This window comes from Loxodonta africana, chromosome 2, assembly GCF_030014295.1.
Source record: "Loxodonta africana isolate mLoxAfr1 chromosome 2, mLoxAfr1.hap2, whole genome shotgun sequence".
In the NCBI taxonomy this organism is placed as follows: Eukaryota; Metazoa; Chordata; class Mammalia; order Proboscidea; family Elephantidae; genus Loxodonta; species Loxodonta africana.
The window spans coordinates 104,139,285-104,283,463 of NC_087343.1; the positions used below are offsets into that span (position 1 = coordinate 104,139,285).

Sequence of the window (144,179 nt, forward strand, 5' to 3'; positions counted from 1 at the left end):
CTTACAGGTGAGGTGAGTCAACAAGCTGTGGAGTTTTAAATATCTCTGATACTAAGCGATTTGGCTGCAAAAATAACCCCAAAGGAAGATGACCTAAAATGTAAAGAGCCTCTTATCTAAGCAATAGAATCTGTTGGGTCATTTTAACAAAACCCAGATCTGCATATACTATATCATATAGGAACACAGATGCCCCAGCCCTGGTGGTTCACTTTCTGTTTTTCGCTCTGAAGTGCCCTGCAGGGAGCCAGCCTAAAGGGCTCTTACTATCTTTAATGCAGTGGGGAGAGAGCAGTTTTGAGGTATCATACCACGCAGACACTTTCTCTGTACTAATCACAAACACATCATTCAACACTGAGACTTTCTCGGCATTGGAAGTGAACTTGAACTCTAAATACCACTGTACCCATTCACTTATTCATTCAACACTTATTTATTGCATGCTTATCTAGGCACTGGGGTACAGCCCTAAAAAAGGTAATGACTCTGCTCTCATAGAACTTGCATTCCTGAGGGGGAGATAAATAATAATTTAACAAATAAAAAACATTGTTTGACAGCCATGGGTGCTATGAAGAAAATAAAGCAGGGCAAATCTATATAGAGTGGACTGTGTTTGTGGTTATTTTAGATTGCATGGTCAGGGAAGGGCTCTGTGTAGAGGTGACATTTGAGCTTGAGCTGAGACGTAAATAGCAAGACGGAACTAGCAGGCAGAAGGCACAGTTCACGCACGAGGCACATGCAAGAGGAGTGGTTAACGATGCTGGAAGGAACTTGGCGATTTTCAGAAAAGGCATGAGGCATAAAGGCCTGTAATAAGAGCACGGGGAGCAAGAGTAGGAGATGCAGTTCCAGAGTTATGCAAAGAGTTCAGATTTTATTCCATGCGTAAGCGGAGGTTTTGAAGAGGGGGCAGTACATTTAAAAATACAATATTGCAAAAACGCTGCGCACTACAAAAACAACCCGCTATGTACCACAATTTTATTTCTTTGAAATCTAATTTCTAACTCCTGTGCGGGTCAAACGACGCCCAGGTCGTGCCTGTTTGCCCAGGCCGTGCGCACCCTGCTGTCTTGTTCGCATCCAACGCCCTCCTGTTGACAGCCTCGGAGGAGCGTGTGACAGTAGGCAGGCGCAGACCGGCGCAGCGGAGACAAGTCGCTGCAAGGGCCGGGGATATGGGAGGAGGGAGGGGAAGAAGGCGGCGGCCTCCGCCTCGAGGGTAGCAGCGAAGCACAGACGGAGCAAGGGACGAGGAAGCCGCCCAGCTGAGCCTGCCCCGGGGCAACGCGGCCCCTAACGGTTCTGTCTCAGAGGCTTGCCGGGGCTTCCTTGATTTGAAACTGGAAACAATGGTGGCTCAGGGCTGGAAGCCATGGCGCGAGTGCCGGGGGCCTCGGGCGACTACAGGAGTGTCGGCTCCCCGGGCCTAGCGCCCCGCGGCTGGCCCCAGCGTCCGCACTCCCCGGGAGCCGCAGGTGTTGATTTAAGGTCCCCTCGGGCGGTCGGCCGACCCATATCCTGCGGCACGCGCGGCCCCAGGCCGGTCGATCCGCGCCGTGTTTTGTGATCCGACAGCATCGGGAGGCCACGCCCCGAGCCTCCAGCGGAGTACGGCAACCCGGGCGCACCCGGGCCGATGGGGCTTCCCCCCACTTCAGTCCCCTGAGGACCGGCCCTTTGGGGTCGTTCTGCCGCAGGCGGGCAGCCCTTCCGAGACTCGTGGCGCCTGCTCCTTCGGGCCTTGGAGAACTGAGTTCTCCGGGGCCAATCTCCCCAAGGAAACAGAAGCTTATCCGTCTAGAGAGCGATTCCCGCCCGCTGACTCCCGCTGTCTCTTCTTATCTCGGTTTCAAGGCACCCCCTCAGCGTGACCGCTCCTCATGACGCCTTCCGAATTAGCCACTCCCTCACTCTCCAGCCCACCACCCTGATTTAATGTTCTGCGGGGGGGTTTACTCCAGTCTAACTAGTCACCTGGGCTTGTTTATTGTCTCTCTCTGGAACGTACGCTCCACGGGGCAGGGACCATGTTTTTCCGGCGCAATGCTGGATTCCCGGCACATTGGACCGGGCCAGACGCAGTAGGACCTGACATTTGTTGAGCGACTCAACACACTTCTTGTTAGTGGAGAGAACAGAATCGCTGGTCCTTCTGGCAGGGGCGGGACTAGTCTCGGCCCTGCCCCCGGCCCCGCCCCCGCCCCCAGCTCTAACCTTCTCCTCCCCCGCCTTTCCCCGAAGTCGGCCCCAGCGTGAGCCGCGCTTTTGCCTCAAGCCTCACTGTCTTTTTCTGCAGCCGCCGCGAAAACCCGGAGTGGAGGTTTCGTGGAGCGGCGCTGCCCCTCGCGGCACCTCCCCGGCAGCCCTCGGCGGCCGCGCTGGGCATGCTCAGTCAGCAGGGCCGCCTCAGCTCGCAGAGTAGGAAGCTTGGGCGCTCCAGGTGCAAGGAGCCGCGGTGGGGGGAAAATGGAGCCGTTTACCAATGGTGAGTGAGCGGCCCGAGGCGCCAGGGCGGGGGCTCGCTCTGGCCCAGAGGGTCGTGGGTAATCGGGATACGCGGGGTCGGGCTGCAGTCGCCCCCACCACCAATTTCGCGCGAGGGTTGGGGGCGGCGGAGGGGGACTGTGGGAGGTGCCTGGAGACTCGGCGGTCGGGCAGTGGTCGCACATGGCCGGGGGCTATCTTTGAAGGTCAGCTCCTCCGCCGGCCGGGGGTGGGGGGGGCGCTCGGGTGCGGCCGGGTGGGCTGGCGGACGAACGGCAAAGTTTGGGGTGCTGTGCGCAGAGGAGGGGACAGCGGGAAAGTTGGCAGCCGGTTTTGCCCTCGGCGAGGGCGGTGTCGATCCTGGCTCTTGGGCAGCAAGGGTTAAGCCGCGGCCCCTGCCAAAGCCAACTTCCCTAGTGCGCCGGGAGCTGTCTCCCTGTCCTTCAGCGAGTGGCCGGCGTGACTTCTCCTAATAGGGCGGGGTGGGGATGAGAGACTTAGTAGATTAATTTAGTGAAAGGAAGGGAAACTTGCGGAAAGGCTTGCTCACCCGTGTCCCATGCCGAGGAGGTGCCAGTCCGCACTGCCATCCTCCTGTCGCCGAGGCTCTCCGCAGGGCGTTCAAGCTTCTTTTCACCGGCTCCCGATGATATCAGTTTCAGTCGAGGACTAATTAAATATCAAGTGTCCGTCACGGTGATACCACGGTATTGTTTGAGGCGAGAGTTTAAGTAGGTGCCTGCGGGATGCCCTGCAAACAGCTACAGCCCTTTACTGGTGGCGAGAATAAAAACGAGGGCTTTTGTTTGGACTGGAAGTGCTGGAGTCACAAGATAGGGGGGGTGAGATATGTAACCATTTCGCGGAGTTGAGTAAATGAATTTCCTTTTAGGATAGAAAGCAGAAAAACTGCCAGCAAGGGAGAATTCACTTGAAAATTTGGAAATTCACCTTGTTATTGACAGGTGTTTTCGTGCAGTTGGTCGGTTACTTCAGGTAGTTGGATTATAGCGTTAATAGAAGCCAAAGGAAACACTGGTGGCGTAGTGGTTAAGTGATACGGCTGCTAACCAAAAGGTTGGCAGTTCGACTCCACCCGGCGCTCTTTGGAAACTGTGGGGCAGTTCTACTCTGTCCTGTAGGGTCGCTGTGAGTCGAAATCGACCCGACGGCATTGGGGTAGAAGCCGAAGTTTTGCTTCCGTTTGGGTGGGCCAGTTCCTACCTGAGAGACAAATATTTTCAGCTATATCCCAAACTCCAGCTTACATTGAATTTTGTGCTTCCTTCTTGAGGTCAATTGAGTATGCAAACTACTCATTATATTCTCCCTGTCCCTAATTCAGAATGCTTTATTCTGCTGCCATTTTTCTGTCTGTACTGTTTAATTAGACTTAATGAGGATAACTTTAATTTTGAATTCTCTTGCTCATTCAGATTCTGTTTTTAATTACTCAAGTTCTAAGGATAGTCTGGTACAGTTACTCAGAGAATTAAGGACGATTTCAGCGGAAAGGAACCTTAGGGACTTTAGTGTAAAATATGCTTAATGCAAGTAGTTAAGTCTTTGAAATGAATAGTCCAGAGCTTTTTCTTCTATAGGCTTATTCTTTCTTTGAGGTAGAATGCTTGGAGCCTCTGTATTTGTAGGATTTTCAGTGTGAGATTTCATGTAAGTAAAAGGCTGAGTCAAGATTAGGGCTATTTGATTTGGTGAACCTGCCTCTGTAGCATTGAAATACATTCTCAAGTCTTAAATTTCTCATCCCATAGAATATGCTTCTTTAGATGTTAACATTTTCAAAATTTTTACATTTGGGACAGAAACGCAGGTGGCATAGTGGTTAAGTGCTGTGGCTGCTAACCAAAAGGTCAGCAGTTCGAATCTACCAGGCGCTCCTTGGAAACTCTTTGGGGCAGTTCTGCTCTGTCCTAGGGTGGTGGAAAAATTCCAGAGAGAACAAAAAAGAAGCAATGCTTCAACTTCCATGTAGGAAATTGGATTTCTGATCCTTTCTTACATGTCTTTCAGATTTTCAGTCCATGCTGGAGAGACTTTGGCAGTGTATCATCTTAGTTAATGTACTAATCACTACTTGGTGTCTTATCTAGAGTCCTTTAACAAGAAGAATAGAAACTACAACATCTAAAGTCAGTAAGAAATTAGATGTTAGTGATCTGAGGTACTTTTTAGGTTTAAGGTGGACTGAGTATTTCATAACCTTTGAAGTCATAGCTATAGAATTTTCTAAGGTCTTCAGACATGACATGGTGTAGTGGAAAGTGTGTTTATCTTGTACATAATCCTTTTGAATACAGAGGATATGTACATGTAATTCTTTTATAGGTCTGGGTGTTCTGGTGCAGAGTATTTCATTATTCATACAATTTATAATTACAGGATTTTTCAGGCTTGGTATTGGCTTAGGTTATACATTCATTATCTTATAATAAAACCTTCACCACATACTTAGACTTTCTCATGTATTTCTTTAAGAGATATGTTGGAGCTTAATGAAGAAAGTTTCCGTAATTCAGGAGCACGTATCTTTCAGTTAAAATCTAGTCAGTGGCTTTACCCTCTGGCCTGCACATTTGTAAAGGAGGCAGATTTAGTTTTTGTCTTGTCATTCCTGCCTTCAACATTCACCTGTTCCAGTAGGACTTTCTGCACTTTTCCTGTGTTCTGTCAAAACTTGCTCCTGGTGTGGCCCATTTTTCGCAGGCCCTTCTCTGTCTGCTGATAGTGAGTTTATTTGATGAACACCTGTCCAAGGTAACTACTGCTACAACCCATTTAAAATGCACATCTCCAGAAAGGGCTAAAAAGAAGGACATTATGCCAGGAATTTGGCTCTGGGGATATTTTTGGCCTTGTCCTTGGGAGGGATTGCTGACTGTTGTTCTGAAGATGTGACATCCTGTCTTGTTTTGGATCTTTGGTGCCTTTTTTTTTAATGGGGAGAGAAGTATGCTGACCAGTGCTCAGGAGAGGTTTGGCAGTGATGTGTATCCTCTTAAGCAGGTGGAGATGAAACTATTAAGTAGTCATTTTCATATTATAAAAGATTTGATGGCAACTCCCTGGGTCTTTCGATAAAGGTACTGGATTAGGGCAAGTAATTTGATGTCTAACTTTGTTCTTATTTGCATGCAGGGCTGGGATATTTCAGAATAATTTAGGTTCATGTTAAGGAATACAGATGCCAGGGCTCACCCTCAGAATCTAAGTTAGTAGAGCTGAGGTTGGGCCTGGGAATCTGCAGTACATGTTGAGGATGCTACAAGTATTCACCAGAAAGGAGCTTTTGGGAAGTTGATCAGGTAAGCAAATTCAGGATTTGGGAAAAAAGCGGTAGAAAAGGACTTCTTCTGCTAGTATGTATTTTTTCCCTATACTTTTTAGCTGTCTAATCCAGAGGTTAGAAAAACATTGGTATTTTGAAGTCCTAGAACTAAAAACATAATTTAAACAGTTTGTCATTTTTTCAAATGAGCACAGCCCCCAAGAATCATGTTAGTATCATAGCCTGATGCATACTCTAACAAGAGGGACGTCCCAGTCTTACAGAATTATTTTTGTTTTCAGATTGGTATGCAGTTAAAAGCATTTCCCAACTTCCAAAATGGAAGTCTGGACAACAATTTAGATATTCATGGTTTGTAAGGCAGTATAAAATTCTGATTTCATCGTTTTGTCTTACAAGTAAGTTGTCATATAGGTATGCATTTCTTAAGAATTTTTAGCATCATCATCTGTCAAAAATGTGACCTTAACACATTTTTGTTTATATATTTTTTCTTATGTTATATTTTACCACGTTGAGAGAAAACCTTTAAGAAATGGAAGATCGTTGTTTCTCTGTGTGATGAAATAGAAATTCTGTTTTTATCCTTCTGTAGAGTTTTTTATTTCACCTAGGGGGAGTTAGACTATATAGGAATTGAGTGTAAGCAGCGATAAAGCCTACTGTTAACATCATTAACAGTCTAAGGTTGAGGCTGTAGGTAGAAACCAATCCAGTTTTTAACTGGAAAGTTCTTTGCTGTTATCAACTTCCAAAAAAGACTGTCTTGAGACCATTGATTATCACTTATCTGTAGATGATCCTTGAGAACTCAGCCTGAAAGATATAGAACTGGAAAGTTTGATCATAAGGAAATTATATTATATACTAAGGTTAAGCAAGGGGTGATTTCTTGCTCAATAATTTAGTCAAACACCATTTTTTGAATGACCATTTAACAGGTAGATTTCTGCCTAGCCACAGTTACAAAAAAACCACAAACCTGTCATCAGTAGTGTTAACCTAATAAGAGAAATGGATCAGAAGAACCTACTTTGGTTTTCATGCTAATATAAAAATATAGAAATGTAGAAGAAGTAAAGAAGCAGTAAAATGGTGTCTAGGACATTATTCTAATCATGAAGAAAATGTATAGAATTATTTTTATAACCTGTTCGTATAGCATCTGCAACCACTGAACCCACATCTCTACTGATTTAGTATGATCTTATTAGGAAAAAACAACGTTTTAACCCACTCTGTAAAAGCATTTAAAAAAATTGAGATATGGAGGAGTTTGGCCAAGGTTGCTCCAGAAGTTGGGGCAGCCAGAGAAAGGCAGTCTTTTTTTTTTTTTAATTTAATCCCTAGATGTGCAGCTTTTCTGAGAGTTCACAAGAAACCAGGAATGGAAATGGAGGGAAGTTTTGGAGCCGTTGTAGTGGTACAGCGTCTTGAATTCATAATGGTGTTTGTAGAGAAGGCTGCTTACTGCTCTGGTGTTTCTGGGCAGTAAATGTGACTAAGAGTAGTCTGTGTCCCTGAAAGGGTGGTCAGGCTTCCTCATAAAACGTGATCCATTGTCATAATCCATTTGGGATTATTCTGGGAGAAGACGAATTCTGCTACAGTGGAATTTAAAAGGAGAATTGGTGGTGAAGATGAAAAAAAAGTGAAGATTTGGGGCTAAGGGAGGAAGCTCATAGGCACAGAATTTCAGATTATACCTTAAACCTTGCAAGTCTTTGGCTCAGAAATGAGGACCTCAGGCCTAGGTTGGGGCACAGGATACTGTTGTATTTGGTTGAAAGTTAGAGTCAGGGCTGGAGGGGGAGTTGGAAGGTTGGTCTGGTTGGACAAAAGGATTTGGAGGGTGAGGGAATGAATGAGTTAGAGTCATTGCTAGGGTTTTAATCGTACTATCTTCTTTCATCATCAGAAAATTCATAGTCATTTGTAATGTTAGGACTGTTCATTTTTCTGAATGTAGATTTCAGGAGAAAAAAACAAAAAGAAATATAGAGCCATCTGCTTTGTGCAGCCATCCTGGTAAAAGTCACTGTTCTGTATTGCTTTAATTTTCTATGGATGTTTTTGGCTGAACAATGAGCCAATTAAGATTTTGTTTTGTTTTTAATTCTAACCTTAGCATCTAAATAAGGAGAAAACTAGTTCATTTGCCAAATAAAGAAAACTCAGGCTTCCAAGGGAGCTTAAAAAACAATGGAGAATTAAGTTTGATTGTAGGAGACCCTTTGAAGTTCTTTTCCTTCTAGTGTGTACTGCTTGATGAAGGTCATCCTGGACATTCCTCCCACATATCTCATAAATGCAGTCACGGAAACAAAACTTGAGCCAACTGTCTAAACCTCTCGAGAACGGGGTGGTCCAAAGTCTTCTCTAGTTTTTGGTGCTGTTGGGAAGGCCAAACCATGATCTGGGTAAAGGAAGTTAAGGAAGGCTTCCTGATGTTTCTGTGATAAAAGCTTCTTAAGCTGGGGAACAGGAGTATGGGGCAGTACAGTGAGAGAAGTGGTATGTCTGTGGTTTGGGTTTGCCCCTTACCTTCCTGCGTCACATAGCAAATTATGATCTGGGTATGTGGTAGTTTCCCAGGTGTCATTCGGTGTCATAAAGGAATTTTCTGGTGGGGAAAGATGCTTCAGGCCGTAGTATTTCTTACAGCTGAAGTTTTTATTTTAAAGAGTTTAAAATAATTGCAACAGTATTATACCATTCCAGGGACCTCTTTTGAGGAAAAATGTATACAAATTAGTGGGCATGATTGAAGAGAGCTAAATATTTAAAAGATTTTTCTTTAAATTGTTGTTGGTAGAAAGATTTGGAGACAGAAGTAATGTAATACTTATCTGCTATCCTTTTGTCCCGTAATTGTGAAAAGGCCCTCAATGGTTAAAGTAAGGCAGGCTGCTGTGGCCCTTGGGACCTAGTGGAGGAGCTAAGTATGCCCAGATTTATCAAGATTGCGTCTAGGAGTTTGGGCTGGTCCACCCTTGTTACACTTACTGGCTGTAGTTTCTGTACTCTTTAAACTGGAATGCTAAATGTCTCAGCCGATGGGGCCATTGACATGACATTTCAGTGTCTAGATTGGGTGGCTAGGTTAAGAAGACAACTCAGACTGATTGTAGGTGTATTGGGTATTAGTCTGTGGAAATAAGAAATGTATTGCTCTTTAAAGAGCAGCATCACTACAGGCAAACAGGCTACTGAAGGGCTTGGTAACTTTACAGTTGGAGGAAACAAACAAAAAAAACCAAACGTGTTGCCATTGAGTCGATTCTAGCTCATAGTGACACTATGAGTAGAACTGCTCCATAGGGTTTCCAAGGAGCAGCTGGTGGATTTGAACTGTCGACCTTTTGCTTAGAAGCAGAGTTCTTAACCAGTCTGCCACCAGGGCTCCAGTTAGAGGAAGCACACAAAATAATTCAGTGTATACAGGAGGGTGTAGTCTAATTTGGGGATTATTAAATGATATAGTGTGTTGAGTTAGATAGAAATAAGCATGCATTCACTAAAGCATGGCCAGCTTTGTTCAAGTGCTGTGCTTTGCAGTTGGTACGTGGTTTTATTTTATTTAATTGTTGGGAAATACTGTTGAAATAATAAAGACTTGAAGAATTCATGCGTAGATGCTTTTCTTGGCAGACAATGGAATGACAGCAACTATTGGTAGAAGAAATGTGGTTATTATCCCAGCCTTTTGGGTAATCTTTGCTATTTTTTTTTTTTTAAATACATTATTGATAAATAAACTGACCTTCACCAAAATAAAACTTGTTGCCTTCGAGTGAATTCATACTCATGGTGACCCTATTGGACAGAGTAGAACTGCCCCACAGGGTTTCTAAGGAGCACTGGTGGATTCGAACTGCTGGCCTTTCGATTAGCAGCCATAGCTTTTAACCACTATGCAACCAGGGTTTCCAGCTGACCCTCAGTCAGTTGTAAATTGATGACAAAGTAATTTCTGTGGAGATTTAAGATAGTCTTATACCTTGTGTTTTATCAGTCAGATAAGTAAATAAGAAAGTATTTCAGAGAACTATCAGCAAAATCATTCTTTGTTTGTATCCATCTCAGATCAAGTCTGGTAAATTTATTCACCAACTGAAGTATTTTCTAACTCATAAGCTTCCTGTATGTGATGAAGAGCTCTTATACAGATTTACTTTGTAAATCCCATTTGGTAATATACATTTTCTGTTAAATCACTCCCAGATATTCATTATAACTTAATGCCATATTCCATTTTGGTTGATAAGGAATTATGATCAATTAAAATGTCATTTTGAAACCATAACCAGGTAGTTAATGGATTTAATAATACTTTTTAGCTTTAGATTTTCTAAAGGTATTTGCTTCTATACAGATTTGCTTGAAAATTAGTGAGCATACTTAGACATCATTGACAATTTTAGGCATCATTTACAATTACCTTTTATAACTAAGTCTTTCCAAAAGATGCTATGAGGTTGTTCAAGGACTGTGGGATCTGTTTTACGAGGAAAGAATAAAAAATACTATATACAAAATAAAGATTATAAGTTTGATTGGGGGACAATTTTGATACAAATACAAACGTTGTTGTTGCTGTTGTTAGCTGCTGCAGAGCTGGCCCCCCACTCATGGCAACCCTGTGTGCAACAGAACAAAACACTGCTGGATCCTTTGCCATCCCCATGATGGGTTGTGGATTGGACTGTTGGGATCCGTAGAGTTTTCACTGGCTGATTTTCAGAAGTAGATTGCCAGGCCTTTTTCCCTAGTCCATCTTAGTGTGGAAGCTCCACTGAAACCTGTTCAGCAACATAGCAAAATGCAGGCCTTCACTGACAGATGGGCAGTGTCTGCCTGTGAGGTGCGTTGACCGGGAATCTAACCAGTTCTCCTGCACGGAGGGTGAGAATTCTACCACTGACCCACCAGTGACCTCAAATATAAACATTAGGATAAAAACATTAGACTAGGAAGAGAAATGGAAAATTGGAGCTAAAATAATTTTATTTTCCTCCACAAGGATATTAGCTAGCTTTTAAATGAGTAAAATGGCATATCTTTATGTGGATTTTGATCATTGTCATAATGATAAATAGAAGGGTAAAAGAGCCAGATGCTCTCAGTATGCACTCCTGTGCTGTTTGTCTGAATTTTTTAGCCTGTGGAATATCATGTTGTACCTGATGACTTGATGCTTTTCCGGTGTTCTCTAGACAGAGTTTTAATTACAGCGTTTTCCTATTGACAGTTTTTTAAAAACTTTTTCATAGGTCCCGGTGGCACAAATGGTTTGTGTTCAGCTATTAAACAAAGGTTGGCGATTCGAAACAACCCAGTGGTGCAGGGGAAGAAAGGCCTGGCAGTGTACTTCTGTGAGGATTAAAAACCAAAACCAAAACCAAACCCATTGCTGTGGAGTCGATTCCGACTCACAGTGACCCTAGAGGACAGAGTAGGACCACCCCATAGGGTTTTCAAGGAGTGGCTGGTGGATTCAAACTGCCGACCTTTTGGTTAGCAGCCGAGGTTTTAACCACTACGCCACCAGGGTTCCCTGTAAAGATTACAACCAAGAAAACCTAGTGGAGCTCAGTTCTATATTGTGACGCATGGGGCCACCATAAGTTAGAGTCAGCTCACTTGCAGCGAGTTTGGTTTTATACCCATTAAGCAAATAATTTAAACTCAGTACCCATTAAGCAAATAACGCTCCCTAGCATCTGGTAACCACTAATAAACTTCTGTATCTATGCATTTGCCTATTCTAGATAATATATAAGAGAGATCTTACAATAGTTGTCCTTTCATGTCTGCCATACTTCACTCAACCTAATGTTCTCAAGGTTCATCCATGTCCTAGCTTCATTTCGCTTTATGGCGAGTAATATTGCATTGTATGTGTATACTACATTTTGTTTATCCCAAATGTGTCTGTTTTGTTGATGGACCACTTGGGTTATTTCCACCTTTTGGCTGTTGTGAATAATGACGCAGTGAACGTCGGTGTACAAGTGTCTAGGTCCTTCCTTTGGAGTCTTGTGTGTATATGCTGTGGAGTGGAATTGCTAGGTCATACGGCAATTCTTTAACTTTTGTGAGGAACAGCCAAAGCTGTTTTCCATAGAAGCTGCACTGTTTCACATTCCCACCAGCAATGCGAGAGGGTTCCCATTTTTCCACATCTTCACCAATACTTGTTATTTTCCATTTTTCTGATAATAGCCATCATAATGTATGTGAAGTGGTATCTCATTGTGCTTTTGATTTGCATTTCTTTAATGACATGGCGCATCTTGTGTCCATTAGTTATTTGTATAGCCTTTGATCATTTTATGATTGGGTTGTTTCTCTTTTTGTTGTTGAATTACAAGAGATTTTTAGATATTTGGATCATTAACCCTTATCAGAGATATGGCTCTTTGGTATTTTCTCCCATTCTGTAGGTTGTCTCTTCACTTTTGTACATAAAGTTCTTTGATGTACAAAAATTTTAATTTTGATGACGTCCAGTTTATCTTTTTGTTGTTGTTGTTGCTTGTGCTTTTGGTGTCATGTCTAAGAAATCATTATTAAAAACAAGGTCTTGAAGGTTTACCCTAGTCTTCTAAGAATTTTATGCCTTTAGTTCTTATTCTTAAGTCATTGATCCATTTCGAGTTAATTTTCAAATATCGTGTGAGGTACGGGTCCAACTTCGTTCTTTTGAGAGTGGAGATCGAGTTGTTGCAGCGCCATTTATTGAAGAAGACAGTATTTTTTAATGCCTGGTTGGTTGGTAGTATTCAGTGGATATTATTAGTACTTTATAAATTATTCTAAGTTTTGCATTTTTCCTTAGTTGTACATTCTAATTCTATTGCAGATAACAACCCAAGAAAGTAAATACAGAAAAAGTATATATAGAGGAAGAGAAAATATTTCACAAAGAAAAAATATTTTTAGATGATGAATGCTTTGGGCTTAATTCTGTTTTATTGGAACCAGAGAGTTCTGGGGTTCAAATCTATCTCCTTCTCTTTTGGTAGTTATTTTCCTATTGGATTACTTTCTTTTTACATCGTGTTAACATTTTTTCTTCATCTCTTTTATCAAGGCTAAAAATATAATAAACCAAAATTACTTCCCATGTCTCGTTACCGTCTATTGAAGAGTAGGGAAGGGGGTCAGAGAGAAAGTATTGATTGAAAATTTTAATACAGATTCTTTTTGCCTACTGTTTTAAAATGCCTCAGTTAACATTTTTTTTAATTTGTTTTGTTTTTTACTTATGCCCATTTATCTCTTTTTCAAAAAAAAAGATAATAGTTTTTTAAAGCTATCCCCCCAATAAATACATTAAATAATACTCTAAAATATGCCTTTACTGTATGCTAACTTGTTCCAAACTTTGTTCTTAAAGCTGAAGTACAGGTGTGAATGCAGCATGGTTCCTACCCTCCAGGAGTTTACATTGTGGTAGAATTAGTAATGTTTTTAAAAAGATTATTGACATAAACACACAAATTAGTATACCCTCTTTGCAATTTGTCAGACCTCAAGAAGCATAGTTACCATCCCACACCTATCCCCTGAAACACATTTGGCTTTGTACTTAACAATTTTAGTTTTGAAAATCTGTTTGTGAATAGATTTCATTTTGTAAGACTACACATAGTGTAACATAATAACGAAGAGCAGTTGAGACTGCTTACATTCACATCCCGGCTCCTCACTCACTAGCTCTATGATTCTTTAATGATATTACCAGGACATCTTAAATTCTTTAATAAACAAAAAACTAAAATGTGCATAAAAACTCAAAACTTCTTCTGGTATCAGCAGTGTTCTATAGATAAATGGTGATTTGGACATATTCCAGCCACCTTGACATTTTGAAAACTGGGGAAGAAATGGTATTTGTTGTATCTTAATTCTTTACTGAAGGCTTGAGGCTGGTATAGGAGAACTCTCTCCCTTTCAGATTTATTAAAAATTACCGTGAATTTGCAATACTTTCTGAGAAGTATTGTCCAAGAGTTGAATAACTGTTCATTCCTACATCCAATTTAATTCTGGCCAAATGTGTTTTTCTGGTTTCTTCAAGCAGATACCTGATACGCAACACCTTATTATTCATACAAATAGAACTTCTTTCAATTTTAGACCAGGTTTTAAATATATTTTGTCCATTACTAGAGTTGATATAGTTAAGAATTTAAGATCAAAAAGGGGTAGTCTTAATATGAAGGTAAAGAATAAGGGTAATTCATAAACTGGTAACAAGGGCCGTGTTTTAGAGGCGTCAGGAATGCAAATAAACGTGTATAATATAATGTTTTTAAAATTGTAACTATTTTGTTATGTTTCCTCGCAGGAAGCTTAAGAAGAAGCTAGTTTCACTAGCAAATTTCTATTTCTGCTAGTGACTATGACGCTGTATTAATATTTTTACTAACTGAATGTAACTTGGCAGCAACTTTTGGCTCTGAGAATCCATTATAAATTATGGCAGTTTACCTCCCTATTGCCATCCTGCCAGAAGTCTGGAGTTTTAATTTTTTTTTTCCTCTCGAAGATATTATTTTGAACTTCTGAAACATAAAAGCTAGTAATTTTGGCCAAACAGCAAGGTGAAGAGGTGAAGGATGTGAGAAATGATCCTTTAAGTATTTGGTGGCTAGTGTTCCTAGAAACCTCAGGGTAAAGAAAATTGTAATTTTCCCACAGGAGTAAATTATTTGGAGCCTACTTTCTGCCCAGAGATGTACAAAGAAGCATAAATGACGTTATGAAAGCAGAGGCACCACTTCTTAGGACTCCATTTTCCTAATGGTCAAAACCACATTTCGGGTTCTATATAAAGGGCGTACATAGTTGTTCAGCCAGGAGCCATGAGTTACGTACAGCACATAAAAATATAATTCTGTATTCTGCTAGAGCTGGTACCTAATACAGTGTGTCACACGTATTAGGTGCTCAATAAATGTTAGCTGAGACTAGTATTACTTCAGTCAACTCCAAAACAAACACTTAAATAACAGTTTTGTTTTGTTTGTACTCTTAGATGTTTTTTTTTCCTTTTTCAAGGAAAGTTGAATTTAATGCTGCTTTTCCTTTTTTTCTGTAAACTTTCTAGTAGCAAATAGAGTAATTCCAAATCACTTTTTTGAAATACTTTTTTCAGTGTTCATTCAGCTTTCCTTTCTACTGAGATACATTTATTGAGCACTTGTTGTATTCTAGACTGTCATGGATTGAATTGTGTCCCCCGAAAAATATGTGTCAACTTGGTTAGGCCATGCTTCCCAGTGTTCTCTGGTTGTCCTCCATTTTGTAATTGTAATTTTATGTTAAGAGAATTAGGATGGGATTGTAATACCACCTTTACTCAGGTCACCTCCTTGATCCAGTGTAAGGAAGTTTCCCTGGGGTGTGGCATGTACCACCTTTTATCCCTCAAGAGATAAAAGGGAAGCAAGCAGTGAGCTGGGGACCTCCTACCACCAAGAAAGCGACACCAGGAGCAGAGCATATCCTTTGGACCCAGGGTCCCTGAGCCTGAGAAGCTCCTCAGCCATGGGAAGATTGAGGACAAGGACCTTCTTCCAGAGCCAATAGAGAGAGGAAACCTTCCCCTGGAGCTGACACCTTGAATTTGGAGTTTTAGCCTACTTTACTATGAGGAAATAAATTTCTCTTTGTTAAAGCCATCCATTTGTGGTATTTCTGTTATGGCAGCACTAGATAACTAAGACACAGACCATGTGAATTGTGTAAGGAAAACAGTGATAAATAAGACACAGTCTTGTTTGTTTGAGGGTAAGGAAGATAATGGTTGAGGGGGCTGTCTCCTACACTGAAGCATTTTCAAAATTCAAAATGACCCAGCATTTTCCTTTGTTTTTTTCATCTTCTGAGCTTATTTTATAGCTAGAGGACTGCTGTGTATTTGAGACCAAAGTGGTGCAGTTAAAAAAGTTTTTCTTCCTGCGGTGCTACAGGGCCTCTGACTGACCTGTCATTAGGGCACTTTGCCCTTTGTTCTTGTTGTTAGTTGCCGTCTAGTTGGTTCCTATTCATAGCGACCCTATGTACAGCAGAATGAGACACTGCCCAGTCCTGTGCCATTCTCACAATCACTGCCATGTTTGAGGCCATGTTGCAGCCACTGTGTCAGTCCATCTTGTTGAGGGTCTTCCTCTTTTTCACTGACCCTCTACTTTACCAAGCAAGACGTCCTTTTCCAGGGACTGACCTCTCCTGATAACATGTCGAAACATGTGAGATGAAGTCTCAGCCACCCATGCTTCCAACGAGCATTTTGTCAGTAGTTCTTCCAAGATAGATTTGTTTGTTTTTCTGGCAGTCCATGGTACATTCAGTATTCTTCACCAACTGTAATTCAAGTGCATCAGTTCTTCCTTGGTCTTCCTTATTCATTGTCCAGCTTTCACATGCATGAGGAGAATGAAGACACCATGGCTTGGGTCAGGCGTACCGAAGTGACATCTTTGCTTTCTAACACTTTAAAGAGGTTTTTTGCAACAGTATGTCATTTGATTTCTTGACCGTTGCTTCCATGGGCGTTGATTGTGGATCCAAGTAAAATGAAATCCTTTACAACTTCAGTCTTTTCTCCATTTATCATGATGTTGCTTATTGGTCCAGTTGTGAGGATTTTTGTTTTCTTTATGTTGAGACATAACCCATATTGAAGGCTGTAGTCTTTGATCTTTACCACTAAGTGCTTCAGGTCCTCATTAGAGAGCCACAAAAAACAATTCCCAGGCCAATTAGATTTGGCTTTTAAACAGGAACTTACTAACATTGCATATAGTTGGTAAGAAGGCATGAAATGTTCATAGATAAGCTTTCCTGTGACCTTATTGAAAGATTGAAGGAGGCGAAGCTATGTCATGATTAGCAGGTAGGCAGAGCCAATGACATACAGAGTAGCTAGTGGTATGAGTTAGTTGCAGTACAAGTTGAGGTATAAAAATGTGAATTTTGTACCTGATACTAATCAGAAGGAAAAAGGATGTGGATGTTTCTGCCTTGATGTTAATCAGAGGATAAAAATCAAATGGCATTTTGAGAAGAACAAATATCTAAATTCCTTCTGGCCACATAACAGATAAATAAGTTATGATCATTAAAAAGAAGTCATTAAAAGACAGGAAAAAAGGAAAGAAAAGACCAAACGGATGGTAGAAGAAACTCTGAAAAGTTCTCTTGTATATCAAGTAGCTAAAGCGAACTAAAGAATTGATGAAGTCAAAGAGCTGAACAGAAGATTTCAAAGGGCAGCTCGAGAAGACAAAGTTGTATAATGACATGTGCAAAGACCTGGAGTCAGAAAACCAAAAGGGAAGAACACACTTGACATTTCTCAAGCTGAAAGAGCTAGGAAAAAAAAAAAAATTGAAGCCTTGAGTTGCGATAGTGAAGGATTCTATGGGCAAAATACTGAACAACGCAGAAGGAATCAAAAGAAGATGGAAGGAATACAGAGTCAGTGTTCCAAAAAGAATTGGTCGACGTTCAAACATGTCAGGAGGTAGTATATGATCAAGAACTGATGGTACTGAGGGAAGAAGTCCAAGCAGTACTGAAGGCATTGGTGAAAAACAAGGCTGCAGGAATTGACGGAATACCATTTTGAGATGTTTCAACAGATGGATTCAACAGTGGAAGCGCTCACTCATCTTTGCCATGAAAAATGGAAGACAGCTACCTGGCCAACTGACTGGAAAAGATCCATATTTATGCCTATTCCAAGGAAAGGTGATCCAACCAAATGTGAAAATTATTGAAAAATATCTTTAATATCATACACAAGTAAAATTTTGCTGAAGATCATTAAAAAACAGTTAACAGCAGTACATCAACAGAGAACTGCCAGAAATTCAAGCCAAGTTCAGAAGAGGACGTGGAAAGAGGGATATCATTGCTGATGTCAGATGGATCTTGACTGAAAGCAGAAAGTACCAGAAAGATGTTTACCTGTGTTTTATTGACTATGCAAAGGCATTTGACCGTGTGGGTCATAACAAATTATGGATAACATTGCAAAGATTGGGAATTCCAGAGCACTTAACTGTGCTCATGCAAAACCTGTACATAGATCAAGAGGCAGTCATGTGGACAGAAAAAGGGCATACTGTGTACTTTAAAGTCAGGAAAGGTGTGTGTCAGGGTTGTATCCTTTTACCTTATTTATTCATTTCATATGCTGAACAAATAAGCCGACCAGCTGGACTATATGAAGAAGAACAAGGCATCAGAATTAGGGGATGACTCATTTACAACCTGTGTTATGCAAAAGTGTATTAAGAAAACGTTCTGCATCCCACTTTGGTGAGTGGCGTCTGGGGTCTTAGAAGCTAGCAAGTGGCTATCTAAGATGCATCAATTGGTCTCAACCCACCTGGAGCAAAGGAGCATGAAGAATACCAAAGATACAAGGAAAATATGAGCCCAAGAGACAGAAAGGGCCACATAAACCAGAGACTCCATCAGCCTGAGACCAAAAGAACTAGATGGTACCTGACTACCACCAATGACTGCCCTGTCTGAGAACACAACAGAGAATCCCTGATGGTACAGAAGAAAAGTGGGATGTAGTCCTCAAATTCTAGTGAAAAGACCAGACTTAATGGTCTGAGACTGGAGGGACCCCACAGGTCATGGCCCCTGGACTCCCTGTTAGCCCCAAACTAAAACCATTCCTGAAGCCAACTCTTCAGACAAAGATGAGACTGGACTATAAGACATAAAATGGTACTGGTAAGAAGTGTGCTTCTTAGCTCAAGTAGACACATAAGACTATGTGGGCAGCTCCTGTCTGGAGGCAAGATGGGAAGGCAGAGGGGACAGGAGCAAGTTGAATGGACATGGGAAATACAGGGTGGAGAGAAGGGAGTGTGCTGTTACATTGTAGGGAGAGCAACTAGGGCCATATAACAATGTGTGTTTAAGTTTTTGTATAAGAGACTGACTTGAATTGTAAACTTTCACTTGAAGCACACACACAAAAAAAACCCTGTGTTATGCAGATGGCACAGCCTTGCTTGCTGAAAGTGAATAGGACTTAAAGCACTTACTGATAAAGATCAAAGACCACAGCCTTCAGTCTGGATTACACCTCAACATAAAACAAAAATACTCACAACTGGACCTATAAGTAATATCATGATAAACAGAGCAAAGATTGAAGTTGTCCGGAGTTTCATTTTACTTGAATCCACAGTCAACATCCCGTGGAAGTAACAGTTAAAAAATCAAACGATGCATTGCATTGGCCATATCTGCTGCAAAAGAACGCTTTAAAGTGTTAAAAAGCAAAGATGTCACTTTAAGGGCTAAAGTGAGCCTGACCCAAGCCACGGTGTTTTCACTTGCCCCATATGCCTGCGAAAGTTGGACTATGAATATGGAAGATCAAAGAAGAATTGACCCATGTGAGTGTGGTGTTGGTGAAGAATATTGACTATACCATGGACTGCCAAAAGAAGTACAGGCTGAATGTTCCTTAGAAGCAAGGATAGCAAGACTTCGTGTCACATACTTTGGGCATGTCATCAGGAGGGACTAGTCCCTGGAGAAGGAAATTATGCTTAGTAGAGGGTCAGTGAAAAAGAAGAAGACCCTCAATAAGATGGACTGATACAGTGGCTGCAACAGTGGGCTCAAACATAGCAATGATTGTTAGGATGGTGCAGGACTGGGCAATGTTTTGTTCTGTTGTACATAGGGTCATTTTGAGTTGGAACCACCTCGACAGCACCTAACAACAACAAGTTATGGTGTATGGTAGTGTGAAGACGTTGGTTGACACCTTCTTAAAAAGATCTCTATTTTTTTCCTATTCTTCATTATGTTTGTTGAGGAACTGTGGGGTCTTCATGAATTGGAATTGACTCGATAACAGTGGGTTTCAGTTTGTTTTTTGTTTTGTTTTTTTTTTGTATATGAGATTTCTATAGGTATTACACGGGCAGTTTTCATGTTGGACATTTGTTCCTGGATATCTCAAGGTAAAGAAGATTGTGTTTTCTCACAGGAACAGATTATTGGAGTCTGCATTCCTGCCCAGGGATCAAAGAAGCATACATGGTTAAGTTCAGTTATCATCCAGGATGATACAAAACTGTCCCATGCCTGACCTGCCATAGGACGATCCAGTCTTTTTATTATTATTTTTTCCTTTCTGTATTTATTCCCTATGCTTTTTCAAGCAGCGTACTAAGACTTCCATGTTCAAATAAGATATCTGGATAGCTTGGGAGTTTTTTCTTTTATCTTTGAAGGTAGGGTTATGATTCTCAAACTGTTGGTCTCAGGACATGTTTTATATTCTTAAAAATTATCTTGGACCCCAAAGAGCTTTTGTCTATGTGAGCTGTGTTGTGTTGTTGTTAGGTGCTGTCAGTTTAATTCTGTTGCATAGTGACCCCTGTGTACAACAGAACGAAATGCTGCCCAGTTCTGCGTCATCCTCACAGTCATTGCTGTGTTTGTGCCCATTGTTGCAGCCACTGTGTCAATCCATCTTGAAGGTCTTCCTCTTTTCCATTGACCCTCTATTTTACCAAGCATGAGGTCCTTCTCCAGGGCCTGGTCTCTCCTGATAACATATCCAAATTATGTGAGACAAAGTCTCGCCATTCTTGCTCTAATGAGCATTCTGGCTGTGCTTTTCTAAGACAGGTTTGTTCGTTCTTCTGGCAGTCCATGATATATTCCATATTCTTCACCAAAACCATAATTCTTCTTCAGTCCTCCTTATTCATTGTCCAGCTTTCAAATGAGTATGAGGCAATTAAAAACACCACGGCTTGGGTCAGGCATACCTTAGTCCTTAAAGTGACGTCTTTGCTTTTTAACTAAGAGCTCAGCTGCTAACCAGCAGTCAAATCTACCAGCTGCTCCCTGGAAACCCTTTGGGGCAGTTCTACTCTGTTATGAGTTTGACTTGCTATAAGTCAGAATCAACTCAACTGTAATAAGCTTGGGCTTTGCAGCAGATTTGCCCAGTACAATGTGTCGTGTGATTTCTCGACTGCTGCTTCCGTGGGTGTTGATTGTGGATCGAAGTAAAATGAAATCCTTGATAACGTCAGTCTTTTCTCTGTTTATGGTGATGTTGCTGAGTGGGTTATATCTATAGATATTTACTGTGCTAGAAGTTAACACTAATAAGTTTTTAAAATATTTGTTTATTTAAAAATAACAATAAAAAGCCTTTACATTTTAAGTAACAACATTTTTAATAAAAAGTAATTTTTAAAACAAAAAAGTTATTGAGGTATTGTTTTACATTTTTGCAGCTTTCTTTAATATCTGGCTTAATAGGAGACACTAGATATTTAGATCTGCCTCTGCATTCAGTCTGTTGTAATATTAAACATCATGTAGCCTGTGGAAAACGCCACTGTATCCTTGTGAGAGAGTGGAAGCGATAACAACAAGTAGCATTTTATTATTATGAAAATAGTTTTGACCTTGAAGACCCCCTGAAAGTGTATTAGGGATTTCCAGAGTTACCTGTACCACATCTTGAGGACTGTTAACTTTAAGCATTAAACTTGCCTTTTTTTAGGACTAGGGAAGAATACCTTGGGAGTCCACAGCTATTGGAAGGTTACAGGAGAGAGACATGCTCTGATCAGGCATATTTGACAAACCACACATCAGATGGTGTCTTAGACTGGGTTCTCTAGAGAAGCAAAACTCGTAAAGCATATATATGTATATGTATATGTGTGTGTGTGTGTGTGTGTGTCAAGGAAACAGCTCACGTGGTTGTAGAGGCTGAAATGTCCCAAGTCCGCGGGTCAGGCTGGAGGCTTTTCTTAATTTACATAGCCACAGGGGCTGGCTCACCCAAGATCAGCAAGTGAGACAGCAGGGCTCTGGCTCATAGGCTGTGAAGATCAACGCATCCCCAGATTGGCAGGCAAGATGGCAGGTAAGCTGCTAGCTCAAGTCCCAAGAACTGGAGGTCAGATGAACAGGAGCCAGCCGCAGGATCCAGAGCAAGCAAAAGCCCTGAAGCTTTGCCAGAGAGCCCACTTATATCGGATGCAGGCCACACCCCCAGCAAAACTCACTTTCAACTCACAGCAGATCCCATCATGAAGGTGATGACATTGTATCAGATGTCATCATGGAAGTGTTCACGTCATCATGCAACTGCCACACTAAATCATAACTGCCAAACCACTGAGAATCATGGCCCAGCCAAGTTGACACACAGCCTTAATGATCACAGATGCCTTGCTCCGTTGAGGATTCTAGTGTCATTTATTTCAGCCCTGAATGGTTCTAGGGTATACAGGACACATTTTTTTTTTTTTTTTAACTGTAATTACCTTAAAAAAAATTTTTTTTTTCTGTTTTCAGCTCATACCCAAAGGGTTTTCAGAAAGCTTCTCCTCTTCGCTAGCACCCCCCCTTCCTCAACGCTGACTTCCTCCCCAACACTCTTCTCTCCACTGCGTTTAACTTCTCAGCCTGTTAATGATTGCTTAGAATTATCTTCATTTTAATGAATTAAAGGCCTACATGGTTAAGTTCAACTAATTTTGTTTCTCCATGTCCCAATCCATTGACTCGAGTTCAGGATGATTCGAAACCCTTTGTCCCATACCTGCCCTGCCAATAAAATGATCTAGATCTGTGAAAGAACTAGAATTAACCCTCTTTATTTCTGGGCTCTCTGACTAGGGTTGATCTGATTTCTCCAGGCTTTGCCTCTAGGGCATAACCAGGTCAGATGGGACCAGCCTATGGGGTTTAACTATACCTGGAACAGTTAGCTGATCTGTAATTAGCTTGCTGTAATGTAATTTCCTTTTGGCAGGCTGTGGGGCAGGGTACTTCCAGTGAGCTTTACACTGATTTTCGTCTAGTTTTATGAAGTGGGCTTCATGCTGACATTCCTGATTGGCATTTTGTTGGTTTGAAATGATAGGTATAAACAAGAAGGGGTAGGCCTCATCACAAAATGGTTGGACCTTTTATTTTGCCCTTTTCTTAGAGCAAATTTAATGTAGGAGTTTTAATGGCACCTAAAAAAAAAAAAAAAAAGGTTTGCTTGAATCCAAACTACTTATTCTTTTTTTTCCGCTAACCACTGCTACCTCCCCCTGCCCTCTCTTTCCACATGTCTCTCTCACACACACAGACATAAGAGGCCGTTTATGGTCCAGTTTATTCCATTTAATGAGCTGGAGAAGGATGTTCACCTTACCCAAGTTGGCTTCACTTATTATCTGACCAAATACTGTGTCACAATATATTGAAATATTTGGTTCTCCAAGTTTCAGGATTTTTATGTATTTCTTTGCAGTTGGCTTGAAACTTTTCATTTGCCTAATTGTGTTTTAGGATTTTTTAAAAATGAAATATCAATTTCTAGGAAACAAACCAGTTTATATGAACTACTTGTTGGCAGAGGTTAATGTAAGAAATACTTGTGTTGCATTGTGGCAAAAGTTATTCCTGATTCTGACCCTGTAGCAATTTCTAACCAGTGTTTGTCAATTTATGTAAAGGATTTTTAAGTAGTAGAAAATATCTACTGTCTTATATGTGAATGATAATCAAAATTGATGTTTAGTTGAGTTTATAAATGCCTGAAAAGTAGCTGAAATAAACAGTAGTGGTGAAACTTAGTTCAATTAATAAATCTAAACTAAACCTTTTTTTAAAATCCCATACAATATTATGCATTTTTGAAATGTATTTTTGGGGAATTGACGAAATTCTGGGTGTGGGAGTAGGGGTGTCATTCCTATTATGAATATCCTTATCAGTCAGGGCACTGATACTGATGTCCCAGCAACTACATGGTGCAGTGACTGATTATTCCCAGTGATGACCACGTGTTCAGGATAGTCTTTCTAAGAAGACAGGAAAGTAATAAAACATGTTGGAAATATTTCTATGCAAAAACAATTTGAAAATTGATAAGTAAAGTTTTATAAGCACTTAAGAGTTAATAAAGTACCAGCTTTTAGTCTAGCAGGAATCAACTAGTATTGCAAGGGGAAAAAAAAGACCCAGCAGGTAGATTTTCTCTAAAAATCAACTATAATGTGAAAAATTTCTCTTATAATATCATTTTTCAACATTTCTGACTAGTCTCTGCTTTAACCAAGATCACAGTGGAACCATGCTGCTCATTCCTGAGCTGTCAGCTTGTCTGTTCTCTGCAGCGGTTTTTATTCTACTGGTTTGGTCTTAAAGTTTGAGAATTCATTTTATTATAAAATGTAAGAGCTTATTTTTAAAAATGTACTATAGTTCTTTTTGCTCTTTTTAAAGGAAAAAGGATTTTTCAGGTAAAGTAATAACTTCTAGCATCTTGTAGACTTGTTGCTTCAGTTGCTGAGTGTGTGGACAATGCTAGGATGTCCTACTGTTTGCAGAGGACTCTCTTTGTTTTAAATTTTTGTCTACAACATTGCAAGAACGAAAGACTTATCTGAGGTTCCTTAACTATTTCCTGTACGTCTGGGAAAGTGGTTGTTTGGGTAGAAGTAAACTTAGCTGAGCAGTTCTGCGGGTTAAACCCACTCATCATTTCACTTCCATCTTTTTATAAAGCAGTTAAAAAAAATTTTTTTTTTCGTGGTTCTAGTCATATATACCAACCAGCTGAATAACTTTGGACAAAAGTTAATTATTTTATCTGTGTTAGGCAACAGGATTAGAGGTTCTATAAAAAGGTTCCTAGTTTTATAAAATAGCAATAGTTGCTTACTAAAAAACTCCTAGTTTTATAAAACAGCAAAAACTAAAGTTTCAGTAGAGTGGGTGCCATGTTACATTTGCTTAATTTCATAATCATAGTAAGAGGAAAATACAGGTTAGCGCTCACGATGGAGCAGTGGTACAGTAAATGTAGTTGGACAACATCAAGCAGCATGTTTTTTGAATACCTGCTAAGTGCCTGAGAGAGTTACTGGAAACCACAGTGTCTCACACATTGTAGAGATTGTGTTAGTCTCTAGGTTGGGTGGCACTGGTTCCTTAACTTCGATGCAGCTCTTCGGCTCTGACTTTGGAGTGGTTCTTTGACCTTCCCAGCCCAGCTCTGGAGGCTGTGTAGATAGGAAACACTTCCCTGGCACTAAGGGACCTGGTTTGATACTCCTGTGCTATTTTTGGTATTGAAGATTTTAGATACTAAAGTCAAAAAAATGTGGGCTTTGAACTTGGCTCTGTGGCTTTTTAGCTCTGTTACGTCGAGCAAGTTCTTTAACCTCCCTGACTCTCACTTCTTCATCTTTAAAATATTGTGAGGATTAAGTGAGATAACACATGTAAAATGCTGAACATAATATGAAGAGCTCTCATTGCTTAGGAGACATGGTTAAGGGTGGTAGAAAAAGTTTGAAATGGATAATGGTGATAGTTGTACAACATGATGAATGTAAGTCACTAAATTGCACATGTGAAGAATGTTGAAATGGCAAATATTTTGTACAAGCATATTTACCACAGCAAAGAAAAATAATACAGAGAGCTAATACTTACTGAGCACTTATTTTGTGGTAGGCTTGATTCTAAATGTTTTGTACGTATCGTTTAATTCTCACAACAGCATTTACAAACACAAACTGAAGCTTGGAAAGATGAAATTACTTGCTCAAAGTTACAGGTAGGAACAGGTGGCAGAGCAGTCTGGTTCCAGAGACCGTTCTTTTTTAAAAAAAATTTTTATTGTGCTTTAAGTGAAAATTTACAAACCAAGTCAGTCTTTCATACCACAACTTATATACACCTTGCTGTATACTCCTAGTTGTTCTCCCTGTAATGAGACAGCACAGTCCTTCCCTCCACTTTTTATTTTCATGTCCATTCGGCCAGCTTCTGACCCCCTCTGCCCTTTCATCTCCTCTCCAGACAGGAGCTGCCCACATAATCTCATGTGTCTACTTGATCCAAGAAGCTCACTCTTCAGTGGTATCATTTTCTGTCCCATAGTCCATTCCAATCCCTGTCTGAAGAGTTGGCTTTGGGAATGGTTCGTATCTTGAGCTAACAGAAGGTCTGGGGACCATGACCCCTGGGGTCCTTCTAGTCTCAGTTAGACAATTAAGTCTGGTCTCTTTACGAGAATTTGAGGTCTGCGTCCCGCTGCTCTCCTACTCCCCCAGAGGTTCTGTGTTGTGCTCCCTGTCAGGGCAGTCATCAGTTGTAGCTGGGCACCATCTAGTTCTTCTGGTCTCAGGCCGATGTAGTCTCTGGTTTATGTGGCCCTTTCTGTCTCTTGGGCTCATAATTACTTTGTGTCTTTGGTGTTCTTCATTCTCCTTTGCTCCAGGTGGGTTGAGACCAATCGATGCATCTTAGATGGCCACTTGCCAGCGTTTTGAGACCCCAGATGCCGCTCTCCAAAGTGAGATGCAGAATATTTTCTTAGTAGATTTTATTATGCCAATTGACTTAGATGTCCCCTGAAACCATGGTCCCCAAACCCCCGCCCCTGCTACACTGGCCTTCGAAGCATTCAGTTTATTCAGGAAACTGCTTTGCTTTTGGGTTTAGTCCAGTTGTGCTGACCTCTCCTGTATCATGTGTTGTCTTTCCCTTCACCTAAAGTAGTTCTTATCTACTATCTAATTAGCGAAAACCCTCCTCCCTCCCCCCTGTCGTAACCATCAAAGAGTATTTTCTTCTCTGTTTAAACTATTTTTCCAGTTCTTGTAATAGTGGTCTCGTATAATATTTGCCCTTGCGCAACTGACTAATTTCACTCAGCGTAATGCCCTCCAGATTCCTCCATGGTATGAAATGTTTCACGGATTCATCATTGTTCTTTATTGATGCATAGTATTCCATTGTGTGAATATACCATAATTTCTTTATCCATTCATCTGTTAATGGGCACCTTGGTTGCTTCCATCTTTTTGCTGTTGTAAACAGTGCTGCAGTGAACATGGGTTTGCATATATCTGCTCATGTAAAGGCTCTTGTTTCTTTCTCTAGGATATATTCCAAGGAATGGGATTGCTGGATCGTATGGTAGTTCTATTTCTAGCTTTTTAAGGAAGCGCCTAATCAATTTCCAAAGTGGTTGTACCATCTTACATTCCCACCAGCAGTGTATAAGTGTTCTAGCCTCTCCACAGCTGCTCCAACATTATTTTGTGTTTTTTGGATTAATGCCAGCCTTGTTGGAGTGAGAAGGAATCTCATTGTAGTTTTGATTTGCATTTCTCTTATGACTAATGATCATGAACATTTCCTCATGTATCTGTTAGATACCTAAACGTCTTCTTTGATGAAGTGCCTTTTCATACCCTTTGCCCATATTTTAATTGGGTTATTTGTCTTTTTGCAGTTGAGTTTTTACAGTATCGTGTAGATTTTAGAGATAAGACACTGATCGGAAATGTCATACCTAAAAACTTTCTCCCAGTCTGTAGGTAATCGTTTTACTCTTTTGGTGAAGTCTTTGAATGAGCATAGGTGTTTGATTTGTAGGAGCTCCCAGTTATCTAGTTTTTCTTCTGCATTGTTAGTAATGTTTTGTATACTATTTATGCCATGTGTTAGGGCTCCTAGCATTGTCCCTATTTTTTCTCCCATGATCTTTTCGTTTTAGATTTTATGTTTAGGTCTTTGATCCATTTTGAGTTAGTTTTTGTGCATGGTGTGAGGTATGGATCTTGTTTCATTTTTTTGCAGATGGATATCCAGTTATACCAGCACCATTTGTTAAAAAGACTGTCTTTTCCCCATTTAACTGACTTTAGGCCTTTGTCAAATATCAGCTGCTCATATGTGGATGGATTTATGTCTAGATTCTCAATTCTGTTCCATAGGTCTATGTATCTATTGTTGTACCAGTACCAGGCTGTTTTGACTACTGTGGCAGTAAAATAGGTTCGAAAATCAGGTGGAGTGAGGCCTTCTACTTTGTTGTTCTTTTTCAGTAATGCTTTGCTTATCTGGGGCCTCCTTCCCTTCCATATGAAGTTGGTGATTTGTTTCTCCATCTCATTAAAAAATGTTGTTGGAAAATGGATTGGAGTTGCGTTATATCTATAGATGGCTTTGGTAGAATAGACATTTTTACAATGTTAAGTTTTCCTATCCATGAGCAAGGTACCACTTACGTAGGTCTCTTTTGGTTTTTTGCAGCAGTGTCTTGTAGTTTTCTTTGTTTAAGTCTTTTACATCCCAGAGACCATTCTTAACTCTCTTCTGTGCTGCCTCCTTACTGCTCAGCCCGCTGCCAGCATGTGGTAAAGTCTTCAGCGAATTTGGATTTTATATCATCATCATCATTGGTGGTGGTGGTAGGGTGGTGGTGATGAACTTGATTTTGCTTCTCTCGGTATCTAACTTGGATCCTATGCTCAGATCCCAGGCAGATTCCTTACATTCCCTGATGAGAGTGGGAAATTATGAAGTCATGTACCTCAAGGCCCTTGGGCTTTAGAGAAAAAATGTACAGCTGCACATGAGAGTTTATGTACAGAAAAATGGAAAAAGTTCTGGATACCAGCAATTCATTCTCTCCGTGTCTGGGTAGAAGTAACCATGAGGCCCTGCATGTGCTTCCACTCCAAAAGTGCCACAGAATCATGGAAGTAGTTTAATCTGAATTTTGTCTTGGGGAATAAAATTAGTCTGTAAGAATAATACAACCAAATATTAATAGTGATACTGTGTGGGTGATGGGTAAATCAGTTACCTATTCTTGCATAACAAATCGTCCAAAACCTTAATGGCTTAAAATAACCACCATTTTATTTGCTCATGATTCTGTAGATCAAGGGCTCAGCTGGGTGTTTCTTCTGCTGCTCTTGCCTGAGTTCGCTTAAATTGTAGCAGCCATCATCTGGCAGCTTGACTGTAGCTGGATGGTCTAAGATAGTGCCCATTCACATATCTGGTGGTTGGTGCTAGCTGTTGGCTGGGCGTATTTTTTCCTGTCATTCCTTATCCACAAAGGGGCCAGCTCTGGTTTCCTGCCATGGGGCTTTAAGGACAGCAAGAGAGAAATACTGAATGCTACAAGGCCTCTTGGAATTTAGGCTTAGAAATTCTAGAGCATTACTTTTGCTGCATCATATTGATCAAAATAAGTTACAAGGCCAGTACCGATTCAAAAGGTGAAGTATACACTCCACCTCTTAATAGGAGGTTCTATGGGAGATTGGAAACCCTGGTGGTGTAGTGGTTAAGTGCTACGGCTGCTAAACAAAAGGTCGGCAGTTTTAATCCACCGGACGCTCCTTGGAAACTCTATGGGGCAGTTCTATTCTGTCCTATGGTGTCGCTGTGAGTCGGAATCGACTCGATGGCAAGGGGGTTTTTATGGGAGATTAATAGAGAAACTTACACTGGTGTTCAGACTTCCTAATTTTACTGTCTGGGGCCATTTCCTGGTGGCATAGTGGTTAAGAACTACGGCTGCTAATGAAAACGTCGGCAGTTCAATTCTACCAGGCGCTCTTTGGAAACCCTATGGGACAGTTCTATCCTGTTCTGCAGGGTTACTATGAGTAGGAATCAACTGGACGGCAGCAGGTTTGGTTTTTTGGTTTTTGGGGGGCCATTTCTGGGATACCTCAACAGAGATGGAATTTTTCATTAATTTACTAATTTTTAACCTTGACAGATTAAAACTTGATCTATGCATGTTTGACTTTTTCCTATTTTTTAACATATAAAAAGTAGGAAGTATAGATAATAAAAACACCCAACATAACCACTCTACCTCCCAGAAAGAATCATTTTTAACATTTTTATTTATATTGTATCCAACTGGATGAAGATATATACGTAAATATAATACATAATATATACGTTTAAAACTCTTGCTTTTCTGTTTTTATTATATTTTGAATATCTTTACATGTTTAAAATAAATACAAGTAATTTTCATGTCTGCATAATATTTTGTTGGTATGAATATACCTTTCCCCTGTTATTAAACATTTAGTTTGTGTGTTAGTCATCTAGTGCTGGTATAACAGAAATACCACAGGTGGATGGATGGCTTTAACAAAGAGAAATTTATTTCTTCAGAGTAAAATAGGCTAAAAGTCCAAATGCAGGGCGTCAGCTCCAGCGGAAATCTTTCTCTCTGTCGGCCTTCTCATCAATTTTCCCCCAGACTAGGAGCTTCTCTGTGCAGAGACCCTGGGTCCAAAAGACATGCTTTGCTCCCAGCACTGCTTTCTTGGTGGTATGAGATTCCCCCTCTCTGCTCGTTTCTCTTTCCTTTTATCTCTTGTAAGATAAAAGGTGGTGTAGGCCACACCCAGGTAAACTCCCTTTACAATGGACCAGGGATGTGACCTGAGAGTGTTAGGTACCACCCTCATCCTCTTTGACCACAGGCAGAGATTATGGTTTACAACACATAGGAAAACCACAAAATGGAGGACAACCACTCAATACTGGGAATCATGACCTAACCAAGTTGACACATATTTTGGGGGGATACAATTCAGTCCATGACAGGTTGTTTTTTTGCTATGTAAATGATAGTGATACTGCTGTAAACATTTTTATAAGTTGTTATACATGTGCAGTTATTCCTAGAATGAAAAATTTTTCTTGTACAGTTACTTTGTCCCTGTTGGTGCAGTGGTTTAAGTGTTCGGCTGCTAACCAAAAGGTATCAATTTGAATCCATCAGTCTCTCCTTGGAAACCCTTTGGGGCAGTCTACTCTGTCCTGTAGGGTCACTATGAGTCAAAATTGACTTGACGGCAGTGGGTTTAGTTTTTTTATTCCCTTGTTCAAGAATGTGACCATGACTTAGGCTTTTGATATATATTTTGAGATGGGATTTTTAAAATTCTCTGATTTAAACTCATCAGTAAGTATAACTTTGCAGAGCTAAGTTCGTGTTATAATAAAATTGTTCATTAGATAGTCTCAAGTAAATTTATATATTATAGTTTGAGTTAGCTCTTGAGTGTGAGACTTAGACTTACATCTGTTTGTCTTTAACCTATTAAAAATAATAATTTTTAAAAGCTAGTTAAAAATGGAAACCATTGAGAAAAATACATTCTTTAAAAATTTTATTTATTACTCAAAATATGTTTAAACTTGCTTACAAGAACATGTAAGCATGTTATAGAAGGTTTACATGCTTTTACTTTACATGTGGAGTCTTACCTACCAAGGGTTTTATTTTACATATGGAATCACTGATTGGAGTTCTGTATCTGTTTTTTTGCATACTGATGTGTGCCAACCATGATGCATCTGTAACTTTCAGGTCTTTTTTGTTTGTGTGTGTTTTTTAAGTGGACCGAGAACTTAGGTACTTTGAAGCCTGAATGCAAAAATCCTTCTACAGTTTTATAAATCTCATACCCCTTCCCCCAGCCTCTTAACATTTTTCTTTTTCATGTCTAATGTGGCAGTAATGTTCTGAAGACTCACCTTTGGATAATCTTTCTTACACATAACTCAGTTTTCATAGAAACACCAATTTTCTTTTTGTATTTTTTTTAATGTGAGATTTAATCATCAAACTACAACAATTATACAGTCATACAACAATAGCATAAACTTATTTGAGAAGTGTCTTAGTTGTCTGTTGCTGCTGTAACAGAAATACCACACGTGCATGACTTTAAGAAATAGGAATTTGTTCTCTCATAGTTTAGCAGACTAGAAGTCCGAATTCAGAGTGTCAGCTCCAGGAGAAGGCTTTTCCTCTCTGTTGGCTCTGGAGGGAAGGTCCTTGTCATCAATCTTCCCCGGCCTAAGAGCTTCTTAGCACAGGGACCCCAAGTCCAAAGGACATGCTCTGCTCCTGGCTCTCCTTGCTTGTTGGTAATGAGGTCCCTATCTCTGGGCTCCCTTCTCTCTCCTTTTATCTCTTGTAAGATAACGGGTGATTCAGGCCACACCCCAGGGAAATTCCCCTTAAGTTGGATCAGGGCCGTGACCTGAGTAAGAGTGTTGCACCTCACCTTGATCCTCTTCAACATAGCCTAATCTTGCCTCATTAACCACAGGCAGAGATTAGAATTTAAATTTTGTATCTTTGAACTGTGTCATGGCAGGTTTCTTTTTGTTTGTTGTTAACAGCTTTGTTGAAATATAATTTACATACTATAAGCTTTATCCATTTAAAGTGTAAAATTAATGAATTTTACTGTATGGCACGGTTCGGTTCTATAGCTCTTATTTCTGTTTGATAACTCTCCTTGTTCATTGCCATTTTCTAGTAGAATTCTTCACGTTAAATGCTTTTCATAGGTATTTAAAATAATGTACTTCAAAGCTACAAAATTGAACCTGTAAGTAGGCCATAATTTTTTTCTTTTTTTTTGCCTTCCCTTGGCACTAAATTGTTGATTTTTGCTCATAGGAGTACAGAACTACATAGAAAATAGCAGCAGTGATTAGACTCAATAAATATAATGCAGTGCAGGATTGAAGATGGTAGAAAATTTTCTGACTGCGTGTTTTGGTTTGGTCAAGTATAATTAACGTCTATATAAGCTACCCTCTGGATTATTTAACCAGAAAATGTTGAGCATTATATAAATTTTAATTGCCTCTTTACAAATTATAGCTGTCATCGGATATCTTAGTTTTATTGTATAAATGCAGTTATAGCAAATAATTCCTAGGTATGTTTTGGGAGTAGTTTTAGTATCCTTATAATCAAGATAGCCATTTGACAAAATATCTTAGAAGTCAGTGAACCTAGAATGCAAAACCCATGTATAAAAATCTCTTTGAAGCAGAAAGTGGTGTCTAACGGTTATCCTGTTCCATACTGGCTGATGTTATGTATTGACATTGCCTTAGCTGATCCTAAAAGACATCAGGAGGCAAGAGTTGTTCGTGTTGATCATTTGGTGTTTATGGGGCAGGAGGCAAAATGAGGTTTCTGGGCTCTTTCTGTTTTATGAATTTATCTACCGATCTGTGCTGCATATCAGTAAGCATCATTTTGAATAGTAAAAGATGTGGGGGTGGGAGAATTATACTTGTGGATTTTAAAGAGAACACTAGAGTGCTTGGGTGAAAAGTAAAAGGTTTGTTTAATTGCTTATGATTTTGAGACTCCTGTTCTTAATATTTAGTATAGTAGAATTGAGTGCTCTGTTAATGTAGCACTTTATTTTTACAAGATGTTGTGACCGACTTTGTTTGATCCATGTGGTAATCTAAGTAGACAGAACAGGTTTGTTTATCCCTTTTACCGAAGAGAAAACTGAGATTCCAACACAAACAAAGTAGTGGAGCCAGGACTAAAATCCCCAGGTTACTCCTCACTGTACTTTCTGCCTTCTAAACCATAATTGATTTAAATTATATACCAGATTTGAGGAAAGAAGAGGAAATGTGGTGAGGGGTCTCAAGAATCCTGTCCAATTGAAACAAATGCAGTAACTCAGAGACCATAATTACTGAAGTACTACTAAGCCCTCTTGATTTATGACCTAGCTTCACAGCAGGTGTTACAAGGACCTTGTTAACTTCATAGCTAGCACATTAATTCTGCCTTATTCCAAGTTTCAATAAACCTGAGTTCAGCCCTCAAAGACTTTATCAGGGGACATGGAGGTAACTTTCATTAATACTTTGTTTTAATGTGTCCAGATTGCTACTTTCAACATTTACTGCTGGCTTCTTCCCTGCTACGCAGCAGGGATGCAAAGATGAATGACATAAGAGTCCCTCCAAAAGGAATTCATGTGTGAAGCAAAATTTATAATTTCAGTTTACTTATGCAGAAATTACCTTCTCAGTGGGGTAAACTAGGCCTTGAGATTTTTTAAAATCTCTCTTGACGTGTAATACTATAGAGAGTAAAAAGTTACCAGAATTAAAATGTGCCCATTAATCTAGAAAAGTAAATAAAGAGCAAGTTTGGAACTCAGTATATTATCTTAAATGTGAAAGACTGTACACAAGTAGTGTGTGCTACTCTCATTTCCCAGGTTTGGGGGTAGCCAGTGTTCTATAGTGCAGAGAGACTAAGGTGACTAATAATTCTGGAATGATTGCTTTGATCTCTCCCTGTAGCCTCTGTAGAACGTTGGCAGGGTGACCAGCATAATTAACACTGCAAGGCCTAATTATTAGAAAACAAAACAAAACCCTTATGTATGGTGGCTACTAAGAAACAAGCCTGCGCTGGATAGCCTTCCAAGACTACTTTAGAGCAATGACTAGATAATGTTAAGCTTACTACAAATCTAGTTGTTTTACCTAGATTCTCCAATGAGTTACCATAAGGGTAAAATGTGACTATAATATCATCTGTGGAAGTCTTATTGGGCACCCTCCCATTAAAGCATTGCAGTGCTTCTAACCTTTTTATCCTAAGGCAGTAGTTACACATTTTAATTTTTATGGCATACTGTTTTAGGGAGGGGAGGGCAACTGGTCAGAGTAAAACATTTGTTCCAGTAATTGTTGGATTGGTTTTGAAAAATGAGAAAAATTTTGGGTCTGAAAAGGTTACATTGTTCTAGTATAATGAACCCACCCAGAGGCTCCTTGAAAGATAGGCCTGGTGATGTGCTTCTGAAGGGTCAAAGCCTGGAAAACCCTATGGAACAGTTCTACTGGGGCTTATTAAACACATGGGGTAGCCATTAGTCAGAATTCACTTGACAGGAGCTAACAACAACAACAAAAGTGTAATGAAGAAGGAGAAGGGAGAAGCCAGGCCTGTGGGCTGAGGAGAGTGAAGAGGGTGGAATAAGGTACAAAAGTACAGTGACCACAGCAGCCATGCATGCTTGAGAGAAACCAAGATGTTTATAATAGGCATATGATCTCACAGACTGGTCAGTGGCAGAGCAGACTCTGTGTGGTTGTGTGTGCTTAGGGATTTGTGGAAGCATGGCTGAGGTCCGAGGACCAATTTAGTTAGTTTATATATAGGTTTGACTGTTGGGTCTTTGAGATTCAGAACAAGGTTGCTAGCTATGGAGATTCCTTTCCCATAGTTGTAATCTGAACTGCTGCATAGTTGTACTTCTGCAAAATGAGCCTCAGTGTTGTGATTACCCTAAATGAAGTAAGAATTGTAAATTAGATGCTTAAAAACAAGGCTGCTTTTTGGATTTTCTTACTGAGAAATACTCAGGTAAAATTGTAAGTGGATACTTAAAAAAGGGTTTCCTTTTTTTTTTTTAAGGGAAAATATACAAAAATCCAAGTGTACAAATTTTTGCTTAAAAATACCTTTTTTACTTTTGAAGAGAGCATTAAGTTTTCTTTAAATAGCAGCCAGTGTAATTCATTCTAAATACTTAGATTTCAAAAAAAAATTCCCTAGCTGTTTATTTGGAAAGAAGAGAACATTTGTATTTCCTAAATTTGCATATAAGTAGCATTATCACTGGCTAAATGATTTTGCATTTGCCAAACATTCATGAAAGAGGGACAGATATAAGACAGTGGGGCTTATTAAAGAGGATCCGTCTGTAGTCCAAGACCAGCTCAGATTTTTCCTTTTAATTAACCTGACTAAACTTTTGAGAAACAGTGAAAAACTGATCTAGAAGATCAACCAGGATTTGATATATGTGGGTTTTTAGGCCAAATTCTAGGAGAATGTGATTTAGAGCTAGTTACACTGCTTTCCTACTCTCCAGCAGCATTTTTGCTTTTTAAATTTTCTGCTTATCTTTTTTCTATTTCATTGATTTCTGCTCAGTTCTTTATTATTTCTTCTCTGCTATTTGTTTTAGGTTGAATTTGCTGTTCTTTTTCTAGTTTCTTAAGGTAGGAAGTTATGTAATTGATTTTGAGCCTTTTCTGATACAGCCATCTAAACAAATTTATTTTCAAATTTTGATATATTGTGTTTCTTTATTATTACTCATTAAAATATTTTCTGAGTTCCCTGTGGTTTTTCTTTCTTCTTTTTTTAAATATTGTATTGTGTTTTGGGTGAAAGTTTATACAGCAAATTAGGTCCCTTTTAACAGTTTTTATACAAATTGTTTTGTGACATTGGTGACAATTTTCACAATGTGTCAGCTTTCTCATTATTTTCATTCTATTTATTCTGTTTCCATTGATCTAAGTTTCCTTCCCCTCCTTGCCTTCTCATCTTTGCTTTTGGGAAATGTTGACCGTTTGATTTGATATAGTTGATTGTTTAAGGGAGTGCGTAACGCATGGATATTATAAACCAGTCTATTATTTGGTTGATTGGTGACCTCCAGAACTAGCTTTAATTCCAAGTTCAAAGGGTATTTTAGGGCGATAATCTCAGGGATTCCTCTAGTCTCTATCAGTCCAGTAGGTCTGGTCTTTTTTAGGAATTTGAATTTTGTTCAACATTTTTTTCCCATTGTATCTGGGGCCTTCTGTCGTGTCCCTGTTCAGAACTGTTAGTAGTGGTAGCCAGGCACTATCTAGCTCTTTTGGTCTCAGGTTAGAAGAGGCCGTGGTTTGTGTGCGTTATCAGTCCTATGGGCTAGATTCTTCTTTGAGTCTTTGGCTTCCTTCATTTTCTTTTGCTCCAGATGAGTAGAGACCAATAGTTAGTTATATCTTAGATGGTTGCTCACAAGCTTTTAAGACCCCAGACACTATTCACCAAACTTAAGATGTTTTGATTTTTCTTTGACCCATGGGTTATTTAGAAGTTTGTTATTTACTTTCCAAATATCTAGAAATTGTCTAGATAATTTACAATTATGGATTTTTAATTGTTGCCATTGTGGTCAACCAACATAGTCCCTGAAAAGACTACACCTTGTCCTCACTTTGAATCCACCAGGTGCTCCTTGGAAACCATATGGGGCAGTTCTACTCTGTCCTATAGGGTCGTTATGAGTTGAAATCGACTTGACTGCAACATTTTTTTTTTTTTCACTCCTCACTTACTGACTCTCGTTATCTGACATTTCACGTTTACAACAGTAGTAAAAAAAACCTACTGTCTGAGTATTTTGTGTGTTAATGATGTACGTCTGGCAGTAACGAATGCCAGGGTACAAGGCGAGAGTAACACTGGCTGTGATGGTTAAGGTTGTGTCAGCTTTACTGGGCCATGAGTCTCAGTGGTTTGGCAGTTATATAATGATATAGTCATCCTCTGTTTTGTGACCTGATGTGATCATCCTTCATTTTCACATAACACTGATTTTCACTTAACAACCTGGTCACACTGGAACCTAACCATGTCAATAAGTGATGAGTGGGTATGTTTCAGTATTTTGAAGTTTACTGATAACTTATTTTATGACCCAGCATTATGTTTCATCTTAGCAAATATCCTACATTTATTCTGCAGTTGTTTGGTGGAATGTTCCGCAAATGTCAATTAGATAAAATTGACTGGTAGTATTGTTCAGCTCTTTTATGACTTTACTTCTTTTTTATCTACGTGTTCTATCAGTTATAAAGAGGATAATAGAATCTCCTGTGATTTAGAATTTTTCTGTTTCTGTCTTTGTCATTTTCAATTTTTTGAATTTTGTAGCTCTGTTTTTAGGTACGTGCACATTTAAGATCGATATCTTATTCTGATGGATTTCTCCTTTTATCATTATGAAATTTCCTTCTACTTTATCTGATGTTAAAATTGCCACCAGCGTTCTTAATCTGCTGCTTGTGTGGTATATCTTTTTTCATTCTTTTATTTTTAAACTTTCGTGTCTTTAAATTTAAGATGCATATAGTTGGTTCTTGCTTTCTATAGTCTAGTGTGACAATCTGTGCCATTTAATTGGAATGTTTAATTCATTTACATTTAATCTAATTATGGTTTACATCTATCACTTTTCCATTTGTTTCATTAGTTCCTTTTAATTTTGTTTCTGCTTTACTGCCTCATTTTGGGTTAATTGAATATTTTTTTAATATGTTATTTTCTCTCTTGGCTTCTTAGCTGTACATCTTTGTATTATTTTTTCAGTGGTTGCTCTAGCATGAATTATGATATGCATCCTTAAGCTATTAAAGTCTATTTAGAGTCAGTATTGTACCACTTCTTATTTTACAACTGACCCTTTTCATTTCCTACTTTACACCTCTTATTTCTCACTTCATATTTAATGTTCGCTATTTTCCACTTCTCAGTTTACAAGTGTAATTCCTTTTACTCACCCTCTCCACCTTTTGCTCTATTGTTGTCATTTCTTTTATTTCTATATGTGGTACAAACCCCCCCTCACAATGTTTTTCTTGGTTTAAGCAGACAGTTATATTTCAGGAAAATTATGAGAGGGAAAGAGAAAATAGACTTTTGTTTTTACTGCTCATTTACCATTTCCAGTGTTGCCCCTTTCTTCCTGAAGATCTGTGTTTCCATCTGGTGTCCTTCCCCCTCAGCCTGAAGAATATCCTTTATAATTTCCTGTAGTGCACATCTGTTTGAGATTAATTCTGTCAGCTTTCACTTATCTGAAAATGTGTTTCTTTTACCCTTGTGTTTGAAGTGTATTTTCTATGGATATAGAACTCTGAGTTGAATTTTTTTCTTCCAGCCTCTTAAAAATGTTGTTCTGTCATCTTTTGGCCCTCTATCATTGTGATGAAAAATATCATTGTTCTTCTGTATGTAACACGTTGTTTGGCTGCTTTCAAGATTTTCTCTTTATCTTTGGTTTTCAGCAGTTTGACCATAATGTTCCTAGCTGTAGGTTTCTTTGTATTTATTCTGTTTGGGATTTGCTGAGCTTTTTGGATCTAGAAAAATGGCGTTTTTCACCAAACTTAAATACGGTTTTAACTATTATTTCTTCAAGTACTTTTTCCGCCTTGTTCTTTTCCAGGCCTTATGTTAATATATGTGTTAGACCATCAAAATATTGACCCATAGATGTCATATGCTCTTTTCATTTTCTTCAGTCTTTTTTCCTCTTTGTTTCTCAAATTTGGTAATTTCTAGTAATTTGTCAAGTTAATTGACTCTTCTTCTGTTGTCTCCAATCTTCCATTAAACCCATTCAGCGACTTTTTAATTGTACCTTTCAGTCCAAAGATTTCCCGTACGGTCGTCTTCTTTTTTTTTCTGATTTAGTTCCTTTTTATAGTTTCAGTTTCTCTTATCTGTTCACATGTTTTCCTTTTTTAACGCATTTTTCCTTTTTAAGAACTATCTATATGGGGTCAAAGTGATAACAGCAACTCAAAAGATTAGATAGGAACCTTAGGAGCTAGTGAGTTTATGTTAATGGGGAGGAACAACTCAGAAAAGGAGGGTATGAGTGATTACACAACTTAAAGAATGTAATCAATGTTACTGAATTGTACATGTAGAAATGGTTGAATTGGTGTATGTTTTGCTCTGTATATTCTCAACGGCAAAAACAAAATTTTAAAAAATTAGAATGAAGGGCATAAGGAGGAAACACAGGTCTATGATAGAATATCTAAATCTGATTTGCATGGAGGGAGTTCTGAAGAAGTGATGTTTAATCTGAGACTAGGTAGGTGAGAGATGTAGCTAGATAAAGAGGGAGTGAGGTTAAGAGTGTTCTCCCAGTTGAACAGCAGTGCAAAAGTCCTGAGGCAGAAAAGAACCCAGCACGTCTGAGAAACCTATGAAAGCTAGAAGACAGAGAATAAAAAAGAGTATCATAAAATGAGGCTGGAGAGGTAGGTAGGGGCCGGTCTGTTTGAGTCCTCATGGGCCACTCTGGGGGTTCTCACTTTATGTTTTGGATACACAGGGAAGCCATCCAAGAATTTTAACAAGGAAGTGACATGATCAATTTGTGTCCTAAAAGCATCATACGGGCTCCTCTGTGGACAAGGTACTAGAGAAGAGCAAAAGAAGAATCTAGGAGCCAACTTTGGAGGCTTTTAGAGTAATGGGTTGGACTAGGGTGATAGAGATGGAAAGGAAGAAAACACATATTCAAGGTCTGTTGTGGAGTTTGGGAAGGTATCTCATATCGTATCACCTGCAATATGAAACCGTGAAAACTAAGGTGACCTACCTAATCAGTTCCTGCAGAGTATAATGGAAGCAAATAATGAAATGAATATGATCATAAAACACACACACACATTTACCTTTACTTTTGGGAACATATGTATAATAAATGCTCTGAAGTCTTTGCTAAGTGCAACATTGGTCCTACTTAAAGTCAGTTTCTGTGGAATTATTTTTTCTTATGGGTCACATTTTCTTGTTTTGTTGAATGTCTAGTAATTTTGAATTCTATACTGAACAGTGTTGATGATACATTTTAGAGATGCTGGATTATGTTTTGCTTTAATTAATTTGTAGAATATTGATTTTCGTTCTAGTAAAAACCAAACCAAACCCATTGCCATCGAGTCAATTCTGACTCATAGTGACCCTGTAGGACGGAGTAGAATTGCCCCATAGGATTTCCTAGGAGCGCCTGGTGGATTCAAACTGCCGACCTTTTGGTTAGCAGCCGTAGCTCTTAACCACTATGCCACCAGGGTTTGTTCTAGTAGGCACATTAATTACTGGCTGACCACCTTGAAACTGTAGGTTTGGTTTTACATTTTGTTACGGTAGATCTGTGGGAAGCCCACGGTGTTTCCCAAGCCACTCTAGCTTAAGAGGACTCAACCTCCAAACCCTGTGTCCCTTGTAGATTTTGTTAGGACTTAGTTTTAGGTTTTGTTAGGTGGGTCTAGAGTATGTCTTATTCTAGGGCATAGTTTTTTACTCCTAATGTGAAGTCTTTGTGGTTTTTCAAGTTGATGCCCAGGGTGCTAATAAGGTCTCTTTACTCTGTTTTGGTTGGACCTCCAGTGTTTTCTTGTACTGCTTGGCTTGTAGTATTCCTGTTCTGTCCTCACCTTAAGCTACTCTTATATAAGCCTCATGTAGTCATGTCTTGCCTAGGCTAAGGAATTGTAGGGAACTCTTGCATAAACCTGTGTGGCTCTCCCTCTGCACAGCTCCCTCCTCTTTAGTGCCCTAATCTCTCCCTGTTTGGTGCCCTGATCTCTGCCTCCTCACCCTGCTCTGCTTGGACTCTAGCTTGTTGTATCACAATTGGGAAATTGTCCTGAGGCAGAAAGCTAGAACAATTGTGGACTCACTTTTTGAGTTTTCCTTCTCTCAGAGTTACATTCTTGCTCTGCCTATTATCCAGTACCTGAGAACAATTGCATCATTTTCTCCAGTTTAGTGATCGTTTATGAGAAGAGGAATAGTGTGGTACCAATTGCTCTATCATACTGGAAGTAGAAGTCTCTTACAACATTTTTTGGCTTAAAATGAACTTTAGGGGTAACTTAAAAGGGAAAAATAAATCTTAGTTTCTCTTAGTTAGAACTAAATAAAGTGAGCTTATGGTGTTCATGCACTGAATCATTTCTCTCTGATCTTCCTGCCTCCCACCCCCGGTCATTTATTCGCTTCTCTCTTCCCAAAGTAAAGAGGGGAAAAGAAAGACCATTCTTGGATCCTACATCCTAGGTCATGACCTCGGGCCTCTCAGTTGGAAGATTAAAGGTGGTTCGTGAAAAAGCACTATATACTAAAAGTAAAATAAGTCCTCTGTGCAAGAACTTTTTGTGTTTTTTTATGACACTGCTTGTATCGATGTGTAAGCAAATAGGATGTTTCAGGGAAGGGGACTGTACTTAGAGACATCCTCTTCAAAAGTGTTCTCTGTTAATGACTAGCCCTTCAGATTCTGGTGAGATAATGATAATATCTAAGCTTTAACTTAAATGAGTGCTGTGATTAGTAGGAAGAGGTTTTCTTCGAGGGTGAAGTAGGGGTTAGGTCATATTTTGTCAGATTAGACCTGTTGATCTAAAATCAAACGCATTACCATCCAGTTGATTCCAACTCATAGTGACCCTGTAGGACAGATTAGAACTGCCCCATGGGGTTTCCGAGGCTGGGATCTTCAGATAAGCAGACTGCCAAATCTTCCTCCCGTGGAGCAGCTGGTGGATTTGAACCACTGACCTTTTGGTTAGCAGCTGAGTGCTTTAACTACTTTGCCACCAGGACTCTATGATTAGATACATACAGAAAAATTATTTTGTTGTTCTGAATTCTAGTTTTTTTTTCTTTTTCTTTTTAAGCTTAAACTACTTAGAATAATATCTCTTTTTGATGGGAAGGGATTGCTTATTAGGGAAGTAGTTACATTATTTGATAATGTATTTATTCAAAAATTTAATGGAATTTTCATTTGGAAATAATCTAGAAGATAGAAATATTGTCTCAGGCTTGGAGCTTTTATTGTTGTTAGCTGTCATCTAGTTGACCATCAATCATGGTGAACTTATGTATAACAGAACGAAATATTGCTCTGTCCTGTGCAATCTTCACGATCATTGGTATGTTTGAGTCCACTGTTGTGGTTATTGTGTTGGTCCATCTCATTGAGAGTTTCTGTTGGCCCTCTATTTTACCAAATGTGATGTCCTTTTCTAGCAATTGGTCTTTCCTGACGACATGTCCAAAGTAAGCAAGCCAGACTCTCTTCTTCCTTTGCTTCTAAGGAGCATTCTGGTTGTATTTCTTTCAAGGCTAATATGTTCGTTCTTCTGGCAGTCCATGGTGTATATTCAGTATTCTTTGCCAACACCACAATTCAAATGCATCAGTGCTTCTTCTGTCTCTTAGCTCTGCATAAGTATGTCATAAGGATTTCAGAAGAATAATTTGTTGTAAGGGCCTAGTTTGAAATAGCAAATCTTTTATCTGCCCGTGAAGGCTTATTTAGATTAGGTCAATTCTTTTAAAGATTTTTAGCTTGTTGATTTGAAAATACATCCCATTTCATTTCATTTTCTCAGAAAATAAGATGGTAGTTTAAAGAATTTAAAGTCGGTAGGAACTTTGCTCCTTTTAATTCAAGTTGTTCACCATGTTGTTGGTCATGGCTTTACTTCTCGTTCTGTCTTTTAAATTGGATCAGTTGATCAGTTACTCTCTTGTCAGTACCCTCTATATGCTGACCCCTTGGCTTCTTGCCACACCCTCTCTACATCTTTAACCCTGGATTAACCATGTGCCTTCTGTACTTTTAGACCTGGGCATTACTTGAAGACGCTTCTGGAGATTGGTGGTATGACGAATTCCACTGGGTTCACTTTGTCCTTGTGTCATCACCCCCCAGGCCTCTCCCATGCCATCTGTCCCTTATCATTCTCCCTAAGCCACCTATTCCTTCCTCACAACTGCTTTTGACTCTGAGTAGATGACCTTGCTTCCTGCTGTTCACACCCTCAGTTTTCCATGCTTATACATGACTCTTCTCTGTTTTCTTCTTCTGCTTTCTTCCAGGCTCAGACAGAGAGAGTGCCTGTCTCCCATCGAGGTTAATCCCTCTATTGGAATCTTGTGATCTCTTCCTGCTTTTCTGGGATAGCACTCCAACAACTGTCTGCTCCTCCTCCACTTCCATCCACGTTTTGTCTTTCTTTATTTCTTCTCCACTGAAATACATGCTTAAGTTGTTCTCATCTTAAACACAGGTAAACAAAAAACAAAACATTTAGTTCTTCTCTATGGCATGTTCTGCATTATTTTGAATCTATGATTTTTCCTTGATACACAGTTGTGTGCCTTGAAAGAGTAGTCTGCACCCTTCCTTTGTTAACTTTCCATTCACGGGCCACGGAAATCAAGCTTCTGCTCCTACTGCTCCACCGAAAGTGCCTCAGCAAGTGTCACGGGCTTCGTGGTTGCCAGATCTAGTAACCTCTTTAGACTTTATTTTACTTGACCTTTCTGTTTTTACAGTGCTGAGCACTTCCTTCATGAAACTCTTCCATTGGTCTCTGGGATGCCACTTCGCTGTTTTTTCTAGCTGTGTCCATTTTTCATATTCTCCTTTGTTGCCCCTCTTCCTATGCCCACCTCTTAAATGCTGATGCTCCCTGGCTGTACTATTTCAGTAGACTCATCCATCTGCATGGTTTTAGTTATCGTGTATACTCAGGTGATTCTGAACTTCAGCTCTTCAACTCAGACCCCTCTTTTGTTCCAGACCCAGATAATACAATCCTTTCAACAATCCTACTAAATAGTCTTATTTTCCACATTTGCAGGTAAGGAAATTAAGAATAAGAGATGTTAGGTAACATGTTTAAAATCAGGCAGTCAGTGTAATAGCCAATATTTGAACCTCAATCTAAAACTAGGCCTTTATAATATGCTATTATAATCAAACATCTCCATCTGTGTATCTCAGAGATACATTAAATGTGACATGTCCCATACTGAACGCCATCTCATTGCTCCATTCTCCCTTCTCTCTCCCTCCTCCCAAATCTAAGAAGGGTTGGGAACCAAAAATCTGTGTCCTCAATCTCAGGGAATGGCACTTCTTCTTATTGTGCAAGCCGGAATGTGTGTAGGGAATTGACATAGACTTAGTTCTCTCTCTCCACCCTGCAGACCCAGCCAACCCAAGGGAGCATCAGCTTCTATGTATTCTAGCTCTTTAACATGATTTGTAATCGTTCTGCCCTCTCTACTTTCATTGCTGCTGCCATTGTCCAGAGCTTTGTCTTGTCCTGGATTGCCATCATAGTGACTGTCCAACCCATAGCTTCTTAAATTACTTGAAGAATCAAGTTTTTAAAACTTTAATCTGTTGTAGAAATTTGTAGTATACAAACAAAAGAGCTAATAGAAAAATGAAATAAAAAATACAAAATGTAAGTTCCAGTTTAAAAAATTTTAAATACAGCAGATATAAAAATTACTCTGTCAAATTACTATAAAAGGTTTTAAATACTAATTTTCTATATGTATCTTGTCACAGACTACTAACAAATAGTTTGCAGATCAACTCTGGTCCACCGACTACATCAAGGGCCCTAGTTCACAGTATCTGATGAAAAGAAATGTCTTCAGGTTTCTTAGATCTATAACCACATCCTGTTGCCGTTGAGTCTATTCTGACTCACAGTGACCCAACAGGGTAGAGTAGAACTGTCCCATAGGGCTTCCAAGGAGTGGCTGGTAGATTTGAACTGCCAGCCTTTTGGTTAGCAGCCAAGCTCTTAACCACTGTGCCACCAGAGCCCTGGGATAACCACATGGCCTTATGTTATTTAAAATGGAAACATTTCAACTAAAAGGTTCCATGCTTTGGGCTTATAGATAGCTTGCATATGTAGATTTAAGATGTTTTAGAAAATTCCCCGTTTCTTTAGGACGCCTTCCTTCAGTAGGAATAAGTCCCATCAGAACAAGCGCTGATTATGCGTTAGTTTAATGCTAAGATTGAAGTGTGCTGACTACAGAGTCAAAACCATCATTTTCCTAAATAGACTTGAAGAACAGTCTTCATGGGATACCTGTGATAAAAGTTACATCTCCTGGTTTGATACATTTAGTTTGATGTGATTATATACACAAAAGAAGGTTTGCTTCTAATTTACAGTAAAATATAGCGGATGGGTTGATGTGCCCCATTTCTGAAAGATTAAAATCCTACATAGGTATCAGACTGACTGAGTGATAAATAATAAAAGTTACCCAGACTTAAGGAGCTGACTAAGCCCTGTCAAAAGATCTGAAATAACGAAGTACAGACAGCAGATGCGAAACGGTCAAACTGTAGAATATTCCTTGACTTTAAATAGGGTCATGACGGAAAATCAGAAAACACAGCAACAAGGTTCTAAGAGGACAGAGTTCAAGGATGGAACCCACTAAGTACTGAATTGAGATTCTGTCTACCCAGAGATAGCTTAGAAATTTGTTAGGTAAAGCCATAGTACCCAGGTCCCAGCTTTTTATACATCAGGTTGGACACAGAATAGAACATGGGCAAGTGCCAAAGAGGACATAGTCTTCTTAAGAAAAGATTTTTTAGACATTTTAAAATCAAAGCAAGTTAAGCAACTAATATATATAGGATCATGACAGGTACTAAAACTCAGCTGTGGAAAATTTTTAAGTGTTCCAAAAACCCATTGCCATCGAGTTGATTTCGACTTATAGTGACCCTATAGGACAGAGTAGAACTGTCCTATAGAGTTTCCAAGGAGCACCTGGTAGATTTGAACTGCCGACCTTTGGGTTAGCAGCCTTAGCTCTTAACCACTGCGCCACCAGGGTTTCCTTTTAACTGTTAAGAGATTAAAAAAAAATTTTTTTTTTTTTTTAAAGATTCAGGTACAGCAATATTTCTCTGCTAATGAGATGCATGCCCCAGACACAATTAACTATCAAAACAAAGCAAAACATGTGTCACAAGAAGTTGGGGTCACTGTAGCAAAGCTTAGGAGGTTAAATTCCCAAAGCAGGGTGTTGTAACCCTTCTTCCATTTCTAGACCATTTATAGGAGATGGATTGATGACTGCAAAACCCCCACCTAGAAAATAACTATAAGTTTTATTCCAAGAAACTTTAAAGTAGCATTACTTTTGTAAGGTTCAGGATGAAAAAATCAAACCAAAAACCTATTGCCATTGAGTCAGTCTGACTCATAGCAACCCTATAGGACAGGGTAGAACTGCCCTTTAGGGCTTCCAAGGATTTGAACTGCTGACCTTTTGGTTAGCAGCCAAATGCTTAACCACTGGACCACCAGGGTTCCTAAGAGGCAGGAAAAGGCAATCTAATTGCAGTCCCTTTACACTCCAAAGCTGAAAGGGGAGAGGTGAAGTGAAAAGGAAATTTGTTTTTAAAAGGAGAAACAAAAAGGCAAATAACTTTTCTTAATTTATATTGTAGCAAGTTAAGCTGAGTTATAGAACAGGTTTTCACCAGGTGAACTGGGATGAGAGGGAGAAATGATGACGCCCAGGGAGAGGGAACCTGGAGGAAAAAAGGCATGTGAAGGAGGGCATGCAACAGTCTGGCTTGCTTTCAGAGCAGTAAGCAGTTTGGGCTGGCCAGAGCACTCCCAGGTGGGAAGCAGCTGGTGCTGGCTGGGATTGCCCATGGAGAGGGCTCAGTCCCGTGCTTCTCAAAGCTATGAGTGTGTAAGTCTCTGGAGAGTTTGTTAAAATTCAAATTGAGGGAGGGGATTTGAGAGTCTGCTTTTCTAATAAGCTGCCCCTGATACAGATGCTGCTCGTTAACTAACCACACTCTGAGTACCAAAACTGAATTTTATCCTAACATTTATCAATGCTTTGTTTCATGGATTATGTGTTATCACTTTTGGGTTAGTATTTGTTGAATAGCACAAAATACAAAGCATTTCTGTTAAACTAGATATTCTTAATTAGAATGTAAGTTTTGCTCTGCTGATGGTGAGTAGCCTTTTTTTTTTTTCCCCCCCTGAGAAATAACACTCTTAGGAACTTCATTGCCAAATACAAAATAAATAATTTAGGTACAAGCTCTTATCCTTTATTGAATTAGTTTGGGTGGGAGGATGCAATATAATAGTGGAAAGAGCCTAAAATTTGGAATATGATTTTTAGACCTGGGCTGTAATACCGATTTTGTGTCTGGCTAGCCGTGTGACTTTGTGAAGATAAATTAACCTGTTTATGTTTACTCATTTCTAAAATAGCTGTAGGAATACTTGCCATTTTATAAAATTGTTGTGAAGGTTAGAAATGATACGTATAATGTGTCTGGCACATAGTAGGCAACTAATAAGTTGTGATTTTTAATCCTGATTTATTATTAATATTAATAACTATGATACAGCCAGGAAACCCTGGTTGTGTAGTGGTTAAGTGCTACGGCTGCTAACCAAAAGGTTGGCAGTTCGAATCCACCAGGTGCTCCTTGGAAACTCTATAGGGCAGTTCTACTCGTCGGTAACGGGTTTGGTTTTTTGGTTTGATAGGATATAGCCAAATTATTGAAATAGTTGAACCAGTTGGTTCAATTAGCAGCTACGTTAACAGTATGTAGTTCTCTTATGACAGATTCTATTTTAGTAATTTTTTCTATGTTGCTCCTGACAGCAGCAGAATGTTCCAGAACTAGTGAGTTTCCACACCTTAAGACGAGTCAGCTGACTTTTGGAGAGTCATATCTTTTTAGTGAGAACTGCATTAGAGAAAAACACCTAGTACTGGGGTGCATATGAGCGGTGGTGAGCAAATGTAGCAGATTGGAAAAAATATATCTTTCTGACTTTCTCAAAGTTAGAGTTTATGTTGACTTTTCCATTTAACATATCATGTTGCTGAGCCTTATTTCTTGAGTACTGTGGAGCTTCATCAAAGACTTCTTATTGCACTAACAATTATGGGATAGAATAATGTAGTCTGGATCCTACTCGTATTGAACCTGTAATCATGATACATATTGACTAAGTTCCACCTTCCCCTCCATTCATTCATTTATTCAACAAATACTTGTTGAGTGTCTGTGGTATGTCAGTTATGTTACTAGTTGGTAGGTATATTGATGACCATGATGGGGTTGCTTATTGGACTGAGGAGGGAGTAGCATGTATTTGAAGCTCTTGAAACAATTGGAGCAAAGGCCCTGGCTTATAGTGTGTAGGGAAGCATTTAAGAATTCCACTTTATCCCTACTTGCGTGTGGTGGCTCTATTCATGTAAAGTTGACTTTAATACAACAGCATGATCTACTACTTCAGAGGCAGCTTTCTTACTGTCAAGTTTTCAAGTTAGGCTGTTGAGATTTCAGCTACAAGACGTGGCTCATTTTGCTGCGGATGAAGGAAGATGCTGCTTTCATTTTTTTACACGATGTTTTATCTGTGAACATCCTGTAGTGCATGGGAGCTGTTTTCAAATGATTGCCTTCAAACCATCCTGTATGCCGGAAGCTAGTTTGGTTTACCCTAAAAATTCTTCTTTTAGACATGTGCTTCTCTGTTTGATCTTGAGCGAGTGAATGATCTCTCTGCCTTAGTTTTCTCATGTATAATACAGAGAAAATAATGCCTCATAGATTTGTGAAGATACATGAACTAATAATATATGTAAGATGCTAGAACAGTGCCTAATACCACAATAAATAAATAAAACATTCAATAAATATTAGCTGCTATTATAATTATTTCCATATATAAATTTTTATAATATACATTTTCATATCTATACATTTAAGTTCAATATTTTATGTTTGAAATTTTGTTTTGTATATATGAAACCACTTCTAAAGCACATTTAAAAATATTTTATCTGTTTTACTCTTGAAACTTACATTTGCCTGTTTCTCTGTCCTGTGCAGAAGTTTCCAGGGAATACAGCATAGTTGTTCCTCATATGCCAGAAATCCCCAGTGCTGAATTGTGTCCTTAAGGAACCGATAAGCTAGCAGCTCATGTGTTTAACACTATCTGACATTTAATTGGAGAATAAATGTGCATGCTGACACTTTCGTTTTATTAAGCCTGTTAGTAAGAAATAAGCTTTAAAAGTTGGGGGGGGGGGACCAAAAAACCCTTTCTTCTAAAACAAAACACTCCCAAACTTCCACTTGATTCCCTTCTTTTACTGGAAGAAATACTTTAGTGAAACCAACTAATGCAGGGTCATTTCAAAAAGCTCTTTCTTCATTTTTTTCCCCTCAGCTAATAGTTTGGTTCCTCATTCTTTCCGGTGAGTTAGCATTGTGCTGTGAACTGGTGGGTGGCAGTACCTAAGTACAAGTACATGGTTCTGATCCCTTTCTCCCTGCTGCTTTAAACAGACCCTTTGGCTAACTTGTGGAGCAGGTATGTGAGAGCATAGGTAGTCCCTTCTTTTTGGTTGCGTAACAGTTTGTTAGATTTTTGTTGTATAATGAAACCATATGTCTTCTCTTTGTGTTCTTACTTTTTTGTTCAGTGCTTCTGATGTGCAAATGGTTGACAACTGTAGTCAGAATTTATCCTTTTGGTGATTTACTAAAGGAGCTTGTCCTCAAAACCTCTGTGCCCAATGAGGAAGGTCTGATGTATAATGATGACTGCTGAAATGGTTGGAGTGGCTAATAAATTTTAGAAAAGTTGGGAGGAGGGAATGGAAATCTTTCTAAATAACAATACTTGTTATTTTTATAATAGGGGTTTCAATTTGATAACTTTTGAAATCCCTTAAAAGCTGAAATTCAATGATTCTTAAAGAACACTGACTGATCTAATTGTGGTGGTGTTGTTGTATGCCACTGAGTCAGTTCTGACTCATAGCAGCCCTGTAGGACAGAGTAGAGTTGCCTCAGAGGGTTTCCAAGACTGTAATCTTTATGGAAGCCAACTGCCACATCTTTCTTCTGCAGAGCGGTTGGCCAGTTTGAACCAACCTTGCGTTAGCAGCTGAGGGCTTAACCACTGTGCCACCAGGATGCCTTGATCTAATCATAGGAATTATTAATATATGTGGGATTATTTACCCCCACTACTTTTTGAATGTTATTTTTCAGTGATTCTTGGCAAGATGGAAGGCGTGGTTCTTTAATTTTGTAAAAGCTCCCACCACAAACCCACCCCAAGATCCACTGACATTCACTGGTGTAGAATGTGGTTGTTACAGATGGGAATATGTTGTACTTCTGAATGCTGTGGAAGAGTGGGCAAAAGAAAAGTTTCAATTACAGTTTTACCTGATTTTTATAGTTTTTTTCTGTCTTATTATTTTCTGTTGTTTCTTACATTAGGAAATTCCCTGTATAATTTGTTGCTTCCTGTTCCTGAGATAGGACCATCTCTCTCCTGGGGGTGGGAATCGGGGACACCCAGCATGCCCCTTGGTCACCATTCAAGCCTAGAAATAGTTTGTGGCCCTCCCTTTGAATAGTAGATCTGAAGGAACAGACCCACAAAGGCTCTGAAAGAAGATTTGAGCCTTTTGGGGCAGGTATTCTGGGGTCCTGGTACCCAGACCCCAGCAGGGGGACACAACTGTGGGCAGGCACATCCCTTTGATCCTATTGATTCCTCACCCTGTGGGGACCGGTACAGAGTCAGGCCAAAGCAAAGCCCTCTAAAGCCCAGGGCAGGGGCCCAGGTTGTTGGGTAGGAGTGTACTGGGGAAATGAGTATATAAATTCAACTGTCTTTTTTTTGACACTAGCCTGTGTATTTAGTTTTCTTGTTTCATGGCTGTGGTATACTGTTATTTATGCTGGGGTTTTTAATGGATGATCCAAGAATGTCATTAGCATCTTACCTAATTCAGTAGCACTGAAATAGAAATGTCTTAGTAATAAAACAAAATTCTTAGATCAAGTGTGGTCTTGCTAAGAGACATTTTATTATGAGCTTTTTTTTCTAACTCTGTATCTTGTCCTTATATTTTGACTCTTTAGATCGGCTTCAGCTCCCCCGGAATATGATTGAAAACAGCATGTTTGAGGAAGAACCAGATGTGGTGGATTTAGCCAAAGAGCCCTGTTTACATCCTCTAGAGCCTGATGAAGTAGAATATGAGCCCCGGGGTTCACGTCTGCTGGTGCGGGGTCTTGGGGAGCATGAGATGGATGAGGATGAAGAGGATTATGAGTCATCTGCAAAGCTGCTGGGCATGTCCTTTATGAACAGAAGCTCAGGCCTTCGGAACAGTGCAGCCGGCTACAGGCAGAGCCCTGATGGCGCTTGTTCAGTCCCCTCCGCAAGGACCATGGTGGTCTGTGCTTTTGTCATTGTGGTTGCCGTTTCTGTTATCTTGGTGATTTACCTATTGCCCAAATGTACCTTTACCAAAGAAGGCTGCCATAAAAAAAACCAATCAATGGGACTAATTCAGCCACTTGCAACAAATGGGAAATTGTTTCCATGGGCACAAATCAGGCTTCCCACTGCCATTAAGCCACTACGCTATGAACTTAACCTACACCCGAACCTAACCTCGATGACATTCAGGGGTTCTGTGACAATTTCAGTTCAAGCTCTTCAGGCCACGTGGAATATCATTCTTCATAGCACAGGCCATAATATTTCAAGAGTGACCATTATGTCAGCGGTTTCAAGCCAAGAAAAGCAAGTTGAGGTCCTGGAATATCCATTTCATGAACAAATTGCCATTGTTGCCCCTGAAGCGCTTCTAGAAGGGCACAATTATACCTTGAAGATAGAGTATTCGGCAAATATGTCTAGTTCTTACTATGGGTTTTATGGCATCTCCTACACAGATGAAAGTAATGAGAAAAAGTAAGTAGCCTTTTTTAAATGATTCTGCTTTGTGCTCTGTGATGACTTCTGGAACTTGGGTCACTTTGCCCACACGAGAGACTCTTAACTGCAGCTTATTTATTTATTTTTAATTTAGGTGGTTATGTGCAAAATAGTAGAATGGTGATTTGGAAGAATGCACAGCTTCTCTCTCAGTCATGGCCTTAAGCGTATGTGGTGGTATGGGTGTGCTGGTGAAGGGGAATGAATAAAGATGAGATCGGTTGAATTCTCTTTTACAGAAATTTAAGTTATTTTAAGCTTTTTATGTCTTATAAGTTGAATCTAATTTTCTAACACCTCACGATGGGGAGCAGAATGAAGAAGAGTATGGATTATTCTTTAAGACCTGTCTTCCTAACGTGCGGCATTTTTAAGAGGTGCTTAAGTACTTGGAAAGAGGGAGCGTGCAGAAGTGTAGTATGACATATGTCATTTTTAGTATCCTTAACCTTTGCTTTGCAATGTTATCCATAATTTGTTATGATTGACTGTGCGGATCATAACAAATTATGGATAACATTATGAAGACTGGGAATTCCAGAACACTTAATTGTGCTCATGAGGAACCTGTACATAGATCAAGAGGCAGTTGTTTGGACAGAACAAGGGGATACTGATTGGTTTAAAGTCAGGAAAGGTTTGTGTCAGGGTTGTATCCTTTCACCATACCTATTATCCAATCTGTATGCTGAGCAAATAACCTGAGAAGCTGGCCTATATGAAGAAGAATGGGGCCTCAAGATCAGAGGAAGACTCATTAACAGTCTGCAATATGCAGGTGACACAACCTTGCTTACTGAAAGTGAAGAGAACTTGAAGGACTTACTGGTGAAGATCAAAGACTACAGCCTTCAGTCTGGATTACACCTCAACATAAAGAAAACAAAAATCCTCACAGCTGGACCAATAAACAACATCATGATAAACAGAGAAAATATTGAAGTTGTCAAGGATTTCATTTTACTTGGATCCATGATCACCCATGGAAGGAGCAGTCAAGAAATCAGACAATGCATTTTGTTGGGCAAACCTGCTGCAAAAGACCTTTTTAATTTAATTAGTGTTAAAAAGCAAAGATAACACTTTAAGGACTAAGGCGCTCCTGACCCAAGCCATGGTGCTTTCATTCGCCTCATAATCATGTGAAAGCTAGACATTGACTAAGGAAGACTGAAGAAGAATTGATGCCTTTGAATTATGGTGTTGGTGAAGAATACTGACTAGACTATACCATGGACTGCTGGAAGAACAAACAAATCTGTTGGAAGAAGTACAGCCAGAATGCTCCTTAGAAGCAATGGTGGCAGGACATGTTATCAGGAGGGACCAGTTCCTGGAGAAGGACATCATGCTTAGTAAAACAGAGGTCAGTGAAAAAGAAGACTCTCAATGAGATGGATTGACACAGTGGCTGCAATGGGCTCAAGCATAACAATGATTATGAGGATGGCACGGGACCTGGCAGTGTTTCATTCCGTTGTACATGGGGTCGCTCCATGAATTGGAACCGACTTGACAGCACCTAACAACAACAATGACAATCTTTGCTGGTTTATTTTAAAAATGCCACTCTGACTACTTTGAATTTCTGATGGAAATTAAAAAAATAAAAAAAATCAAGGAAAGAATTTGGTTTAAGGGAAAAAAAAAGTGAGACAAAATATCAAAGTGCTTAGCTCCCTACTTGGAGCTGTTTTGTACTTTACATACACATAGCATGTAGTTTGAATTTCTGGAGAAATGCAGTACACACTGCATACAGGCTATTCTTAACTAGCCATAACATTAGCTCCTGTCTGTGACAAGAGTCCTTTCAGATCTAATTTATAAAATTTGAGCATTCTCTCAGATTTCTCTGTTAACTAGTATGTGAATTGCAGATGGCCGTTTTTTTAATTGGTTAGTGTATAGTGGTGTATTGAGAGAAATAGAAATGAATATTTAAATCTATGTTAAGGAAACTTTTTGATCCTTCTTAAATAGGAAAAGCGACAAAGCAAGATCTATAGCTCTGTTTAGATAAGTAACTTTTCTCTTTTCCTAGTACTTTTTAAATAAATGGCATTCTGGCTCAACAATTCAGTTTAGGTTGCATGAGAATGAGCATTGAAAGAAAAGTTTTAATTACAGTGGTGGTTTGAGGTTTCTTGATTTTAGTTTTCATCATCCCTAGGAAATATATACATAAAAGCAATAATCTTAATATATAAACAGACGTTTAAGTCAAGTCCCCTTACCATCTCCTCAGTCACAACACTGCCTCTTCAGTTCCTTGGACCTGCTGCTGTGTGGTGGAAGAAATAAATATGTAGCAGAGGAAGGTGTCTTTTGGTATAGTCACTTACTGCCTCTTTCCATAGGCAGGATTGAATTGTCTTTAAGGAAGACAGTTCCTTAAAATTAAGAAATAGAGTATTAAAAAAGAGTGTTTTAAAAACCATTGAAATAAATTAGTCTGTGAAACTGTGCTGTTTTTTAAGCCTACCTGATTCAGTAAAAGGAATCTCCGCGTGATTGTATCTCTTGATGCAAGATGAAAGGTAAGAGATTATTTATACCTTTCAGGATGTCTGGGAACTGTAGTGTAAGGGAATTTTTTTGTCTTTTCCTGACTTAATTTTTCTTAGTTCTATTAGAGAAATTTTTATATGTTTGTTTCCCACAAGTATAATTAGAATAAATATTTAAACTGGCAGATAAAGGATCTATTCCTTACTGATTGGAGAATGAGACTGTATGTAAAATCAGACATGTTACAGAGTTGTTGCTTGTAATAAGGAAACTTTACCCATGTGATCTAAAAGGAGGAGTCATCAGTAACCTCGGAGCTAAATCTAGAAGTTTTTGATGATAGACTTGAAATCCTGGATAACAAACTGATACTAAAAGAGCTAGTAAATATATTTAGGATGGGGGTTTGTTTTGCATATTTCTGTACCCTCCAGTCACTCAGCATCTTTTTCTTGAGTTATTAAAAGTAGCCTCCTAAGAGATCTCCTGACCTCTAATGTTACCACAGCTTCCCCGTGCCCAGCTTCCCATCTCCTGCACTGCTGCCAGACTCACAGTTCTGTTAAGTGCAGATCTGACTGTGTTAGTCTTTGGCACACATCCTTCAGCAGTTCCTCATTTCTAGGAGGATTTGGTTCAAGACCTTTCATAATCTGGACCTTGTTTCTTTTAACAGACCTCACGTTCCACATTGAACTTCCTGTGCACTTTCCTGAAATCTGATGATAATTTTAGCCAATATTTACTGAGAATTGCAGTGCTAAACACTGTTTCAAGTATTTTATATGTTTAGCCTTTGTCTTACTCTCTCAGTGCTGCTATTACAGAAGAACAATCGGGTGACTTAAATGAACAGAAATTTTCTTACAGTTCAGGAGACTAGAAGTCTGAATTCAGGGTGCCAGCTCTAGGAGAAGGCTCTCTCTGCCCATTTGGGGGGAAAATCCCTGTCTCCGCTTTTCTAGTGTTCTCAGCACTCCTTGGAGATCTCCATGTGGCATCCATCTTCCCGCTTTTGTCCTTGCTTCTAACGGCACTGAGTTTTTAGTTTCTCTGCCTAATCTTTTATATCTCAAAAACTATTGGTTTAAAACACATCCTGCACTTATATGCCATGCTGAACATAACATAAACCAAACCTGTTGCTGTTGAGTCAATTCTGACTAATAGTGACCCTATAGGACAAAGTAGAACTGCCTCATAGGGTTTCCAAGGAGTGCTTGGTGGATTCAAGTTGCCAACCTTTTGGTTAGCAGCCGAACTCTTAACCGCTACACCACTAGGGTTTCATAACATAGAACGTGACAGAAAAGTCTCTTGTCTAATGGAATTACATCCACAGGTGTAGGGGTTAGGATTTACAACATCTATTTTGGGGTACACGATGTAATCTATAATAGTGTCTTATACTTCCAGACACCCTAAGAGGTAGATATTAATATTATATCCATTTTACAGCTAAGGAGGTAGAGGCATATAAAGTAACTCATCTAATATCTTACAGCTAGCAGATAGCGGAGAGGGAACTTAAACCCAAGGTCATTTTAACTGCATAGGCCACCTTCTTAACCATTGTGGCATGCTGGTTCACTAATTTACCCCCTCTTTACTTTTGCACATTGTTATTCCCCGTGCTTAGGATTCTATTACCTGACCCTCAGCTAATACATAATTGTCCTTTACATTCCGGTTTGGATGTAATATGCTCTGACAGAACTAGCCTTTTCCGCCAGAGTTAATTTCTTGTTTGTGCTGTCACTTCGCACTTCATACATACTTTATTATCACAGAGCTGTTTATTTACACATCTGTCTCCTAAAGTGGATATGAGTAACTTATCTTTTTGTCCCCAGTCTTTCCAATTATGTGGTTTTGATTCTGGCTACCTGAACATCTCATGATGTAGATTCCATTGGAAACTCATAATTCTCAGGTTTGAATGGTGTATGAGTTGAGCACATGCTGTGGTGCTTAGTGGGTATGTTGAGTTATAGAATTAAAGTCTTGAATTAATGCTGTAAAATTTTTCTCTTAAAAAATACAATAGATAGGATGATAAAGCAGGGGATAGGAAACATTTATTACACAAAGGGTCCAATTTGTTTTTCTTTTAAAGGGAGCATGTTGTCAAGTTCTTTTACTTTATATAACTTATAGGTCACTTCTTGGAACCGAGTTTTTATCACAAGGTTCTTTAGCACAGTAGACCTCTGTGAATGAGCTCTAGTTTTAGGAGAAAAGTTTTCCAGTGTAACTAGAGTTAGTGACAACCTTGGGTAGCTGTGTTTTGCTTTAGCAAAATTTGGTAAAGTTAATCTGAAACATATTTAGAAATAATATCCAGATTAATTGCTACATGAAAACAGACTCTAATTCAGAAGTCGTAGTATGGAGTGAAGACCAAAATGTCTCTGCTTCATGGGAGCAGGGTGTTGTGATTCAGAGGAACCCCTCTCTCAACATTAATTTTTCAAACATACCCTTTTTTTTTTCCCTACTGATAAGCATGTAGGGTTGGCTTTACTGCTTGGCTGAATACCTGGGAGCTGTACCAGGAATAGGCCAAATTGAGAGTACCACTCTGAAAAAGAGATGTAAAATTTTTAAGCGAAGTTTTCAGACCAGTGATAAGTCTTAAAGTAGTGCTCAAAGTGTAACTAGTATTTCTGAAAGCGAATATAGTCAGTAATTAAAGAACATTGAGTCCCTGGGTCCTGCAAATAGCTAATGTGCTTGGCTTCTAACTGAAAGGTTGGAGTTTTGAGTCTACCCAGAGATGCTTTGGAAGAAAGGCCTGGCAGTCTTCCAAAAAATTAGTCATCGAAAACCCTATGGAGTGCAGTTCTACCCTGACACACATGGGGGTCACTGTGAGTCTCGGTTGACTTGACAGCAACTGGGTAATTATAGAGTAACCTTCAAGGTATTTAACATACGGGACAAAATACAGGTATCATTAAGCAGCAGCCTTCTCAAAGAGACCTTTATGTGAGTTGTTATTGTATCTCTTTTAACAGTAATTTGTAGTTTTATTTGTCTTAGAATTTTTATGATTCAACTTTTATCCAAAAGTGATGGTCCAGGTAGGCTCTGTTGTGTGACTAGTAGGGATATCATCAAACTTTATCCCCTGGGCACAGATGTTATCCTGTGGACACTTGTGACCCCCTACTAAAACCTTCTGTCAACTGAGTAAGAGATATGGCAGGGTGAAGAAATGGAATGTTAGAAACATAATATGCTTAAATTGTTTCAAGTAGGTTTATCACTATCTTTCTTGGAGTTTACTCAATAGAAGCAGTTATTTGGACACATTATTACCAGGAAAAAAAATGAAATAATTTAAGTGTGAAGGAAAATGAAGAGTTATGGCTATATAGTATTTATAATAACAAACATCTATATGGGTCATTATGGTAGACAGTAGTTTTTATAGTAAATAGTCTTATTTGATTCTTACAAAACCCCTGCATGTTTGATAGAAAATGTATCTCAATCTTAACAAGTAAGGAAATTGAGACTTAGGTCATTGATTTATCTGAAGTCATTTGGATGGAAAAGTACAGAATTAGAGTCTTCTGACTTCAAACCTCACGTTCCCTCTTTTCTGCTTGTCTTCTAAAAGTGAAAAATAACCCCTAAGCAAGAAAGCCTGCCACATCCAAAGTGGGTGGTTGTATACATGCCATATTGACCAGTACCTGAAGTATGCATAGCAGTGCCACGCTTGTCCTGATACTCTATGGCCATGTTTGGGTGATCTTCCAAATGCAGAAGGTCACCTTAAGAAATACAGAAGAAATACTTAACTGAAAATCTGCATTTTCTCACTTTTTTATGTTTTTCTTCCTGTGTGCTATTAAAGACTTATTGTATGTACAAAAATTGGTCTCTTTGTGTGGAATGACAGAGGAAGAAGGAGTGTCAGGAATAGAAGGAGTAAACGGAATATGTGACTAATTGGCTCTATGAATCCATGAACAACTGCCTCCTTTTCCATGAGACCAGAACAAAGTGGATGGTGCTCAGCTACCATTCCTGAACATTTTGATAAAAAATTCTATAGAAGAATCCTGATCTAAAGGGGGAAAATGCAGAACAGAGTTTCAAATTATCATGGAATCCAGAATTTCTGGAAACATGGAGGCTAGATGAAACTGTTGCCCTGAGATAATCTTTAAATCTTAAACTATAAAAATATTCCCTAAAGTCTTCTTAAAACCAAACAGTAGTTTAGCTTAACTCGTAAAGAACGTCTGCCTTGAGCATCGTGCTATTTTAAGATCAGTTTTTTATGGAATTAAATTGACAACAGCAACTTGAAAGATAGGAAACTTAGGGGACAGTACGTTTATGTTAATGGGGGAGGAACAACTCAGAAAAGGTGGGTGAGAATGGTTGCACAACTCAAAAAATATAATCAGTATCACTGAATTGTACACGTAGAAACTTGAATTGGCATATGGTTTGCTGTGTATTCTCTACAGTAACAGAAATTTTAAATTTTCAAATGCTGCCGTGCTGTAGGAAGGGGAGAAAAAGAATTGATTTATTGTTGAAGAGAATAAAGGAAACCAGCATACTACGGGACATGTAGGTTTTTCAGTCTTCATGAAAGTGCAAGTTATGAAATTGAGGTTTAGTGTTAAGAAACCAGAGTGTATACATATGATTAATGGCATGTAATGACTACCTGTCTTAGTGTTCTTCCATCAGAAACCTTTTAAAGGCCTCACTGGCCAGCCGCAGCCTACCTTTATGGCTTTGTCTCTTGCCACATTGGATAGCGCCCTAGTCCCTGAACATGGACTGCTGTCTGTCTTTCCTTGTGTCGTTTACTCTTTCTAGAATGTACTGTTTTCCCTCCTTTCCCTTTTCAAATATGACTCCTCTTTTAAGGCCTTCTGTAGATTTTGTTGCCACCACTTTGTTTTCACTGTTGTTATGACATGATTTAGAGCCTGACTTTAGCTTCCGTCTGTTGTATAAACCTCTGCCTGTTACAGTAGATTGCAGATCCTTTAATGGCAGGGATTGAATGGTGTTTATCTTGGAGTTTATCTTAGTATTCCTAGTGCTTGGCTTGGTACCCTGAATAGTAGATGCTCAATAACTGTTGGATTGAATTTGTATTTGTTGTAGGTACTTTGCGGCAACTCAGTTTGAACCCCTGGCAGCAAGATCTGCTTTTCCGTGTTTTGATGAGCCAACATTTAAAGCCACATTTATCATCAGGATCATAAGGGATGAGCAACACACTGCTTTATCAAATATGCCTAAGGTACTGTTCTGTTCCTCGGAATGTGAAGTCTTGAGTGAGTTTCTTTCTCTATTAAAACACTTGAATTAAATTTTTCCAAGCCATTGTTGAGAATGATTAAAATCATATGCATTCTTATTCTTTCTTAAAATACTTAAATAAAAGTTAAAATGCATGTTAGAATCGACTGGGAAAAGCCAGCTTCAGGAGCACCTGAGGAAAGAAGGACCCAGTGGACTTGGAATGTATGGGTAAGAAATGTGAAGTGTGAGCTATGTACTAAAAAAAAAAAAATCCGTTGCCGTCAAGTCGATTGCGACTCATAGCACCCCGTAGGACAGAGTAGAACTGCCCTATAGGGTTTCCAAGGAGCAGCTGGTGGATTTGAACTGTTGACCTTTTGTTAGCAGCTGAACACTTAACCACTGCACTACTAGGGCTCCGGTTGTGCAAATATTAACTGTATGCACTAGCATTAAAGATCAAAGTGATATTTTATGGCAGGTGGTGAATTTGCTCTTCTAACAGTGATGTTTGATAGTGTTGAATCACGATTGTTCTTTGTATTTTATTGCTAAGTGAAAAATCTATATTGTTGTAATTGGAAGACTGACTACAAGAACAAGAGCCTCTTTCTTGAGTATTAGCTCTACATGGGAAGCAGTGAGGGCAAGGATGCAACCAAGCAGAGTTGTTTTTATGCTAAACAGGACCTAGGGGATTGCTTTGTTGTCTCAGACACTAGAGGGGCTGTGTGCTGCCTGATCAGGTGCCTTCCAGAACCCATATGTATTTAGGAGAGATGAGCTGCCCCTGGAAGCAGGAGAGGACAGGATCTGTCCTTAGACAAAGATGTCACTCCAAGAGCTCCACTCCTAGCCTTAATTTTCACCTTAGTCTTTCTCTAAAAGAGGTAGATGTCTCCTTCCCTGCTATCCCAAAGCATATCTTAATTCCAGGTTAGAAATCCTGCAGGGTTGCTTGTATTCCTTTGTCTTGTGCCAACTGCAGCCTTCTCTAGTGACATTCTGCCTTTGATCTCACTGACCCCTCTCAGAGCCCTCAACAGGCCCTCAAAGAAGCCATTTCCCATCATTTGGAGGGACAAAACCTTTTTGGCACCTCAGCTGTAGCTCTTTATTTGGTGACTGTGATTATAGCAGTAGAGTAGAGCACTCCTAGGTCGTAAGTAAGGATTTTGGTTTTGGTGGTGTTTTAAGGGGAGAAACAGAAACATTGTTACTTATTAAAGCTGTCTTTTATACTCAGTATGTCCTGAAGATGAAGAGTGATAGGACAGACTGAGACTAAGGGTCAATGCTCTGTCAGAAGCTCACGCTGAGTGATAAAATATGCCAGCATCTCCACCACCTGTTTCCTATTTGAGTTTTGTGTTTCTCAGTTGATCTGTCACTGTCAGTTACTCCCATAGTTACAGAACTGTCATCTTTCTCCTTTATGCTTGTAGAAATCTTCGGCCTTTATGGAAGATGGACTCGTTCAGGATGAGTTTTCTGAGAGCGTGAAGATGAGCACTTACTTGGTTGCCTTCATCGTGGGGGAGATGAAGAACCTGAGTCAGGACATTAACGGAACCCTGGTATGTGATTGTGGTAATTGTTTGAAAGCCTGTTTTACAAGTAAAAGGTAATGAGGAATCTTTGTTCTAATGAGTCCTGCTGGCTTCCCTATAAAGGAAAATAAGCTCTTGTATCACAACTCTGGCATTTTATACCAGAAATGCTTCTTTTGCTTAGCTGTTAATTTACCATCATTAGTGTACTACCAGAAAATCAAAGATTTTCAAGTTTCTTTTGATTTTACTTTTATAGGAGAATTCCAGGAAGACGGTATATGTAAACTAAAACTTCTAGAACTGTGTTGTACAGTATGATAATTACTAGCCTCATGTACCAATTTAAATTTAAATAAAAATTAAATTTACTCCTCAGTGTCACTAGCTGCATTCCAGGTGCTCAGTAGTGCTCACGAGGCTCGCGGCTCCTGTACTGGATAGCGCAGATACAGAACATTTCTGTCACTGCAGAAGAGCCTGTTAGACGGTGCCAGATCCCAGGACACTGGGCAGTCTTAAAAGATAATGTAAAAACCGTTAAAAGAAGAACTCTTAAAAAAAAAAAAACTCTAGGCTGTAAAATTTAGATGAATCATTTTTTTTAAAACCAGCCCTGAATGAGTTTTCGTCATCTTCAAGTAACAAGTAAGGTTGTTAATTTAAGGGTCTAGTTTATCTGTATTTTTGTTGAAATTTATCATTTGTTGTAATTAGGCTCCTCTGCTTTTCTTTGTCATTAGTGCCTATCTGTAAATGGTTTTTGATTGGATTTTATGCTCTAATTTCACAGTACAGACCTAATAAAGCTAATATTTTCACATACAGTATTAGAGAAAAGGGTTTTCTTTAAGCTAAAAATGATTATTTTTCATGATAGAAGTATAGATAGAATTCTTTAATTTTTGTTTTCATTTTTTTAATTCTTAAAAGGGAATATCGTATATACTTTAAACATACTTAGCTTGTTTTATGTTTCCTGTATAGACTAAAGAGCTTTATTTTAATCACAATATATTTGAGTCTTAACATTTTGCTATTCTAAAAGGGTTATACTCCTTCCATTAGAAAAGATTATCATGTCTACTCCTTACCTCTTAGAGACAAGGGCAGAGGTAAGGATTCTCTGGCTGTTTATCAGCAATAGTACTGCATGCCTTTATGTTCAACATTAAAGGATGGAGCACTACTCAAAAATAAAGCAGGTATTTAAGGGTAAATGTATACTACATATTGAGCAAGTGCTAACACGGTTTACTTAGCTTCCATGATGAAAGACTTGGTGTGAAGTCTAAACCTTTTCAGAATCCTTTCAAAAGAACGTTAAGATTGGTTTAAATGTGAAAATACACAATTCCATTTCAAGCATTGTACCACAAATTTTCATGCTTGGTAAAGTAGAAGGTCAGGGAAAAAGAGAAAGACCCTCATCGAGGTAGATTGACCGCAGTGGCTTTGACAATGGGCTCAAATGTAGCAACGACTGTGAGGATGGCACAGAACCGGGCAGTGTTTTGTTCTATTGTACATAGGGTTGTTATGAGTTGGAACTGACTCGATGGCACTACAAATTTAACCCTTGGTTGAGAGGTTACAGTCTTGATAAAGCCTAAAAGACCAAACCTAAAACAATCAGGTTTGCTTCTTATTCAAGACCCAGTTGAATGCCACCTTCTCCATGAAACACCCACCCCACCCCCGCCAAAAAAAAAAAAAAACCCATTGCTGTTGAGTCAATTCTAACTCATAGCCACCCTATAGGACAGAGCAGAACTGCCCCATAGGGCTTCCAAGGAGCATTGGTGGATTCAAACTGCTGATCTTTTGGTTAGCAGCCGAGCTCTTAACCACTATGCCACCAGGGTTTACTTTCTCCATAAAGCTGGGATTAATCTTTCCCTCTTTGGTCTTTCACAGCACTTTATTCACATCTCTGTTGTAGTTATTATCACACTCTTTGATATAAAATACCAGATGTCATATTGTTTGCCATCAAGTTGATATCTAACTCATGGTGACCCCATGTGTGCGTAGTGGAACTGCTCCATAGGGTTTCAAAGGCCGTACATGACTGTTTGGAAGCAGATCGCCATGCCTGTTTTCCAAGACACGTCTGAGTGGGTTCAAGCACTTAACCATTTGCACCACCCTGGAACTCCTCAGATATCATATAGCACTTTTTAATGTATTCCAAAGGTAGTCTTGGCTTTTTTTTTTTTTTTATTTCTTTTGTTCCTTTCTCTCCTTCCTTCGTTCTTCCCTCCCTCTTTATAATTCCTTCCTCACTTTCTTTTCTTTTTCCTTTATCTTTCTAAATTCTCTCTCTTCTTTCAACTGCTACATTGGTTCTTATTGCTGGTAGGATTACATTCAAATTCACCTTTCTGATATTCAAAGGCCTCCCCACAATTTCAACTGTATTTCCAGTTGCTCTGATGTGAATTCTTGTATCTAGCCAAAAGAGTTATTCATTGCTCACATGTATACTTCATTCTCATTCCTGCCTTTGAACCTTCCTGCTTTAATTTCATTCTTTTGAAATTTATTTCTTCCTATTCAAACCCTGTCCATATTTCATAGCCAAGGTAAAGCCTCAACTCTTTCATAAATCCCTACCTCACTAGTCTAGTTTATATGCATTGTCCTTTAAATTTCTAAACCACTGTCCTCCGAACCTCACAATGTATTGCTTTATAATATTCTACTTTAAATTATTTTATAGTTGTTTTTCAAGTATATTCCTTGTAAAGCTCCTTAATATAATAGATTGTGTTTATTTCCTTCTGATTCCTCACTTTATAACCCAGAGTAGGCATGCATCTTTACTGAATGTATACTGGAATAATAGAAATCCTTATGTAATTCTAAGTAAAAACCAAGCTTAGCTATTACTGAGCAACAGATTACCCTAAAAGTTAATGGCTTAGAAAATAAACATTTATTATCTCATACAGTTTCTATGGGTCAAGAATCTGCAAACAGCTTAGTTGAGTGGTTCTAGCTCAGGGTCTCTCATGAAGTTACAATCAGGGTGTTGGCTGAGGCTGTTGTCACCTGACAGCTTGACTTCCAAGGCAGCACAGTGACATACCTGGCAAATTAGTGCTGGTTGTTGACTAGAGGACTCACTTCCTTATTACATGGACCTCTCCATAGGGCCGACTGCTAGTGTATCCTCATAAAATGGCAACTGACTTCCTCCATATTGAGTTATCCAAGAAAGACGAAGCTGCAATACCTTTTATGAGATAATCTCAGAAGTTACGTAGCGTCACTTATTCCATCCATATCTTATTGGCTTGAAGTGAGTCCCTGAGTCCAACCCACATTCAAAGGGAGGGGAATTACCATAAGCTCCATTTCTTAAAGGGAGACATATCAAAAAATTTGTGGACATATTTTAAAACTGCCCCTGGCAGGCTTTTTGTTTTGTTTCATTTTTTCTTTTAAATACTTTTATTGAAAAGATTACTTGATTAATAAGACATTTGTCTAAGGTTAAGGTAATTTATAAATTGTAGGATTTGTTTGCTAATAAAGCATAATCTATACTGTACGATACAGAGTAGTTAAGTCAAGATACCAGTTGGGAATGAGAAATGAGCTGGAGGCACATAGAAACATGGAATAATTCCTGCTGTCGGGTCACAGTAGAGAACAAGTAAGGACGACTTGAAGCAGAAAGATATGATGACCCAAGGTACCTAAAGACTATAGGAGAATTCGCAACAGGATGTAAAATTTCTTCCTGGCTAGGGGAATATTATTTCGTTCAACGAATAGTTGTTACACATCTGTGTGGCAGGTGATGTATTAGTGCTGGGTTCATAACCATTTCCTTAATGAAGTAATCCAGAAAGGATGCAATGAAGACTGAATACTGAAGTTATCAGCAGTTATCCTGGAGTGCTGTAGGAACTTAAAAGAAGTTAAAACTTGTTTTAAGTAGAAAGAAAAATTAAAGTTTAATGAGTCAATAAAATAATATAATAATATGAATAATGAAATAATTTAAAATAATAAAATTTAATTAACTTTTGAAATAGAAGTTTAATCAGGAAGGTACATTAGAGCTTGCATTTCTTCAAATCTAGCTTCTTGTATTTACTCATTTATGCATCTTTGATAGTGTTGAAAATAGTGTTATTTAATTAAGTTAATTTTAATAGAAAGTGGTCTGCAGTATAGTAGCCTATGATTTATTTGTTTGACTAAAAGAGCACCAGAGTAGGGTTAATGAATCCTTGATGCTTATCCAGTTTCTACTTATGTCCCTGCTCTGTCTGTGTGTGTGTGTGTGTGTGCACGCGCATATCCTTGGGCAACTCAGTTTCTTCGGGCTATATTTATTTATCCTATTTAATATAAAAAAGTTCTTTGCCTATTTTTATATGATAGTTGGGTAGATCAAATACGGTCTTGTTTTTGGATATTTTTTTTTCTTTTTTTGTGTTATTTTTAATGCACGTATAAGAATTGCGTGGTTATTATAGGAAAATCAGAAAATAGTTTAGCTATTACTACTAATAAGAATACCTAAAATTGTTAGAGTTATTACTACTACTGTCTGCTAGGTACTCAGCATTTTACAGGGATTTTTAAAATTTAAACCTCAAGAGAGCAGGCTAATATGGGCAATACGGTATTAGAGTTAAAGAAGGTAAGAGTGGTCTGCTCAAGGGCCTAGAGCTAGTAAGCTGTGGAGGAGAGATTTGAACCCAGGTTGACTCCAGAGTCCAAGTTTAATCATACTACTGCATCGGTATCTCATACAGGTAAATAAAAAAACCTTCCCTCCCTCTCTCTTCTCCCCCCATCCTCCCTTCTTCTCTCTGTACATACATTACTGTTAAATTTTTGTGTTTATTCTTCCAGTTTATTTTTTTTTAAGGGTCATACCATGACTATTACTCTGAGCACTTCCTTTTTTGCATGTGTGAAAACCCTGTTGCATGTCTGTGAGTATAAGTAATCATCAGTTTTAATGGCTACCCAATAGTAAATGTGTTTTTGAAATAATTAACATTATACGAATAAACGATAGTTTTATTAATTTTTCCTCTTATTAGTGACTCCAGAAGAGACCATAACTGATTACCATGGGGCACTCTTGTTTACCTGGCGACAGCTTTGGAACAGAATTCATAGGAAATGGGGAAGAATCTATCATACATTGAGTTATACCCTGTGCTGGCAGCCGTCCTAGGCACTCATTTGTAAACATCTTTTCATTTTACAAATCAGCCTGGGACATTATACACAATTTATATTATTCATTTTACATTATCCCCGTATTTCTGATGAGGAAACTGTCTCAGAGAGGTAGTAATTTACTCAGGATTACACAGCCAATAAGTGATAGAATTCTGATGTCTACCACAGTATGCTACTTCTTACACCAAAGGACAAGCAAATAACTTCTGTAGGTGTACCCATTCATGGCTGTTGAGTTGATTCTGACTCATAGTGACCCTATAGGGTAGAGCAGAATTGCTCCATGGGGTTTCCAAGGCTGTAATTTTTATGGAAGCAGTCTGCCACATCTTTCTTCCATGGAGCATCTGGTGGGTTCGAACCACCAACCTTTCAATTAGCAGCCAAGTGCTTAACCACTGTCCCACTAGTGACCAGAAGTTTAGACTCAGTTTAACAAAGGATTTTTATTATGCTAAAATGTTGTAATCAGGGTTCTCTAGAGAAAACAGAACCAGTGATACAGAGACACACACACACATCTGTATGTACCAAATCTGTTGACGTCGAGTTAATTCCAACTCACAGTGACCTTATAGGACAGAGTGGAACTGCTGGTGGAGTCAAGCTGCTTCCCTTTTGATTAGCAGCTGAGCCCTTAACCACTGCACCACCAGGTCTCCGTACATATAGAGAGAGAGAGAGAAACTTATTTTAAGGAATTGGCTCATGTGATTGTGGGGGCTGACAAGTCCAAAATCTGAAGGTCAGGTGGCAGGCTACAGAGTCAGGAGACAGAGTGTAGAGTTGAGAGAGAGAGTTTTGCCAGAATATTTATAGTCTGGAGGCAGAACACACCCTAAGGACACTGCCTTTTCACCTGATCAGTTGGTTATATTAGATTTCAGTATGGACGACGTTAGGGAACAGCAACTAGACTAGTGTTTGGCCAGACCACCGGAAACCATAGCCTAGCCAAGTTGACACATAAAATTAACCATCCCATGTAGGATGGCATATATTTTGTAATATTTGACATTAGTGCTATATCGTAACATCCAGGAAGAAGGCAGTGGAGCTTTCCTTACTAATACCGATCGTAATTACTAAGCAACTAAAAATGTCAGAGTCGACTGTGGATTATTAAACTTGTCCTATGCAGAGGTAAAGAAGGCTGTGTTGCCAAAAGCCTGAACAGGAACATTTCTCATTTCTGTTCATTTTTCAGTGTTTCTTAAACCTCTCTCTGCCCTTCAGTAATGCCTGAGTTAACTAGAAAATTCCAGGCCAGTTGTGAAATGCACTGCTTTATCTGTTTGTCCTGAGGTGTTTTTGTTTTTGCTGTTGCCTGCTTTTGTTTTCATCATGGACAGATTTAATTTGTAGAATCAGAATCCAATCATGGTTAGTCAGATGTGGATAGTACATCCGCTTAAGAGTCAAACAGAACATCACAGTATTATCTATGTGAATTTATAATTTTAATTTATTCCTAATCAGTCAGGAGCATGATTTAGTTCCAAATCCCCACTAAAAACAATTCTATCTCAAGTATTTCTGCATCAGCCTGGGACATTATATACAATTTATATCATTCTCCTTAAGTCCCCTCTAATCAGCTATCCTGGATTGACTTGATCCTGGTTGTTATTTAGAAATTTATGCTTTTTTGTATGTCCATCTGTCTGTTTAGGAAGCCTGGTATTTGTCAGGAAACAGTATTGGAAAGCTTCAGTATTTTCTGCCTTTATAAATCTTGCAAGCCATATTAATTGTCCTTTTTTGAGAAGGGGTTTGGTTGTTTTCCCTTTTGTTATCTAGTTCTTATTTTTGTTAAATTAAGGAACAGATAAGTTAGGGGTATTATTCCTCAGCCTAAAAGAGCCCTATTCTCTGAGAACTGACTGGGGGTCTTTATAGTTACGCCCCTTAGAAATCTTCCGTAAGGTCTTAGCAAGAGATTTGGCAAGGCAAGTTTTAAGTTATTAAGCCTTAAGGCATAGGTACCAATTGAATTACACTTGACAGTGTTTGGACTGCTGCTGGAGCCCTGGTAGCAAAGTGGTTAAGAGCTCAGGCTGCTCACTGTAAAAGTCAGTCATTTGAATCCACCAGCAGCTCCTTGGAAACCGTATGGGGCGGTTCTACTCTGGCCTATAGTGTTGCTGTGAGTCCCAAGCCCAGAATGCTGTTTAAGACTTTATTTGCTGAGCTAGATTGCTCTTTTTTTTTTTTATTGCTTCTGTTGCTCTTAGAAAAAGCTCGATAACTACAATGACGAAATGATTTATCTCTAGGGAGAACTCATACAGTCATAGCAGGTGTTCTTTTAAAGAAAAGAAGAAGTAGAAAGGAAGAGAAAATACCAAATTACCTTTTTTTCCTAATCAGTGTATTCCACAAATGGTACTAAGTGAATCCTTTGGTTAGATTTCTGTTTCATGTAAACGTCTTTTTCCCGTTTAGGGCTAAAACTGACCTCTGTGGCAGAAAGATGCAAGAAGCACACACATCAGGAGGTCAGCTTATAGCTCCCATGGCAGGTGGTGACTGAATTTTATTAAGCTGTTGCTGCAGCCAGGTGCCAAGGGCTACAGATGGTGGAGGGCTAGGTTGGTGAAGTACACTTGGCCACATGACCTGAGAGATTAAATGTCTTCCATAGTTACTTTAGAAAGGCACATATTTTTAATTGGTCAATTCTAATCCTAGAAACTTAATTCTCATGGGATTCTGTTTGGAATATGATAATATGATAATAACTAGCATTTATCGAACCTTCGTGTCAGGCATTATTCTAAATCCTGTATGTGATTAGCTCATTTAATCCTCACAGCAATCCAGTGAGGGTAGGCGCTGTTTTTTTTATCACCATTTTACAGACAGGAAACTAACTTGCTCAAGGTCATACAACTAGCAGAGATTTGAACATTGGCATTGTAATACAAAGCCTGTATTCTTAAAATTTTTTTTCTTCACATATAATTTTTATGCCATGTTGCTTTCATAATTCTGTGATTAATGCATACATTCTATAGACTAAAGTTCTACATAAAGACAATTATGGTTAAAATCTATTTGACCTTTTAGAAATTGTCAGTTTTATATTCCTTTATGGAAGACTAAAAATACTTTGGAGTTAGAGTTCACCAGTGTATTTTGTCCATATGACGAATTGTTCTGTCAGACCCTGTTTCTCACTTGTTGAGAGCTTCATTTTGAGGTTTTTATTTTCTGCTAATTCTTGTCCCACTCTCCCGCATGAGTATAGAAGGCTTTTCTCAATCAATTGGAAAACAAATAAATATTTCTTTTTAAAAGCCATTACTTTGAAGGTAATTGTCTAAGTTTTGCCTTTTGATATTTAACTGAAGAAGACATTTATAATTGAGTCACATTTTGTGTGTTTAACTTATGCATTTAGCCAAAAGAAAAGGAAGAATGGCTATGTAAATAATGTGGGTGATGAGGACTGGCTGTGCCATAGTTACTGAAAGAGAGTACACTGGTTTCTAATAAGTTTTTCTAGGATAATTTTTGACAAATGTGCAGTTTCTGCCTTAAATGTTAACTTTAGAACTTAATTCCATTGTAAGATGTGACTCCGTTGTATTGAATGCCTGTGAGATGCCAGGTACTGGATGAAAATTCAGTCTTATCCTTCAGGTAACTCACAGTCTTGATAGCTCGTGGGCAAGAAGGAGAGTACTATAAAATTAAAGGAGAAAATACTTATAAATTGCTGTAAGATGACCCAAAGTAGTTGGATGTTATGTTAGCTTAAAAAACAAAAAAGGAATCGTTGTAGGGAAGGGACTTGCTAAGCTCTGTGGAAGCTAAAGTAGCTATAAGCAAGAGTTTCTGTCCTGAAAGACAGAACTCTATGAAGTTCTCAAATATGCTAGTCTTTACAGTGTTCACCAGAATATTACGCCCTTTTAGTTGTACTTCTCCTTACTTCATACCAATGTTTCCCTTTAGGTTTCTATATATGCTGTACCAGAAAAGATTGATCAAGTTCACCATGCTTTGGAAACAACTGTGAAACTTCTTGAGTTTTATCAAAACTACTTTGAAATTCAATACCCACTTAAGAAACTAGGTAAGAAGCAAACAGTGCTTCTGGTCTTCATTATGATTATAACCTAGATTCATTTTGCAAATTTTTTTTAGAAAGAGCTTTTGCCAAAATTATTTAAAAAGAGAATCAATAAATACTGTTAATGCTTTAAAGATTGTCTGTAGTTTTTAAGATTATTTAGATTTCCTGAATGTATCTGAATTTGGAGCTTAAAACAGAAGCTTGCGATGCTATTACAGAGATGCTGTACAAATGGGGATTTGCTAGGGCTTAGCTTGGAATTTGACCAATCTAACTTTCTAAGAAATTTCCTGATTCAAAGAATAGAAATTGAGTCATGGGAGCTCAGGAAAGCGAGAGGATTTTAGAACTATTTAACGTGAAACTGGTGCTAAATAGAAGCATGTCATCCCTGCACTTCGTGCTTCTTGCTCTGGGAGGCTGATTTGTTGTGATGGAGTTAGGTCTCTTTTCTTTACTAAGGGACAGGGAACAGTGAAACTAAAAGGAGTTAATTAGATTGTCCTCAGCTAATGGGTGGGTGAGGTGCTTGAAGGGCTGGAATAAGGGAGGTTCCGCTTGTTAGGATTATAAAAAGAACTCAGTGTCTGCTGGTTCACAGTAATAAGCCAGTGAGTAAAATATTTTAACTAGGAAGGCCCTTCTACAAGGAAAGTTAATTACTTCTGTCTCGTTATGTCCAGATTTGGTGGCTATTCCTGACTCTGAAGCAGGAGCGATGGAAAATTGGGGTTTGCTCACCTTTCGAGAAGAGACACTTCTGTACGATAATAATACTTCTTCAGCGTCAGATAGAAAACTGGTTACTAAAATCATTGCTCATGAGCTGGCCCATCAGGTATTAGTAACCAAGACTGTTACATCTGATACTTGCTGTCTGCTTCATATCCTAGAATTTTAGAATAGATTTAGATGTTAATAATAATTCAGCTTCTTAGTATAGAATCGCCTTCTGTAATAAAAAGGTACCTTTTTAAAACAAACTTAATTTTCAGATGAAAATGCTATCTCATGTTTGTATAGGACTCTATAACTTATACAGCATTTTCATGTCCATACAACTGCTGTAAGGTAGGTGATAATCCCATTTTATAGACATGGAAACTGAGACTCCAAAAAATGACTTGCCTAGAGTCATACAGCTAATAAGTGGCAGCACTAGGCTTTAAAGAACCACCACCTCATTAAGATCTCTCCTCCCCTCCACCCAGTAAAACACAACTGCTTCACCTCTGACAAATGCCAGCTGCTCGGTATGACTGCGACAAAGAATCTTCTTCTCTGAGTTGGATTCTTTTCTGACAACTTTTGAACTGTAATGCTTAGAATTAAAATTACTTTTCTCTATTATTGTTGGGAGAGGAGGTCTTAAGAAAAGAATTAGGGTGCTGTTTGCACCCTAATTTTACGAGTACGTGAATACCTCGTACCCCAACACTTTGCCCCTTTTGTGCCCTGGGTGAAGTGTCTATCAGTGTTAGATATAATTTGGTGAATGCCGTGATGGTGGGAGAATATGAAGGAAGAGTATGACATTCTCTGGTCAGTTTGCTCTCTAGTTCAGATACAATCTGTGAGACTATAGCCCTTGAAGATTTCATGACAAGCTAGCATATGAAGCACACACTTATGTCCTGTTATAAATGGGTCATATAGACAAGTTGTCTTAAGTTCTTTCTGATTACACTTGTTTATATGCATGCCAAATTTCTTATGGAATGATGTTTGAATTCTGTTTTGAATCATGTAAATGCTGTCCTCAACGTGGGCAACTGAAGAGAAACACGAAGTTGAGGCTCTCTGACTTGAAGAAAATCTCTTACATAGAAACTTATTTTTTAGTTGTCACAGATGGTTGTAGATATAATGGAGAAATAATCTTACATGCTAACTTGTTACTAGAAGGTAGAAGAATTTCATTAACTAGTAAATAATACTTTTAATGGGGTACCCCAAAGTTGTTTTGTTTGCCTAATATTAAGCATGGGTGTTAAGTTGATAAATACGCTAGTAGTCTTCCTTGCTTGCTTTCCCATTCAATTAAAGTAAAATGTTAAAATTTTTATTTTATTTTTAAAGTAAATTTATATAACTTTTGTAAGTCTTAAATTCAGTCAATTATTAGAAAATTTCTGAGAAAGTAAACGTCATGTGGGTTAGTACTTTGTCTCTTTCCACAGTGGTTCGGTAATCTGGTAACAATGCAGTGGTGGAATGATCTGTGGCTGAATGAAGGTTTTGCCACCTACATGGAGTATTTTTCTTTGGAAAAAATATTTGAAGAGTTCTCAAGTGTAAGTATAGTGTTTCTAAGGCCTACTATAAATGCTAGGGGGAAAAATTGCTCATTTTTGCCTTGTATTTTTTATACGTTTGGACTTATAAAAATGTTTTTAAAAAGGTACAGTAAAATTGACTCTTGTTACTGATTGTCTATACTTTTTGAAATTTGACTAGCTAAAATTATATGAGATTATTTTAAATTTTGTCATTAAAATAAACATTTTTAATTGCTTTCCTGCATTTTATTTTTAACAGATGTGGCCCTTCTGCTCAGAGGAAATTCAGATAAGGTTGAAAAGCCTTTTTCACAGAACAGAACTTTTTGTTCTGTGTATAAAGAGAGAAAAAAATGACATTTTTTACCAATGCCGTCTATTTTCAGTGTGTAGATTCTTGTAACAGTGACACATAGGTTGATGCAGACAAATAATTAGACCTTTTTAAGTACAAATCATATTTAGTGCCCTTTTTCAAAGACTTGGAATACCATTTTGTTATAGGGAAACATAGTATTTCTTACTGTGTTAATTCAGTCTCTAGAGATACTTCCTATCCTTAGAGATAATAGGACACAGTAGGCTGCCATATGATAGATATTGCAAAAATAATTCAAGCCAATAGATGGAAAATGTAAAGATTCCTTTTTGTGACTTTCTATTAAGCTTCTTGGAGATATGATCCAAAGCTGGTTCCAAGCAGAAGTACCCTTGAGTTTTCACTCTTGAAATTTCTGTGTCAGGCTTGTTCAAAACTTTCAGGTGGTAGGAAAAACTAATTTTTAGCCAGAATACTAAGCAAGATATTCTAAATCTTTTGTATGCTATTTAAGCAATGAGATACACAGTTTCACCACTTGGTGGTGCCCAGAATGTTTAGAAGCAAATATATGCTACAGGGGTACTCATCTGCTGAGCTCTCAGAGAATTATTTCTGTTCTAAGAGTTATGTTTTATTTAAAATGAACCTCAATTAAGGGAAGTGTATACTATCTTAATAGAAAAGCTGGATTTTATATGAGAAAGCTTTAGAATCAGATTTTTTTTTTTTAATTTCAGGTTTTATTTTTAAAATACTACTAGTATTCATGTCAAATATCTGAATTTGACATTTGGTTTGTTTTAGTAATAAATTCTTAGTTCATATGCTGTTGTTTCAGAAATGCTGTTTTGTATGTGACTAGGTTATAACTTTTTTAGGTTATAACTTTATTTGTAAATTAAAAAACATGCATGAAGGGCAGTCTTCCTACATTTTCAGACACTTATCTTGGTTGTTTTTTTCATGATGAACTTAAATAACTATTAGTCTAATGCATGCAAATAACTACTATGTACTCTTCATGATATCCCAACCTGTTTAATTTTTTGTTAGTATGAAGATTTCTTAGATGCTCGATTTAAAACCATGAAGAAAGATTCTTTGAATTCATCTCATCCAATATCATCATCATCTGTTCAGTCTTCAGCGCAGATTGAAGAAATGTTTGATTTTCTTTCCTATTTTAAGGTACTGCTGTGCACGAAAAAAGTACCTGGAGTATTTCTGAAATTAATTTCATATGTGAGCAAGTAATATGATTTAGATTATTTTAAACATCAGGCCATGTTTTCACTTGTCCTGTTAGCTCTAATTAAATTGGGTTTTCAGATATTTGCTTCTATTTAAATCTTGGCCTTAACCTTTTGTTAGTTTTTCTTTCTTTCTCTGCCTCTCTTTTAAGTTCTGTGACTAACATTCCAGGCAATTAACCAGGTCTTCTAGCAAAATATCTTTTAAAGTTGGTTTACTTTCTAGATGCACAGGTAGAATATGTCCAGGGAAGAAAGGCCCTAAACAAGCCCTTGTCTGTGTTACTCGAATAGGGGTATGTTCCGAAGTCAGGATTGTCAAAATAAGTAAGCAAAAAGAGATTTTAAGAATTAAAGATTAGATTGCAGGTTTAGAAACAGACTGCATCACTCCTGAGGTTCATCCTTCAGCCAAAGATTAGATAGCCCATAAAACAAACAATAATACACACAGCCACGTATAGGAGACTACATGGGCACGCTGGCTCAGGGGCAAGGATGAGGAGGCAGGAGAGAACAAGAAAGCGGGATGAATGGAAACGGAAAACCCAGGGTCAGGGGGAAAGCGTTGACATGTTGCGGGGTTGGCAACCAAGGTCACAAAACAATATGTGTATGAATCGTTTAATGAGAAAGTAATTTGCTCTTCATCTAAAGCACAATTTAAAAAAAAAAAAAGAAATTAGTAAAATACAGAAAGGTATAAAGGAAAAAAAAAGAACACAGGCTGCAGATTTTCGGGTGAAGCAGAGGTCAACGTCATTCATATTTGTGGGGGAGTGAGAAAAGAGAGATGTATCTTTTGGCTTATTTGCCTCCTTACTCTGGTTATCAGATTTATTGATTAGTAAATTGAATCCCTGGACAGAGAAGAAAATACTCAAAAAGTGTGAGATACAATTCATGTCAAGAAACTCAAGGTGGATACTTGTGTAATATGTGCTAAATAAGTGGTCCAGAAGATTTCTGCCTGGGATGATGAGAATTTTTTTTGGAGGGAAATGGCATTTGAAGTGAGTTTTGAAGAATATAGGTAGATGGGCATGGGTAAGGAAGGGCAGGAAAAGGACAGTGAGGTCTGTAAAGAAACAGTCAGAAATACTAATGGGTATTAGGTTAGGGAGTAAATATTGGACTGGGCTGGAAGCTGCATGTAGGGCAGGGGAAAATGGGAAAGGTAACTTGCGGCTCAGTTGTAGAAGGTCCTAAATGCCATTAAGAAATCTGGATTTTTTTTTTCTGTGAGCAATGGGAAGCTTTAGAATACTTTTGAACAGAGGAACGACTTGGTCAAAGTTAGGAATATTAAACTGGCTTCAGTTTATAAGGTACATTTAAGTGGGGAGAGACTAAAGTCACGAAATTGCTACTCAAGTCCTGGAATAAAATGGTAAAAGTTTGAAATGAGAAGCCATAATGATAGTGGAAAGACAATGATGGGTATAAACAGCGACTGGGAAAGAAATATTTAAATGATGTACAGGGTAAGGAAGATAAAGGAGACAAAAATGTCCCCCCGGTTTCAAGCCTGATTGATAGGAGAATTATAGTACCATTGACAAACAAGGAAATAAATGAGCTATATTAAATATATTCCAATTACAGCTATGCTTATTGGAGCCCATACTGGACCTGTCATTAAAGACAATTTAAAACTTAGAGTTCTAATACGAAACTTAGTTTCAGACTTTCTTATTACAGAGCACTGTCCTTCTCCAGTTTCCACTCTCTAAACCAAGAATTCAGTGTTTGCTGATTATGTGGTCCTACAGCATAGTTAACCCCTGTCCATGTGATAACTACTTATCTCAGGATTGCTAATTTTGAAATAACCCACATAAAATTGAGAGAAGTAGGGCACTGAGTAATTAATTTACCAATATTATGTACAAGAATATTGATAGACATTCTTTTTGGTCTTCAAAATCATCAAGCATAGTTCTGATGCAAGTTGTTGTGTGAGAATTCATTCATTCAGCAAATCTTATAGTACTAGCCATGCAACAGGCGTTCTAAGTGCTGGTGATCAGGGAACAAGATGGACTGTGTCTGTTGGAGCTTCTGTTTCAGGGGTCAGAGGTTAGAGACAGACACTGAACAAGTGAATGAATACATAGGTATTGTGTCAGGTGATGACTATGAAAAATACAGCACCATAAGGGAAATGATAGTGACAAAGGAAATGCTGTTTGAAGAAGACCACTTGATAAGGTGATGTTTGAATAGCCATCTGAAGGATGTGAAGGAATGGGGCATGTGGATTTCGGGAGCAAGACTGTTCCAGGCAGAGGAAATAGCCAATGTAAAGGGTTTGCATGCAGAAAAAAGGTAACAGCAGGCCTGGGAATGCTGTACTGAGAAAAAGTCTGCTTGCAGAGTTGGCCCTTGATTGGCATCTGAGAAATTGGACTTTGGGAGTATTTTCACCATTCCCTGATAGGGGTTGCTCAATGTCCCTAAACTGTTTGTACAAACAATATGGTTCTTTCTGAACACTTGCTTGCTTTCTGGGAGTCTGGAATTTTGGTACATGCTAGGCAGAAAGTGACTCAAACCAAACCAAACCCATTGCCATCGAGTCAATTCTGACTCATAGCGACCCTACAGAACAGAGTAGAACTGCCCCCTAGGGTTTCCATGGAGCGGCTGGTCCATTCACACCGCAGACCTTTTTGTTATCAGCCATAGCTCTTAACCACTGTACCACCAAGGCTCCAGAAGGTGACCAGCCCCCAGTGAAAACCCTGGGTACTGAGTCTGTAATGAGCTTCCTTAGACGACATTTAACACATGTCACAACTCATTGCTGGGGGAATTAAATGCATCCTGTGTGACTGCACTGGCAGGTGACCGTTGGGAGCTTGTGCCTGGTTTCCCCTGGACTTTGCTCTGTGCATCTTTTCCCTGTGCTGATTTTGCTTTGTATTCTTTCACCATAATAAGTCATTGTGGTGAGCGTACCTATGGGCTGAGTCCTGTGAGGCATCAAACCTGGGGCTGGTCTTGGGGACCGCTGCATACCTGAGATGAGAGATAGCTTGGTATGTGCAAGTACCGGTGAGGAGCCAATGTATCTGGAGTAGAGTAAGCAAAGGGGAAAGTAGTAGATGAAGTCGGGTCATGGGAAGGGTAGGGTGTCTTTTATTTCTTCAAAATGAGGAATGTTACATAGTTTTTGTTTGTTACTGGGAAGTTGCAGTAGAGAGGGATAGAGGACAAAAAGCGGCTGTTGAGAACAAGAATGAGTACTTTTTTCTTTTTTTTTAAGGTTTTTTTTTTTAATTGTGCTTTAAGTGAAAGTTTATAAGTTAGTCCGTCATATAAAAATTTATATACACTTTCCTATGTGTTTTTTTTATGTACTCCTAGTTGCTCTCTCCCTTATGAGACAACACACTCTTTCTCTCCGCCCTGTATTCCCGTGTCCATTCAACCAGTCCTGTCCCCCTCTGCCTTCTCATTTCCCCTCCAGACAGGAGCTGCCCACATAGTCTCATGTGTCTACTTGAGCCAAGAAGCTCACTCCTCATCAGTATCATTTTCTGTGTTATAGTCCAGTCCAATCCCTGTCTGAAGAGTTGGTTTTGGGAATGGTTTCAGTCTTGGGCTAACAGAAGGTTTGGGGACCATAACATCCAAGGTCCTTCTGGTCTCAGTCAGACCATTAAGTCTGGTCTTTTTAAGAGAATTTGAGGTCTGTATCCCACTGTCCTGCTGTTCTGTCAGGAATTCTCAGTTGTGTTCCCTGTCAGGGCAGTCATCGGTTGTAGCTGGGCAGGAATGAGTACGTAAATTTATAGGACAACTTAAGAGAGTATTAGGTATTGACTTCACTTATGGGTATCTAATAATCTTGATGCCTTAACATGGCTAGGTTTTTATCAGAAATTAAATTCACTCAAAAGCTTCTTGAGAGCCTACTATGTACTAGGCATTGTTCTAGTCATTGAAATTGAGCTTTTCAATTTTTCCCTCAACTAGCATAGTCTAGAAGAGAAAATAAATACCTATAACAGATTCAGGAATTTATATAAAGTGTTTTCAAAGATAGTAAAATATGGTATTTATTTTCAATCAGGGACGGCTTCACAGAGAAGGTGGTGATGGTTTCAAGATTGGGAGCAATGACATGTGCATGAGCAAATAGTGTGTAGACTGAATAATTACATGCCTGATTCTGCACTGTTGGTGTATGTTTGCTGCCCCATACATTCATCAGTTCCAAACATATTTGATGTGACTGCAGGAAGAAGAGAGACCTTGAATACTTCGGCAACATGATAAACTAAAATTAGAAATTAATATACTACCTAGCAGAAAGACTTGAGAATTCTGCTGATTTCGGCAGTGTGCGAATGAATTCAACCAATAACTTTAAGCAGCAAGGATGGGGGTGGGAATGCCACAGAAATTTGGCGTATTTTTCTATTAAAAATAAACTTGTAAACACAGCTTTCCAAAGGCACAGATAAGTAATATGTAGACAGTGAGTACACTGAAAGACCACACCGATGGCTTATGGTAGAATTAGTGTGCGTGGGAATCTACTCCTTTAATTCTTTTTCAAATCCCTTAAAATAATTTTTCAGGCAGTTTGTACACACAATCCACATCTGGTTATAGGAGACTAAATAATAGTGCATTACAACAATGTTCTATGCATGTAAATAAAGATTTACAATGATTATATTTTGAATTTTGAATTCTTAACTCTATAATCTATGGTATTCTGTTATTTTTCTCCCTTTTCTCCTTTTTTTTTCTTTTTGGAATAGGGAGCTTCCCTCTTGTTGATGCTGAAAACTTACCTTAGTGAAGATGTGTTTCAACATGCTGTTGTACTTTACCTGCATAAGCATAGCTATGCGTCCATTCAGAGTGACGATCTGTGGGAGAGTTTTAACGAGGTAAGCAACCTCCGTATTTTACTTAGCTTATAAAGTAAGAAGACAGGATTTCTTTTTGTATTTTTATCAAATACGTAAATAAGTCTGTGGTACTAAGGATAGTTATTTAAGAGGAAGGGGGGATGGAGCTTTGTATATAAATATCTACAAATAGGGCACTGCATTGAAAGTCAAGAAATGGGAGTAGTGTTCTTAATCGTTGAAAAAATGGGTGTGTGGCCTTGTATGTAGCCATTTTTATTCTGTGTCGTAATCTCCATTTCTGTTCTGCGGGGAAAGTTGTCTTTTCTGCGGGGAAAGTTGTCTTTTCTGCATTAATGTAAATTACTATAGTTTTATTTGATTTTTTTTTTTTTTAAATCTCATTTCCTATTCTTATCCTTTCCCTGCCATTTGTAATTTTTTTTTTTTGGTCTGTACTCTGCCTTCTGAACCTCTTGTCTTTTGTAGCCCTTTTCCTCTAAAATAGATGATATATCACAAGTTGGTTGCTCATGGGCTGCATACCACACTGCCATGGGTTTGCTGTTTGCATTTTGTCATGCCTGCAGATATTCTAAAAAGCAGTGTAATTAGTAGAAGTTACGCTTCATAGCAGTGCTCGAGCCCAATCCACCTCCTGCATGTGTGCTAACTGCTTAAGTGTTTGAGTTTGTTACCATGATCCACGTTAGTGGTTTTTAATGTTTTGGGAAATCACAGACATATTTGAAAATATGATGAAACTTCTGGACATTTTGCCCAGAAAAACCACATATGTGTAAAATATCATGCAAAGTTTCAAAGCTGAATGGACCCTGAGTTAAGAACCCCTCCTCTGGATCCTTTCCATGAATTCTTTCTGTTTTCTTGCCTTGTCTGGAACCTGGTATTTTCCTAGCTGTTAACCCTTTTCAGAAGACACCTTCCCCTGTTGTTTGCAGTTGTCATGGAGAAGGGCCAGTTTTTATTACGTGAGAGTTGCTTCCAGGCCATTGTTTTTTTTTCTCTTATCATTTATTAACATTTCACTTGAAAGCCATGCTATTTACTTTATACATCTTGTCTTATCTTCTGACGTTTAGAATATATTTCTATCTTCCTCATTGACTTCAACTTTTTCATCATAGTATTTTCCTATCCCAACCTTTTCCCTAACGTCATCCTCAGGTTTTTCAGCATCCACATCAAGGATACCTCATACACTAGCCTCTGCTCATTTGAGTTCTGCTTCCAAGGCCCAAAAGTATGACCATCTTGCTTTTGGGCAAATGTGTTTTCCTCTCAATCTCTGTGCAGAAATACAGAGGTCAGGGCCCTGAAAAGTGTATCACAATGAATTGGGAAGATTCCCTCCATCTTTTTGTGCTTTAAAGAAATAGGCATATGGTGATTGAGGTAGGACCTGCCATAGTGGAGAGATATCTCCAAACAATTTAGGTACATAATGATTTTAGTTACAGGCAATCCAAATCCATATGTAATCTAGAAAAATAATTTGAATTATCAGTTTTACCCACCTGCTTTAAAAAGAGACTTTTTAAAATTGCCTCTTAATCACTGATACCAGATGCCTTAGGGGCAGTGGGCTTTAGAGGGTCTGTGACCCTCTTACACTGGGTGCCAGATTTTGTTGGTAAATTCATGTTTTTTCTGGGAAAGAGGGTGTATTACCACAAAAAAGTTTAACACTGATGTAGGGAAGCTTAAAGTCAAGGCAAGTGACCTGTTAACGTTTTACTCTTCTGCGTCTGCCAGCTGCTCCCTAGCATTCCTATAGCATTGAGCCTTTAAAAGATGAACTCTTTAACATTTATGAAGGCAGAGGGTCCAGGGAACAAAGAGAAACCTGGACCCTGTTGACTCATGGGAGTGAGTTAATAGCAATGCTTCTGATTCTAGACTATATATCATTATTTGTATCTTGTAAATTGTATTATTGTGGCCTAGAAGAACACATATGCCTTCTTAGGAATTTTAATTAATGTTCAGTTGGTTGATAGCATAGGTACTGCTTTTCTCACTCTCTTTTAGGAGCCTTGGTAGTGCAGTAGTTAACAGCTCAGCTACTAACCAGAAAGTCAGCAGTTCGAATCCACTAGCTGCTCCTTGGAAACCCTACGGGGCAGTTCTCCTCTGTCCTGTAGGGTTGCTGTGAGTCAGAATCGACTTGATGACAATGGGTTTGGTTTCTGGTTTGGCTAGTTATCACTTAGTTCTATTCCAGTGTACTTTCCTTTTATCAAAGTTGCTCATTTACCTAGATTAAAAATGTAGTCTCAATTCGGCATTCATGCCTCTTTGTATTCGCATTAAATATAGTCTTCATAGAATGTGCTAGGGAAAGAAGAAAGGGTAGAGACAAATTAAACTGGTTTCTAAACCAGTTTTTATCTTGAAGCAAAAATAATTTGTTCTTTTTTTAATAGGTCACAAACAAAACATTAGATGTGAAGAAGATGATGAAAACCTGGACCCTGCAGAAAGGATTTCCCTTAGTGACTGTTCAAAGGAAAGGAAAGGAACTTGTTGTACAACAAGAGAGATTCTTTTTAAATATAAAGCCTGAAATTCAGCCTTCAGATGCAAGGTGCATGCCCTCTTTCTCTCCATTCTGTCTTCTTTTGCCCCCTCAGGCAAAACATTTTTAAATGTTTTGTAATCATAGGTTCTTAAAAAACCTAACAAGATTATTCCTCTTTGGTAATAGCTTCAAAGATTTCACCCCATTTCCCAAAAAAAGACACATCATTTATAACTGACTTAAAATTGAAAAGAGTAATAATCTTACAGTATTTTCTTTTTACAGCTACCTGTGGCATATTCCACTATCCTATATAACTGATGGAAAAAATTCTCAATCAGTATCCTTACTGGATAAGAAATCAGGTAATTACTATAAGAACTTTTCTGATAAGAGATTGGAAATAATGTGTTAAAAAAATATTGACCAAGGGACAAAAAGGAGATAACACTTTCCAGTGTGCAGACTTCCTGAGCTGGTACACATATGCAAGCTTCTGTATATCACGCACAAAACTGGTCTGTCTTTAGTCAAGTGAACTAAAGTGCAAAAAGTACAGGGAATGTCCTGGCAGCCCTGGTAGAAAATTGCAAGTGCTGTGTTCCTTCATCCTTGATCTGCGTTTTATGTCACAGAGTAAGAAGTAGTAGAAGTAGAGCAGTTTCTTAAAGTATGCTCCGCTGGCTACGTTCTAGCAGTGGGTTGGGGCAACTGCATTTTTACAAGCACCCTAGATGATTCTTACACATAATAAAGATTCAAATTTATGACCTAGATTTATAGGAAATAATTATTAATAAAATATCCTGCAGATACGTGTTTTCTGGTAATGAGAAAATGGGGCAAAAAATTATGATAGCAAGGAGAAAGGGGATAATAAAATGTAAAGGTGATATATGCTGACCCACAGGGAGCCTATACAAAGCGATCGAAATGTAGTTTCTGACTGTTAAATACTACCATGAATACCACACCACATGAAAGAACATAAGGCTCTTGGGTTCTGTAGGGACCATTAATGATGCCTTAGAGATTTATGGAAAGGGGAGTGTCTTGTTTGAATTTGGAAATGGTGTTCAAGCCTGTATTTTTGATGGGGGTGTGTAGCTCTGTGGTAAGGGAATGGACTTTAGAGCCAGATTGCCTCATTCGATTCTTGACTCCACCGTTTATAGCTGTGTGATTTTAGGTGAGTTGTGTAACCTCTCTGAGCTTCATTCCTTCAGTTATAGAATGGAGATAGTAACTGTGCTTATTTTCTAAGGTTGTAAGGATTAAATGAGTTACTATCTGTGAATTGCCTAGAACAAGATCTGGTATGTAAGTGTTACATGCTATGTAACTATGAGCTGTCATCATTAATATTGGTGTTACTAAAAAAGTAAATCTTTAAACAAAGTATATCTACATTACATAAAATCTGGAAAATGTAAAACAAACTATCATCCTTTCATAACTTCTCCCATAATTATTTTTTCTTGTCACTTTTTTAGTGAATATATTTAGTTGAAATCATTGTATACCTGTGATTTTTATATCTTGCCTTTTTTTTTTTTTTTTAACTAAACATGCACAGTAATTGACTTCACCTTTCTTTTATCATTGGACACTTGATTCCCCATTATCTTTATTTTAAAAAGCCTCCGTAAAAATTTGGCATCTTAGAGATTTTCCAGTAGATGAATTTTGTTCTTAGGAATGCCAAGAAATGAAATCACTGTGTTACCTTTTGTGATTTGATGCATGTTACTAATTTGCCCTTCTTTTGTGTGGTAACATTTGATAATGCCACCTGAAATGTGCGAGCATGCCAGTGTCGTTGCACTTTTACCAGAGTAGAATGTTGCAATAGCAACAAAAATCTCATTATTTTCAAAACGCTATGAACGGTTGGTGATGTCATCCTATCTTTGGGCAATGTAGCATAGCTGGAGATGCAGGGGAGTGTTGCTTTCTTTGATGAAAACAAAACCCCAAACTTTAAGTGGGCCCCAGAACAGTAGTCTCTGACCTAAGAGAGGACAAATAACCCTATTTACCTATTCCCTGTAGCACAGCCAAAACATGGCTGGAACATTTGAAAGGGGCCAAGAAGGAAATTTTGCAAACCATCTGATAGTGAATTAATTTTTGGTGGTATTTGAAATAATTGGACATTAAGAGATCTGCTTTTATTGTCCCTTTACCCTTTAGCTCAATTTATATGAGAGTTTGTTAAACTCTTTTTGAAATTCACACCCCATAGGGTAGCTCATATTTTCCTGCTATCGCCTTTTCTTTCTAAGCCTGGCAGTCTGTACTTCAGCTGCACAAAAATTCTCTTCAGCAACTCAAACATGCCGTTCTTCCTCTCTTCTCTGGGCATATGCTGTCACCTCTCCTTAAACAATGCTCCTATTCATTCTTCAGAACTCAGCTGACCCATTGTTTGCCTCCAGGAAGCCTTTCCTTACCAAGACTAGTTAGATGCCCCACTTAGGTGTTCAAATAGCATTCTCTACTTGCCCAGTCATAATATACTATAAGTGCTGTTTCATTTGTATCTATCCCCTCTTGAGGATAGGGATCATGGCTGTGTGAATCACTTTTGTAACCTTAGCATTCAGTAGGCACACAAACATTTATCGAATGAATAAATTTTAGTCAACATGAAGTGATTCAATTGCAGATCTCACTGTTGTATGGAAAGAGCATTCAGAGCCTTATGAAATGAAATCTTCTGTTTCCCTTCATTTGAAAAGACTCTTAATAAAGAGGAATATACAAAATATACTATAACACAATTGGTTTAATCCTGAGCTGGAACCGAGCCAGCGGTGATGAACACAGGGTCTGTCACTTCTTCTCAATTGTGATGTTTCCTTTGCTGCTGCTGTTACCGCCGCCGCTGCTATTTTAGTTCTTGCCAATTCAGTTTTTTAGAGTCCACAGTGAAACTGTTTGACCCTTAGGATAGTTGGGTCTTCTTGGTTCTTAGTGCTCCACTGAGAATCACTCTTACTTTAAATGCATTTTTCATTTTTTCTTTTCTCAAAAGAAATGGAGCAGAGAGGGTGACTTCAAGCTTTTGTTATGCCCTATGACTTTTGTTCAGTGTATTATCTTCATGGTTTGTTAGACCTGTAGTATATTTTCATATGTCCTAATTTTGGGGTTGCTGGTTAGTACATTAGTTCAGTTGTATAAAGGAATTAAATTTGGCCCGTATCTTTGTCACTTTTCTCCACATATATTAATTCTGAACATATAATATATGTTGTACATAAGATGGGCTGAAAGGATCCCTTTTTCCAGCCTACATACTCAAAAAGTGTCTCGTTCTCTTCTCTGCCCTCACTTGCCCAGACCTTACTAAAGCCCAAGCTTTTTCGCCATGGGAAATTTTTATATTAAATCTAATGTGAAACATTCATGCTTCTGGATGAATACGACTGTACCAGAAATATTTTCCTGAAACCAAGGGACATGTCATTGGAGTAAAAAGGCAGGGAGAAAGAAGAATTAAAAAGGGCATGCAATTAAAACATTTATCATGTGCTAGTCACTGTTCTTGCCTTTTCTTCCCCCTAATAAAATAAAGGAGAAAGAAAGGAGTATTGGAGAAAACATTGCTTTTGAAAAAGAGGTTGTAATTCAACTGCCTGTATCATTCTAGCATTGTGGAGCAAACCAGACAGGAAGTTTTGTAACTTTGTAGTGAAAACTTTTTTTTTTTTTTTTGGATTCCTGTGCTTCATGTTTCTTTTTAAAACAGTAGTTGATTTTTAAAACTCCTAGACAAATGGTTTTTTTAAATCAATATTATATTACTTCATCTGGGTTTCTGCCATTTAAGGTTAGAGTTGCTCTTTTTTACTACGCAATGGACTGTGAAAATTGAACTGTTAATCTGTTAATGATTTTATTAAATTAAAAACATATGAGGGTAGCCTCATCCAGATTTTGGAGCTGTAGTATGCAGTTAACCTCCCTGTGTACAAAGCTGTTATTTTTGCTATCTGTGGCTTAAGGTCCTAAATTCTCAATTATTCAAAAGACCTGAAAGAGACTAATCTCTTGCTGTTTTAAAAATGATTCCTCTTTTTTTTTTTTAATGATAAGTCTCTGCACTGCTTTGTATTCTGCCATCTCAGCGCTAGTAATAATTTCAGGTACACTCCCAGCTGTGTTCTTCCCCTCTATCATCTGGATTTGACTGGGTTTATAACATGGCAAGTTGCTTATCAGCCAAAATATTCTGTTTTTCAGTGTTTTCCTATATTTATCCGGTGGAACAATTACCATGCTTACCATTCCTTCTTTTTTTTTTTTAGGGCAAAGGAGATTTAGGGCCCTTCTTCCCAAAGCCCTTTCTTGATAAAAGCTCTGTAGAAGATTATCTTTTTTGAACTGGAGAGTGTTGATACTTTTGGGTTTGCTAATTGTTTTTTTAATGATAAGATAATTTCATTATTCGTAAGTTAATAATGATTCCAACTTGGAGCAGCTACTATTGCCATTACAAGTATTTCTTAGAACTAATCCTGCTCTGGAAAAAGAAATAAACCCTGTTTAATCTAATTGAGTTTTCCCCATCTGTTGCTGTCTCAGCAATACAACAGAAATTAGTACGGAATTTTGTAATTAAAAAGTCTGATTAGCTGATTTGCCATGTTAAGACATATGTCTGAACATCTGCTGAAACGTCTTCTGTAGTATCATGAGAATTGGAGTAACTAAGATATAAGAGTATCTGATACATTTGAATTAATTCATGCTTTTTAGGTTGACAAACCTCAAGGCTTAGGGTACTGAGTAATATATAATCTCTGTGTTTAAAACGTGTTTCTAAAGCATTTTGTATATAAAAACCTGTACTATATAATTGTTACAATAGTGAAAATTTTAAAACAGCCTACATGTTTCAACATACGAGATTGATTAAATTATGGTCTTTGTCTTAGTCATCTAGTGCTTCTGTAACAGAAATACCACAGGTGGATGGCTTTAACAAAGAAAAGTTTATTCTCTCACAATCCAGTAGGCTTAAAAGTTCTAACGTAAGGCGCCAGCTCCAGGGGCAGGCTTTCTCTCTGTGTTGGCTCTGGAGGAAGGTCCTTGTCATCTGTCTTCCCTTGGTCTGGGAGCATCTCAGCATAGGAACCTCAGGCCCAAAGGACACGCTCTGCTCCCGCCATTGGTTTCTTGGTGGTATGAAGTCCCCATGTCTCTGCTTGCTTCTCACTTTCGTATCTCAAAAGAGATTGGTTTACAACACCACCTAATCTTGTAGACCTCATCAGTATAACTGCCGTTAATCCATCTTATTACATCATAGAGATAGGATTTACAACATACAGGAGAATCACATAAAATGCTGGGCAGTCAAACAATACTGAGAATCATGGCCCAGCTAAGTTGACAGGTATTTTGGGGCAACGCAATTCAATCCATGACAGTCTTGAAATGAAATATTATGCAGGTACTTGAACAGTACGTGTGAAGACATTGAAAAATGGTGAGGTAATCTGATAAGTGAAAAAGAGGACAAAAATGAATGGATATAGCTCCACTGTATAAAATGTAATAACAATTAAAACATGTATAGGAGAAAGCTTGGCAGAAAATGTACCCCCAAAATGCTATCATTATCTGAGCTTAGCTTATTTTTCTTACTTCTACACTTCTTTCTCTTGTAATTTTAAAAATTAGCTTTCTGTAATTTAAAAATGGAAAAAAAAAAAACTTGTCACAAATATCTGCAGACGTTTAGGTTTGATTTGAAACTATTTCTTGTATTATTTATTCATTCATTACTTCAATAAGTGTTTTTTGAGCACGTGCTAGGTGGTGTATTGTTTTAAAGGCCGAGAGATTAGCAGAGAACAAAATAGGAACCTCATGGAGCACATATGCTAATAAATAGTAAACCTTAAAATACTTGGAAGCATCTTAATTATATTAAATCCCCTTCCTTGTAGCCAACTTCAAAGGGCATTTCTTGATGAGTAATTTTAACTTTAAAATTTATACATATATTTCATTGTCGTTTTTAACTCCTCGTTATTTTCATGTTAGTTGAAATCATTCTGTAGAAATTTCTTACAATTCTCTCAGGGTTTATAGATGTAATGATAGGGGCATGAAAAGTGTATATAACCTTTCTATCCTCTTTTAAGTCAATTAATTATTCCCTATTTGTACCTAGTGAGACCTTAAGCCTGCTGTCATGTTTATTTTGCTAGCTTTAAATTATGCAACTTTTCTAAATGGCTGTGTTCTTCCTTTGCTAACAGAAGAAAAGACAAAGGCTGAGATAGTACACATTTTATATAGTGTCTTTGCCTGCTGCTTACCCTATACATACTCTCCTTTCTCCTTGCCTGTCTCATCTAGCCATAATGAACTTGAAAGCCAGTTCAGAGCATGGACCGAGGGCACTCTCCCTAATCTTTGAACACGTAGGGCCTCTACTCCACCCTCTTTACCTAAAAACACCTATATATCCTTAGGTCTCAACAGATGTTATTTCTTCGGAGAAGTTGCTCCTAATCTCCCCTAGAGAGGTGAAACATTTCTTTGTGTGCTTCCAGAGAATGCCATGCTCTCTTTTTCCTATCAGTAGCACTTAGATGTGACACTGTGCTTGCCTGTTTACATTAGACTGTAAGATTCATGAGAGTAGACATATCTACTTGTTCACCGTTTGATCTCTAATGCCTAGCCTGGAGCCAGTAGTACACAGTAAATAACTGTTAAACCAGAGAGTGGTGATCTTTGTTGACTTGAAAATAGCTACACTGAGAGGCAGACATTTAATTTCTTAGTAGAAGAATTAAATATGAAAATATGAAACCACCCAATGTGGGGCTTGAAGCCACGACCCTGGCATTAAGACTACCGACTGAGCACAGGTCATTTGTTACAGTGATTATGTGATGATGACGGTTGCACCATATGATTGATGTAATTGGTTTCAGGGAATTCTACAAGGGAAAAATGTTGAATTGGCAAATGTGTTACCTATATTTTTGCAACAATAAGAAATATATATACCATATTAACTTTGAAACAAAGTGTTTATTTACTATTTTTTTCCTTCCTCTCCTCTCCCCACCCCCCACCTTTTTCTTTCTTTTTTTTTTTTTTTTTTGGTCTGAATTAGGTGTCATCAATCTTACAGAAGAAGTAAAGTGGGTCAAAGTCAATATAAACATGAATGGCTATTATATTGTACACTATGCAGATGAGGACTGGGAAGCACTGATCAAACAGCTGAAAACAAATCCTTATGTTCTGAGTGATAAAGACCGAGCCAACCTCATCAACAACATCTTTGAACTTGCAGGGTAGAATATGCTTGGTTTGTTTTTGTTTTTTAAGCAAGTATTATTGAGGGGGAAAAAAATATTAAAACAGTTCAAAAGAACTAACATATATTGCCTGTTAGTACAACTCGTTTTGAAATGTCGAGGAGGTGTAAGACACATTCCTTGTCGTTAGGGGCTTTATAATCTATTCAGAAATATTAGCTACAGGTATTGGACAGTTAAGTAAAGTAAAACAAGCTTTAAATAATATTTTAATACTGTAGATACCACCCAGCAGGACATGTATTTTGCTGAATGAATTAATATAAGAGTTCAGGCTTCGTTTTATTTCATGAGAAATTTCTGTCCAAGCAGCAATTGGTTTAAGGATGAAACTTAGTGTTTACCCACGGGTTCAAGGGATATCTAATGACTGGAGCGCCTTTATCTGTGTACTATCTGTCTCCTCAAACACTTGTATGGTATTGAATCCCAAAGTCAAGAACGGCACTGACCTTGTATAGATACCCTCTGAATAGAAAGATTACCAGTTTAGATCTTTAATGGGCCTGGAGATACAGCGGTCAAATGTGTTCTGTCTGACTGTCCTCGACCTTCCCATTTTGGTCCATTTTTATGAAGTGGCCTTCTTATATTATCTCAGCCATCATTATTATTATTTCTACAAAATGGTTAATTTTTAAAGTATGCTCACCATAAGTTCACATAGCTCTTAACAAGTTTGACGAATTCCCACACAACCAAAAAATAAAATTTTTTTGAGTTTCTGATTCAGACGCTGTCTCCACTTCACCTTTGGTAAATGTAATTAATAAATAAAATTAATACTTTTCACCTTTCCTCGACCAAGACATTATAATACTTTTCTTGAGTCAGTAACAATTTGCAGATGACCTGTGGAATAAAAGATGAGCTATTATTTAAGCTCCATAAATACACCTTTAACCTTGGATCGCATGAAGTTAACCAAAGATAATAAAATCTGTAACTTTACAGAATGTCATTCGAACTTAAATTTTAGGTCTTTAAAATTCACCAAGTTCAAGTTTCTCTTTCAGCATGCATGGAATTCATCTGTCTGTCTCTGCGTATTTACCTTTCCTCTTCTTTTACTCTTCAGCATTGGCAAGGTGCCCCTTCAAAGGGCCTTTGATTTGATTGATTATCTTGGAAAGGAGAACCACACTGCGCCCATCACTGAAGCCCTGTTCCAGACAGGCCTCATCTGTAACCTCCTAGAAAAACGGGGACACATGGATCTGGCCTCAAGACTGGTGGTATGTCTTTCTGCGAGCTTCTCTTTGTTGCTTGACTTTAATATTGTTATGCATAGTCTTCTATTTAACCAGTAATGGGCTGAAAAAGCAAGCAGTTAAATTCAACTTTTTCCACCTTCCTAATTTTGGAATCATTACTTTGGATCAAAATGTCTTTGCATACTCTGAAGAACTGGTAAAAGCTTAGTATGATGTGTCTTGATGGAATATCAGAATACAGACTTCTGTCACTGCTGTCAAATCAACCAAACCCAAACTAAACCCAATGCCGTTGAGCTGATTCCGACTCATAGCGACCCTATAGGACAGAGTAGAACTGGTCTATAGAGTTTCCAAGGAGTGCCTGGTGGATTCAAATTACTGACCCTCTGGTTAGCAGCTGTAGCACTTAACCACTACGCCACCAGGGTTTCCTGTCAAACCAAGGTTGCATGAAAAGAGTCCCTTACCTAGTATGTTTTAAAGCTTTGATTCAGACCCAGATTAACCTAATATTTGTGTTATATCACTGTATTTTAAATTAATTTGTGTTCTCGCAATGACATCTTTCAAAGGATACCTTCTTACTGGAAAAATTAAAGCTGTTTCTTCCTGTTTTGTTTTTTTTTTTTAAGATTTTAAATTAAGTTTGAAAAGTTTGGAACATTCATTTAAGCTTTAAAATGGCAGACCCACATACTAGTTGCTCTCTTGAAAATTAAGTCAGTTTACCATTTAATGTGATCACTTTTATATCCAAGATGGTAATAACAGTAGTTCTTTACGATATTTACATGCATTTCAAAGAAGCATGCAGATAACTTACTGGTCTCTTTAGGGCAAACTTAGACCCAACACAGACTTTCTACGGTTAGTATAGTAAAGATATTGGCCCTTTGTAGCCAATTGGGCTACTGTGGAAGATGTACCTTTGGGTTGTTTGCAATTCGAGGCTCTTAGGAATAGCACTGCTATTGATACTCTTACACGTTTGTATGTATTTCTCTGCGGTATATGCCCTATAGTAGAATTGCTGAGTTATAAAGTATGTATAGTTAATATTGTAGTGCCAAACAATTTTTCAAAGTCGTTGTATCAGTTTATACCCCTACTAGCAGTGTATAAAAATTTTAGTTGCTTCACATCCTTGCCAACACTTAGTATTAATAGTAAATCTTTTTCGTGTTAGCCATTCTAATGGGTACGTAGTAGTATTACAATTTTAGCTTTAGTTTGCATTTCCGTAACGACTAATAACGATGAATTCCTTTTTATATGTTTATCAGCTGTTTGGATGTTTTCTTTTGTGGAGTGCCCAAGTCTATCACTTATTTTTTCTGTTGGGAATATACAAACGTTCTTTATGTATTCTAGATACGAGTTCCGTATTGATCATGTGTATTTGCAAATACCTTCTCTCATTCTCACTTGTCTTTCTATTGTCTTGATGGTGTTTTTTTATTAACATAAATTCTTAATTTTATTGTAGTTTTTTTAAATCAAATATTTGCCTACTCCAAGGTATTCTTCCATGTTTTCTTCTGAAAACTTTCATGTTGAGATTTACGATCCATCTGGGTTTGATTTTTGTGTATGGTGTGAGGTAGAACCCACATTGACTTTTTCAACATGGATATCCAGCTGGCCCAACACCACTGTACTACAGTGTTTACGTATATTTTTCATTGTAGAATACTTTGAAGGTGATTAGTGCCATAACAAGTCAATACCATTTGGCATAGTGATAAATAAGATTTGTTAGTACATATTACTTAATGTTTTCTCACTATTCAAGGACATTGTTGAGACTGAATATATCCTAAGAGGAGACAGGATATCTGCCTGCTCTGAGGCTGCCCAGCTAGTAAAATTTCCTGGTGGCAGAAGGCACTTTTCTCCCTGCTTCTCCCCATTAGCTCTATGTAGGACCGACCTAGTGCTGAGGAAGCTCTTGATACTTCACGCTAACCCTCTGCCTAAGGTAGATGCTAAAAAGCAGTTCAAGGAGTTGGACCTTTTGAATATTTTCCTACTGCAAGATTCAAGTAGTAATTCTTTTCAGCACATCTTCATCTTAGATGATCTCCAGTTCTCAGACAGATGTGTGTTTTTGCAGGGTTGGATCCAGGGCACTGATGGATAGACGTAAAGGCAGGAGGCGTAGTATCTGTTTCTAAGACGAGGGGCCCTTTTACTGCTGTAGGTCTTAATAGACTCAATTGTTAATTGAAAGTCAGGCTAGCTTTAGTTTATTAAAAGGGGGAAACTATCTCTTTAAAACACTTACTTCAATCTTAAAGGTATTCTGGTAGCTTCAAAACTCAAAATATGAAATCTGACACACTGTACATAGGGGTTGGGTGGCAGACATTTTTAGATCCTTGGATCCAGTGTTCAGATAACATTGGTGTTTAAGACTAGGGTCTGGTTCATTTTCATCTCATGATTACCAGGGCATTGTGTGCATTAGTGACCGTTTTGTGATATATGCTGTGGTATTATGGTGGATGCAGTGTACAGGCACATTTGAGTTGTTTTAGATTGTTCACGTGACGTTAACAGCTGATCCCAACCATATTTCTATTTCATCACTTACGCATCTGTCATTCTTTTGCATATGAAGGATTGGTGGGAAAGACCTTTTGCAATAAAAGCTGACATTTCACTTTTAAAAAACTCAGTTGACCCAGAGCTCCCTGGGCATATCAGTGTAAAATTAAAGCAGTAAATCAAAATGTAATACGTAATTGCCAGCATCTTTCCCTATTTTATTTTTAAAATCATTTTGTGTTGTTGTTGTTGCGTTTTCTTGCATATCCAGTGTTTGTGGCTTGTATCAAGTTATTCTCTCTCTCCACTTGTCATTTTCTGTTTCCGTAATCAGAGGGTTGGATTATATTAAGTTTAAATTTCAAAAAACTTAATTTGGGACCGTGGAAAAGCAGATTTCACTTTATTTCAAAAAGGGGATGGTAATTTGAAGTACTTGCTGTGTTTTATTAATATTAGAAATATAACCTGGATTACCTATGAAAATGATCATTTTTCATAGCAGCAGAATTTTATAAAAGCAAATTACTCTTTTTTCTTGATAGAAATCTTTATTCTAATTTATTATCTTATCTTTTGAAATGTATTTACAATAAACTACCTTAGTAATTTCTCTCAATGATTTGGTACAGGGAATAACTAGCAAAATTGCCTCCTGTATTTCTAAGAGTAACTTATTAGGAATTAGCTGTAATATTTTCGAATGTTTCTTTTGCTTCTTGCACTTTAAAGTGCTGTTTTTCCACTGGCTTCTTTGCGTTTTAGTCATCTCAGAGAGCTTTGTCATTTTTTACCACTGAGTTTTGTTTTTTTTTAATAACATTTTAAAGCATGTAACTTTTTTATTTTTTGCCATTCATCCTTTGTTTCTGTTTGATGTTGGCGACTATAAGAAGGTTTTAAATTTCTTTTATTCTTTAGTCATTTCGGACAGTTCACTGTCATGATGCCATTGAGAAGGTCAGGCCAGGGGAAGACAGCCTGTGCCAGTGCGGTCATGTGTGTCCAGTAGGCTCTCCTGCATTGCTTTTATGTTCCGTGCCTTATCAGTCAGCATGGCAACTACTTTTCCACTTCATGTCCTCCCAGTGACACTTGGCTTTACCACTCGCACATTGTACTAACATGCCTATTCTCACCTATTTCATTGCTTTTGAAATGAACAAACAAAAGCGAGTTGACATCTTAGCACAAATTTTGAGTCCTTCTTGCACATATTCTTTTTTTCACCTCATATTCAGGACTAGAAGAGACTTACTCAGAGAAGGTCTGCAGGTAAAATGGCCTCAGCAGTTTAAAAAGTTCCTGATTCATTTTAGGTATTGACAGTAGTACTTTGGAAGAATCTAATGCTCTGGAAAGAGCTTGAACCAATTTTCTGGGATTAAAAGTTTTTGCATGTGGTTATCTGTGATACTTGACTACTTGAGAAATGGTAATGGTGGTGTTGAAAAAATACCAGTGGAAGGAAATCCCCCTGTGCTGAGAACCCCGGAGAACTGGGGAGGCCCCCTGTGAATTTTTTCATTTTGATTCTCCTTACATAAAGCCTTGAGGATTATTTTTTAAAACATCTACACTTTTTATATCAGAATATTTGTTCCTTCTGGTAATATTCATAAATGTCTATTTCGTATGATGATTTTTTAAATTCCATGTGTCCTCATCCCTTCCCATGCACAACGGCTTGTAATACGGCAATACTTCCATATACTATGAACAGCTTTTAGGCGTTGTTATGGAGTGAGACGTAAAAGGAAGAGAAATCTCTCGATTTATTAATACTGCAAGTATATACAATTAGCAGTGATATCTCATTCAGAAGTAACTGTAACTGTGGGCTGGATAGTAGAAGATATTAGTGAATGACTGTAAATTTTAAGTGTGATAAGGTATGGCTATGTGGGAAAATGTACTTACTTCTGGGAGTTGCATGCTAAAGTATTTGGAATGAAATATCACGATGCCTCTGACTTCTTTGATATGATTCCACGAAAACCAGAAAAAGCAAAGTGTATGTGTATGTGCTTTCTACCCACATATGGAGACAAAGCAAATGGAAGAGTGATAAAAACCTGTGACTCTAGATGAACAGCATCTGGTGTTCATTCTACTATTCCTGCATCTTTTCTGTAGGTTTAAGTTTTTTTAAATAAAAAGCTGAAGGGAGAAAAAAATAACTATAAACGACTATTCTATCCAGCAGACCTCTTTTCTTGTTAATTTGGTTAGATTAACTTGTTGTAAGATCAAGCTAGTTAATATGTTAAATATATCTTTAATATTGGATCCAGACAATGATCAGCAAAAAAGTACACTTTTCTCTCATTGCCTAATGAATTTACGAATTCTAAAGTCTGAGGGTCAGGAAGTACATATACTCTGAGGGTCAGGAAGTATCGACTTCAGCAGTGGTTATAGATGATTATTTTGGGCAGGACGATTATTTCTGAGTACACACAGAATAAAGGTTTGCTACTGCACAGAAACCATTCATTCTTTCTGTGTTATATCATTAAAAGTCTTTGTTGCCTATAGCAGCCTTATGTATTGCCCTTGTTATTGGATAGTTTCATCCCAGCTGTATGTGGACTTTGATATGTCAGTTGATATTTAGTAATATGTATTTTTTTTTTTTCTCCTTGGGTAAATGATGGGAGAAAGAAATTTGGTTGTCCTGATTTTTCTGACTATCCTAATTATTACTCCATTATAATCAATTTTGTCTCTCTAGACCAGAGTATTTAAATTACTTCAAAACCAAATCCAACAACAAACCTGGACTGATAAGGGCACCCCATCTATGCGAGAGCTCCGGTCAGTCTTGCTAGACTTTGCTTGTACCCATAGCCTAGAGAACTACAGCGCTACTGCCGTGAAGCTCTTTGATGATTGGGTGGCATCCAATGGAACTCAAAGGTAAAGTGTACTCTACTCAAATGAACTCTTCCTCTTCATTACCTCACATCATATCCCGAAACCGGGATCTTTTTTTCCTGGGTCATAAATGCTGTAAAACTGTGTGAGTTTTACTGTAGGTGAACTCTGTGCATCTTTCTTCTTAAACAAGTCTCTTTAAATTTAGGACTAGCACATATCATGTGAGGAGTTAGCAGTTAGTAGAAATGGTTTTGGCAATAGTTGGTTCTCTCCAGGTTCCTTACTGGTCATGATGGAAGAAGGTTCAAGCATCAGATGAATAATTGGGATAGGGGTTTGGGTAAGAAATTTTGAGGTTTTTCCCTGGCTGATGCAAATGGTTAACGTGCTCAGCTGCTAACCAAAAGGTTGGAGGCTCAAGTCCACCCAGAGGTACCTGAGAAGAAAGTCCAAGTGATATACTTCTGAAAAATCAGCCATTGAAAACCATACGAGCACTGCTGTACTCTGACACACATGGGGACACCGTGTGTCAGACTCAGCTCAATGGCAACAGTTCCTCCTCCCTTCTGCCCCCATTTCTGAGATTTTGATAAAAGAATTTGGTCTTACCCTTCACCACCCTCCATATTTGCTGCCACGTTTCTACCACGGAACTTACTTTATGATAGCCTATGAGTTGCTAGAGGGCAGGGACCGTGTCTCATTCTCTTCTTCCAGCATCCAGCAAGTTGCCTGTCTGGTTTCTATACATGCTTTGATGTTGTTGTTAGGTGCCGTCGAGTCGATTCTGACTCGTAGAGACCCTGTGCACGACAGAACGAAACACTGCCCCATCCAGCGCCATCCTTACAATCATTGTTATGCTTGAGCTCACTGTTGCAGCCACTGTGTCAGTCCACCTTGTTGAGGGTCTTCCTCTTTTCTGCTGACCCTGTACTCTGCCAAGCATGATGTCCTTCTCCAGGGACTCATCCCTCCTGACAACATGTCCAAAGTATGTAAGATGCAGTCTCGCCATCCTTGCCTCTAAGGAGCATTCTGGCCACACTTCTTCCAAGACAGATTGGTCCGTTCTTTTGGCAGTCCATGGTATATTCAGTATTCTTCGCCAACACCACAATTCAAAGGCGTCAACTCTTCTTCGGTCTTCCTTATTCATTATCCAGCTTTCACATGCATATGATGTGATTGAAAATACCATGGCTTGGGTCAGGCGCACCTTAGTCTTCAGGGTGACATCTTTCCTCTTCAACACTTTGAAGAGGGCCTTTGCAGCAGATTTGCCCAATGCAGTGTATCTTTTGATTTCTTGACTGCTGCTTCCATGGCTGTTGATTGTGGATCCAAGTAAAATGAAATCCTGGACAACTTCACTCTTTTCTCCGTTTATCATGATGTTGCTCATTGGTCCAGTTGTGAGGATTTTTGCTTTATGTTGAGGTGCAGTCCATACTGAAGGCTGTGGTCTTTGATCTTCACTAGTGCTTCAAGTCCTCTTCACTTTCAGCAAGCAAAATTGTGTCATCTGCATAACGCAGGTTGTTAATGAGTCTTCCTCCAATCCTGATGCCCCATTCTTCTTCATATAGGCCAGCTTCTTGTATTATTTATTCAGCATACAGATAAAATAGGTATGGTGAAAGAATACAACCCTGATGCACACCTTTCCTGACTTTAAACCAATCAGTATCCCCTTGTTCTGTCCGAACAACTGCCTCTTGATCTATGTAAAGGTTCCTCATGAGCACAGTTAAGTGTTCTGGAATTCGTATTCTTCACAGTGTTATCCATAGTTTGTTATGATCCACACAGTCCAATGCCTTTGCATAGTCAATAACACAGGTAAACATCCTTCTGGTATTCTCTGCTTTCAGCCAGGATCCATCTGACATCAGCAATGATATCCCTGGTTCCACATCCTCTTCTGAAACCGGCCTGAATTTCTGGCAGTTCTCTGTCGATATACTGCTGCAGCCGTTTTTGAATGCTCTTCAGCAAAATTTTGCTTGCATGTGATATTAATGATATTGTTCTATAATTTCCACGTTGGGTTGAATTACCTTTCTTGGGAATAGGCATAAATATGGATCTCTTCCAATCAGTTGGCCAGGAAGCTGTCTTCCATATTTCTTGGCATAGACAAGCGCTGCATCTGTTTGTTAAAACATCTCAATTGATATTCCATCAATTCCTGGAGTCTTGTTTTTCGCCAATGCCTTCAGAGCAGCTTGGACCTCTTCCTTCAGTACCATCGGTTCCTGATCATATGCCACCTCTTGAAATGGTTGAATATCGACTAATTCTTTCTGGTATTATGACTCTGTGTATTCCTTCCATCTTCTTTTGATGCTTCCTGCGTCCTTTAATATTTTCACCATGGAATCCTTCACTGTTGCAACTCGGGGCTTGAATTTTTCTTCAGTTCTTTCAGCTTGAGAAACGCAGAGCGTGTTCTTCCCTTTTGGTTTTCCATCTGCACCTCTTTGAACATGTCATTATGATACTTTACTTTGTCTTCTCGAGAGGCCCTTTGAAATCTTCTCTTCAGTTCTTTTACTTCATCAAATCTTCCTTTTGCTTTAGCTGCTCGACACTCAAGAGCAAGTTTCAGGGTCTCGTCTGACACCCATTTTGGTCTTTTCTTTCTTTCCTGTCTTTTCAGTGACCTCTTGTTTTCTTCATGGATGATGTCCTTGATGTCATTCCACAACTCTTCTGGTCTGCAGTCACTAGTGTTTAATGCGTCAAATCTATTCTTCAGATGGTCTCTAAATTCAGGTAGGATATACTCAAGGTCGTATTTTGGCTCTCGTGGACTTGCTCTGATTCTCTTCAGTTTCATCTTGAACTTGCATATGAGCAATTGATGGTCTGTCCCTGGCCTCGTTCTGACCAGTGATTTTGAGCTTTTCCATCGTCTCTTTCCACAGATGTAGTCAATTTGATTTCTGTGTGTTCCATCTGGAGAGGTCCATGTGTATAGTCACCGTTTATGTTGGTGAAGGAAGGTATTTGCAGTGAAGAAGTCATTGGTCTTGCAAAATTATATCATTCGATCTCTGGCATTGTTTTTGTCACCAAGGCCGTATTTTCCAACTACTAATCCTTCTTCTTTGTTTCCAACTTTCGCGTTCCAATCGCCAGTAACTATCAATGCATCTTGATTGCATGTTCGATCAATTTCAGACTGTAGCAGCTGATAAAAATCTTCTATTTCTTCATCTTTGGCCCTAGTGGTTGGTGCATAAATTTGAATAATAGTCATATTAACTGGTCTTCCTTGTAGGCGTATGGATATTATCCTATCACTGACAGCGTTGTACTTCAGGATAGATCTTGAAACGTTCTTTTTGATGATGAATGCAACACCATTCCTCTTTGAGTTGTCATTCCCAGCATAGTAGACTATATGATCGTCTGATTCAAAATGGCCAATACCAGTCCATTTCAGCTCACTAATGCCTAGGATATCAATGTTTATGCGGTCCATTTCATTTTTGACGATCTTCCAGTTTTCCTAGATTCATACTTCGTACATTTCAGGTTCCAATTATTAACAGATGTTTCCAGCTGTTTCTTCTCATTTTGAGTCGTGCCACATCAGCAAATGAAGGTCCCAAAAGCTTTTCTCCATCCACGTCATTAAGGTCGACTCTACTTTGAGGAGGCAGCTCTTCCCCAGTCATCTTTTGAGTGTCTTCCAACCTGGGGGGCTCATCTTCCAGCACTATATCAGACAGTATTCCGCTGCTATTCCTAAGGTTTTCACTGGCTGATGCTTTTCAGAAGTAGACTGCCAGGTCCTTCTTCCTAGTCTGTCTTAGTCTGGAAGCTCAGCTGAAACCTGTCCTCCATGGGTGACCCTGCTGGTATCTGAATACCGGTGGTATAGCTTCCAGCATCACAGCAACACACAAGCTCCCACACTACGACAAACTGACAGACACATGCTTATTGAATAATTATTGTATTAGATTGAGTTGATGTTCTTCATAGTCACACCATTAGAAAAGTAAAAAGCAACCAAATCTGTTGCCACCGAGTCGATTCTGACTCATAGCGACCCTATAGGACAGAGTAGAACTGCCCCATAGAGTTTCCAAGGAGCACCTGATGGATCCGAACTGCTGACCTTTTGGTTAGCAGCTGTAGCTCTTAACCACTATACCACCAGGGTTTACCACTGGCAATGTAGCAGCCACTAAATTAACCTTTTTCTTCGCCCTAAGTTGTACAGTGAAGACTCATGTAATTATAACCTCCCCTGACCCCAAAACCACCACCACTAGTTAATTCCTTTGCCTTTGTACTCAGGATTCTTTCTTCTTGTCCTTATGTGTGACCACCTCTCTTACAGCCTACCTACTGATGTCATGACTACTGTGTTCAAAGTTGGAGCAAAAAGTGAGAAAGGCTGGTTATTCCTTTTAAGCAAGTACATCACTATAGGCTCTGAAGCAGAGAAGAATAAAATACTTGAAGCTCTTGCTAGCTCAGAGGATGTACGGAAACTTTACTGGTATGAAATCACCCAAGGAATATGATATATAGAAACAAAAGCGTAAAAGCACTGTGCTCCTAGGGTGGGAAGCTTATTTACTTTGGGATCTCCTTTTACTCCTTTTACTTATAAGCCAGACCTGACCTGGACAGCATGGTAAGGAGCCTGCACATGCTGGGCTTCATTTCAGGGATTAAACTTTACAGAGATGCAGAATATGCTTTGCCCAAGAGAGATGGGGAGATGCCAGGAGTCACAACCCCCTCCTGCTCCCTGCTCAAATCCTTCTCCATCTCTTGGGCACGTTGCCTTTTATTCCACAGTTTGTGCTTCATTCTTTTGGGTCAAGCCATTGCTCTGTCTGAGCCATAACTAAGAAAATACAGATACTTCTGAAAAGCATAACACATAAAAGCTTATGTGAATTTGTCATACTTTTTAATATCTGTCGATGAAGGCCTGGGAATAGTAGTTTCAAATGCGAGAAGAAGAGCAGCAAGTAGGGCCTCTTTAACAGGTGACAGTGGGGTAGTGGAGCTCTAAGTAGCTGAGAGACATGTGAAGGTACCTGCCACCTGGTATGTGGGACACCGGAAGTGAAGAGTCACACTGAGAAGGATGGAGGGAGGCACCTGGGTCTCATTGTTTCTTTTGTGTAATGTTGCTCAGGTAAATCCTAATAGTGTCCCACAGATGTCTTCAGCACCTGCCCAGACCGACCCACTTTCCAAAGGCCTTTAAAGTAGTAACCAACCCCTGACTCAAGCAAATGGAATTTTCTTTTTGTTTTGTTTTTAAACTGCACTAACAATACATTAATAAATTCTCATTATAATGTATTCAGGCAATCCATAAGAATATGGAATAAAATGTAAAAGTGCGTCTTATGACCCTTCACTTCCATTCTTGTCCCCTCTCCTGTGGCCTGTGTATTTACCTGTGGAGGATGGTGCTCCACAAACACAGCCACATTTTTTAGACATGGATTTATTCTCTACCCACTGTTTTGTGATGTGGTTCTTTTTAGCAAATGATCAGTCTTAGAGATTTTCCGTGTCAGTTCCCAAACCTACTTCATTTGTTTTTTATGGCTACACCATGTTCCATAGTATGGCTTTTTAGTAATTAACTCACCACATATTGATGAACATTTGGGTTTTTTTCCCCTGTTAAAATACTGCATTTTTGGAGAGTGTGTGCTTTCTTGGTATAAGCGGAGAGTACAGCATAGAAGGTACAAACTGCTTATGTTCAGAAGTCAGGCTTTATTTAGCATTTATTCAAATCGCCCAGTTTTTTAACAGTAGTAACATACCTGCCTGCTTAAATAAGGTTTTTACAGAGAAAAAGAAAAATACCAGTCTCCAGAATTATAAAAAATTCTACCAGAATTTATTTTCTGTGTGTCCGTACTGTAAGAAAAACTATTATGTGACAGTATATATAAATGCCTATCTCATTGGCGAGTTCTTCCTTCATTTAAAAAAATGACGAGTTTTCAATCTGTGGACTACTTTAGAGTAATCTAGTACCACAGAACTTTAGTTAGGAGACCAGTACTAATTTCAATCATTACTTCACCCTGAATAATTATTTTGGAGATTAAATCTGCTGTGCTCTTCAGGTTAATGAAAAATAGCCTCGATGGAGATGTCATCCGAACACAGAAGCTGTCCTTCATCATTAGAACAGTGGGCCGACGTTTTCCTGGACACTTACTAGCGTGGGATTTTGTCAAAGAGAACTGGAATAAGCTTGTACAGAAGTAAGTTTCTCAGAGAACTACTGTTAGTATTCTCAAGTTAAAGGGCGCTCAGGGTTATGTTAGTGCACAGGAGTCGTGATTTACTATGAGAGGAAATGCTTCCTTGAAAGTTTAACTGAAAGACCCCCAAATTTTCACATTTGTAAACACAATTCTGTAACATGCTCCATTTAACAGTGGTGTTCCATTTGAGTACTAAACAAGCCCAGCTGTTCCTGACATCAGGTCACTTAGCTCAGCATGGCCATGGACTGTTTCAGAATAGCTATTTAGTTATGCATGTTGAAAAAGACCTCTTCATTGGCAAGGGATCAGTTAAGAACTCACACCTAGCTAGAGAGCACATATAGGTTGTCTCTTTTCTTTTCTTCTTTTTTGAAAGTGAGAATGGTATTTCTGGAGTATGATATGATTTTTTAGTAGATTAAATGAATTGATAATTTCTCTGGATATCTCGTAACTCTTCCCTTTTTCCGTTGTTGTCCTTACTAGAAGTTAAGTGTGTGCAGGACTGCTCTTCATTTACTGAGCTGAAGTTCCGAGGATCAGGACTCTGCTCTGCCTTTGGCATATAGATCTTATGTTAAAGCATTTCCTTTACACCCAGGAACAGTGCTTTGCTGCCCAGCCGCTGCCTCATTTTTTTTTTTTTCCTTGTATTCGTGTTTCTCCAGGTTTCATCTGGGGTCCTATACCATACAAAGTATAGTTGCTGGATCAACTCACCTGTTTTCCACGAAGGCACATTTGTCTGAGGTTAGTGGTATAAAATGCTAGTAAGGAGGTTGGATAACCCTTTCTCCTCAGGCTTGCTAAGTTTAAACAAGATGGTGGCTTCTCGTGTCAATCCCTGTCCCTTCTCTCTGTCTGCCTTCGTCAGTGCTAAGATTGACTTACAAAGGGTGGGGTGTGGGGTATTGAGGAAAAATTCCAATTCTGTTCTCAACAATATTCCCTTGATTTATCTCATCCAAATAATTTTTTGAATTAAGACCACATACTTTTTTAAGTAGTAATAATATTGTTTTGAAGAATTCAGTTTCAGGGGTGAATTTTTAGCACCAAGCCTAACTTTAGACTGTACCTTATTTACTGTTATTTGGACCTTTTTTTTCCTATTGTAAGTTTTAAAAATTCATCCTTGTGAGAATAAGGGGAATTCATTTTAAAAAGACCTTCACAATCTTTTTAAAGTTAAAGCTTATTTGAAAAGGATTCTCAGAGTTACTTGAGATTTACTGTCCTTGTCTCCTTTTGAAATATTTCTGTGTGGAACTTACAGGTCCAGGCGTTCTTTGAAAATGAGTCAGAGGCAACATTTCGGCTGCGTTGTGTCCAGGAGGCTTTGGAAGTCATTCAGCTCAACATCCAGTGGATGGAGAAGAATTTAAAATCTCTGACATCGTGGCTGTAGCATGCATAACCACGCCTCTTGTCGCCCATTCAGAGAGTTTGTGAACTTGAGACTCTGCTGCTTTTGCAAAAGCCAAGGTGAAGCCAGGCTCGCTGCTAAGTTGTCTGCAGTCTTAGGAGTTCTAGTTAGCTCAGGGCACATCTGTATTTTTCATCTGTCTTTTCTGAGTGTCTTTGGGCAGTATGTTGTTATTTATTACAAAATTGTATTCACCTATATGCCAGTCTGCTACAAAAACAACGAGTAATTTTTCTACTTTGAAGATACAGAAAGGGGGAAAAATTATCTCTTTTGAAATTCTATTTCTCAATACAAGAAGGTCCTGACACAGTGAAACAAGAAAAGGTCGACCATACGAGCCACCATCTTTGCAGGCTGCTGGTATGTCAGCCATTTGTTGCTTCATGTGTACAAAGTTAGCTTTAGATAATAATGCAGACAACGAAGCATGCGGCCATGGAGACCTGATCTCAGGTGTACAGATCTCCTTTGATTTGGGGTTTTGATTAGTCCTTTATTTTCTGGAAAAATTTAAATAAAATCTATAGCTATTATATTTTCTTCTGCAGAATAGCCAGGTGCTACAGAATTTTTAAATTTTTGTTGTATTGAAAAGCTAAATCACAAGGCCAAAAGATTAAATTTTCCAAATACTTAACACGTTTCTTTCAATGTTTTGTAGCATTACCGTAGGAAACTGCTCCAAACCTGAGTTAGCTTTAATTATAATTTTTATTCATGGGTGCAGATACTCCTCAAATCTGTACACCTTTATTACCCCACGCCATAGACATACTGTATGCTGTAGATAAGTATTTCTACATTTGTGACAAGCATTTTGTTAACTCTGGTGTCCTTCGCTGTGACTTTTATCACGATTAATAAGAATATAATTTAAGTTAAAAATTATAACCTATAATTGGCATGATAGATCATAGATTCTTTGAATCATACCCTAATGTGGATTTTTATTTTGTATGATAGAGTAGCATATCAGAAGCATATTTTAAAATAGGGCCTTTGAGAACCCGAACATTTTTATTTGAAGTTCACCATAGTACCTTAAATAGAAATGAGGAAAATGTGGGAGAGGAGTAACCTGAATTCAGATTGGATATGGTGGGCTTTGAATTTTTTCCAGTATCAGAAACAGTACTTTTCTTTAATTGATAATCATAGTTTTTCTTTCATTGTGGCCAAACTAACATTAAAAGAAATGGCCAAAGAAAGAAAGAAAAAGAAAAATGAGGAAGGATACCCAAAACTGTATGGCATTTTTACTCCTGAGGGAGAAATACTGTACTTGAATTTTTTGAGCTATGCAGACTTACACCTAGATTGTTGTTTCTTTGATTCTTAGGAGAAAAGCTTTCTTCCTAGCAACTCTTAAGTTGTTTATATTTTGTTTGAAAACAGCTTCTATGTACATAAAAAGGGTAGTTATCCATTTGTGAGCACTTAAAACACTCCACAGAGTCAGACAGTGGGGAAAGGTCACCTTTTTTTATTTAGCAGGTGTGAAGCTAGAATATGTGAGATTGTGTATAAAATTATATTTATTTTATGGAAAATATTTTTATAAAACAAAATTTAAAAGGCTGGCAAACTAAAAGATAGTCTTTAATTCTAGTGTGTTTTCCCTCAATTTAGTTTTTTCTGAACATTTATCTTTCTGTTTTAGAGTAGAAAATATATTCTGAATCATCTAAAGATGTCTTATTAAAACTTGGGTGATTGTGCTTTGGTAAATGAATGATAATTTAGTTGATATTGAAAGTTTTTGTGTTTTTGTATTTTAAGAGTGGGGAAAATACTAAGTTTTGGAGGGTTTTGTTGTTACTGGTTTTTTACCATGTTAATTACTAAATTCCACTTTGATACAGAGTATAATTTTGTTACTTCTCAAATTCAGTTATGATTCTTCAGTTTTACCTGCCTGTCTTGACATTGCTTCTGTAATACATGTTAACTCTGCATATGGCAAACCTTGTCTTGAATTTTATCAGTTTTTTTCGTGTGTGTGTGGTGTGGGAAGTATTGTTGTTAGTAAAACCTTATAAAAACTTGGGCTGAAAAAAAGAAGTAACTCATAATCCATTGCTATCTTGGCACTTAAAGGCTGTTCATTTCCATGATACTGGAACCATAATATCTACATTATCAGTAGTCTTATAGGCCTCACCTAAATTTTTCCCACAGAATTCTGTAATTTTTAATGTTAGGCTAGTTCATCCATATGGGACTTATAAAAACTAACTCCAAACCAGAAATATGAGTTTAAATAATAGGTAGAATGTGTAGGGTAATAAATAGAGCTTTCAAAGGTTTTTTTCCCAAAAAAAAACTTAATCTTACCCTCAAAAGTCAAAGATTGAAGCACAGAAGTCAGAATATGCTTTTTTATATAAGCACACAGATCCGTGACAGAATTAAGTACTTGTTTGACAAGTATTATTTGCCTTTCATACTGAGAGACTGTCCACTTGAATGTAATAAAAAAGGCACATCATACTACATTATTAGTGCATTATTAGTACAGAGAGATAAAATTGGAAATGATGGAAGAAAATGTTTGCGTTGGAGATCTGAAAGGTTGTTAAAGTAGAAATCTAAGGAGTCTAGTATGTTCTGTTAATATCAAATGATTAATTAAACTGCAAGTAGTATCAGCTTCCATCAAAAGTTTGTACCTTCCTCCATCTTGTGGTTCTGTATAAGTCTTTTTAAATGAAATTGTGTCATTTGTCATTGTTGTGGTGTTTGTGCAAAACTTTGTCACAGGTTCTGCGTACCACTGATTTCTTTGCATAGCGTTTTGTTTTATTGTACTTTAGTCATTGTAGTAGTAAAAGAGCTGTCAGATGAGTGGTGGGTATCTAGAGTGGATAGAGCTACATCAGTGTTGGTAGTTACAGGACAGAATCCTTTCTGAATGTGAGGAAGTTACATGCTGAATTTGTTGGATTACTGATAGCCTGTTCTTGAGTTGGATTTGAAGGAGTCTGTTCAAACTAGGGCACCTGGAACTATAATCTGCAGTCAGATTGCAGAACATTCAGGTAATTCCCATGAATTTCATGGGGCTGCAGGGAAGGTCTATGCATATCAGAAGATGTGTCATCACAAAGAAAAGACGTTCCTAGGCTAAGTTTGCAAAACTAGAGCTGAGTTCTGTTACATAGACCTAAGAACTGAGGTCATAAGTACGATGTAGATTTTCTCCTCTTTGCCTTTGTTGCTTATGTTTTTATTGGAATTTACTCTCTTCTTAAAGAGCTCCCCCTCACTACCCCATTTGTACTTTAAAAAATTAGCGTATGTAAATACTTTTGCATTCTTTTGTTTCATGCTTCTTTCTCTGCGTGGGCAGGTAAATACCAAATGAGGAGTGGAGGTCCGAAAGTGTGATATGTCTCCTCTCCTCCCTTTCCCTGACTCCCTGCATGGTAGAATAGTTGATTGATTTCTTTGAGTGGTTTTGGAGGTATATACTTTAAAAACTTACACATGTTTGATACTTTTTTATGTTCTTCACTTTGTATAGTTTATCCTGATGAAAAGTAAGATGCTGTCCTATGAAAATCTCTTCTCCCCTTCCCCTATTTGTGCCGTGTGGGCAACAGCTGACAGAGTGTAGTCATTTGGTTTCCTCCTTCGTAAGGAGGTGATGATGTTGGGAGGAGAGCAGGATCTTTTCTTTTTAAAATGTGTACAAATTTTTTTGCTGCTGTTTGTGGATGTTACGTCATTTTGTACTTCATTCATCCTTCTCAGTGGGTGTTTAGCTACCTAATGAGCTGTGGAGGTCCTGAGGTATGGCAAATGTTCCATTTACTCCCCTTCTTATTGCTTGTGTAGACAACAATGATAGAGTAGTTTCTAGTCTATTGATCTAATCTTGGAGGGATGGGTATTGTACATCATTCTTTTAAGAGTGTATAAATGTCTTGCTACTTTTTTACATTTCATTTTATACTTCTTTGTGTGAATACATACATAATGAAAATTGAGGTTCAGAGTATGACAAATCTCTTTCCCTTTTCTGTATTGCCTGTTTGGGCAATAACTAATAAATTGTTTGTTTTATTTTGGGGGGTGGGAGAGAGTGGGGCTGTAAAGTATGAACTTAGTGTACACAGATATATTTGCTACTATATTACTATTTCATTTTGTATTATGTCCTTCTCATGGATGGAGAAGTACCTAATGAAACGTGGAGGTCCGGATGTATAACAATCTCCTCTTCTCCCTTCCCTTATTGCCTGTGTGGGCAATAGCTGATAGAGTAGTTGCTGAATTATTGTTTGTTCGTTTGTTTGGGGGGGTGGGCGGCAGGGATGTGTACTTACTGTATATACATGTTTTTACTACTATATTGTATTATTGTACTGGGCTCCCAGTCTTTCACTTGGACTGGACGATACCTAATGAACTATGGAGTTCTGATGTATAACAATCTCCTCTTCTCCCTTTCCCTTATTGCCTGTGTGGGCAATCATTTTAGAGCAGTTTGGGTTTTTTAAAGAATTTTTTGCGAAGGGAGGAGGGAGGGGTTTCAGGGCAAGGCTGTGTACTTTAATATATCTATATCTAAACCCCCAAACCCAGTGCACATATATATATATATATATATCTTTGCTATTTTTTGTTACTTCATTTTTTTCCTTGTCCTTTACATGGATGTTTAAATATATAAAGAAAATCGAGATTCAGTCTATGTCAAATCTCTTCTTCTGCCGTTTCCTTATTGCCTGTGCGGCAGTGGCTAGTAGAACAGTTGATTAGTTTCAGGGTTTTTTTTTTTTTTGGGAGTTGGGGTGTTGGGGAGAGGGGTGAGATCAGGGTACATACTTTTATAAATGTATGTACATGTTTTTACTTCTTTTTTATATTATTTCACTGGGTTCCCAGTCCTTCATGTGGACTGTAGGTTGCTAATGACCCGTGGAGTTCTGGATGTCTAACAGTCTCCTCTTTTCCCTTTCCCTTTGTGTCTATATAGGCAATAATTTTAAAGTAGTTTGGGTTTTTTTGAAGGCTTCTTTTTGGGGGGATGGGGAGGGGCTAAGGGCGGGACATACACTTTTTAAAAATGTGTATATAGTTTTTGTTACTGTGTTACTTCATTTAGTACCCAGTCCTTGGGCGGACATATGGGTACCTAATAAAACGTGGAGTTCCGGATGTATGAAAACCTCCTATCCCCCTTCCCATATTGCCTGTGTGGGCGATTGCTTTAGAGGAGTATAGGTTACTTTTTTTCACTGCACCACCACAGAGAGGGTGGGAGTATGTACTTTAATGTATATAAATGTTTTTATTCATTTTTTTCTGTGCTTCATTTTGTACCTAGATCTTTCCATGGATACTTAGGTATATAAATGAAAACTGAGGTTCATTCTATGAAAAAAAATCTCCACTTCCCCTTCCCCTGTTGCCTGTCTGGGCAATTGCTAGTAGAGTTTTTTGTTTTGTTTTTGCTAGCAGGATGATTTCTGGGTTTGTATTTTTTTTAATGTATATAAATGTTGGCTTTTTGTGTTGTTTTTCTTTCACACCAAACCCAGTGTTTAGTTTTTGGACTTGTGGGTGTAAAATGAAACTTAGACGCCCAGATCTGGAGGTGTGAAAAATCTTTTCTCCTTCCCCGAAAGCCTATGTAAACGGGCAGTTGTTTAAGAGTACTTTAAGGCTGGCTTGTGTGTTTGTTTTTGAGACTTTTATTCAGGAGTGGGCAGGGTATCTATTTTTTTTTTTAATATGCATGTTTTTGCCCCTTTTGGTGTTAACATCATTTTGAATCTCGTCCTTTGCATGACTGTTAAGGTACTTGATGAAAGTTGAGATTGATTCTATGAAAAACCCCTTTTCCCTGTTCCTCATTGCCTGGTGGGCAATGGTAGAAGAATAGATGTTTGGTTCTTTTTTGCATGTGTGGAGGGGCATATATTCTCTTTAAATGTATATAAGGGTTTGCTACATTTTGTGTGTTGTTATATCTAGTACCCAGTCCTTTGCTGGGACTTACAGATGCATTAATAAAATATGGAGGTCCAGAACCGAACCTAACCTAAAAAACCTACGGAGGTCCAGACGTATGATAAATCTCCTCTTCTCCCCTTCCCCCATTGCCTGCATGGGCAACAGTTTTATAATAATTTGGGGTCTTTGTTTTTTGAGGTTCTTTTATTTGGGTAGTTAGTGGTTAGGGGAAAAGAGCAGGAGGTGTACTTTTTAAAAATGTATATAGATGTTTTGTGTTAATTGATTTTTGTACCTAGCCCTTTGCATGGATGCATAAGTACCTAATGAAAATTGAGGATTAGTGTATGACAAATCTCCCTTCTCCCTTCCCCTCATTGCCTGTGTGGGCAATAGCGAGTAGATAGTTGTATGTAGTTTACTTACTTGTTCATTTGAGGGATTTATAGTTTTGGCAGAGAAGTATTCTTAATAGCTACAAATATTTTTTCTTTGTTATTTCATTTTGTATTTAATCCTTCACATAGCCATATAGGGACCTAATGGAAAATTGAGCTTCATAATATGAGATCACTTCCTCCTTTCCCGCATATTTCCTCACTTAGCAGTAGCTAGTATTATAGTTGTTCTTTGGTTATTTTGTTTTATTCTGTAGGGTAGATGGTTTTTACAGTGTAAATATATATACTCATATAGATAATTTGATTCTTTTTATCATTATTTCTTTTTAGTACTTGGTCTTTGCAGGGCTCTGAAGATACCTAAGAAAAATAAAGGCCCATTAAATCCCTGCCATCTGGCTTAAAGATCTAGCTGTGTGGTGGTGTAACTAATGACAAAAGGCATGTAGCAAATAAGAAGAAGGACTGTTTGGATGGGGGAAGACACCTTGGATATGGTTGAGTTGTGAAAGTAATCAGATCCAGAATTTCTTGTATTGATTCAAACTGAACGAGATAGCCAGAAGGGACCTATACTTTGGAAATTCCAGAAAGGCAGGAGAGCAGTACTTAGTAAAAGTGTGTTTAAAGTTCATTACTAATGAGTCTCAGTAACTGCTAAGCCAATGAAGCCAACCATGGGCCTATAAGATAAGAGTGCTGCCTAAAACTCATCTGAAGACCTTTGAGAGTAGCTCCTTTTTGAAACCTGGAATTCTGATTTACCTACAGAAGTCTGTTGTAGTTCTGGCGATAGCATATTCATGCATAAAAAAAAAAAAATTTTTTTTTTTTCTTTATCCAATGGAAATTCTTTTAATTCTTGGGAGGAGCCTTTTGAGTTATTGCCATGGTTCCAGTGAATGACAACATGGCCCCAAAAACTAATCCAAAGAGTTGCGGGGGCAGCCCTTTCTACCTTTCAACACCCACATATGGCAGGGCAAGGTTGGCCCTTTCCTACCCAGAGCCTTTTGTGTGGCTGCATCTCTCTCCTCAGGTCTCCATTAACTGGTCCATGCCTGTTCCTTTTTCCTTTTTGTCTTTAGGGCCTGGATGTTAGATACTAGCTTCAATTGCGCTAAAAACATAAGCCAACACTGCCTTGCTAGCTGCATGTTTTTGTGCACATTTCATGCATCCAGACCTGCATGTTTGTTTTTAGCGTTCTTGTATTTTATTTCACACGGTTCCTTCATCACCATATGGTAAATGTTATAACACCATGTTGTCTGTATTAAAGAAAATGCATGTGTAAAGATCTTTCTTTTCTTCCTTCCCTCCTTTTTTCCCCTCCTTTCTTCCTTTCAAGCATCTTAGCATTATTTGTTTTAACATTTATACTGATACTACTCCATGCCGAAGATTTGCCATATTTTTTAAGAAACATTGAGTGATACGACTCCTAGAAAATTTGCAGAGATGTTATTTACCATAGCAAATTCTCAGGTTCTAGTGATGAAAAATTAGCCTATACTTCGCTGTTATTTATACCTGCTGCTGTAGAAAAAAAAAGTTTATTCATAACAACACATTTAACTTTGATCATAAATAAAAGAGAGGGAGCACCTTTTTGGAGTTAGTCATGGTAGTCATTAGTGATACTTCTGAATGGTTCTTAATTTGAAATGCTTCAAAGAAAGGAAAGGTCATGGCTTAGCTGAATGAAATGCTCCAGGAATTGAACTGCTGTAAACCAACAGTACAATAGTGTGCTTGTGTGTGTGTGTGTATGAGATAAGAGTTACAACATAATGGGAGCATTTGCATTAATCACCAAACTCATATTGAGACAAAACTTAGTCTTACAGCTCTCTTGATTAAAGCCAAGTGTTCAATATTGCTGTGAAGAATAGTAGCTTTCAAATACTTTGGAAAGTAGTTACTTGGGAACTTGTAAAACGGTATTACATTTTTGTATTTAAACACCTATAAAGATCTCCAATTCCAAGTCTGAGTTTGTGGGTGGAATTCTAAATTTGTATCATAATCTGTCTTTTGTCAAAGACTTTGAAAATAGAATATATATATACCTAAAATATTGTTTATGTAATTGTGTTGTTTCAACAAGGGAAAAGGCTTATTTTTCTTTGTATTTGTAATGACTTATTTTGCATATGACCAGCACTGACTGAAAGGCATGTGTAACTGCAAACACTGTTCCTTGTTTTTTTCTTTTTTTGTGAAATAAAAATAAAAGTATTTAAATACAATTACTGTGTGGACTCTTTGAATGAAAAACCTCTCTCAGGGCATCAGCCATATCCATTGTCCTTCATAACTTGTTTCCTACCTCATCAGTACCCCCAAATCCCTACTGCATATAACTCAGGCTTTCTCAGCCTCCACACTATTTACATTTTGGGCTGGATAATTCTTTGTTGTGGTGGGCTTCCTATGCATTGTAGGATGTTTAGTAGCATTCCTGGTGTCTACACACTCAATGCCAATAGCAACCCCCGCCCAGTTATCATAACCAAAAATGTCTCCAGATGTTGCTGTATGTTCCCTGTGATTGGGAGGGTGGGTAAAATATAAATGGATTCATGGGCAGTGACTCAGATATAGCTATGTGAACGTGAGTGATCTAGAGCAATCAGTTACTTTTTTACCTACGTCTACGTTCCTGATTGGAGCCCTAGTGACGCAGTGGTTAAGAAAGAACTCAGCTGCTAACCAAAAGTTCAGTAGTTCAAATCCATCAGCCGCTCCTTGGGGACCCTATGGGGCAGTTCTACTCTGTCCTACAGGGTCACTATGAGTAAGAATCGACTGAAGGACAACGAATATGTTCCTGGTCAGGTCTACAAAAGGAGCTTATTTGTTCTATTCCTATGAGTGGCCTTGAGGTCGAATTTAGAATTTCTTAGACTCCTGGATGTGGAAAGTGGCACCCGTATTCTTTTATAATTGTCAGAGCTTGAAGTTGGGCATATTAGGGTAAGTCTCCAAACTCAACTCCCATACCCAAAATCCTATTTCTTGATACCATGTTCTTATTCAAATCTGTAATGAGGAACATTAATAATATATAGGGGAAATGCTATTAGATATTATGAAGATTGTGATCAAAAGCTTCTGGTTAACTTTTTGATACTTTTTTATCCATAGATATCTGTGGTGGTGGTGTTAGGTGTTGTAGAGTCGGTTCTAACTCAGTGACTCTATGTACAACAGAACGAAACACTGCCCAGTCCTGTGCTATCCTCACAATCGTTGCTATGCTTGAGCTCGTTGTTGCAGCCGCCGTCTCAATCCACCTTGTTGAGGGTCTTCCTCTTTTTCTCTGACCCTCTACCAGACAATGTCCTTCTCCAGGGACTGGTCCCTCCTGATAACTTGTCCAAAATACTCAAGACGAAGTCTCACTATCCATGCTTCTAAGGAGCATCCTGGTTATACTTCTTCCAAGACAGATTTATTCATTCTCTTGGTAGTCCACGGTATCTTCAGTATTTCTATGCCAACACCAAAATTCTAAGGTGTCAATTCTTCAGTCTTTTTTATTCATTACCCAGCTTTCGCATGCATATGAGGCAATTGAAAACACCCTGGCTTAGGTCAGGCACACCTTAGTCCTCAAGGTGACATCTTTGCTTTTCAACACTTCAAAGAGGTCTTTTGCAGCAGACTTGCCCAATGCAATGAGTCTTTGGATTTCTTGAATTATTGCCATGGGTGTTGATTGTGGATCCAAGTACAATGAAATCCTTAGCAACTTTAATCTTTTCTGTTTATTATGATGTTGTTTATTGGTCCAGTTGTGAGGATTTTTGCTTTCTTTATGTTGAGGTGTAATCCATATTGAAGGCTGTAGTCTTTGATCTTCATCAGTAAGACCTTCAAGTCCTCTTCACTTTCAGCAAGGAAGGTTGTATCATCTGCATGTTGCAGGTTGTTAATGAGTCTTCCTCCAATCCTGAAGCTGTGTTCTCCATATAGTCCAGCTTTTCAGCTTATTTGCTTAGCATGCATATTGAACAGGTAATGGTGAGAGGATACAACCCTGACATATACCTTTCCTGACTTTAAACCACACAGTATCCCATTCTGTTTGAATGACTGCCTCTCGATCTATGTACAGGTTCATCATGAGCACAATTAAATGTTCTGGAATTGCCGTTCTTCCCACTGTTATCCATAATTTGTTATGATCTACACAGTCCAATGCCTTTACATAGTCAATAAAACACAAGTAAACATCTTTCTGGTATTCTCTGCTTTCAGCCAGGGTCCATCTGACATTAGCAGTGATATCCCTGATTCCACGTCCTCTTCTGAATCCGGCTTGAATTTCTGGCAGTTCCCTGTTGAAACTGCTGCAGCTACTTTTGAATGATCTTCAGTAAAATTTTACTTGTGTATGATACTGTTTGGTAATATCCACATTAGGTTGGATCACCTTTCTTGGGAATAGGCATCAATATGGATCTCTTCCAATTGGTTGGCCAGGTAGCCGTCTTCCAAATTTCTTGGCATAGACGAGTGAGCATTTCCAGGGAAGCATCCATTTATTGAAACATCTCAGCTCCTATCCTGTCAGTTTCTGGAGACTTGTTTTTCCCCAGTGCCTTCAGTGCACTTTGGACTTCTTTCAGTACCATCGGTTCCTAATCATATGCTACCTCCTGAAATGGTTAAGCGTTGACCAATTCTTTTTTGCTATAGTGACTCTTTGTATTCCTTTCATCTTCTTTTGATGCTTCCTGCATTGCCTAATATTTTCTCTGTAGAATCTTTCAGCACTGAAACTCGAGGCTTGAAATTTTTCTTCAGTTCTTTCAGCTTGAGAAATGCCAAGTGTGTTCTTCCCTTTTGGTTTTCTAATTCCACATCTTTGCACATGTCATTATGATACTTTGTCTTTTTGAGCCGCCCTTTGAAATCTTCTGGTCAGCTCTTGTACTTCATCATTTCTTCCTTTTGCTGTAGCTACTTGACGTTCAAAAGCAAGTTTGAGTCTCTTTCTTGCCTTTTTTTTTTTAATAATTTTTATTGTGCTTTAAGTGAAAGTCCACAAATCAAGTCAGTCTCCCACACAAAAACCCACACACACCCCACTACACACTCCCAACCACTCTTCCCCCAATGAGACAGCCCGCTCCCCCCTCCACACTCCCCCCGCTGTGTCCTCCTCGCCAGCCTCCAACCCCCTCCACCCTCCCATCTCCCCTCCAGGCAGGAGACACCAACGTATCCTCAAGTGTCCACCTGATCCAAGAAGCTCACTCCTCACCAGCATCCCTCCCCAACCCACTGTCCAGTCCAATCCCTGTCTGAAGAGTTGGCTTTGGGAATGGTTCCTGTCCTGGACCAACAGAAGGTCTGGGGTCCATGACTACCGGGGTCCTTCCAGTCTCAGACCATTAAGCCTGGTCTTAAGAGAATTTCGGGTTTGCATCCCACTGCTCTCTTGCTCCCTCAGGAGTTCTCTGTTGTGTTCCCTGTCAGGGCTGTCATCAGTTCTAGCCGGGCACCATCTAGTTCTTCTGGTCTCAGGATGATGTAGTCCCTGGTTCATGTGGCCCTTTCTGTCCAGGTGGGTTGAGACCAATTGATGCATCTTAGATGGCTGCTTGCTAGTGTTTAAGACCCCAGATGCCACTCTTCAAAGTGGGATGCAGAATTTTTTCTCAATAGATTTTATTATGCCAATTGACTTAGATGTACCCTGAAACCATGGTCCCCAGACCCCTGCCCCTGCTACGCTGGCCTTCGAAGCATTCAGTTTATTCAGGAAACTGCTTTTGGTTTAGTCCAGTTGTGCTGACCTCCCCTGTGTTGTGTGCTGTCCTTCCCTTCACCTAAAGTAGTTCTTATCTACTATCTAATTAGTGAATGCCCCCTCCCACCCTCCCTCCCTCTCCCCTCTCATAACCACAAAAGAATGTTTTCTTCTCAGTTTAAACTATTTCTCAAGTTCTTATAATAGTGGTCTTATACAATATTTGTCCTTTGCAACTGACTAATTTCACTCAGCATAATGCCTTCAAGCTTCCTCCATGTTATGAAGTGTTTCACAGTCTTTCTTGTCTTTTTAATGAACTCGTTCCTCATGTACGATGTCCTTGCACAATTCATCTGTCTTTGGTCATTAGTGTTCAACTCATCAAATCTATTCTTGAGGTGGTCTCTAAATCCAGGTGGGATATACTTAAGGTCGTACTTTGGTTCTTGTGGACTTGTTCTAATTTTCTTGAGTTTCAGGTTGAACTTACATAGGAGCAATTGGTGGTCTGTTCCACAGTTGGCCCCTGGGCTTGTTCTGATTGATAATATTGAGTTTTTTCATTGTCTCTTTCCACAGATGTAGTCAATTTCATTCCTGTGTATTCCATCTGGTGAAGTCCATGTGTGTACAGTCACTGTTTATGTTGAAGAAAAAAGGTATTTGCAATGAAGAAATTGTTGGTCTTGTAAAATTCTATCATAGGATCTCCAGCGTTGTTTCTATCGCCAAGGCCATATTTTCTAACTACTGAACATTCTTTGTTTCCAACTTTCACTTTGCAATCTCCAGTAATTATCAATGCATCCTGGTTGCATGTTCGATCAATTTCAGACTGCAGAAGTTGGTAAAAATCTTCAGTTTCTTCATCTTTGGCCTTAGTGGTTGGTGTATAAATTTTAATAATAGTCGTATTAACTGGTCTTCTTTGTAGGCATATGGATATTATCCCATCACCAACAGTGTTGTATTTCAGGATAAATCTTGAAATGTTCTTTTTGACAATGAATGCAATGCCATTCTTCAAGTTGTCATTCCCAGCATAGTAGACCATATGATTGTCTGATTCAAAATGGCCAATACCAGTCCATTTCAGCTCACTAATGCCTAGAATATTGATGTTTGTGCATTCCATTTCATTTTTGATGATTTCCATTTTTCCTAGATTCATACTTCATACATTTCATGTTCCAATTAATGGATGTTTACACCTGCTCTCATTTCAAGTCGTGCCACATCAGCAGATGAAGGTCTCAAAAGCTTGACTCCATCCATGTCATCAAGGTCAACTCTACTTTGAGGAGACTTTGAGCTCTTCCCCAGTTGTATTTTGAGTGCCTCCCAGCCTGAGGGGCTCATCTTCTGGCACTATATCAGACAATGTTCCGTTGCTATTTATAAGGTTTTCATTGATTAATTCTTTTCAGAAGTAGACTGCCAAGTCCTTCTTCCTAACCTGTCTTAGTCTGGAAGCTCAGCTGAAACCTGTCCACCATGGGTGACCCTGCTGGTATTTGAATACTGGTGGCATAGCTTCCAACATCACTGCAACACTCAAACCCTCACAGTACGACAAACTGACAGACACAGAGCAGATATCTGTAGTAAACAATTAAAACCAATTATAAATGTAAGGAAGAACACTTAGATTCCAATGAAACTTTTGGATGAACAGTAATAAATCTTTTCCTATTTTTCGAAATAATTTTTTTTTTTTCTTTTTAGAACTCGTGGCACAGAAGAGCTTGATTTGGTTGTGTTTTCTTTTTGCTTTATTTCAGTTCTCACCATAAAAGTCTCCCCCACAGGGGCTGAAAAGCCTCCATTGCTTTCTTTTCTGAAACTTGTGTGCAAGTTGAAAAGTTGACTAACATGCTATAAAAGGATTTTTTATAAACAGACATTAAAATTCTTAATTATACCCCACCATCTAGATCCAATAATTGGTGATGTATTTCCAGTTCTTTGTACTTGTTCTTCAATTGTATTATTTTTCTTCATAGCTGGACATCTAGTCAACTGGCCTAAGTCCAGTTGAGGCTAAATATGCTTTTGGAAAGCCTATGATTCCTGTTGTTGGTTGAGCTGTGTTATTTTTAGGGCCTATGCTTAAATGCTTTTATGTGGAAACCCCGGTGGTGTAGTGGTTAAGCACTATGGCTGCTAATCAAAAGGCCGGCAGTTCAAATCCACCAGGCACTCCTTGGAAACTCTATGGAGCAGTTCTACTCTGTTCTCTAGGGTCGCTATGAGTCAGAATCGACTTAACAGCAATGGGTAACAGGTATGCTTAGATGTATAATGACAACTTTCATTCCTGCTTTCTCAGTCACTATTGTAAAAGGAAAACAATGTAATAATAAAGTAACCTACAAGATGGTGATGCTGCCAAAGTTGAACTGCTAACAAGCAGGCAGCACCAGGAAGCAATAGTTGGAAAGAAAATCAGGGCATATACAAGAATAAGTGCAACCATCACACAGGAAAGGCTGTTTAGGAGTGTCGGTGTGCTGCTTATTAAAGTGCCATTTCTGTACAAGCCACGTGTGGGAAATTGAAGGCCCCCCTGCTGGATGTTTCTGGTGCTGTTACTTCCCTCGTGTGTTGATGTACCTAAAGTGCTCCACAGCTGCTGCGTGCAAGACCGCACATCGGCTGCACTGTGGGTAAAGTTGCTGTTTGTATCTTCATTCTCTGTGCCTCCCAGGGCTTTGTAATTTTTTATTTGAGCAAAATTATTTGAGTATTACTTATAATCACATGATTACAAAAGCTAATGATTTCAAGAAATTTAAAATACTTGAAAGTCTGTGGCGTGTAGACCAGCATCACATAGAAGTGGAATCGGTCCCTGGTTCAATCATCTTCTGCTTATGGAGAGTTGTTGCTTAATTTCTATTAGCCTTAGATTTCATCATTTATAAAGCAGGTACTACCTACTTGTAGCGTTATTAGGATTAAATAAAATATAAAGTGCCTTGCACAGTACCAGGTGCAAGCATAGTAAGTATCAATGGCTATTGTTAAAACTGTCAGCTGCTTTCTAAGGTATATGGGCAGATGTTAATATCTTTAGTTGCAGGTGGAAATAGTTTTTAAAAATTAAATGAGTTTATTTGAAATGTAAACTCACTTAAAGCACAATAAAAAGAAAAATGAGTTTACAGAACTTGCAAATTAGAAAAATAACGTCTGTCTAATCTGTTTTTTTGTAAATTTAAGCCTTAAACTCAGAAAAATTTTGCTTAGAGGCATTGTAGTATATTTAGAAAAGACATGAAGTAATATAGGTTTGAGACATGACAAATAAATTCCTGACTCTCATTGGTTTTGATTAGTCATGAGAAAGAACACAGATACTTGCACACCACTACTCATTGTAGCACTATTCACAATAGCCAAAGAGGTGGAAAGACCCAGGTGTCCATCAACAGATGAATGGATAAACAAAATGTAGTATATATGTGTGTGGTAGTTGTGTGCCATTGAGTTGATTCTGACTCATAATGCCGCTATACTACAGAGTAGAACTACCCCATAGGCTTTCTAAGGCTGTGGTCTTTATGGAAGTAGACTACCACATCTTTCTCCCATGGAGTGGCTGGTGGGTTCAAACCAGCAACCTTTCGGTTAGCAGCTGAATGCTTAGTCACTGTGCCACCAGAGGTACTTGGTATATCCATAAAGGCAATATTATTCTGCCACAAAGAGAAATGAATTTCTGGTATATGCTACAATATGGATGAACCTTGATAACATTATTCAAGTGAAATAAGTCACAAAAGGACAAATATGGTACAGCCCCAGTTATATGAAATATCTAGAACAGAAAAATGTATAGAGATCAAAGTTTATTAGTGGTTACTAGGGGTGGGGGAGGGAGAAGAGGCAAGTCATTACTTAGGGGGCACTGAGTATTAAGGTGATGAAAAATTTGAAAATGGGTATTGGTGATGGTTGTACAATGTGATAAACATAATTGATGCTACTGAATTGTGCGTGTAAAAATGTTGCAATAGTGAAAGAAAAAAAAATTGGGGGTGTGTGTGTGTATACACCACAATAAAAAGAAGGAAGGAAAGAGAACAGAAGAAAGAGGGAGGGAGGGAAGAAGGGAGAGAGAGAGACCGGGAAGGGAAGAAAAAAAAAATCCTGACTTGACAAATCTGTGATGTCTGTAGTATCTACTTTGCATAATAATCTGTGGCCCAAATGTATGGGGAAAGAAAACTATGCTACTTAATTAGTGCTCAGTAAGTAATATTTTCCTTTCAATTTATTTGCCTGAGGTATGCCAAAGGATCATGCCCAAGTCTCAGTTCTAGCTAGAAAACATTGTATACAACTGCCTGAGATAGCATGATACAGATTATTAGGTTGAATGTTTTAGGATCTCTGTTAATGTTAAAAGGAAACTTCCACATGACCTAGTCTAAATCTCTCCTTTTACAGATAAAGTAAGGGCACCAGAACTTATGGCTTGGCTAAGATCTCACGTAATTAACATTATATGTGAAAGTTGTATACATCTGTGTTTAAATTAGAAACAGTTTGAATGTATCACCTTTGAGACTGTTGTTGTTAGGTGCCGTCGAGTTGGTTCTGACTCATAGCAACCCTATGTACAACAGAACGAAATACTGCCCAGTCCTCACCATAGTTGTTACACTTGAGCCCATTGTTGCAGCCACTTTGTCAATCCGTCTTGTTAAGGGTCTTCCATCTTTTCACTGACTCTCTACCAAGCAAGATGTCCTTCTCCAGGGACTGGTCCAGAAATGAAGGTCCTGAGAGCTTGACTCCATCCACGTTATTAAGGTTGTATTTTGAGTGCCTTCCAACCTGAGGGGCTTGTCTTCCAGCACTATATCAGACAAGGGCCTGCTGCTATTCATAAGGTTTTTGCTGGCCAATTTTTCATAAGTAGGCTGCCAGGTCCTTTTTCCTGGTCTGTCTTAGTCTGGAAGGACAGCTGAAACCTGTCCACCATTGGTGACCCTACTGGTATTTGAAATACTGGTGGCGTTGGTTCTAGCATCACAGCAACACACAAGCCACCACAGTATGACAAACTGACAGACACATGGGCCTTTGAGATTACTGATAGGCAATTGTCTGCAAGATATGGTTGCCTTGGAGAAAAGGCTGTGAGAGTTTACTTTTGAAAGAGGTGTTTCATTAATTTGAAGTGTGGAGGTGAATTAAACTATAGTAATATTTTTAACTTTAAACTTAATGACGACGTGAATGGTCCAAATATATCTCAAATGAGAAGCAGTTTTTTTTTTGGTATGTTTAAACTAAGTGGGTTGCATTGATGTAATCTCTGTCAGGTGGAGGATACCAAAGTCTGGGAGGTTCAGACAAACTTCTGTCACGATCCAAGAGGATATGAGGGAGGTGGGTAAGTCGGTTAGCAATGTAAAGAGCTGAAATAGTTGGTGAAGGAACATAAATATTAGCTTCATCAACTGTAGGTAGAAGGTGAAAATGAACCATTTTGCTAAAGTAGTTTGAAGCAGCCTGAGATGGGCCTTCTGTCCTAGGGTCACCGTACACTCCTAGATTGTGTGTGCACATGTGCCTGCTGCTATTCTTTCCTGCTTTTCGAAGAGCTCACAGCCATGGGAAAAGAGACAATACTAAAACAAATAATTTAAAAATCATCTATTTCATGTATTTGATTTTTTCTCTTTTTTTTTTTTTTGAGGGGGACTTAGCTGGGATGTCAGCTGACTCTCTGGCTCTTGCATGCCTGTCTGTAGTCTCTTCACTGTCTTGAGTAAACCTGCATGCAGAACGTAACACTTCTTCAAGGTTGCATCCCACAAAGTCCACTGATGCCAAAGGCTTACTGAGCAGTGTAAGTTCCCCCAAGATTTCATGGGGACAGTCTGGGAGAAAAGCTACCTCAAACACCACAACCAGCAGCTTCATCCTCACTCGATGTTTCTCTTCTGGAGAGCCTCTCCTTTACCTTGCCATTCTGGGGGAATCTTTTTACCTGCCCTACTGCCCTCCTCACCCAGAGAACACACACACACACACACACACACACACCAGGTGCTATGGATTGAATTGTGTCCTCCCAAAATATGTGTTGGAATCCTAACCCTTATTCCTGTTGATATAGCCCCATTTGGGAATAGGATTTTCTTTGTTATGTTAGACAGGCCATCTCAGTGTGAGATGAGCTTTAAACCTGATCACTTTTGAGATATAAACAGAGCAGATTAGGCAGAGACAGAAGAAAGCACAAACTGGGGAAGGCAGAGGTACACGTGAGGATGGCCAAGGAACCAAGGAACGCTGGGGCTGTGAAGCTGAGACAAGTATCTTCGCCCAGAGCTGACAAAGAGAGAGAGCTTTCCCCTTATTTGTCCTGAATTTGAACTTGTAGCTTCCTAAACCATAAGGAAATCAATTTGTTTTTTAAAACCACCCACTTGTGGTATTTCTGTTAAAGCAGCACTAGGTAAAATGGATGCTGGACTCTCTGACTCCTTGGTTTTGCCCCTAGACACTCTCCTGAACTTGCAATTTCTCTCTCCTTTATGGCCCTGTGGTGTCCCTGGGTGGTACAAACAGTTAATACACTCAGCTTTTACCAGAAAGGTTGGTGGTTTTCGTCCACCCATAGGCACTTCGGAAGAAAGGCCTGGCAATGTACTTCCAAAAATCAACCATCGAAAACTCTATGGAGCACAGTTCTACTCTGACATATATGAGATAACCATGAGTCAGAATCTACTTTCAGCGAGTGGTTTGGGCTTTTGGGTTATGGCACAAATTGGCCCTTTGCTAGTTAGGCTTAGTCCCTGGAGTCTTATCCCTTACTCCAAACAGCTTATCAACTATTTGTTTCAAACAAATGGATGGTTCTCATACAAGGAAACTTTATCTGCCTTTTTAGATTAGCAACAGATTTTTCTTCCCAGCTATGTTTTTCTAGGCTAATATGATAATTGATTTATAATATCTGAGCACATTCTGACTTTGGGTGGAAGAAAGCGACCATAAATCAAACCTGTAGAAGAGGGAAGCCAGGCCATACTTGTAAAACGTTTTCCATGGATCATTCATTCAATAAATATTTGTGATCATCTATTATGCACCAGGCCCAGGGCTGGGTGGGCACGGTAAAGCTTGATGCTGTAACGTGTGAAGAGCCGGCTCTCGCTGGGAGAATGCCACCTGGGTTTTGTAAACACTGCCGGCGTGGTGGGTGGTAGACAGGCAAGGACATTTGGGTTCATAAGGGATGGGATCAACGGCGTCGCAGTGGGGGTTGTAAGCTCTGAGGCTGGTCCTTCTGCATTCTACTTCAACCCCAGCCCAGCAGCCTTCAGTGGGGTGGGTTTGGGGGACACTCATTCCCCAGCCAGAACTCCCCCTCTGCTCATTCCTGTGTGCGGTGGAATGTGAGAGGTGGAGCCTCTCGCCAGATGCTGCTTCAGTGGCCACAGTTAAAGCCCATGTCACTGACTGGGAACCGGAGGTGCTTTTGATCCATGCTGAGGAACTACGCAGGTATTCACTCCCAGGGGTGTTCCAAGTGAATGACAAGGGGCTGCAAGTTAACTGCCTGTTCCAGTTTCACTGCAGGTTTCCCCTAAATTCTAAATAGTAATATATGACTTTGGCTCACCTCCACCTGAGCTGTAAAAGTGCTTTCATGTGTGACTTTCTCTACGTGGCTAAGCAAGAATTAAGAGCATGTTTTAAGATAGGCTTCTAAAGCAGAGCTTTGACTAACACCTAAGTTCAACAAAAGGTGGTGGAGTAGACTCGATGGCAACTGAACTGGGAGCAACAGTCATCAGAACTGAAATTTGGATCTTTGGCTTTTCCGAGATCTTCACCCTAAATTAAGAACAGTTTGCCCACATCTTTTAAGGAAGCTGTGCTTGGGATGCAGCTTCAGCCGGATTAGGAGTGGTAGAGGAACTCCGAGGACTCCTGTTGTTGCCCAGAGCCCACGAGGGATGACTAGGACCAGCTCAGAAGGCTTGTCTGCCCGGAGACAGCAGAGAGTCCACACAGACCTTGGGAAAGGGGCCCAGATCATGCATAGACTAGGGGAAAATCAGATGGAATTGAAGGAATCCTGGGAAATGTGCTCCTCGAGAGAGGGCGCGAAAGGAAACCTTAGTTTCAAGTGGTTGTTGATGTTAGCTGCCATCAAGACAGTCCCCGATTCGTGGCGACCCACGCACAACAGAACAAAACACTGCCTAGTCCCGCACCATCCCCATGATGAGTTATGAATCGGACTGTTGAGATCCATAGGGTTTTCGCTGGCTGATTTTCAGAAGCAGATCACCAGGCCTTTATTCCTAGTCCATCTTAGCCTAGAAGCTCTGCTGAAACCTGTTCATCATCACAGCAACCCATAAGCCTCCACTGACAGAGACAGGTAGTTTCGGGTAAAGTAGCCTAAATAGAAGTGTCCCTGGGTAGTGCAAACCGTTAGTGTGCTTGGGTGCTAACTGAATGGTTGGCAGTTTGAGTCTGCCCAGAGGTGCCTCAGAAGAAAGCCCGGGCAATCTACTTCCAAAAAATCAGCCACTGAAAATGCTATGGAGCACAGCTCTTCTCTGACACCCGTGGGGCTGCTGTGAGTCAGAGCTGACTCAACAGCAATCGGTACCGACAGGCCTAAAAAGAAAGTATTTCCCTTTGTGTCGTGAAAGAGATGGTTAGCTCTAAAGGACTTCCCACCCCTTCCAGGAAAGTGTCTGGGAAGGCCTGTGGTCCCAGTCAGGTTTCCACTGGCCAGGAGAGGACCAGGAAGGGAACTGAGTCGCCTGGAATACGACTTGGTCCAGCAGATGCTGGGAAGGTGGGGCTTTCCCAGGGCAGCCAGAATTCCCTCCTGAAGGAGGCAATGCTTGGTTTGATTAGGGACTCCCTCACCCCAGGAGTGGAAAAGCTATGCCAGGAAGGCAAGGAATTGTCCTTAGGATCTCTGAGACAAAGCTCCTCTCGGGTACGAGGAATGGTGCTGCTCCTCAAAGCTGTTCCTTCCTACAGTGGTTGCCTGGGGTATGCTTGTCCCGAGTTAGACCACCAGCTTGCTTACCCCGTGCTGAGGCTGAAGTACTGACTGTTGGTTTGCCATGAAAAGTAGTTCCAAATGATGTTGCCTCAAGTGTACTCAAGACAACGACCTCTCAGGCTCCTCAGCCGACAGCTGCTCCTGGAAAGTGCCCTCCTTCAGTCCTTACCAGCCCAGTTCTGCAAATCTGCAGGAAAACATAGATGGTACATTCAGATCAGGCTAATCTAATAAGAGGGTAAGTATCTGAGAGTATTGGACTCTGGGCTTTTGGAAGAGGACTGTTTGGCAGACATTGCCTGTGCAACATTTGCAGCTTCAGCTTCCACAAATGTTTATTCCAGGTGCTGATATTTTGAGACTAGCAATTAACAAGCCAGGTGCTTCAGGACTTAGAATACGAGCTTACTGATGCCCCAAACAGACTCATGGCCCACTATGCAGACCCTCCCGGGACAGCAGGAAGCATCCCTTTGGCAGTGGAGCCCCTCCCTAGAATGCTGGCCAGCCAGGGGCTGGGGAGAGGGTGGAGGTGGGTCAAGTTTTCTGAAATCTCTAGTATATAGGGATGCTCAGTTCCTCAAACACTTTCACATTGCTCTTATTCCCTTTCCTACTATTGATAAGAAGCAATTTCTGGCCTTAGCACAATAGTACACCGAAGACTTTGGTGTCTTCTGCCATATTTTATTTGTTTGTTCATTTGTCTGGAAATACTTTTCTTTCTGGAATCCCCGACCCCCCACCCCCAGGTGGAAAGTACTTGGTAAGAAGATGCAGGGTGCCCGGCTTTAGACAAAAGGATGGGAAAAGGAGAGAACCCAGAGGGATCTGAAGCTAAGCTGGGGCACTTCAACCAGAAGTAACCCAAAGGGAAGCCCGGGCTAGGTCAGACACTGGTGTGGAGATGAAAGCAGAAGATGTGGGCTCTTTTCAAGGTCTGTGTTTTCTGCAGATGAAGGGCTGGGGACTCAGGGACAGACTACCCAGTAAGTAAGGTATGCACAAGCTTACTTGCTCTTTCTTACTAATCTGTAGTACACAATTTCTCCTGTTTTTCACCACATCCAAGTGTGAAATTACTCACTACAGATTAGTAAATAGAAACAATTAAACCCGTTCATACCTCAGTTACTGGTTACTCCACCCCTGGTGGGGAGCATCCATAGAGGGTGAGAAGAGTCTGAGTCATGCCTGTGCTGTTTCCCAGGCTGCAAGAGAATAGGGCCACTGGTGAAAGAAGTGCTGCTGAGAAAGTTAAGTTACAGTGGGGAACAAGGGTGGGTACTATTAGCTAAGTTTATTCAACTTTCAGGGGAAAAAATAAAGAACTAAGTTATAAATATTTGTGCTCCACATTTTTTTGCTGCTGGGAGTAATAGAAATACAGAATTAGAGAAGCTGAAAGATATAAAAATCCCTCTCTATGTAATAAAAGCTAATGGAGATTTCTTAAAGGTAGGATCTGGAAGAGAAAGAAGGCTACCAAAATGGCCAGAGGGCTGTCCCTCCGGAGGAAGGAGGAGACTCCGAGCAAGTTCTTATTTATTTATTTATTTATTTTTGGAGGGAGAGGGTCACAGGTGTTATGGCGAAGAGGGAGCAGGTAATAGGGACAGATATTTAAGAGCTGCTGGATCAAGTGAGGAGTCCTGGGGCGGTGCAAATGGTTAAGGCACTTGGCTGCTAACTGAAAGTTTGAAGGTTCAAGTCCACCCAGAGGTACCTCAGAAGAAAGACCTGGTGATCTACTTCCAAAAAATCAGCCATTGAAAACCCCGTGGAGCACAAGTCTACTCTGACACACAAGGGGTTGCCGTGAGTCAGAGTCTACTCAGCTGCAACTGGCTTTGGTTTTTTGATGAAGGGAGGAGGAAGAGAACATTTAAAAAGGAATGTTTTAGAAATTTAGCCATGTAGCACTTGTGGTATGACCCTCTCTTCTATCAGTATAGACCTGGGGTGAAGCTTCACTTTTCTTTTTTTTTCTTCTTGTTATAAATATACAGAGCTACTTTGCTTTTTTAATAGGCAAGACCACTTCAAACAGCAAGGTACATTGTGATTACAACACAAAAGCAGACAAAGATGGCAAACCCATCCCTGCTTCTGGAATTGGTACCCTGCTTTGGTCATGCACTTAGTGGTGACACTTGTCACTTAGAAATCATTTTTGGGTGCTATTTGTCTTGCTCAGTAGGCCTGCATTTGAACTTAACCTCTAGACATTGGGTTTTATAGATTTCCTTTCATAATTATGGAAGTTGTAATCTGGTTCATCCATCTGAAGGGGAGCTTGCTCAGGTGAGCAAACGCTAGCAAAACATAAAGAAGGTACCAAGTCATTGACTTGCCCACCTTGACCTGCATATAGCAGTTGCTCAGTCATTACTGGTCGAATGTGGTAAGCTGGAGGAAGCTTTGAGGCAGGAGGTAGAGGAGGCAGACAAAACAAAGGACTTACACTTTTTCCTTTAAATATTTTGAACTTTTTACAGCTGGCATGTGCAAAAAAGAAAAGAAAAGAAAAATCTACAACGAATAAAAAAAAATTCAACAGCTTCCATATTTTAAGATGGGAAGTGTTAAAAGCGTAATTGCATTAGACTAGCAGTACTTAAGCTTTTTGGTCTCAGAACAGCTTTAAATGCCACCCCAAACCCTTGAAACTTTACATTCCTAAAAATTACTTTTATTTATGCAGGTTAAAGTGATCAGTATTTACTGTATTTGAAATTAAAACAAAAATTTTAATATATTTATTTTAATATAATATAATGAACTCAATATATATTAACGTTAATTGGATTTTTTTACAACTAATAACTACACTTTACAAAACAAAAAAATTTAGTAAGAAGAGAGTCATTGTTTTATATTTTTTTACATTAAAAATTTTAATGTAGGAATTTGTTTGTGACAGGTAGAGTCAACATGGCTCTATAGACAGAAGCACCATGCCGTCCCTTCATAGCAAAGACCCGAAAAACTGAGTAAAACAGAGACAAACATCAACCTGAAATTCTAAGAGCCAAATGAAAAGATAAAGAACTCAGCCAAGCACCAAATGGAATAAGAAACTAACAGACAACAGAGAGCAAGGAGAGATAGATGCAGAGGTCCTCTATCACCATCTTGGACTCTTGTAAGAGATCGGCAGACAGGGAGTATGGGAAAGCAGCTTCATGGAGCTTCCAGCAGGAGACAGAACAACCAGTAACCAGTGATATATGCTTTCCCGCCCCCCATCCTTCTCCCACCCTCTCAGGCTCTGCTGCTTCCTAGCTGGCTGTGGTCGTTCAGCCAACTGGGAGATGCGGGGTCTGTGCCTCTTGGATTCACCCCACGCACACTGGCCAGCTCCATCACTGCCATTTGTTTGTTGTCGGTGTTGCTTTTTTCTGATTCTTTTGGTTGATTCCTTGCCTCTCACCACCTCCCTCTCCTTTCTTTCAAACACCTGGCTCTGTGTGCAAGCTTTGCTGCTTCTTGAAAGGCTGTGAAGCACCACTCAGCTGGGGAATTGCTTCCCCTGTCTGTGTCGCCATGCTGCTGGGATCCCCAGGGTCATTTTTTGTTTTGTTTTGTCTAGTTTGTTTTCTTTTTCTTTTCATGTCTTGGGAGCCCCTTCTAGCTGGGTAGTATTGCCCAGCTTGGGAGCCACTTCCCTGCTCCATGCAGCCATGTTGGTAGGATCTACGGGGGCATTTCTTTCTTTTTTTCCCTCTCTTTTTGTCTTTCTTCATTTCTCAGTTTCTTGTCTCTATACTTATCTTCTTTTCCTGTCTCCTGAATACCTGGCACCGTGTGACACCTCTGTCCCTTCTAGCTAGGCTGTACTTTGCAGCCTGGGAGCTATTCCCCTGGTCTTCACAGACGCACTGATGGGATCCCTGGGGGCTTTTCTTTTCTTTTTTTTTTCTAATTTTTATTTACTTTTTTCTTTTTCATTTATGTTTTTCTTTATTTCTTGTTCTCTCATCTCTCCACTCCAACAGCAAGCTTCCTTAGCACTCTTTTGTGTGTGTATGTGTCTGTTTTGTCTACTTTTGCCTCCTATTTCTTTCTGCTCTCTTCTTTCCCATACCCATCTTAGCTCCACACATCACAACCTCCCCCTCCTTTCTGCCTACATGCACTATGCATTGAACACCACACCCCTGAGCAACACAGACATGATCTACCAGAACTTCCCCTGCACTGATCCCCAGCCCACCCTGTCAGATCTAGAATGTGCCACAACCAACACATCCCAGCCCCTCCCCTTCAGCTGGACCTACCCTGCTGCACCATAGCTGAGTGATTGGCCCTGCCCATTGAACAAGGAAGTGAAAAGTATCATGCCCACAGATGAGCAAACAACAAAGAGCACACAGCCTGCCTACTTAGGCATAAGCAAATAAAACAAAAAAGCAGGATGAAACAAACAAAAATCCACAATCAATAAACAAAGAATATAACTACTGAATGTCCTGAAAACAGGAGACAATATCAAAACATATACTAAAAAAAAAAAAAAGAAAAAAAGACAAGATGGTTCCAGTAGGCATCCAAAATAAAACATCAGTGACTTTCCAGTAGAAAAAAAGGCACTGGAACTACCTGATAGGGAATATAAATCTCTAATATTTGGAGCTATCCAAGAGCTGAAGCAAAAAGCAGACAAAAATGAGGGAAAAGTATTCAAATTCATGGAAAAGATGGACAAGGAAAATACGGGGAAAAAAAGGAAGAATTCAGGAAAATAATACAGGAATAAAATGGCAAAATAAATTCACAATTAGAAATCACACAAAAAACAATTAGAAATCCAAAAAATAAATAAGATTTCAGAAATGGACAGTGTCATAGAAGGGCTGAGGAGCAGGTTTGAAAAATGGAAGACAGGATCATCGAAGTTGAAGACAAACACTTGGAAACAAGTCTGAGGAAAAATAGAAAAAATAACAAAGAAAAATGAAATCTTGAGAATTATGTAGGATACAGTCAAAAGCAAAAACGTGCAAGTAATCTGAGTTGCAGTGCAGGAGGAGAAAATGGAAAACACAGAGAGGATCATTGAAGACTTACTGATGGAAAACTTCCCTAATATCATGAAAGACGAAAAGCTGACCATCCAAGAAGCTCCATGAACCCAATATAGGATAGATCCCAAAAGAAAATCACCAAAAAATATCATAATCACACTTGCTAAAACCAAAGACAAAGAAAGAATCCTGAGAGTAGCTTGAAACAAACAAAAAGTCACATACAGAGGGGAAACAATAAGACTAAGCTCTAATTGCTTGGCAGAAACCATGCAGGCAAGAAGGCAATGGAATGACATATATAAAACCTTGAAAGAAAAAAATTGCCAACTAGGAATAATATATCCTGCAAAACTCTTGTTCAAATATGATGGTGAAATTCGAACATTTCCAGATGAACAGAAATTAAGGAAACATGTAAAAACCAAACCAAACTTACAAGAATTATTAAAGGGAGTTCTTTGGCTTAAGAACTAACAACATCAGACCATAACCTGAATCTAGGATGTAAGATTGTGCCAGCCAGATACCAACCTTGGAAATGAACTCTCAAGGACTACCCAAAACCAGAAGAATTACAACAGGGAGCCAGAGAGATTAATCAGTAAATGACAACATCAGAGCAATAAAAGAGGGTATAAACAGTGTAAATATAGAACTTTCTAATGGAGAGGAAGGCAAGATGATACCAAATACTAATAGAGTGGTTCAAACCTAGGAAGCTAAGGGTAAATTTCAAGGTAACCACAGAGAAAATTAACAAAACTGCTTATCAAAATAAAGAAGAAAAACATTAAATGTCAGTAAAAACAAAACCCACAAAAACAAAAGAAATGAAAAAAATCCACAAACAAAATAAATTTGGCACAGGAGAGTAAAAGAAACAAAGGAAACATCAGCACTACAAGAAAAAAAAAAAAGAACTACAAAATGACAGCAATAAACTCACACCTGTCAATAATCACACTGAATGTAAATGGCTAAAATTCACCCATAAAGAGACAGAGAGTGACAGAAGGGATTAAAAAAAACAGGATTCATCAATATGCTGTCTACAAGAGATGCACCTTAGAAACAAACACGTAAATTTATTTAAAATCAAAGGATGAAAAAATATATGTCAAGCAAACAGTTACCAAGAAAGAGTAGGAGTGGCAATGGTAGTCTCAGATAAAAAAAAGACTTTAAAACAAAATCCACCACAAAAGACAAAGAAGGGCACTATATAATGACTAAACGTATGATTAATCATGAAGAGATAACCATAATAAACAACTACAATGATAGGGGTACGAAATACATAAAACAAACTTTAGCGGTACTGAGAAGAGAAATTGACAGTTCCACAAGAATAGTAGGAGACTTCAAGTACACCACTCTCAGTAAAGGACAGAACATCTAGAAAGAAAAGCAGCAAAGATACAGAAGAGCTAAAGGACACAGTCAGCCAACTCGATCTCATAGACATACATAGAACACTCCACACAACAGCTGCAAATTACACATTCTTTTCCAACGCACATGGAATGTTCTCCAGAATAGATCACATCTTAGGTCACAGAGCAGCCCTCAACAAAATCCAAAACTTTGAGATAATACAAAGTATCTTATCTGACCACAACACCATCAAGGTAGAAATTAACAACAGGAAGAGCAAGGAAAAAAAAGTCAATTACATGGAAACTGAATAACACACTGCTTAAAAACCACTGGGTAATAGAAGAAATCAGAGGTGGAATCAAAAAACTCCTAGAAACAAAGGAAAATGAAAACACATCATACCAAAACCTTTGGGACACAGCAAAGGCAGTGCTCAGAGGTCAATTTATAGCAATAGATACACACATCAAAAAAGAAGAAAGGGACAAAATCAAAACATTAACTATACAACTCGAACTAATAGAAAGAGAAGAGCAAAAAAAGCCCACAGCCATCAGACGAAAAGAAAAAATAAAGAAATTAATGAAATAGAGTATAGAAAAACAATAGAAAGAATCAACAAAACCAAAAGTTGGTTCTTTCAAAGGATCAACAAAGCCAACAAACCACTGGCCAAACTGACAAAAGAAAAACAGGAGAGGATTCGAATAACCTAAATAAGAAATGAAATTTGGGACATTACAACAGATCCAACTGAAATAAAAGGATCATAACAGAGTACTGTGAAAAACTATACTCTGACAAATTCAGAAACCTAGGGGAAAGGGGCAAATTTCCAGAAACACACTACCTACCCAAACTAACACAAAATGAAGTTGAAAATCTGAACATACCCATAACAAGAGAAGAGACTGAAAAAGTAAAACAAACAAAAAACTCCCAACAAAAAAAATCCCTGGCCCAGATGACTTCACTGGAGAATTCTAGCAAATATTCAGAGAAAAGCTTACACCAGTACTACTCAAACTATTTCAGAACATAGAAAAGGAAGTGATAATTCTGAATTCACTCTATGAGACTAGCATAACCCTGATACTAAAACCAGGCAAAGACACCAAAAAGAAAGTTACAGACCATTATCTCTCATGAATATAGATGCAAAAATTCTCAATAAAATTCTAGCCAATAGAATTCAACATCATATCAAAAAAAATACACCACAACAAAATAAGATGATTCGACATTAGAAAATCAATCAATGCAATCCACCACATAAATAAAAGGAAAGGAAAGAATCACATAAGCATCTCAACTGACACAGAAAAGGCATTTGACAAAGTCCAACACCCATTCCTGATTAAAAAAAAAAACTCAATAAAATAAGTTTAGGGGAAATTTCTCAATGTAATGAAGGGCATCTATGCAAAACAAACAGCCAACATCATTCTTAATGGGGAGAGGCTGAAAACATTCCTCTTGAGAACAGGAGCAAGACAAGGATGCCCTTTATCACAACTCCTATTTAACATTGTGCTGGGAGTCCTAGCTAGAGCAATAAGGCAAGAAAAAGAAATAAAGGGCATCCAAATTGGTAATGAAGAAGTTAAACTGTCCCTATTAGTGGATAATATGATACTATACATAGAAAACCCAAGAGACTCCATGAGAAAACTACTGGAACTAATAGAAAGATTCAGCAGAGCAGCAGGATACAAGATAAACATACAAAAATCAGTTGGATTCCTAGACATCAATAAAGAGAACAATGAAAAGGAAATCAGGAAAATGATACCATTTATAATAGCCCCTAAAAAAAAATACTTAGGAATAAATCTGACCAGGAACATAAAATACCTATATACAGAAAACTACCAAACATTACTGCAAGAAACCAAAAGAGATCTACATAAATGGGAAAACATACAATGCTCATGGATAGGTAGACTCAACATTGTGAAAACAACAATTCTACCCAAAGCAATTTACAAATACAAAGCAATCCTGATCCAAATACTAACAACATTCTTTAAAGAGATGGAAAAACTTATGATTAACTTTGTATGGAAAGGGAAGAAGCCTCAGATAAATTGAAGAAGAGTAAAGTAGGAGGACTTGCACTACCTGACCTTAGAACCTACTATACAACTACAGTAATCCAAACAGCCTGGCACTGGTTGACAGGTACATTGACCAATGGAACAGAATTGAGAACCCAGATGTAAATCCATCCATGGTCACCTGATCTTCGACAAGGGCCGAAATCCCATCAAATGGAGAAAAGACAGTGTTTTTAACAAATGGTGCTGTCAAAACTGGATGTCCATCTGCAAAAAAGTGAAACAGGACCTATACCTCACACCATACACAAAAACTAATTCAAAAGGGATCAAAGATGTAAATATAAAGCCAAAACGTATAAAGTTCATAGAAAAAAAAATAGGATCAATGCTAGAGACCCTAATACATGGCATTAACAGGATACAAACCATAACCAATGACACACAACCTCCAGAAGATAACCTAGATAACTGGGATCTCCTAAAAATTAAACACTTATGCTCCTCAAAAGACTTCGCCAAAAGAGTGAAAAGAGAACCTACAGACTGGGAAAAAAAATTTGGCTGTTACGAATGCAGTGAAGGTCTAATTTCTAAAACCTACAGGAAAATTCAACACCTTTACAACAAAAAGACAAAAAAAAAACAATTAAAAAATGGGCAAAGGAAATGAACAGATACTTCACCAAAGAAACAAGGTGAGGAAATGCTCACCATCACTAGCCATTACAGAAATGCAAACCAAAACCACAATGAGATACCATCTCACCCAGCATTACTGGCACGAATCAAAAAAAACAGGAAATAACAAATATTGGAGAGGCTGTAGGGAGATTGGAACTCTTATGCACTGCTGGTGGGAATGCAAAATAATACAACCATTTTGGAAGACAATATGGCGCTTCCTTAGGAAGCTAGAAATAGAAATAAGATATGATCCAGCAAACCCACTCTTCAGAATATACACTAGAGAAACAAGAGCCATCACACAAATAGACGTATACACACCCATGTTCATTGCAGCATTGTTCACAACTGCAAAAAGATGGAAACAACCTAGAAGCCCATCAACAGATGAACGGATACACAAACTGTGGTACATACACACAATGGAGTATTAAGCAATGGTAAAGAACAATGATGAATCTGTGAAGCATCTCATTACATGGATGAATCTGGAGGGCATTATGCTGAGTGAAATAAGTCAATCACAAAAAGACAAACATTGTATGTGACCACTACTATGAAAACGTTTATATACAAAAAGAAACAATTTTTGATGGTTATGAGGGAAGGGAGGAGTAGGGATGGAAAAACACTAAATAGACAATAGGTAAGTGGAAACTGGTGAAGGGTAAGAAAGTACGCAGTACTGGGGAAGCCAGCACAACTTGTACAAGGCAAGATCATGGAAGCTTCATAGACAACTTCAAACTCTCTGAGGGACCGAATTGCTGGACTGTGGGGACCATGGTCTTGGGGAACATCTAGCTCAATTGGCATAGCATAATTTATAAAGAAAATGTTCTACGTTCTACTTTGGTGAGTAGAGTCTGGGGTCTTAAAAGCCTGTGAGCGGCCATCTAGGATACACCAGTTGTCTCATCCCTTCAGGACCAAGGAAGAATGAACAAAACTAAAGATACAAGGGAAATATTAGTCCAAAGGACAAATGGACCACATCTACCACAGCCTCCACTAGACTGAGTCCAGTGCAACTAGATGGTGCCCGGCTACCACCACTGGCTGCTTTGACAGGTGTCACAATAGAGGGATCCGGACAGAGCCGGAAAAAAATGTAGAACAAAATTCTAAGTCACAAAAAATAACCAGACTTATGGGCTTGACAGAGACTGCAGAAACCCTAAGAGTATGGCCCCCAGACACCTTTTTAGCTCAGTAATATAGTCACTCCTGAGGTTCACCCTTCAGCCAAAGATTAGGTAGGCCCATAAAACAAAACGAGACTAAAAGAGCACAACAGCCCAGGGGCAAGAACTAGAAGGAAGGAGGGGACAGGAAAGCTAATAATAGGGAACCCAAGGTTGAGAAGGGAGAGTGTTGACATGGTGTGGGGGTGTTAACCAAGGTCATAAAACAATATGCGTACTAACAGTTTAATGAGAAACTAGTTTGTTCTCTAAAACTTCATCTAAACTGTAATAATAAAAGAAAAAGAAATCTATAGCCAGAAAAAAAAAATCTTACATCAAAAAATTTTTTTAATGTAATAATTTTTTGTACTAAAATTTTTTTATTATGGTAAATATATCTAGATTTTGTCACACACACTTTGGTTATGTTATCAGGAGGGACCAGGCCCTGGAGAAGGACATCATGCCTGGTAAGGTAGAGGGCCAGTGAAAAAGAGGAAAACCCTCAATGAGATGGATTGACACAGTGGCTATAACAATGAGCTCAAACACAGCAAAGATTGTGAGGATGACATAGGACCAGGCAGTGTTTCATTTTGTTGTACATGGGATCATTATGAGTTGGAACTGACTTGACAGCACCTAACAACAACAACAACAGAAACTCAGCACTCCTTAAGCAATGACTTCCAGTTGCCCCTGGTAACCACTAATAAACATTGGTCTCTACACAATTGTCTATTCCAGATATTTCATATAAATGTAATCACACACTATATGTCCTTTGTGTGGACTTATTTCACTTAGCATAATGTTTCCAAGGTTCATCCATGTTGTGGCATGCATCAGAGCTTTGTTTATCCACTGATCTGTTGATGGACACTTCAGTCATTTCCACCTTTTGGCTATCGTGAATAGCGCTGCAATAAACATTGGTGTATAAGTATGTGAGTTCCTGCTTTCAGGTCTTTTGGGTATATACCCAGGAGTGGAACTGCTGGATCTTATGGAAACTATCTAACAAAGTCATTAATATCACACGCAAGTAAAGTTTTGCTGAAGATAATTCAAAAATAGTTGCAGCAGTACATCAACAAGGAACTGCCAGAAATTCAAACCAGATGCAGAAGAAAACGTGGAGCAAGGGATATCATTGCTGATATCAGATGGATCTTGGCTGAAAGCAGAGAATACCAAAAGATGTTTACCTGTGTTTTATTGACTATGCAGAGGCATCCCACTGTGTGGATCATAACAAAATTGTGGATAACGCTGGGAAGAATGGGAATTCTAGAACACTTAATCGTGCTCATGAGGAACCTGAACATAGACCAAGAGGCAGTCTTTCGAACAGAACAAGAGAATACTGCATGGTTTAAAATCAGGAAAGGTGTGCATCAGGATTGTATCCTTTCACCACGCTTATTCAATCTGTATGCTGAGTGAAATAATCTGAGAAGCTGGATTATATGAAGAAGAATTTGGCATCAGGATTGGAGAAAGACTCATTAACAACTTGCCACATGCAGATGATACAACCTTGCTTGCTGAAAGTGAAGAGGACTTGAAGCACTTACAGATGAATATCAAAGACTACAGCTTTCAGTGTGGATTATACCTCAACATAAAGAAAACAAAAATCCTCACAAATGGACCAATTGGCAACATCATGATTAACGGAGAAAACACTAAAGTTATCAAGGATTTCGTTTTACATGGATCAACAATTAATGGCTGTGCAAACAGCAGTCAAGAAATTAAATGATGCATTGCATTGGGCAAATCAGCTGCAAAAGACCTCTTTAAAACGTTGAAAAGCAAAGGTGTCACTTTGAGGACCAAAATGCGCCTAACCCAAGCCATGATATTTTCAATCGCCTCATATGCAGACGAAAGCTGGACAATAAATAAAGAAGACTGAAGAAGAAATGATGCATTTGAACTATGGTGATGGCAAAGAATACTGAATATACCATGGACAGCCAGAAGAATGAACAAGTTTGTCCTGGAAGAAGTACAGCCAGAGTGCTCCTTGAGAGAGAGGATGGAGAGACTTTGTCTCACATTCTCTGGACATGTTATCAGGGGGAACCAATTCCTGGAGAAGGACACCATGCTTGGTAAGGTAGAGGGCCAGTGAAAAAGAGGAAGACCCTCAAGGAGATGGATTGACAAAATGACTGCAACAATGGGCTCAAATCTTACAACGATTGTGAGGATGGCACAAGATCAGGCAGTGTTTTGTTCTGTTGTACATAGGGTCCCTGTGCGTTGGAACCAACTCAACAGCACCTAGCAACAGTAACAACAACAATAACATGATAATTCTGTTTAATTTTTTGAATGTTTTATATTTTTGCAAATCTCTGTAATTTCTGGACTAATAGAAGACAACTGGATTCTCATACCTATTTCTTCATTCATTCTGTTCTAGGGAGCAAGAGAACTAAACAGACACTTCCAGATGTATGCCTTGGATGAGAAAAGTTTCCAGCTCTGCTACAAGATCAGTAGCTTTCAAATACTTTTGACCTTGACCTAGACAAACACATACAGGAAATGTTGTGAATACTACCACAAATTACCATGCAGCCTTAGATCAATGGATCAGTTATATAAAGTATCTTTTCAATTTGCGTAATTTTATGTAAATTACAACTACAGGCATCCAAAGTAAGGTACATTTTGCAAGAATAAACATATAACAAAAGAGATAACATATCAAACACATTCTGCAGTTGCCTGTTGGAGGTCAAGGAGGCGAATGGAAGTGGAGAATGAGGAAAAAATAAGAGAAGAAACTTGTGCCAATCAACATGAAAATAAATATGCAATGAACTAATAAGTTTGACTGAGGTTTTTTGTTTCTTTTGTTTTAAATGCATTATTTACCTTGCAACCCAGTTTGTTGATATTACTCACCATTGACAACATGTGTACAGAGTAGAACTGCTCCGTAGGGTTTTCAAGGCTAAGACCTTTTGGAAGCAGATCACCTGGACTTTCTTCCAAAGCACCTCTGTGTGGGTTAGAACCTCCAACTTTTCTCCTAGTAGTCAAGTCCTTAACCACCCCGGAATTCCTGCAACCCAGTACACACATATAAATGTATAAAAACCCAAAACCAAATCCACTGCTATCTAGTCAATTTTGACTCATAGCGACCCTAAAGAACAGAGTAGAACTGCCCCACAGGGTTTCCAAAGAGTGCCTGGTGGATTCGAACTGCCAGCCTTTTGGTTAGCAGCCACAGCTCTTAACAACTACACCACCAGGGTGATGTAATAAGTGTTTACTGTCACTGTGTTCAATATTGTCTAGTTTTATTCTATCTGATTTTTTTAAAAATGCTGGTCACAACCTAATAACTGGATTTCATGTCTCCCTGAGGTGACACAACCTAGAGTTGGAGAACTCTGCACCACACCTCAGTGAAGAGCGCATGGGTTCAGTAGCAGATCATCCGTCAAGTGGCTCTAAATTTGTATAACAAAGACTCCAAAATGAATTAAGCACAGGAGATTTTGCAGGAAGTAGAAACAGTTTGTGTTTCTCCCATTTTATAGAGAGATATTTTGGATTCACTTCTATGCGTAAATGAAGTTTAGAACCCCAGTGGGGTAGGCAGAATAATGGTCCCCCAAAGACTTCTGTGTCCTAATCCCTGGAACCTGTGCATATGTTACCTTACATGACAAAGGGGAATTCAGGTTGCAGATGGAAATAAGATTGATAATCAACTGACTTTAAAATAAGGAAATTATCCTGGATTATCTCGGTGGGCCCAATGTAATCACAAGAGGTCTGTCTTAGGTATCTAATGCTGCTACAACAGAAATACCACGAGTGGATGGCTTTAACAAAGAAATTTATTTTCTCACAGTTTAGGAGGCTAGAAGTCCAAATACAGAATGCCAGCTCAAGAGGAGATCTTTCTCTCTGTGTAGGCTCTGGGGGAAGGTCCTTGTCATCAATCTTCCCCTCGCCTAGGAGCTTCTCAGTACAGGGACCCAAGGTTCAAAAGATGCCTGTGCTCCTCATTCTTCTTACTTGGTGGTAATAATGTCTCTCTGCTCGTTCTCTCTTTTATATCTCAAAAGAGACTGACTCAATATGAAACCTAATTTTGTAGAGTCCTGCCTCATTAACATAACTGCCTCTAATCCCATCTCATTAACATCTTTAGAGGTAAGATTTACAACACATAGGAAAATTACATCGGATGACAAAATGGTGGACAGTCACACAATACTGGGAATCATGTCCTAGCCAAGTTGACACACATTTTTTGAGGACACAATTCAACCCATAATATGGTCCTTAGATGTGGAAAACGCAGGCAGAAGGAGCCAGAGTGATATTAGTGGAGAAGGACTCTGATTCACCCTGCTAGCTTTGAAGATGGAGGAGAGGGACTGCTAACCAAGGATTGTTGACTATCCTCTAGCAGCCAGAAGAGTCAAGGAAATGGATGCTACCCAGAGCCTACAGAAAGCACTGCAGCACTGTCGAGGCCTTGAGTTTAGCCTACTGAGACCTGTGTCAGACTTGGGACCTGCAGAATTGTAGGATAATAATTTTGTGTTGTTTAAGTTCCTAAACTTTGTGGTAACTTGTTACAGCAACAAATAGAAAAAATATACACAGTTTGTGGCACAAGCAGCTCATACTCATCTACTAGCCCTGCTGGCACGGTGGTTAAGCACTTGGCTGCTAATAAAAATGTCAGCAGTTCAAACCCACCAGCCACACTCTGCGTGAGAAAGATGTGGCCGTCAGCTTCCGTAGAGATTACAGCCTTGGAAACCCTATGGGGCGGTTCTTCTACTCTGCTTTATAGGGTCACTATGAGTCAGATTTGACTCGACGGCAATAGGTTTGGTTTTGGTTTTTTGGACTAACCTAAATGTTGGCAATTGGCAGTTCAAACCCACCCAGGAGCTCTGTGGAAGAAAGGCCCTGCGATCTTCTTCCTTAAAGATTACAACCAAGAAAACCCTATGGAAAGTTCTACTCTGTATCATATGGGATCTCCATGAGTTGGAATCAACTCAATGGAAAGGGATTTGTTTTGTTTTGTGTTTTTGGTATTTGTAAGTACTGTTAGATCTTTCATAAAGATTACAGCCAAAAAAAAACCTATGGACAGTTCTACTGAGTATCACATGAATTTAGAGACCGTCTCAAGAATAGATTTGATACGTTGAACACTAACGACTGAAGACTAGACGAGTTGTGCAAGGACATCGTACATGAAGGATGCAAGAGGTCACTGAAAAGACAGGAAAGAAAGAAAAGACCAAGACAGATGTCAAAGGAGACTCTGAAACTTGCTGTCAAACTCAAGCTGCTAAAGCAAAAGGAAGAAATGATGAAGTAAAAGAACTGAACAGATTTCAAATGGCAGCTCGAGAAGACAAAGTAAAGTCTTATAATGACATGTGCAAAGAGCTGAAGATATAAAACCAAAAGAGAAGAACATGCTTAGCGTTTCTCAAGCTGAAAGAACTGAAGAAAAAATTCAAGCCTTGAGTTGCAATAGTGAAGGATTCTATGGGGAAAATGTTAAATGACGCAGGAAGCATCAAAAGAAGATGGAAGGAATACACAAAGTCATCATAGCAAAAAGAATTAGTCAACATTCAACCATTTCAAGAGGTATCATGTGATCAGGAACCGATGGTACTGAAGGAAGAACTCCCAAGCTGCACTGAAGGCATTGGTGAAAAGCAAGGCTCCAGGAATTGACAGAATTCAACAAACATCTGTTTCAACAAACAGATGCAGAGCTGGAAAGGCACACTCATCTATGCCAAGACATATGGAAAACAGTTTCCTGACCAACTGACTGGAAGAGATCCATATTTATGCCTATTCCCAAGAAAGGAGATCCAACCAAATGTGAAAATTATAAAAAAAAAATCATTAATATCACATGCAAGCAAAATTTTACTGAAGATCATTCAAAAGCAGAGGCAGCAGTATATCGACATGGAACTGCCAGAAATTCAAGCTAGATTCAGAAGAGGACGTGGGACCAGGGATATCATTGCTGATGTCAGATGGATCCTGGCTGAAAGCAGAGAATACCAGAAGGATGTTTACCTGTGTTTTACTGACTATGCAAAGGCATTCGACTGTGTGGATCATAACAAATTATGGATGAAATTGTGAAGAATGGGCACTCCAGAACAGTTAATTGTGCTCATGAGGAACCTGTGCACAGATCAAGAGGCAGTTGTTCAGACAGAACAAGGGGATATTGAGTGGTTTAAAGTCAGAAAAGGTGTGTGTCAGGGTTGTATCCTTTCACCATGCTTATTCAATCTGTATGCTGAGCAAATAATCCGAGAAGCTGGACTATATGGGCCATCAGGATTGGAGGAAGACTCATTAAAAACCCGTGTTATGCAGATGACACAACCTTGCTTGCTGAAAGTGAAGAGGACTTGAAGCACTTACTGATTGAAGATCAAAGACCACAGCCTTCAGTATGGATTACACCTCAGCATAAAGAAAACAAAAATCCTCACAACTGGACCAATGAGCAACATCATGATAAAGGGAGAAAAGATTGAAGTTGTCAAGGCTTTCATTTTACTTGGATGCACAATGAACACCCATGGAAGCAGCAGTCAAGAAATCCAAAGACGCATTGCCTTGGCCAAGTCTGCTGCAAAGGACCTCTTTAAAGTGTTGCAAAGCAACGGTATCATCTTGAAGACTAAGGTGAGCGTGACCCAAGCTATGGTATTTTCAATCATATCATATGCATGTGAAAGCTGGGCAATGAATAAGGAAGAACAAAGAAGAATTGATGCCTTTGAATTGTGGTGTTGGTGAAGAATATTGAATATGCCACGGACTGCCCAAAGAACGAATAAATCTGTCTTGGAAGAAGTACAACTAGGGTGCTCCTTGGAAGCAAGGATGGTGTGACTGCATCTTACATATTTTGGACATGTTGTCAGGAGAGATCAGCCCCTGGAAAGGGACATCATGTTTGGTAAAGTACAGGGTCAGCGGAAAACAGGAAGACCATCAACGAGATGGATTGACACAGTGGCTGCAACAATGGGCTCAAGCATAACAACGATTGTAAGGATGGTGCAGGACCTGGCAGTGTTTCGTTTTATTGTGCATAGGGTTGCTATGAGTGGGAACTGACTCGATGGCACCTAACAACAAGTACATGAGTCAGATTTGATTTGATTTTGGTTTTTTGGGCTAACCTAAATATTGGCAGTTCAAACCCACCCAGCAGCTCCATGAAAGAAAGGCCCGGCGATCTTCTTCTGTAAAGATTTCAACCCTATGGACAGTTCTACTCTGTATCACATGGGATCTCCATGAGTTGGAATCAACTCGATGGAAAGAGATTTGTTTTATGTTTTTGTATATAAGTACAGTCAGAAGAGTTGAATCCAATTACTTGCTAGGTAACTACTAACTACAAATCCCATAATTCCTGACTCTGAGGAAGGAGCTCTAAGCTTGAGACAATTATCACAAATGCAAGTAGTGTTCCTTGGCAATGAAAAGAATAAACAGTTTCAGAAGAGGTCAGATGGAGATTAGACTCACCAACATTATCCTTCAGATGGCAACTCTTGGTACAAACTTATGCTTTTAAAAAAAAAAAAAAGATTTTACTTTCTAAAAATACAGAGTGATTCAAAAGATATATAAACATTTTCACTCATGACAATTTTTGTGAAATACAGGAATTGATTGGGAAGTAAAAACTGAAAAAACAATGGCTCTCGGGGGGGGGGTCTGAGTAAAGGTAATATCTAAACCAACAATTATTAACATGTTTTGGGTCACAGATTCATTTGAAACTCTCTATAGAAAAATACACATACATAACTACTCACCCAATTTTGCATTTGTGTGTAAGGGTTTTACAGCCTCCCTGTTTTATAGACCCAAGTTACAAATAGCTCATCTGAATGAGTATTTTCACAATGTCACATCTGATTTTAGTGAGGGATAAATTTCTTAAAAAACATTCACGTGATGGAGCATACATTAGCACAAAGAAATAATATTATCTTCATTCTAGTTAATGGTAGAGGAGCAGACTTTTTTTGGAAGGCTTGCGCTTTTTGTTTTTGTGGTCCATAGGATCTAAATCCAACACTGCAAGGAAAGGGTGTGGGCTCTCCAATCCTATAACTGTGAGCACTGTGGGAAGGATTTTGTCAGCAGCACAGCTCTGAAGTATTGCTTTCACCTGAAACATCTTGGAAAATTTCACTGTGAAAAACAAGGCCAAGTCCAGAGGCAGAAGCTCCAAGACACCAGTGAGGTACAAGTGGGTGAAAGTGGAGGAAAGCCTTTGGGTTTCCCTGACTTTGTCCAAACACCCATGCTTTTGGTTTTGATTTTTAGCTCTCTTCATGGCAATCTATTAACAGATAACTAAAATTAAAACAAAAGCTTGTGGCCATAGATCAGGTGGTGTGATGCAGTGGTTGGAGCTGGGTGTCTCCTTCCCCTCAGCTGTAAAGTATACATCTCCTTGGGATGCTGTAAAGAACACTTAGCAGAAGGCCCTGAACTCACCAATTGTTTGTCATATATGGGGCAGCTGCTATTACTGCTATTATTATTTTAAAGTGCTTCGCACAGTGATATGATTCTCACAATCCTAGAATTGTTTACTCTGAAAGTGACCTTGTTGTTAGCTGCCATTGAGTCAGCTCCCAACTTATGGTGACCCCATGCACAGGGGAACAAAACGATGCCCAGTCCTGGTCCTGTGCCATCCTCACGATCAGACAATTTTCATTGGCTAATTTTCAGAAGTAGATCACCAGGCCTTTCTTCCTAGTCCATCTTAGTCTGGAAGCTCCACTGAAACCTGTTCAGCATCATAGCGACATGCAAGCCTCCACTGTTTTTTGTTTTTTTTTTTTAATTTTCAGAAGTAGATCACCAGGCCTTTCTTCCTAGTCCGTCTTAGTCTGGAAGCTCCACTGAAACCTGTTCAGCATCATAGCGACATGCAAGCCTCCACTGACAGACAGGTGGTGGCTATGCATGAGGTGCATTGGCTGAAAATCGAACCCTGGTCCCCTGTAGAGAAGGCAAGACTTCGACCACTAAACTATCACCCTGCCCCCTGCCCGCCGCCAAAAGTGACCTGAAACGAAAAAAACAAAAAACAAACTAACCCTGTTGCCGCCAAGTCAATTCCAACTCATAGCGACCCTACAGGACAGAGCTTAGATATAGATTGATGTACTTGCCTCCTTCCTCTTCCCCATTTTATGAGTG

At 38.9% G+C, this 144,179-nt stretch overlaps 2 protein-coding genes across 2 annotated transcripts; one reads left to right on the top strand and one right to left on the bottom strand.

The window, feature by feature from the left end:
* Positions 1 to 2,227: 2,227 nt before the first annotated feature.
* LOC135228463 (uncharacterized) lies at positions 2,228 to 4,414 on the bottom strand. The gene is made up of 2 exons (XM_064274326.1): positions 3,047 to 4,414; positions 2,228 to 2,965 (listed from the first exon to the last, which is right to left on the bottom strand). The coding sequence occupies exon 2, from the start codon at positions 2,679 to 2,681 to the stop codon at positions 2,283 to 2,285; it is 399 nt and encodes a 132-aa protein (XP_064130396.1). The 5' UTR covers positions 2,682 to 2,965; positions 3,047 to 4,414; the 3' UTR covers positions 2,228 to 2,282.
* Positions 2,365 to 111,986, top strand: LNPEP (leucyl and cystinyl aminopeptidase). The gene is made up of 18 exons (XM_010589595.3): positions 2,365 to 2,497; positions 50,908 to 51,748; positions 59,426 to 59,564; positions 61,012 to 61,143; positions 70,291 to 70,411; positions 71,095 to 71,249; positions 72,592 to 72,705; positions 74,066 to 74,200; positions 79,038 to 79,169; positions 81,578 to 81,738; positions 81,958 to 82,037; positions 88,817 to 89,000; positions 90,103 to 90,259; positions 95,523 to 95,707; positions 100,029 to 100,190; positions 101,797 to 101,937; positions 102,612 to 102,693; positions 103,220 to 111,986. Exons 1-18 carry the CDS (start codon positions 2,479 to 2,481, stop codon positions 103,349 to 103,351), a joined length of 3,072 nt encoding a protein of 1,023 aa, XP_010587897.1. The 5' UTR covers positions 2,365 to 2,478; the 3' UTR covers positions 103,352 to 111,986.
* Positions 111,987 to 144,179: the final 32,193 nt, after the last annotated feature.

Coding starts and splice junctions, on each gene's coding strand:
- LNPEP (XM_010589595.3), top strand. Junction 101,938..102,611: donor TGGAATAAGCTTGTACAGAA/GTAAGTTTCTCA, acceptor GTGTTTCTCCAG/GTTTCATCTGGGGTCCTATA. Junction 102,694..103,219: donor CGAAGGCACATTTGTCTGAG/GTTAGTGGTATA, acceptor TGGAACTTACAG/GTCCAGGCGTTCTTTGAAAA.
- LOC135228463 (XM_064274326.1), bottom strand. CDS start 2,681: ATGTGCGACCACTGCCCGACCGCCGAGTCTCCAGGCACCTCCCACAGT.